The sequence below is a fragment of the Saimiri boliviensis genome, chromosome 14 (genome assembly GCF_048565385.1).
Source record: "Saimiri boliviensis isolate mSaiBol1 chromosome 14, mSaiBol1.pri, whole genome shotgun sequence".
NCBI lineage: Eukaryota > Metazoa > Chordata > Mammalia > Primates > Cebidae > Saimiri > Saimiri boliviensis.
In genome coordinates this window covers 26832771-26954666 of record NC_133462.1, presented here as the reverse complement: position 1 = coordinate 26954666, position 121896 = coordinate 26832771, and the positions used below count along the sequence as shown (strand labels likewise).

Below are 121896 nucleotides of genomic sequence, written 5' to 3'. Positions count from 1 at the left end.
TGTAATATATATATTACAGTAATTCCATTTATACGTTTTATTTACCAACTCTCTAATGTTGAGTAGGATGTGATCAGATATTAATGGTTATTTCACATAATTTTTATTTGTACAATTTTTCTCAAGTATAAGTGCATTCCTGTGCAACAGGTTGTGAACATTAATTAGAAGTTTCACAATATTGTTTACACTTGTAGGTGTTTTCTCCAGTAAAAATTATCTTACTTAAAAATAAGTCAGACGTTTTGAAGGTTTCGTCACATTCTTCACATTTCTATGATCTGTCACCAGTACGATTACTTTTATATTTAGAAAAGGTTGAGGTGTTGTTAAAATTGTTGTCACACATTCTGGTTTTATTCTCACTGGTATAAATTTTCTTAGGGTTAACGTTTGCAGATTGATTAAAAGCATTGTTACATTCTTCACGTTTGTAAAGTTGCTCCCCAATATGAATTCTCTTATGTTCCATAAGTGCTGAGGATCAGTTGAAATCTTGGCCACATTCTACACATTTATACAATTTCTCTCCAGTATGTATTATCTTGTGTTTAGTAAGGGTTGAGAATCAGTTAAGTTTGCCACATTATTCACATTTGTATGGTTTCTCTCCAGTATGAATTCTGTTATGTGTAGTATGATGTGAGTGATAGTTAAAAGCTTGCTACATTCTTCACATTTGTACAGTTCTTCTCTAGTATGAATTTTCTTATGTGCAGTAAGCATTGAGGATTTGTTAAAAGCTTTGCCGCAGTCCTCACATGTGTATGGTTTCTCTACGGTATGAATTATCTTACTTCTAGTAAGGGTGGCAGAGTGTGTACAAGCTTTCCCACATTCTTCATATTTGTAGGGTTTCTCTCCAGTATGAATTTTCTTATGTTTACCAAGTTTTGAGGACTGGTTAAAAGATTTGTCATTCTTTACATTTGTAGGCTTTCTCTCCAGTATGAATTCTCTTATGTACAGTAAGCATTGACAATTTGTTAAAAGCTTTGCCACATTCCTCACATTTGTATGCTTTTTCTCCAGTATGAATTATCTTATGTCTCGTAAGGGTTGCAGAGTATGTAAAAGCTTTGCCACAGTCTTCACATTTGTATGGTTTTTCTCCAGTGTGAATTTTCTTATGTCTAGTAAGGATTGCAGGTTCCGTATAAGCTTTGCCACACTCTTCGCATTTGTAGGGTTTCTCTCCGGTATGAATTCTCTTATGCCTAGTAAGGTGTGCAAACTGGTTAAAAGCTTTGCCACATTCTTCACATATGTAGGGTTTCTCACCAGTATGAATTCTCTTATGTGTAGTAAGGGTTGAGCGATAGTTAAAAGCTTTGCCACATTCTCCACATTTGTAGGGTTTCTCACCAGTATAAATTATCTCATGTGTACTAAGGTTTGAGGACTGATTAAAAGCTTTGCCATATTCTTTATATTTGCAGGGTTTTTCCCCAGTATGAATTTTCTTATGTCTAGTAAGGTTTGCAAACCGGTTAAAAGCTTTGCCACATTCTTCACATTTGTAAGGTTTCTCTCCAGTATGAATTCTTTTATGTGTAGTAAGGTTTGAGCGATAGTTAAAAGCTTTGCCACATTCTTCACATTTGTAGGGTTTCTCACCAGTATAAATTATCTTATGTGGAGTATGCTTTGAGGACTGATTAAAAGCTTTGCCACATTCTTTATGTTTGTAGGTTTTATCTCCATTGTGAATTTTCTTATGTTTACCAAGTTTTGAGGATTGGTTAAAAGCTTTGTCACATTCCTTACATTTGTAGGGTTTCTCTCCAGTATGAATTCTATTATGTGCAGTAAGCATTGAGGATTTGTTAAAAGCTTTGCCACATTCTTCACATTTGTATGGTTTTTCTCCAGTATGAATTATCTTATGTCTAGTAAGTGTTGCAGAGTATGTAAAAGCTTTGCCACAGTCTTCACATTTGTATGGTTTTACTCCAGTATGAATTTTCTTATGTCTATTAAGGGTTGCGGGTTCTGTATAAGCTTTGCCACATTCTTCACATTTGTAAGGTTTCTCTCCTGTATGAATTCTCTTATGTGTAGTAAGGGTTGAGCGATAGTTAAAAGCTTTGCCACATTCCTCACATTTGTAAGGTTTCTCGCCAGTATAAATTATCTTATATGTAGTAAGGTTTGTGGATTGATTAAAAGTATCGCCACATTCTTCATATTTGTAGATTTTCTCTCCAAAATGAATTCTCTTATGTCTAGTAAGGTTTGCAAACCGATTAAAAGCTTTGCCACATTCTTCACACTTATAAGGTTTCTCTCCAGTATGAATTATCTTATGTGTAGTAAGGGCTGAGCGATAGTTAAAAGCTTTGCCACATTCTTCACATTTATAAAAATTCACTGTAGTATAAATTTTTTTATGTTGAGTTAGGTGTAAAAGCATACACAATAACTTGCCACATTCTTTGCATTTGAAAGGTTTCTTATCAGTATGTCTTAACTTATGTGTATTTAAATGTGAGAATTTATAAAAGACTTTCATACATTTATCACATTTAAATATTTTGCTCTGCATAGTTGGAAAATATTGGTTAAGTTCATTATAACCTTCTTTGTGCACCTTACACTCATCCACACTTTTACAGCCTTCTTTTAACAGAAAATTTGTATGTTCATATTTTTCATCTCTCAGTGTAACTTTATGAAAAGAATCTTCTCTGTTCTTCTCTGGCAAAAGGTCTTGGATGATATGAGAACACATTACTGAAAGAAATAAAAATAACACATTAATTGCTAGACTCAAATGAATATACTTTCCAAGCCTAATCTATAAAATTTCACAAACTACATAAGCAAGATGGCATAGTAAAATATCATAGACCATAATTTCTTCCTAGGCATATAAATTTAACAAACACATACTGACCAAAATACTTTTGTGAAAAACTTACAAATTTCTGTGCAGTGCCCCAGGTGAGCACAATACAAAGAGCCTCATAGAAGAAAAAAAAAAGTCTGTTATATTTACCCAGGACAGCTTTATCTGCTCCCCAATATAAAATAATGCCTTTTGAAGTAAATTTCGAACTTTGATTGTTTTACAGAGAGAAATACCTGAGAGTGGTTAATTCATAAAATAAAGAGGGTTTTTTGTTTGTTTGTTTGTTTTTTGGTTTGTTTGGCAGACTGTAGAAAAAGTGTGTACCAGCATCTGCTTCTGGTGAGAATCTCAGGAAGCTTACAATTACGGTGAAAGGCAAAGAGTAACAGGACATATTAGATGGTAAGAGAAAGAGCAAGTGTGAGGTAAAGAAGCCGGGTTCTTTTAATGAACCAACCTTTGAATTAACAGAGTGTAAGCACTTTGATTAATAAAGACATAGTGCCAACCCATTAATGAGAAATTTGCCCCCAGGACACAAACACCTCCCACCAGGTCCCACATTAAACACTCAGAATTACATTACAGCATAAGGTTTGGAGAACATGGAAATCCAAACAGTATTGCAGATCAATTCAGCTTAACAGACATGTAGAAACTTTTTAAATCAAAAGCAAGATACTACACAATATGTTTATTTGCACCTGGTATATTCTGTTAAGACACATACCAAATCTTATAAATTTGAGAATACCAGCTGGGTGCAGTGGCTCACGCTTATAATCTCAACATTTTGTAAGACCAAGATGGGAGAATCACTTGGGGCCAAAAATTTGAGACCAGCCTGGGCAACACAGTGAAACCCTGTCCTTACAAATAATCAAAAAATTAGTGAGGCATGGTAAAGAATTTCTGTAGTGTCAGCTACTAGGGAGATTGAGGTGAAAGGATCACTTGTGACTGGGAGGTTATGGCTACAGTGAGCCAAAATTATTCCACTGCACTACAGCCTGAGTGACAGAGTAAGATCCTGTCTCAAACAAGACATAAATTTAAGAAGACCAAAATTATACACGTTTTCTGACCAAAACCGTGTAACACAGAAATGAAGTTTTAAAATTAAAACTTGCAAATCCAAATATATATGAAAATAAAACATACTCTAACATATTCTTGCAGTAAAGGTAAAAAAATTTAATCATTCAGATGTCAATACAACCTACAGTGGTGAACATATTTATTACAATCTCTATAAAAATCCCAATAGCACAATTTTGTGCAAACATTAAAATTTTTAAATTTAATTATAAACTATAGCCAAACACCCATTAAAAGAACAAGGAGGCATTATACTTTCTGATTTCAAAACATATTAGAAGCTAAATAATGCAATGTGGTGCTGACACACAGATAAATAGGTAAAAGAACATAACAGAGAGCCCAGAAATAAATCCTTCTGTATATAATCAAACAATTTTCCCTGAAGTTGCCATAAGCACACAATAAAGAGAAGGTAATCTCTTCAAAAAAATCATGTTCAAAACTAGGTATCAACACTGATAAAATAAAATGAGATCATTTCCTTGAAACAGATATGAAAAGCATTTTAAATAAAGTACTTAGACATTAAAAAAAAACCTAACAAATCTCTTAGAAAAAAATAAAGGGAGAAGACAAGACATTGGTCTTGACACACCATTTTCTTAGATACAACATTAAATGAATAAGCAACAAAGAAAAAAACAGAAAAAAAAAAAAAAAAACTACATTCTTCAAAATTTCTGCATGTCAAAGAAAAATTTAATTGAGTGACAATGCCTTTTAAAAAACGGGTGGAAGGTGGGCGTGGTGGCTCACACCTGTAATCCAAGCACTTTGGAGGCCAAGGCGGGCGGATCACCTGAGGTCGGGAGTTCAAGACCAGCCTGACCAACACGGTGAAACCCCGCCTTAAAAATAAATAAATAAATAAAAATAAAAACAAAAAATAGGCCGGGCACGGTGGCTCAAGCCTGTAATCCCAGCACTTTGGGAGGCCAAGGCGGGTGGATCACGAGGTCAAGAGATCGAGACCATCCCGGTCAACATGGTGAAACCCCATCTCTACTAAAAATACAAAAAAATCAGCTGGGCATGGTGGTACATGCCTGTAATCCCAGCTACTGAGGAGGCTGAGGCAGGAGAATTGCCTGAACCCAAGAGGCAGAGGTTGCGGTGAGCCGAGATGGCGCCATTGCACTCCAGCCTGGGTAACAAGAGCGAAACTCCGTCTCAAAATAAATAAATAAATAATAAAAATAAATAAATAAAAAATGGATGAAAATATTTGCAAAGCACATACGATAGGAGTTAATATTAAAAATATGCAACTCTTGAAAGTGATCAATGAAGTTCAATAACTTGATTTAGAAATAAATAATTGAACTAAAGTTTTCTCAGGATATATAAATGAAAAAAACCTTTGTGGCCAGGCACGGTGGCTCACGCCTGTAATCCCAACACTTTGGGAGGCCGAGGTGGGTGGATCATGAGGTCAGGAGATCGAGACCATCCTGGTCAACATGATGAAACCCCGTCTCTACTAAAAATACAAAAAATTAGCTGGACATGGTGGCGCGTGCCTGTAATCGCAGCTACTCAGGAGGCTGAGGCAGGAGAACTGCCTGAACCCAGGAGGCAGAGGTTGTGGTGAGCCGAGATCGTGCCATTGCACTCCGGCCTGGGTAACAAGAGTGAAACTCTGTCTAAAAAAAAAAAAAAAAAAAAAAAAAACCTTTGAAAAAACATGCAGAATTACTATTTGTAAAGAAATTAATAAAAGTTACATTGAAAAACAAAATAATCTTACACTTAATAGAATGGCAACTACCAATTTTTTAGAAATACCAAATATTTTTATGATGCAATAAAAATAAAAGTCATGTAGAATGTTGGTAGAAAAGAAGAATGTAGCCATTATTTTAAAACGTATAAGTGTTTCTCAATTAAAAATAAAAGTATAATCAAATCCAGCAGTCTCATTTATCAATCTATGTCTAAAATATGCAACACAGGACCTGAAAGACACATTTGAACATTCATGTTTATTGTACCAGTATTCACAAAAGCTAAAAGGCCAAAACAACTTACATGTTCCTTGACTTATTTTTTTTTTTTTTTTTTGAGATGGAGTTTCGCTCTTGTTACCCAGGCTGGAGTGCAATGGCGCGATCTCGGCTCACCGCAACCTCCGCCTCCTGGGTTCAGGCAATTCTCCTGCCTCAGCCTCCTGAGTAGCTGGGATTATAGGCACGCGCCACCATGCCCAGCTAATTTTTTGTATTTTTAGTAGAGACGGGGTTTCACCATGTTGACCAGGATGGTCTCGATCTCTTGACCTTGTGATCCACCCGCCTCGGCCTCCCAAAGTGCTGGGATTACAGGCTTGAGCCACCGCGCCCGGCTCCTTGACTTATAAACATATTAAAAAACATGTTTTGGGCCGGGCGCGGTGGCTCACGCCTGTAATCTCAGCACTTTGGGAGGCCGAGGCAGGTGGATCATGAGGTCAAGAGATCGAGACCATCCTGGTCAACATGGTGAAACCCTGTCTCTACTAAAAATACAAAAAATTAGCTGGGCGTGGTGGCGCGTGCCTGTAATCCCAGCTACTCAGGAGGCTGAGGCAGGAGAATTGCCTGAGCCCAGGAGGCGGAGGTTGCGGTGAGCCGAGATCGCGCCATTGCACTCCAGCCTGGGTAACAAGAGCGAAACTCCGTCTCAAAAAAAAAAAAAAAAAAAAAACATGTTTTATATATAGATAGATAAACTATGTTTATATATGTAAACATAAAGTATTGTTATATATATACACACTTTATATGTGTATTATATCTGTATATATATATACACATATGTACACACATATATATATATATACACATATGTACACACACAATGGAGTATTATTCGGCTTTAAGTAAATCTTGTCTTTTTTTTTTTGAGACGGAGTTTTCGCTCTTGTTACCCAGGCTGGAGTGCAATGGCGCGATCTTGGCTCACCACAACCTCCGCCTCCTGGGTTCAGGCAATTCTCCTGCCTCAGCCTCCTGAGTAGCTGGGATTACAGGCACGCACCACCATGTCCAGCTAAATGTTGTCATATTTTAAGATAAATTATGATAATATGTCACATGAAATAAGCAAGTAACAAAAATATGGATACTATATGATTTCATTTATATATCTTAATTAGTCACACTCATAGAAACAAAACATGGAAGGGTGTTTATCAAGTGCTGGGGAGAGGGCAAAATGGGTAGTTGTTATTTAATGGGTATTGAGTGTTAACTTTCAAAAAATAAGAAATTATAGCACTCTTTCACATAACAATATGAATATACTAAACGATCTTGAAATGTACAGCTTTTTCTTTTCTTTTTTTTAATACAGGATCTCACTCTGTCACCCAAACTTGAGGGGAGTGGCATAATTATGGCTCACCATAGCCTCAAACTCCCAGCCTCACATAATCCTCCATCATTATTCTCCTTAAAGAGCTGAGACTACAGGTGCACACCACCATGCCTGGCTATTTTTATACTTTTTTTTGTACAGAAAGAATCTCCATACGTTTCCCAGGATGGTCTCAATCTTTTGGGCTCAAGTTATTCTTCTGTCTTTGCTGCCAAAAATCCTGAGATGACAGATACTAACCACTACCATGCCTGGCCCTGAAACACACACTTTAATACATTTAAGATGGTAAATTTTATGTGTTTTTACAAAAAATGTTTTTCAAAGAAAAACTGAAAACATACAGAGTGATATTTTTTTCAAAAATTATCTTTAAATCGCAAAGTGTTTCCTCACATCAAAGAAATATATATTCATCATTAAACACATGGTGAAAATAAGACTATTTCCCTATTTACTTAGACAAGATAAAACAATCATTCAGCTAAGAAAGAATATATGTGAGATAAGCCATAAATTAAATTATATTTATATTTAAATAAATGTGCATGTATATAATCTGACTATGATAGGCATATTGCTGATTCATAGTTAAACTCCACATTGACTTAAAGTGTACAAATAGAATTGCAAATTGTCTAGTATTATAGTACATAAGTAAAGTCAAAAATCACAATGAACTGATGTTGAGAAATCTACATTATAAAACCAATATAGACTGAAAAACAATAATAAATGTTTATTCATAAATTCTGGTTTGCAATACTGATATACTATTAAGAAAGAATTTGTCGGCCGGGCGCGGTGGCTCAAGTCTGTAATCCCAGCACTTTGGGAGGCCGAGGCGGGTGGATCACGAGGTCAAGAGATCGAGACCATCCTGGTCAACATGGTGAAACCCCGTCTCTACTAAAAATACAGAAAATTAGCTGGGCATGGTGGCGCGTGCCTGTAATCCCAGCTACTCAGGAGGCTGAGGCAGGAGAATTGCCTGAACCCAGGAGGCGGAGGTTGCGGTGAGCCGAGATCGCGCCATTGCACTCCAGCCTGGGTAACAAGAGTGAAACTCTGTCTCAAAAAGAAAAGAATAAACATGTATAAAGGGAGTGAAATCAGTAAGATGGAACAATGAAAGATGCCCCATTTTCTTACTCCCTGCACAGCAAGAGAGCTGGTCAGCCATCTCTGACAAAAATACCTTTATGAGAGAGCCAGGCCTCACGGCTCAAACCTGTAATGACAGCTACATGGCACATTTAGGTTATAGAATTGCTTCTCATCAGATTTCAAGACCAGCCTGAATTATGTAGCAAGACTTCATCTCAAAAATAAGTGCCTTTAATAGAGCTTTGAGATCCAGAGAGGGAATTTTGAAGATCTGATAAAGCCCAAGATTGAAAAGTCTTCTTTTCAAGAAGGCAGGCCCTCATTTAGGTGGCAAACTACAGGATCTCCGTTCTTAGCTACAACTAGGAAACTGGCTACCTAATTTGTCACAACAGAGAATTCTGAAGTTACTGTGTAATCATCTCAGACTCCCTCCAGCCACAATCTGAGAGAGGTCCTGTTCCTACAGGGGCCTGGAGGAAGACATTCATTTATAGCCATGTGGGCAGGCCTGCAGACCTTGGCCTTTATTGTGGTCCCTGAAGCAGTTCAGTGATTCAGTTTCAGCTCTCTCAGCTGCAGTTCATGGCCAGTTCTGCCTACCTAGGAACCCACACAGTGACCTGGAAAAATTCTTTCTGGTACTCAGTGAAAGCTGTCCTCATCCACATTTTGATATAAGGCCCACCATATGCAGACTTGACTGCAGAAGCCTATGCTAGTGTCTTCCCTTCCCTATGGAGCAACCAACAAAAATTCAATCTATCCAAAATACAAAATGGAACTACAACTACTAAATCCCCTTGTACCAAGCCAACTAAAGGTAGACCCTAGTGCTGACCCAGTAGCCTTGTGACCAAACTGCAATCATTCTTTACTACAAACCCAGAGGGTATCCCATCACTCTGGGGGCCCAACAAAACAAGATCCTTATCTCCTGAAAGCAGTTTCTAAAAACTTGAAGAGGTGTTTTCTCCTTCAAATTCCCAGACACCAACGCAAAACTATATTGTGCCCATTGTCAGTGCGTGCATTTTAACATATCATTTAAAGTACATGGCAGAAGAATTAGTCAAAAAATAAAAAAGCCATTGAAATTGCAAACAAGTAAGTAAAAACTTGCTGGTTGTAAATCATATGATCTTATATATACGTAAAACCATAAGCAGTACATTACAACTTGTCTAAAGCTGGGTGCGGTGGCTCACACCTGTAATCCCAGCACTCTGGGAGGCTGAGGTGAGTGGATCACCTGAGGTTGGGAGTTAGAGAACAGCCTGACCAACATGGAGAAACCCCGTCTCTACTAAAAACACAAAATTAATCCCAGCTATTTGGGAAGCTGAGGCAGGAGAATTGCCTGAACTTGGGGGATGGAGGTTGAGGTGAGCAGAGATTGCACCATTGTGCTCCAGCCTGGACAACAAGAGCAAAACTCTGTCTAAAAAAAACACCTGTCTAAACTAATAAATATAATCAGTAAATTAGGAAAATATAAAATGTACATACAAGGTAGGGTTTCATACATTTAAGCTCTCTGATAAAATAGAGGAAGAAAACAATCTTATGTACAATAGCGTTAAAATGATAAATTTCTGAGAACAAATTTAACAGTAGAGGTAAAAAATATTTACAGTGGTATATCACTAAAAAAATTAGAAAAGAAATAAATTTTAAAATATTTTATGTCTATGCATTTAAAGAATAAATACTGCTAAAGTGCCATGTTATCCAAAGTGATCTACAGATTCAATAAACTCTCCTTCAAAATTTCAGTGGCAATTTTTTTAAGTAATGGAAAACACATTTACATTTAACTACAAAAAATTTAATTTTTTTGTAATTTACATTTAACTACAAAAAACTTTAGTCAAAGCAATCTTTAAAAAACAGCAGAGAGGCATCATACTTTACAACTTCAAACTATATTTCAAGACTATAGTAATACAAACAAGATGAAATGTGCAGAATAATGAACAGAAAAAATGAAACAGAAACTACTACTCACATTTTACACGATACAAAAAGAAATCTTAAAAAATTAACAGAGTTTTAAAAAATTATGCAGATTTTTGTGTTCCCAAAAATAATGTAAAAGCAGTCAAACTGTACAGTTTTTTATATGCCATGAAGAGGATGGTTGCTTTGACTAGAAATCTGAAAGATCACCAAAAAGAAAGTAGAATCTTTAGAGAATTTAAAAGCGTAAAACAGAAGATATCAAATTATGAGAGGAAAAAAACCAAAACCAAACCAAACCAACCAACCAAACAAACAACTCAGGCTTTCCAGAAACGATTCCAATGGAACATAGCTTTCCAACTCACATTTTAACAGCTGGCTTTCTCTTTTATATTTAGACCTTTCATCTGTGTTATCCATTGTGTTCACCTTCACTCTCACCTACCTGGGGGTTTATCCACCATCTCATGTCTCTTCATATTCCAGAGCTCTTTTTCTTGCTCCAGACAGGTGATCAGGTCTGGCTTAGAGACAGCAATACCTGTTTTATTACAAATAAGTAACATAAATTTTGCTCATATTCTCCAATTACCAACCTAGTAATATGTTCAGTAAAGAGGGTGTAATAAAATATTTTTATAATGTAATCACAAAATACTGATTTCTAACAGAGGATTTTAAATTTGTAGGTTATTAATTTCACTACCCAGTAATACTGAATCAAAACTTGGTGTTGGCAATTAGATTTTAAGGTATGGACAACAATATATTACGTAACTAAATTAATGAAATTACTGCTAATCTAGAGTCAAGGATACAGATCAGCTTAGAAATGTAGAAAGTTCAGGTCAAGATGAAACATCTTCAGAAATTATTTTATACATGGACAAATCCCCAAGATTTTCTTGAAAATAGGGATCTGAAACCTATTTATGCAAAGCATATATTACCAAAACACATTCTACCAAAAAGAGAAGTGAAACCATTAGGGTATGTTTGGAATTGTGTGAAGTTATCCTCACCCAGAAAGACCAGATTTTCGTAGTTCTCTAACATCACATTCCTATATAAATTCCGCTGTGCAGTGTCCAAGAATTGCCACTCTGTCAGAGAGAATTCTATGGCCACATCTCTAAATGTCAGCAGTCCCTGAAAAACAAACACACACACATAGAGACACACACACACACTTACCAGGTAGACAGCAGAATTTATAACTTGACTACAGGTAAAATGAGAAAGTAAATACAACTAGTTCTGACTTACAAGAGTGACTGAAATTATTTAATAAAATATTTATTTACACAGAAGTATTTCCTAATGTATTCTCTACTCCTGAGAAAAGAGAATGGCGTAAGATCCACAACACTAGTGTATCCATAATACTTTTCTGAATAATAAGTATAAAATTAAGGGCATAAACACAAATGTGTACACTTTTCAGTGCTGTATTTGCATCACACAGAATCAGTTATATGTATTTTTCAGATGGAAAAGATACGTTGTTGGAAGTTACCTCTAAAATTTGTAATTTTTAACAGCAATTTTAAATAGTCTTTAACACCCTAGTAGCAGGTATCTCCTAATAAATTTCTTAAGAAGTTTTTGTGAAATAAGTGCCATCTTGTTTAATCAGCTTTATTATTATTATTATTATTATTATTTGAGATAGAGTTTTGCTCTTGTGGCCCAGGCTGGAGTGCAATAGAGCAATCTCAGCTAACTGCAACCTCTGCCTCCCAGGTTCAAGCAATTCTCCTGTCACATCCTCCTGAGTGGCTGGGATTACAGGCGCCTACCACTACATCTGGCTATTTTTTATTTTTTATCTTTTGTATTTTTAGTAGAGATAGGGTTTCATAGTGTTGGCCAGGCTGGTCTTGAACTCCTGACCTCAGGTGATATGCCCCTCTCAGCCTCCCAAAGTGCTGGGATTACAGGCGTGAGCCACAGCACCTGGCCTCAAGTTCCCTGTTAAAGCTGATGTTGCTTCCCCTGGGCTCATCATTAGCATTAGTTAGAGAAAGCAGGCACAGCACAGAGTCCCTTACACTCAGCACCCTTGTCACAACACACATGCTTCCAGGAAAAATGAATACAACCAACATCCTTATTCTTTTTTGGTTCTTTAAAGTTTACAAGAACAAAGAGAATGCAGCAATGTTTGAGTAAGTTTACATTTGGAAACCAACATGTGCACATGGACGAATATAATGTTTATTGTGCAGGTACTATATGCTCAAGATCACATTAGAGAGCACTGCACTGGGTATTAAACATTGTGTGATTTAATCGTCGTAACACCCTGGGAGCTGGTACTGTCTTGAATAATTCCCAGATTTTAGATAAGGGGTCTAGCACTTTTATTTCTTCCTCTGATTGTCATTGATTTGTTTTTTAATGTATAGAATAAAACCTAAATATAGACAAGTAAAAGGGATACAGAAAGAGTTTATGTAGTTTAGCAGAGTAAGTATTGTGTTTATATTTACTTTTTTGTGATTTGTGGAAAAACTACTGGATCTGCAGAAATAGAAAACAAGTTGCAAATCGGACATTCTCTGCTAGCATTGTTTAAAAAAAAAAAAATAGGCCAGGTGTGGTGGTTCAATCCTGTAATTCCTGCACTTTGGGAGGCCAAAGTGGGTGAATCACCAGAGGTCAGAAGTTTGAGATCAGCCTAACCAACATAAAGAGACCCCATCTCTACTAAAAATACTAAAAATTAGCCAGGCATGGTTGCAGGTGCCTACAATCCCAGCTACTCAGGAGGCTAAGGCAGGACAATTGTTTGAACTCAGGAAGCAAATGTTGCAGTGAGTCAAAATTGTGCCACTGTGCTCCAGCCTGGGTAACAAGAGCAAAATTCTGTTTCAAAAAACAATTGTAATAATAACAAATTAAGACCCTATGATACACACTTTATCTCATTTATCTGCTTTTTGATTTTTAAAAAATTGTGAGCATCAGCTCTAGAAAGGCAAAAGGATTCAAAACTCTCATCTCTTATCAGTTACGTGAGGCAAAACTCCAAGGCTGGGCCAGAATTTAGTAAGACCTTTATAGAGGGTGAACCTAAATAGAACTGGGGAAGGGAGAGGATCCTATGTAGAATTCTGTTCTCTATAACACTGGGTATTTCATGTTCTGTTTTTATAAACTTACCTATGAAAAACTTAAATCCCAGAGTTTGTGTAACTTTAATCTTTTTTAGCTACTGTCCTGTCAATTTTATAACATATACTAATAACCAATTTAAACAAATCTCTTAACGTTTTCTAGGATAATTTTATAAGATAAATATGTATTCCTGGCAAGGTAAAAAGAATGGAATAATAATAACCCTTCTGTCCATAAATATCCCTTTAGGTAGTAACATAGAAATTCACAATATAAAGTAACCCAAATAAAACCCAAGTTTGTTTGCACACCTCTATTCCTTGTACCCACCATATGATGCTCAGTTAAGCCATTATCTAGTTGCTGGCCTAGACTAAAAGTTCCTGGATGGTAAAGGTCATAACTGCTTCATCTATTTTTCTAATGGCCATAGTTGCTATTTTTTATTAGTTTATCTGTTTGAGTCTCCAGACCTCCTCCTTGTTTTGCACTCAGGTACCAGAGAACTGGAGAAACTCTCTTCTGGGTACCAACCAAAGAAATCTCATGTATGAGGGGAGGAAAACTCAGAATAAATTATTTCACTTAAACTGAACAGAAGCAGAATTAACTACTCTTGTCAGCCTCACACAATTTTGTTTTGGACATTTTCAAATTCTAATAGATGTCTAGATGATTTTGAGAGCGTTCCCAGTGCTTCTGAGCTGATGTCCCATTGATAAGCAAGGGAGGAGAGGCTCAGGCTAAATAAAAAATTGAACTGCCCTAGTGAAGCTTTAGAACTTTAATTATCAATTCTGATTAGCCAAATTTTGGGTTAAAAATAAACAAAAAAAGGACAAGAATACTCTAGTATTACATTTAACATATAGGTGTAGTTTGGTTGTGGCTCTGGATACTTTGTGACCTTAATCTCTTACTCTGAAGATGTTTGTTTACGCTTACAGGTTCTGACATCAGATTCTATTTACATCTGGAGCCTCACATAACTGTAGCAGGTCACTGGACAAGAGATGAAAAGCTCAAAGAGCCACACTGTCAAATGATAACTTTAAGACATCCGTGTTGACATCCTACAATGCAGAAATGTCTCCTGTTTGTTTTCTGTACATTCTCAATCCAAAAACTTTCTGGGCCTTGTGAATCCCAGGCAGAAATCTGACCTTATATGCAGACTCTAGGTCAGATCAACCTGGCTTTGCATTCTTGGGTTTGACAGCAAGTGGAGTACAATCAAAAGAGAAATCCCCTCACAGAGGCTGCTCTAATATATTCTAAATAATATGCCTACCTAAAAGAAATAAGCTGAGGCAACTTGAATATAAGTAGACAGTTTATTTGGGCCAAGCATGAGGATTATAACCTGGGAGCAAAGATTCAAGTTGCCTGAAATCTAAACATTCCTTGGCACCAGTTACAAGCTCAAAAAAGAGAAAGACTGGACAGGTACAAATTTATCAGAAATTTTTATTTACTTACAGAAATAACATTGATTATTGATTTGACATACATCATTAAGGTTTAGAGTATAGATTATAGTGTCCAGTGTGGCGCTATTAGTTTAAGTGATAGCTACCGATGGCAATAGCAAATGCTTTCAAGAAATACATTATTGAAAAGGGGAAAAAAGACATAACTGTGCTCTCATTTAAATGTCTGAGTTTGACAACTAGAAGGACTTAGATTCCTCAGACAAAAGTTTTTTTTTCCTTATTTTATTTTTCAAATCTCAAGACCTAGATTCAGAATTTGGAGCTGCAGATTTAAGGCTCTGAATAAATAGATTAGCAGCAGGTGTTACTTGCATTTGTGGGCATTTTAGCAAGAGGAGAAAGGGTAAAGTGGAAATTCTCATGTCTCCATGTCTACTGTAGAAAATAAAATAGAAGTTCCTCTTCAAAGTTTCCTTGGCTGTCCCAAATGTTCACCCTGACATGTCTGGGAAAGCCTTGGCAAGCATTAGATTATAGTTTCCTCCTTTGCCCTTATTAAGGAGTACTTTTGCCTTTATCAGCATTCCACAAGTCATTTCTTCTTTTCTTTGTCCTTTCCTGCCTTTACCTATTTAGGAAGATTTTAGCTGCTAGCCAATCAGGTCAAGCTTAGAGGGTGAGGTCCTGTTCCACCCAAGGAAACTAGACACAGAAGTAGGATGGTTACATCAAGTTATAAATGCTCCTGTATCCTTTGTTCAGGTGTGCTCTCCTGCAAAACTGCTATTGAGTGGCACCCTTTCTGCAGAAAGTAACAACTAGCCTTGCTGACTGACCCACAGTCTCAGTGTTAATTTTTTGCAACACCAAGTACCTGTTTCTAACAGGTGGGGACTCACTGATATTCCATTTTCCTCTGGGAAGTCCTTGGGCCACTCTTATGGGGAGGCACCCCACCACCTCCTTGCAGTGGCCTGGGGAGAAGAGAGCCAGGACCTACTTGGTGCAAGGAATATATTTGGATCTTCAGCAATGTGGGAGAAGGGAAAGCTTGCAGAACCATGGTAGCCAGGCAACCTTATGCACAGGCCAAGGTAAGAAATGTCGCAAGAGGGCTACAAAATGTTTTCTTGGTGGTCAACTTCTGGAAGGCTGAGTGTGTGTGAGTGGTCACAAGCATCACTGCTTGCGGTGGTGGCTGTATGGAAGAAAAGTGAAAGAGATCTCTGGAAGGGGAGGGAGAAAAACCTCCCAGGATAAATTAGGCAAGAAACCTCTAGTACGTGAGGTTGAACCTTAGCAAGCCTCTAGAGATAGGACTGGCAAGGCATCCCGTTCTGAAGGATCTGGGGGACTCAGCCTCCCAAGGGACAAAGAATAGGCAAGACATCTTTAGTGTGAAGGGTTGGGCCTATGTAGTATGCAACACGGGAAATGCTTCTAATAAGACTGGAATAGGAAGTAGAAATAGAAATAAAAGAGGTGAAAGTGATCAAATTCCTCCTGATAGCCCTCTAGGGCTCATGTTAAAGCACTGGAAAGAAAATGAACATACTAAACATAAGAAAAGAACAATAATGATTAAATATTGCTGTTTCCTCTGGACTCAAGAACCAATTTTAAAACCTGCCATTTTCTGGCCAAAATTTGGCTCGATGAAGACTGGGTTTGCCAATTTTTAATCATGTATGTTAACAACAAGAGTCCTGTATCCTATGAAGAAGTAGATTACGCCCTATGCTGGCAGTGAGAGCCTGTTTCTTTGTACACCTTAAAGAACTTGAAACATGAAGCAGATAGTGACACACGGTTAGAAAGAAAACAGTGAAATCATTTGAATCATCTTCCCCCATTTCTTCATCCCAACACACCATTGCAGCCCGCTCTGTGGCCTCCCCATTCCTCCTCAGGTGGCTGGGGCAGATTCAGAAGCAGAAGTTTCCACATCTGACCTTGAAGAGACTGATCATTGCCACTGTTCTTCTAAAGGTCCTTCTTTAGGGAGAGGACTCCAAAAGATATAAAGCATTGTAAAAAAATGATGTTCAAAAATCTTCCCTTTCCTTGTACTCCCAAAGAGCCAGTTTCCCAGCTCTTTACTCTGAAGGAAGTCCCACCAAGTGGGGACACAATTGGCTTTGTAAATGCTCCTTTGACCACTTCTTTTTTTTTTTTTTTTTTTTTTTTTGAGACGGAGTTTCGCTCTTGTTACCCAGGCTGGAGTGCAATGGCGCGATCTCGGCTCACCGCAACCTCCGCCTCCTGGGCTCAGGCAATTCTCCTGCCTCAGCCTCCTGAGTAGCTGGGATTACAGGCACACGCCACCATGCCCAGCTAATTTTTTGCACCTTTAGTAGAGACGGGGTTTCACCATGTTGACCAGGATGGTCTCGATCTCTCGATCTCGTGATCCACCCACCTCGGCCTCCCAAAGTGCTGGGATTACAGGCTTGAGCCACCGCGCCCGGCCCTTTGACCACTTCTTAAGTACAAGGTCTAAAGAAAGAACTTAAGCCTCTGCTAGATAATCCAGAAGGGGTAGCAGAACAAATTCTTCAGTGATTAGGCCCGCAACGCTATACCTGAACCTAGTTAATGTCGATCCTAGGTATCTTCTTTTCTAAAGAAGATGATTCACAAAGCTGCTATGGCAACCTAAAAAAAGTGATTACCCTGCTGGCCAAGATAACCCAGCAGCAGATTTGCAAGAGTTGATTATCAGAGGGATAAATAAATCTGCACTTAGACCTCAAAACTTAACTAAAGCCTTTGATATACACCAGGAAAAGAATGAAGGACCCATGCAATTCCTGGACAGGCTGAGATTACAATTAATAAAGTATGCTTATTTAAATCCAGATAGTCCTCTAGGGTAAGGGATGCTAAAATTATATTTGTCACAAACAACTGGCCTGACATTGCAAGAAAGCTACAAAAGACAGATAGAAGAACTGGTTGACTGAAGAACTTTTAGAGGAAGGACAAAAAATATATGTGAGGAGAGATGAAGAGAGATAGAAGCAAATGGCAAAGTTTTTTTGGCAAAAATCAACTGGGCAGACAATGTCCAGAGTGAAAAATTGACTGATGACCTGGGGTGCAGGTCTGAAGAGAGGGAGAGGGCGAGGTCAGAATTGGACATGGGCGGACCATAGCAAGTGCTTTAGAAGGTGGAAATGCAGACAAAACAAGGATAAGCCAAGGCAAAAGGGTCCTGGAATAGGAAGAAAAGGTGGGCAAGATAGATGTTACAGATGCAGGAAGACAGGCCATTTGAAGAGAGAATGCTCTCAATTAGAAACCACCAAGGAGGTCCTCCTGCTCATACTTGCCTTAGGAGAAGAAGCAAGGGGGGCTCAGGGGCTCTTTTTTACTTTGAGTCCCACCAAGAGCCATTGATAAATTTAGAGGTGGGACCAAACCATAAATTAATAACATTCTTTATTGATTCTGGAGTGACTCATTGTTTATGCCTTTATCGAAATGGCTTCAATTGTTTTTCAGAAGAATTATTATTTATATCTGGAGTAAAAGGAGGAGGTTTAAGGCAAGATTCTAGAGAATACAGACGTGAGATATAAAAATTGGGTGGCTAATAATCAATTTCTACTAATTCCTGAAGCAGGTACTAATTTACTAAGAAGATAGTTAATGTTGAGATTAGGGTTAGGATTACAAATAGGGCCAAAATATTTATCTCCTTAAACCTGCTGACTACAGTAGATGAGAAGAAAATTTATCCTGATGTATGGTCAAGAGAAAGGAATCGAGGGAAGCTATGGATTCTCCCAATCCAAACACATTTAAAGATTCCAGAAGGAAGCAATACCCAATTTCCTTACAAAGTCAGATAAGACTAAAGCCTGTGATTGAAGGTCTTATTAAAGATGGTCTCCTAAAACCTTGCATGTCCCCATATAACACCCCTATTTTACCTGTCAGAAAGCCTGATGGATCCTATTGATTAGTACAAGATCTTAGAGCTGTAAATTAAATAGCACAAACTGCTCACTCAACAATGCCAAATCCATATGCTATTCTACGTAAAATTCCCAATAGTGATCAGTGGTTTACGGTCATTGATTTAAAAGACGCCTTTTGGGCCGGTCCTCTGGCTGAAAGAAGCTGAGATCTATTTGCCTTCAAATGGGAGGATCAAGATACAGGACAAAAGGAACAGTACTGGTGGACAGTATTACCTCAAGGGTTTGCAGACTGGCCAAATATGCTCTAGACAAAGTAATTAGAAAAGTAGAAATTTCAACGCAGCTACGTTTAATCCAGTATATGGATAATATCCTTCTATCTGTTGAAGACGCAGAAAAAGCAGCCGAGTACTCCATATATATATATATATATATTTTTTTTTTTTTTTGAGACAGAGTTTTGCTCTTGTTACCCAGGCTGGAGTGCAAAGGCGCGATCTTGGCTCACCACAACCTCTGCCTCCTGGGTTCAGGCAATTCTCTTGCCTCAACCTCCTGAGTAGCTGGGATTACAGGCACCCGCCACCATGCCCAGCTAATTTTTTGTATTTTTAGTAGAGATGGGGTTTTACCATGTTGACCAGGATGGTCTCGATCTCTTGACCTTGTGATCCACCTGCCTTGGCCTCCCAAAGTGCTGGGATTACAGGCTTGAGCCACCGCGCCTGGCATTCCATATACTTTTTGAATCATCCATACTCTGAAGGGTTGCGAGTCTCAAAGGAAAAACTTTAATATGTAGAACCAGAAGTCAGATATTTAGGCCATTTAATTAGTGTAGGGAAAAGAAGAATGGGCCTGAATGGGTTCAAGGAATTGTGTCCTTATCCTTACCCCAAGCCAAATGAGAACTCAGAAAATTCTTAAAGTTCATTGGATACTGCAGATTATGGTTGACTCTTTTGCTCTGAGAAGTAAGCTGTTACATGAAAAACTTACTAAAAGAGGACCTGACCTGCTTATATGGTCTTCTGATGAAGCTGCCCCTATAAATGGATTAAAGGCATGGTTAATGCCTGCCCCTGTCCTAGCCTTACTTTCTTTAGTGAAACCTTTTCATCTTTTTGTTAATGTGGATAATGGAGTACCCCCGGTACTCACACAGGAACATGGAGTCTGCTGACAGTCAGTTACTTTCCTGTCCAAAGTCTTAGATCCAGTTGCCAGTGGATGGTCCCAATGTATTCAGTCTGTGGCAGCTACTGCCATATTAGTAGAAGTAGAAAGATTACCTTTGGAAGGTATTTGTAAGTAAATTACCACCAGGTTAAAGCTATTTTAAGTCAAAAGGCAGAAAGAAAGCTTACTGATTCTAGAATTTTAAAGTATGAAGCTAGTCTGCTAGAGAAAGATGACTTAACCGTAACAACAGATAGCTCGCTTAACCCTGCAGGCTTCCTAACACAGAACCCACTGCTACAGACTGAACACTTGCGTCTTGACTTTATTATTATACAAAGGTTCTGCTTGATCTAGCAGAGAACTCTTATAAGACCAGACATTCACCTGTTCATACATGGATTCTCCTAAATGATTGATGGGAGATAACACAATGAATATGCAGTAATAGATGGAGAAACTTTTGAAGAAATTGAGTTGTGGAAGTTACCCAGTAATTATTCTGCCCAGAGTTGTGAATTATTTACTCAGTAAGGCCATGAAATTCCTAGAAAATGAGATAGAAACCATTTATACAGACTCTAGGTATGCCTTTGGGGTAGCACACATATTTGGAAAAAATTGGGCTGAATGAGGTCTAATGAATAATCAAGGCCAAGAACTTGCTTATGAACCATTAGTAGTTCATGTCTTAAACAACCTCCAATTACCAGAAGAAATACCTCTTGTACCTGTACCAGGACATCAACATGACTTCTTTTGAAAGTTGAGGGAACCACCTTGCATTTCAGGTGGCCAAAAAGGCAGCAGTTGCTGCTGGACTGATTTTTCATTTAACTCCTTCCGTTCCTTCTCCTAAAATAGTTCCTATTTTCTCCTCTGTTGAGAAGGAGAAAATGGCTGAAATTGGGGCACAGGAAAATACTGAGGGGAGATAAATTCTCCCAGGCCAGAAGGAGATGCTCTCTAAGCCCCTTATGAGAGAAACCTTATCTCACCTACACCAAGAAACACACTGGGGCCCTGAGGCCCTGTGAGATGCAGTTTTTAGAGTCTAAGGTTGTATTGGAATTTACACTCAGGCCAGGCAAGCTAAAGATAGATGTCCCATCTGCAAGAAAACTAACAAGCAGGCTCTAAAGAAATTACTTTTAGGATAAACACATTCCAAAGTGTTCAAGTTGATGACACTGAAATGCCACAGCAGGTCGATTAAAATACCTATTAGTGATAGTTCATCATCTTACACATTGGAGGGAAGCTATTCCTTTTTCAAAAGCCACTGCTAATAATGCAGTAAAAGCCTTAAGCACACTGTACCTAGATTTGAGAAAATAGAAAATATTGAGAGAGAATGAATCAAACTCTTAAAAATCATTTAACCAAATTAATTAAGAAACTCCCATGGATTAAAATGTCTTCTATTGCTTTATTAAGAGTCAGAACAGGCCAGGCGCATTAAAGGCTCACGCCTGTAATCCCAGCACTTCGGTAGGCTGAGGCAGGCAGATCACAAGGTCAGGAGATCGAGACCAATCTGGCAAACATGGCAAAACTCCATCTTTACTAAAAATACAAAAATTAGCCAGCATGGTGGTGGGCACCTATAATCTTAGCTACTAGGGAGGCTGAGGCAGGAGAATCACTTGAACCTGGGAGGCAGAGGTTGAGGTGAACCAAGATCCACTGCACTCCAGCATGGACAAGAGCAAAAATTCCACCTCAAAAAAAAAAAAAAAAAAAAAAAAAAAAAAAAAAAAGAGCTCCTCGGAAGGACATGGGCTTATCTCCCTCTGAGATGCTATATGGGGTACCTTACATTCTTTAGCTGATGTCCCTACATTAGAAACCAAAGATCAGTTTCTCAGAAATTATGTATTTCATCTCTCCTCTACCTTTTCTTTTCTTAAAGCCAAAGGTCTTTTAGCACAGGCACCACCTCTAGAATTTTTAATGCACCAGCATTGACCTGGAGACTGTGTCTTCAGTAAAGGGTGGAAAAAGAGAAACTTAAGCCAGCTTGGGAAGAATCCTACTTTGTGCTGTTAACTACTGAGACCACCGTTTGCACAGCAGAAAAAGAACAGACCCATCATACTTCGAGTCAAAGAAGCATCAACGTCCTCAGAGTCCTGTAGTTCCAGGAGAAATCTCTACCAAGCTAAAGTTAAAAAAAACTTGACATATCTTTATTTCTATTTTTATTTATTTCCTCTCGTTACTCCTCATTTTATTACTAATGTAATCAGATCAAATTCTCCCCAACTTGTAGTTTTTGACGCTTACTTGGTAATCCATTGTGGAGATTTATATAGCCAGAAGCAGTTAGCCTCCTCAGAAAAGTATTTATGCTGTAGTCTCCTAACCAATCTACTAGCCTGAAGCTCTCATCACTGCAATAAGTTGCGACCAAGACACCAATTTCTTGTTTCTACTGACTGGCAACCTTTTAATAGCTGGAATGACATCCTGTGAACCACCCAATAAAAAACTCTACAGGAGTTGTTTGTACTAATCTTAAACCTCACCTTTACTTCACTGAAGAGGCCATTTCCCCTGATTGCAAAGCTTACCAAAGTAATCCAATCTTTGCTTTTATTGCTTGCCCTATTAATACTAAAATTAGGCCTGTCATCCATCACCTCTATGGTATTGGGGCAAATATCAACAGGAAGGATCCCTTGGGCATACTTGAAATATACCTTCTGCCTCTTCCTCCTCCACCCTGTTTCAAATATCCCTTTATCAAATGACAGAGCAAAAGTATCAGTAGCAAAAATCAATGATCTAAAGCAAACCTTAGCTACAGAGATGGTCTCACGATGCAAATGCCTGGTTAAAATTGATTAAATATTCCATCCACACTCTAAGCAAAAGCAACTGTTACACATGGTAGGCCAGAGGCCCAGATTGTCCCCTTTCCACTTAAATAGTCTGCCAAATAACTGGAGTGGTACCTGCACTCTAGTCCAATTGGCTATCCCTTTTACCCTGGCATTTCATCAGCCAAAAATAGACAAGACCCACTATCAACATGAAAGAGAAACCCCTTATGAATTATTTGATTCTTACACTTACTTAGATGCAACTGGAGTTCCTAGATGAGTACCCAGTGAGTTTAAAGCTAGAGATAAAATAGCTGCTAGATATTAGTTGACACTATTTTGGTGGGTAACAATAAACAAAAATGTAGATTGGATCAATTATATTTACTATAACCAATAACAATTTGTTACCTATACAAAACATGCCCTTAATGGAATTGCAGAAAACTTAAGGTCTACAAGCTAAATGGCCTGGGAAAACAGGATAGCTCTTGATATGATACTAGCTGAAAAAGATGGTGTTGGGCCGGGCGCGGTGGCTTATGCCTGTAATCCAAGCACTTTGGAGGCCAAAGTGGGCGGATCACCTGAGGTCAGGAGTTCAAGACCAGCCTGAACAACATGGTAAAACCCCATGTCTAAAGAAAAAAAAAAAAAAAAAAAGATGGTGTTTGTATAATGATTAAAACTCAGTGCTGTACTGTACTTTCATCCCAAGTAACAGCCGCAGATGGAAACATAAAATGGGCCTTGCAAGGACTCATGACCTTATCAAATGAATTAGCTAAAAATTCTGGCATAGCTAATCCCATTTCAAAATGGCTAGAAAATTGGTTTGGCAAATGGAAAGAAAACCTAACCTCAATTCTTACCTCACTGGACTGCTTATTGTCAGATGTTGTGTTGTACCCAGCATTCAAAGGCTAGTGCAGAAACTAACTGATATGACTCTTGGATATCTCTAACCCCTCTCCCATCCTTTTCTAAAAGATTTCTTATGCCAGAAGCTCAAGCTGACCGAAGAAGTCAAGAACTATTGAGCAAGTTTGAAGAGAAATTATAAAAGAGGGAGTAATTATAGGAAATAAAATAGAAGTTCTTCTTCTAAATTTCCTTGGCTGTCCCAGATATCTGCCCTGACATGTCTGGGAAAGCCTAGGGAAGCATTAGATCATAGTTTCCTCCTTTGCCCTTATTAACGAGTACTTTTGCCTTTATCAGCATTCCACAAGTCACTTCCTCTTTACTTTGTTTTTTTTCTTACTTTTTCCTATTTAGGAAACTTTTAAGTTGGTAACCAATAGCGTAAAGCTTAGAGTGTGAGGTTCTCTTCCAGCCAATGGAAACTGGACACAGCAGTAGGATGGTTGCATTAGGTTACAAATGCTCCCGTTTCCTTTGTTCAGGTGTGATCTCATGGCAAGACTGTTACTGAGTGGCACCCTTTCTGCAGAAAGTAACAACTAGCCTTGCTGACTGATCCACAGTCTCAGTGTTGATTCTATGCAACACTGAGTACCTGTTTCTAACATCTACTCAGTGAACACATTACTCTTGACTGCGTTTCTGGACTCCATGGTCTGTGAGTCAGTTTCAGGACTAAAGATACAAGAGTTACTGAAAAAGGTAAAGTGGTTGATTGTTGCCCTATAAAGTTAGTAGAAATCTGGTCTAGTCTCTAGAAGTGACTACAGAAAGCTACAGGTACCAAACAGCCAAGACACAATTCTGCCTGCATATTTAAGAGAAGGTAGGCACCTTGCAGAAAATATGTGAGTTGACTGGAAGTCTGAGAGGGAAATTCACCTCTAGAGTAAATTCTGGTTGGCACCTTATATGTTCATATCACGTCTGATAATTCTAGACAGTGTTTGGAAAATATAATTAGAAGAAAAATTTTCTCCAGCCCCAGAGAAACACCACAATAATATAACAGTAAGAATTGCAGGCCGGCCCTGGTGGCTCAAGCCTGTAATCCCAGCACTTTGGGAGGCTGAGGCAGGTGGATCACGAGGTCAAGAGATCGAGACCATCCTGGCCAACGTGGTGAAACGCTGTCTCTACTAAAAATACAAAAAATTAGCTGGGCATGGTGGCGCGTGCCTGTAATCCCAGCTACTTAGGAGGTTGAGGCAGGAGAATTGCCTGAACCCAGGAGGCGGAGGTTGCAGTGAGCCGAGATTGCGCCATTGCACTCCAGCCTGGGTAACAAGAGTGAAACTCCGTCTCAAAACAAAAACAAAAACAAAAACAAAAATAATACAAAAATTAGCTGGGTGTGGTGGCGTGCGCCTGTAGTCCCAGCTACTCAGGTGGCTGAGGCAGAATTGCTTGAATCCAGGAGGCGGAGGTTGCAGTGAGCCGAGATTGTGTCACTGCACACCAGCCTGGCGCCTGTCAACAGAGTGAGACTCTGTCTCAAAGAAAAAAAAAAGAATTGTAGGCTTGGCATGGTGGCTCACACCTGTGATCCTAGCACTTTAAGAGGCCAAGGTAGGTGAATCACCTGAAGTCAGGAGTTCAAGACAAGCCTCGTCAACATGGTGAAACCCATCTCTACTAATATACAAAAAGCTGAGCCAGGTGAGGTGGCTCATGCCTGTAATCCCAGCACCTTGGGAGGCTGAGGCGGGCGGATCACGAGGTCAAGAGATCAAGACCATCCTGGCCAACAGGGTGAAATTCCATCTCTACTAAAAAATTAGCTGGGCGTGGTGGCACATGCCTGTAGTCCCAGCTACTCGGGAGGCCAAGGCAGAAAAATTGCTTGAACCTGGGAGGCGGAGGCTGCAGTGAGCCGAGATCGCACCACTGCACTCCAGCCTGGCACCTGGCAACAGAGCAAGACTCTTGTCACACACACACACACAGAATTAGCTGGGTGTTGTGGCACATGCCTGTAATCCTAGCTACTCGGGAGGCATAGGCAAGAGAATTGCTGGAACCTGGGAGGCAGAGGGTGCAGTGAGCTGAGATTGTGCCACTACACTCTAGCCTGGGCAACAGAGCAAGACTCCATCACAATAAATAAATAAAATAAATAAATAAATAAATAAATAAGAAATGTGTTTTATTACACAATTAATTTTGAATGCATCATGCATCACAATCTGCTTAACAGATTGCAAAGACAGAAAGATGATCACCATAATTATCCCACAAGTAGAATATATAGCACCATGTCATATATAGTTAATCCTGAATTTTCCTGGTAATTGGAGAGGCCATTCATGCATGCTAATTTGTTATATTCAATAATAAAATAAATTTTTCACATCTTCATGCTATGAGGTAGTTTTGCAACTTGAAGCCCGGTGCCTGCTGAAGTCAGGCTCTCATTCTTCTACACAAATGGCTGACCAGAGTGCTATCTTTCTGTTTATTTACATTTTAAAGCAATGACTCTCTACTCCCTGAGCACTGGGTCATAGCAATCCTGCTTGCCCTCTCTTGACGGCTAGTGTCCTCTCTTGAACCCTTATCATCTGCCACTGAGGTACAGCCCACAGCACAGGGCTCACAGCTGGCAGCTCACATTTTACATGAATCCGAATTACCACAGCAGCACATGGTTCCACATCAAAGAGTGAAGCCTGAGCAGCAGGAGGAGAGGCTGCAGACCTCCTGGGTAGAATTGCACCTTCACAATAATGGGAATGGGAGCAGTGTTTCAGCCTCAGTTTCTATTTATAATGGTGTCATGAAAAAATACTGCTGGATTTCCAGCATGAGTCCAGAGAGAAATACATCTAAGAGTTCTCACTGTGACAGCTCACCTTATTCACAGACCCCATGGGATACTAATAGGACCCCTGGAACAGCCGCACAAAGCACTAGAGAGAAAAACAGCTCTCAGTCTGAGCGAGATTATATTAAGAAAAAAAAGTTAAAGGCATCTTAAGAACAACACTCTGAAGCCCGGCGCAGTGGCTCAAGCCTGTAATCCCAGCACTTTGGGAGGCTGAGGGGGGTGGATCATGAGGTCAAGAGATCGAGATCATCCTGGTCAACATGGTGAAACCCTGTCTCTACTAAAAATACAAAAAATTAGCTGGGCATGGTGGCACGTGCCTGTAATCCCAGCTACTCAGGAGGCTGAGGCAGGAGAATTGCCTGAACCCAGGAGGCAGAGGTTGCAGTGAGTCGAGATTGCGCCATTGCACTTCAGCCTGGGTAACAAGAGTGAAACTCCATCTCAAAAAAAAAAAAAAACCACACCACTCTGGTTAGATATAAAATTGATCAACTCAGCAAGAAAATATTCTCCTTAAAGGAATTTCTCTCTAGAAACCCAAAGAGCCTATTAGCTCACGCCTATAATTCCAGTACTTTGGAGGGAAAGGCAGACAGATCACTTGTGGCCAGGAGTTCAAGACCAGTCTGGCCAACGTGGTGAAACCCCGTCACTACTAAAAATACAAAAATTAGCTGGGCTTGGTAGCATGTGCCTGTGATCCCAGCCACTTGAGAGGCTGAGGCAGGAAAATCGCTTGAGCCTGAGAGGTGGAGGTCGCAGTGAGCCAAGAGCACGCCAGTGCACTCCAGCCTGGGCAACAGAGCAAGACTCTGTCTCAAAAACAAACAAAAAAACCCAAAGTGCACAAGTACTCTCAGCATGAGAAACATGAGCACTATGAAAAAGGAGAAAATATTCTCTGCAGAATTTTTTTTTTTTTTTTTTTTTTGAGACGGAGTTTCGCTCTTGTTACCCAGGCTGGGGTGCAATGGCGCGATCTCGGCTCGCCGCAACCTCTGCCTCCTGGGTTCAGGCAATTCTCCTGCCTCAGCCTCCTGAGTAGCTGGGATTACAGGCACGCACCACCATGCCTAGCTAATTTTTAGTATTTTTAGTAGAGACGGGGTTTCACCATGTTGACCAGGTTGGTCTTGATCTCTCGACCTCGTGATCCACCTGCCTCGGCCTCCCAAAGTGCTGGGATTACAGGCTTGAGCCACCGCGCCCGGCTTTTTTTTTTTTTTTTTTTTTTGAGACGGAGTTTCGCTCTTATTACCCAGGCTGGAGTGCAACGGCACGATCTCGGTTCACCGCAACCTCCGCCTCCTGGGTTCAGACAATTCTCCTGCCTCAGCCTCCTAAGTAGCTGGGATTACAGGCATGTGCCACCACGCCCAGCTAGTTTTTTGTATTTTTAGTAGAGAGGGGGTTTCACCATGTTGACCAGGATGGTCTCGATCTCTCGACCTTGTGATCCACCCACCTCGGCCTCCCAAAGTGCTGGGATTACACAGAATTTTTTAAGGTTTCTCTTCTATCTCTACTGCTCTCCCATTTCCTAGTCATTGAATGGGAGATCTACATTGGAACACATCTGATGATTTTCATAAGCACTTTTAGAAGATAAGAAAAATAGGCCGGGGGCGGTGGCTCAAGCCTGTAATCCCAGCACTTTGGGAGGCCGAGGGGGGTGGATCACGAGGTCAAGAGATCAAGACCATCCTGGTCAACATAGTGAAACCCCGTCTCTACTAAAAATACAAAAGAAAAATTAGCTGGGCATGGTGGCGTGTGCCTGTAGTCCCAGCTACTCAGGAGGCTAAGGCAGGAGAATTGCCTGAACCCAGGAGGCAGAGGTTGCGGTGAGCTGAGATCGCGCCATTGTGAGACCATCCTGGTCAACATAAAGAAACCCCGTCTCTACTAAAAATACAAAAGAAAAATTAGCTGGGCATGGTTGCGTGTGCCTGTAGTCCCAGCTACTCAGGAGGCTAAGGCAGGAGAATTGCCTGAACCCGGGAGGCGGAGGTTGCGGTGAGCCGAGATCGTGCCATTGCACTCCAGCCTGGGTAACAAGAGCAAAACTCTTGTCTCAAAAAAAAAAAAAAAAAAAAAAAGATAAGAAAAATTGGAAATCTGACTTTGTTTATATAGTGAAATATATTTTACCTTGCAACATACCTAACTGAATAGCTATTATGGTTTTTCAGTGGCCACATCACCCATGCTTTTTGTCCTGTAATACCAGCATTCCAATTTAATGAAATGAAAGACACTGAAATTGTGCTTATCTGTAATTATCCATATGGGATTTATTAACAAGCACAGTAGACAAATGTTTACTGTAATAATTTGGTAGCAATTTTTTTGGATATTAGATATAAATCAGTATAAACAATTTAATTACTAGTCAGAATGTAAAAATTTTTAAAATTGTCTTATAGCCATAATTCAGTTTAAAAACTTCATTTTAACAGTACAAATAACAATAGTAAAAGAACTACTAAAACATCCATTCAATGTAAATATTTTGCCCTTATATTTCTCCTATTGTATGAATACAATTGTAGAAAATACTGCTTAATTTATACAAATACAGGTTGTCTACTAACAATACACATAATTATGCTAATTATTAAGTATAAAACAGAAAGCAAAATATAACTACAGACTCCACAGTTTATACACTGAACTCTTCTTGCTTTTGCAGTGCTAGTACTTCAGCCTGCAAATATGAGATAATTAACTCAGATAATCAGTGTTCTGTCAAACTTACTCAGTATCTCTTAGCCTTTATCATTCTGTATTGCAAAATTTAATGCTATCTTGGTGCTAAACTTCTGTGTGTTTTTAAAATGACATTAATCTAAACAAATCTGTGTCTACTTTAGAAGACTAATAATAAAAAATATAAACTTTTAGGCTGGCTGCAGTGGCTCACACCTGTAATCCCAGCACTTTGGGAGGCCAAGGCAGGCGGATCACAAGGTCAAGAGATCAAGACCATCCTGGCCAACATAGTGAAACCGCGCCTCTACTAAAAATACAAAAATTAGCTGGGTGTTGTGGCGCGTGCCTGTAGTCCCAGCTACTGGGGAGGCTTAGGCAGGAGAATTGCTTGAACCCAGGAGGCAGAGGTTGCAGCGAGCTGAGATCACACCACTGTACTCCAGCCTGGCACCTAGCAATAGAGCGAGACTCCATCTCAAAAAATAAAAAATAAAAAATAAATAAACTTTTGCCAAAGCAAAGAAAGAAAAAAAAAAAAAAAAAAAAAGCAATGAATCTAAAGTCCTAGATAAAGAAAATCCTGAGTCAAAAAGAATGCTAAAAGGTTTATTTACCTGTTAATATGACATAATATATTTCTTTCTTTTTTTTTTTTTTTGAGATGGAGTTTCGCTCTTGTTACCCAGGCTGGAGTGCAATGGCGCAATCTCGGCTCACCGCAACCTCCGCCTCCCAGTTTCAGGCAATTCTCCTGCCTCAGCCTCCTCAGTAGCTGGGATTACAGGCACACGCCACCATGCCCAGCTAATTTTTTGTATTTTTAGTAGAGACGGGGTTTCACCATGTTGACCAGGATGGTCTCATCTGTTGACCTTGTGATCTACCCACCTCGGCCTCCCAAAGTGCTGGGATTACAGGCTTGAGCCACCACGCCCGGCCGACAGAATATATTTCAAAAAGCAGAGATAAATATCTACATATAATGTAAATACTTTAAGAAAAGAGAGATGAGCAAAATGGTCTCATTTATTTTAAGCTATGTAACTAAATCCTGTTATTTCTAATTCACATTTTCTTCTACATCAGCTACATCTCTGAACATGCTGAACTATCAAGACATCTGAATTTCAGTAGACTCTGAATTCAGACATCTGTGGAATAGCCTTGGGCACACTGTGTACACTTGAAAAAATGTTTATGGGGGAAAAAGCAGAAGAAAAAATGTATTATATAAATTTATAGGTGTAAATAAATAAAGCAAGTTCTTAGTGACTTATGAAGACAGATTCTGACACAATAATAGTAGGACACTACAACACTTTACAGACACTAATAAATAGATTACTGAGGGAAAAAAATTTACAAAGATATTAGGACCTAAACTCAACACTTGACCAAATAGTCCTAACAGACACCTACAGAACTCTCCATCTAAAAACAACATAATATACATTGTTCTCATTACCAAAGAGCACATACTTTAAAATTGACCACACATTAGAAACTAAAGCAATCCTCAGCAAATTCAAAAATCCCCAAATCATATCAACAACACACTCAGACCACAGCTTGATAAAAATATAACTGAATACAAAACCACTTGAAATCAGACACTTACATAAAAATTAAACAACCTACACTTGAATGACCAACATGAAATCGAGTTTTTTGAAATAAATGAGAACAAAAATGCAACATGGCAGAATCACTGTATCACAGCTAAGGTGGTGCTATAAATTAAGGGCTCACATCAAAAAGTTAAAAAATCTCAATTTAACAACCTGATGTTATAAATAGAAGAATGAGAACAGCAAGAGCAAATCAACCCTTAAACTAGCAGAAGACAAGAAATAGCAAAAATCACATCTGAACTGAAAAAGATTTAGACATAAAGAACTACAACAAGGGTGGAGAAATTAAAGAGTAAATTTTTTGAAACAATTTGCAATATAAACCACTAGCTAGATTAATGAGAAAAGAGAAAATCCAAATAAACAAAATCAGAAATGACAAAACAAACATTACCAAACAAAAATACAAATAATGATTGAAGTCTACAATAAACATTTCTATACACAGAAACTGGAATCTAGAAAAAATGAATTCTTGGACAAATACATCTTCCCAAGACTGAACAGAAACAACAACAAAAAAAACCTGAATCCCTTAGTAGAACAATAAAAAGCTCCAAAGTTGGATGAGTAATAAAAAGCCTACCAACCAAAAAAAGCGCAGGATCAGACAGACTTACAGCTGAATTCTACCAGACATACAAAGAAGAGCTGGTATTATTCCTACTAAAACTATTCCAAATAATTGAGAAGAGACTCCTCCTCAACTCATTATCTAACAACAGCATCATTCTGATACCAAAACCTGGCAGAGACAAAACAAAAAAACCTTAGGCCAATATTCTTTTTTTTTTTTTGAGACGGAGTTTCGCTCTTGTTACCCAGGCTGGAGTGAAATGGCGCAATCTTGGCTCACCGCAACCTCCGCCTCCTGGGTTCAGGCAATTCTCCTGCCTCAGCCTCCTGAGTAGCTGGGATTACAGGCATGTGCCACCATGCCCAGCTAATTTTTTGTACTTTTAGTAGAGATGGGGTTTCACCATGTTGACCAGGATGGTCTTGATCTCTTGACCTCGTGATTCACCCGCCTCAGCCTCCCAAAGTGCTGGGATTACAGGCTTGAGCCACCGCGCCCGGCCTAGGCCAATATTCTTAATAAACATTGATAAAAAATCTTCAACAAAATACTGACAAACCAAATCCAGCAGCACATCAAAAAGTTAATCGACTATGAGCTGGGTATGGTGGCTCACATCTGTAATCCAAACACTTTGGGAGGCCAAGATGAGTGTATCACCTGAGGTCAGGAGTTTGAAACAAGCCTGGCCAACGTGGTAAAATCTTGTTTCTATTAAAATACAACAATTAGGTGTGCATGGTGGCAGGCACCTGTAATCCCAGCTACTTGGGAGGCTCAGGCAAGACAATCACTTGAACCTGGGAGGTGGACACTGTGGTGAGATGAGATGGTGCCACTGCACTCCAGCCTGGTGACAGAGTGAGACTTTGTCTCAAAAAAAAAGTTAATTGACTGTGATTAAGCAGGCTTTATCCCTGGATGCAAGGTTGCCACAACATACATAAATCAATAAATGTGATTCATCACATAAATAGAAATAAAGATAAACACAAGATTATATCAGTAGATGCAGAAAAATCTTTCAATAAAATTCAACATCCTTGATAATAGTGAAAGCTATGCATGTGTGAGGGCAGGGAATACAGGCAAAATCTCTGTACCTTCTACTCAGTTTTGTTCTGAAGTGAAACTGCTCTAAAAAATAAAGTCTGGGCCGGGCGCGGTGGCTCAAGCCTGTAATCCCAGCACTTTGGGAGGCCGAGACGGGTGGATCACGAGGTCAAGAGATAGAGACCATTCAGGTCAACATGGTGAAACCCCGTCTCTACTAAAAATACAAAAAATTAGCTGGGCATGGTGGTGTGTGCCTGTAATCCCAGCTACTCAGGAGGCTGAGGCAGGAGAATTGCCTGAACCCAGGAGGCGGAGGTTGCGGTGAGCCAAGATTGCACCATTGCACTCCAGCCTGAGTAACAAGAGCGAAACTCCGTCTCAAAAAAATAAAATAAAATAAAATAAAGTCTGTTAGAAAAAAAAAATTAACATCCTTTACGTTGTAAGCCTCAATAAACTAAGCATTGAAGGTACATTCTTCAAAATAATGAGTTATCTATGACAAACCCACAGCCAACATAATGAATAGACACAAGTTGAAAGCATTTCCTTTTGAAAACTGGCACAAGGCAAGAATGCTTTCTCTCAACACTGCTATTCCACATACATTTTAAAGTTCTCACAAAAATAATCAAGCAAGACAAAAAAATAAAAGACACCCAAACAGTCAAACTATCCCTGTTTGCAGTTGACATGAGTATTTTTTTTTTTAACTTTTTTTTTTTTTTTTTGAGACAGAGTTTCACTCGTTACCCAGGCTCGAGTGCAATGGCACGATCTCGGCTCACCGCAACCTCTGCCTCCTCTGAGTTCAGGCAATTCTCCTGCCTCAGCCTCCTGAGTAGCTGGGATTATAGGCACGCGCCACCATGCCCAGCTAATTTTTTGTATTTTTAGTAGAGACGGGGTTTCACCATGTTGACCAGGATGGTCTCGATCTCTTGACCTCGTGATCCACCCGCCTCAGCCTCCCAAAGTCTGGGATTACAGGCTTGAGCCACCGTGCCCGGCCGACATGACTATTTATCTAGAAAAACCTATAGTCTCAGCAGAAAAACTTTGTAAACTGACAACTTCAGCAAAGTTTCAGAATATAAATATACAAAAATTAGTACCATCTCTGTACATCAACAACATCCAATTCAGAAGTCAAATAATGAACATCATCCTATTGACAACTGCCACATTAAAAAAATTAGAAATACAGGCCAGGCGCGGTGGCTCACGCCTTTAATCCAAGCACTTTGGGAGGCCGAGGCGGGTGGATCACGAGGTCAAGAGATTGAGACCATCCTGGTCAACATGGTGAAACCCCGTCTCCACTAAAAAATACAAAAAATTAGCTGGGCATGGTGGTGCGTGCCTGTAATCCCAGCTACTCAGGAGGCAGAGGCAGGAGAATTGCCTGAACCCAGGAGGCGGAGGTTGCGGCGAGCCGAGATTGCCCCATTGCACTCCAGCCTGGGTAACAAGAGCGAAACTCCGTCTCAAAAAAAACAAAAAAAACCAAAAAAAACCCAGGGTGCTAGATCTCTATGACAAGAATTACAAAATACTGCTTAAAGAACTCAGAGATGCTGGGCACAGTGGCTCACACCTGTAATCCTAGTACTCTGAGGCTGAAGTGGGCAGATCACATGAGATCAGGAATTTGAGACCAGCCTGGCCAACATAGTGAAACCCCATCTCTATTAATAATACAAAGATTAGCCAGGCATGAGGACATGTGCCTGTAATCCCTGCTATTTAGGAGGCTGAGGCAGGAGAATTGCTTGAACTCAGGAGGCAGAGGTTGCAGTGAGCCAGGATCATGCTACTGCACTCTAGCCTGGGTGATACAGCAAGACTTCATCTCAAAAAAAAAAAAAAAAAAAAAAAAAAAAAAGTCAGTAACGACACAAACAAATGTACACCATGTTATTCTCATGGATAGAAAAGACCAGTATTGGCTGGGCACGGTGGCTCATGCCTGTAATCCCAGCACTTTGGGAGGCCGAGGCAGGTGGATCACGAGGTCAAGAGATCGAGACCATCCTGGTCAACGTCTCTACTAAAAATACAAAAAATTAGCTGGGCATGGTGGCGCATGCCTGTGATCCTAGCTAGTCAGGAGGCTGAGGCAGGAGAATTGCCTAAACCCAGGAGGCGGAGGTTGCAGTGAGCCAAGATTGCGCCATTGCACTCCAGCCTGGGTAACAAGAGCGAAACTCTGTCTGAAAAAAAAAAAAAAAAAAAAAAGAAAGAAAAGACCAGTATTATTTATACGGCCAAACTGCCCAAATAAATTTACAGATTTAATGCTATTTCTATGAAACCATCAAAAACATTATTGTTGTTGTTATTATTATTATTATATTTTTGTGTGTGATGAATTTTCCCTCTTATTGCTCAGGCTTAAGTGCAGTGGCACCATCTCTGCTCACTGCAACCTGCCCCTCCCAGTTCAAGTGATTCCCCTGCCTCAGCGTCCAGAGTAGATGGCATTACAGGTTCCCACCACCATATCCAGCTATTTTTTTTTTTTTGTATTTTCAGTAGAGACAGGGTTTCACTGTGTTGACAAGGCTGGTCTCAAACTCCTGATATTGGGCACTCCACCAGCCTGGGCCTCCCAAAGTGCTTGGGTTACAGGTGTCAGCCATCACGCCCAGCCCAAAAACATTCTGAACAGAACTAAAAAATATGTTTTAAAATAAACATGGAACCAAAAAACGACCCAAATAGCCAAGGCACTCCTAAGCAAAAAGAACTAAGCTGGAGACACTGTATTATTCAACTTCAAATTCTACTACAGGGCTACAATAACCAAAGCAGCACAGTACTGGAACAAAAACAGACTCATAGACAAATGCAATCAAATATGGTGCCAAAAGAAAATGCCACGCACCTATAACCATCTGATCTTCAACAAAGCTGACAAGAAGAATATGGGAAGAATTCCCTATTTCGTGCTGGAATAACTAGCTAGCACTGTATAGAAGACCAATACTGGATCCCTTCCTTACACCATATACAAAAATCAACTCAAGATGAATTAAAGGCTTAAATGTAAAACCTAAAAATTATAAAAAATACTCTGTAAAATATTACTCTACACATAGGAACCCACAGACTTCATGATAAATATGCCAAAAGCCATTGAAACAAAAGCAAAAACAGGCAAATGGAACCTAATTGAACTAAACAGTTTCTTCACAGTAAATAAAACTATCAACAGAGTAAATAACCTACAGAATTTTTTTTTAAATGCAAACTATGCTCCTAACAAATGCTTAACATCCAGAATTCATAATGAACTTAAAGAAGTTTACAAGAAAAGAAAACCTTTTTAATAAGTAGGCAAAAAACATAAAGATTTTGCCTGCTTTTCAAAAGAAGACATACACCAAGCCAGATGCGGTAGCTTATGCCTGTAATCCTAGAACTTTGGGAGGCCGGAGTGGGTGGATCATGAGGTCAGGAGTTCAAGACCAGCCTGGCCAATACGGTGAAACTCCATCTCTACTAAAAATACAAAAAGTAGCTGGGCATGGTGGTACATGCTTGTAATCCCAGCTACTCAGGAGGCTGAGGCAGGGGAATCGTTTGAACCTGGGTGGCAAAGGTTTTAGGAAGCCAAGATCATACCACTGCACTCCAGCCGGGGTGACAGAGTGAGACTCCATCTTAGGGAAAAAAAAAAAAAGATATACATATAAGTAGAAAGCATATAAAAATGCTCATCACTAATCATAGAAATGCAAAGAAAAGCCACAAAGAGATACTATCTTATACTAGTAAGAATGGCTACCCTCAGCCAGGGATGCCAGCAGCAACCTATCCACTGCAGTACCCACCGCCTTACCCAGCCCATAGGCCTGCTGGCCTACCACGAGACCCTGGCTGGAGGAGCAGTGGCGTCCTACTCTGCCAGCCAACCTCCTAACAACCTGGCCTACATGGATACCCCGAAGGTGGCCCTCTGAGCATGCCCTGGCCTGGCTGCTACTTGGTTGTGTGTGTGTGGTATGCAGGCACGGTTCCCTATGCCCCGTGTGTGCTGTGTGTGTCCTGCCTGTTTATGTGCCTTCCTCTCATGCTGTGGAGGGGGAGAACAATCTTTACCAAAGCGGGCTGGGACCAGACTTTGTTCTTTTCCTCACCTGAAATGATGCTTCCTAAAACCTCAAGCCAAACTCAAAGAATGGGGTCATGGGGGTACCCTGTGAGGTGGCCTCTGAGAACTAGGGGGCTTTCCAGGGCACATCTGGAGTTCTTTTCCAGCTTGCCCTAGGGTGACCAAGTATGGCCTGTCACACTGGGATGGTGTAGCTGTATGATGCAGATGTGTCCTGGTTTCGGCAGCATAGCCAGCTGCTTCTCAAGGCCGTGGCTTGTCCCCAGAGTTGGAGGTACCCTTTGCAGAGTCAGGAACCTGATGCAGGTGAAGTTTGGGATCTGACCAAGTTGGGCTTTGATCCTCTGGGCAGATGTCCATTGCTTCCTGGGGCCTGTGCCATTCCCATTAGGGGTCAGGCAGCCTCTTGATGCCAGAACACCTCAGGCAGAGCCCTACTACCTGATACCCTGTGTCCTCCCTTGGACCACTGGAGGAAGGGTCACATGCACACACAGCCTAGCTACCCACAGGAAGCTTTCCTGCCCTCACTGGCGCTGCCCTTCCCACATGTGACCAGGGCTGCCTGTCCACCAGCACACTCAGGTCTATTCCCTGCAGTGTTTTCATTTTATTTTAGCCAAACGTTTTGCCTGTTTTCTGTTTTAAAATGTTATAGTGATGTGAGACAAACTCCTGGGTTGTGGAGGGAACTGGCTCAGAGGAGAGGGATAACCTGGCAACTGTGAGAGTCCCTGCTTCCTCTGACATCAGCTCATAGAATATGCAACTCCTATACCCCAGTCCAGTGTGTTCTGGCAGCAGGGACACCTGGCCAAGGGGCCATCTGGACCAAAGGTGGGAGGCAGGGCCCTGGATGGCAGCTCTGGCCCAGACATGAATACCTTGGCATTCCTCGTCATCTGTTAGTTTCACCAGAGCTGGCTTTGCTTCATATCTGTTGTATTTCTGAGAGTCTAGGATCTGTACCCGTGTTTATAATAAATGCAATCATTTGGGGGTGGAAAAAAAAAAGAATGGCTATTATATAAAAATAAAAAAATAATGGATGCTGGCAAAGTTACAGAGAAAAAAATGCTTATACACTTCTGGTGAAAGCGCAAATTAGTTCAACCATTGTGAAAAGAAGCATGGTGATTCCTCACAGAACTAAAACCAGAATTACCATTTGACCCAGCATTCTAATTGCGTATATACCCAAGGAGTTATAAATTATTCTATCATACAGACACATACCCATGTATGTTCACTGCAGCAGTATTCACAATAGCAAAGGCATGGAATCAAACTAAATTCCTATCAACGGTAGACTGAATAGAGACTATATGGTATAGTTGGACGTGGTGGCTCACACTTGTAATCCCCGCACTCTAGGAGGTCTAGGCAGGTAAATTGCCTGGGCTAGGAATCTGAAACCAGCTTGGGCAACAAGATAAAACCTGGTATCTACAAAAATTAAAGAAAGAAAAATTAGCTGGGTGTGGTAGCATGTGCCTGTAGTCCCAGGTAACTGAGGGGCTGAGGTAGGAATTTTGTATTTTTAGTAGAGATGGAGTTTCTCCATGTTGGTCAGGCTGGTCTTGAACTCCTGATCTCATGTGATCCGCCTGCCTCAGCCTCCCAAAATGCTGGGATTACAGGTGTGAGCCACTATACCTGGCTTGGGGTAGGAATATTGCTTGAGACCAGGAGGTTGAGGCTACAGTAAGCTACATGCTGCTGCACTCCAGACTGGGTGAAAAAGTGAAACCCTTTCTCCAATAAAATGAAATAAAAGATTTTTAAAAATATGGTAAATAAGCATCATGAAATACTGTGTGGCCATAAAAACAAACCAAGAACATGTCCTCTGCAGCAACATGGATGAAATTGGAAACCATTATTTTTAGAAAACTAATGCAGAAACAAAAAATCAAATACATGTTATTTATAAGATGGTTACTTATAAATAAGAGCTAAGTAAGTATACATGGACACAGAGAGAAACAACAGACAGTAAGGCTTTGTTGAGGGTGGAGGGTGGGAGGACAAAGAAGATCAGAAGAAATACTTGTTTGGTGCTATGCTTAGTATCTCAGTGACAAAATAATCTGCACAACAAACCTTTATGACACAATTTTACCTATATAACAAACCTGCATATGTACCCCTGAACGAAAAAAAAAATACAAAAATCCATTAGTCGGGGAGAGTGCAATTTAGATGGATGGACTGGTTTGTTCTACAAATACGGGCCGAGGTTGGGCTGTGTGTTCATGCAGGCAGATAAGATCATGAACAGGTGATCCAGAAGCCTAGGAGGGTAGAGAAAACAGATTACTGCTGCAGATTCAGTGTCTGGGGATGAGAATATGTCAAAGACTTGCAGACATTTTTGTGGGTTTTGGCAAGAAGCACTGGGATCAAAAATGCTGTAGTAAAATTCCTGAGGGTGGTCCCTTGTTCTGTGAGGGGTGTGGACATGTCAATGTCTAGTGGGTGTGTTTGTGAGTGGGTGGAAATCCTGTGGTGGCAGCTGTAGGAAAGGGGGATTTCTTATCAGAGCTCTTTTCCTCTAAGTTTTCAGGCCTCACTCACTCTGCGCAGATACCTGAAATCACAGAATAGTGGGCAGTGTGACAGCCTGTGTACAGGAAAGCAGACCCTCCCATTTCCAGAAACCCAGAGTTCTATTACAGGACAGGCCTCTCTTGGCACCAAAGTGCAGTTTACTGAACACCAAGCAACTCTCCAAAACAAACATATCGTCTAACGTTTGAATTTTGCCCCACTTTGCTCAGCATAGACCCTGATTCAGGGAACAATCTCACAACATTGTCCTTACTGCTGACACCAATCAAAAACTTCATAGGACTGTCTATGCTTCTGAGCTACTGTTTAATAATTACAAACTCCCATAACCTCCCTCAAGTTTAGTAATGTAATAGAGTTACTCACAGAACTCATCAAAACATTTTAGTTCTGTTTACTAGTTTATTACCAAAGATACAACACGACTGGATGCAGTGGCTCACACCTGTAATACCAGCACCTTGGGAGGCCGAGGCAGGTGGATCACCAGGTCAGGAGTTCAAGACAGCCAGGCCAAGATGATTAAACCCCATTTCTACTAAAAATACAAAAATTTGCCAGGAGCAGTGGCAGGCACCTGGAACCCCAGCTACTCTGTGGGTAACACCTCCCATGAGCATCGAGGAAGAAAAACTGTGCAGACCCCAGGCACAACTAGTGCCTGAAGAATATCGTAGTTTATAGTGTTATGGCTCAGCTGTTTCCTTTATATAATCCTTCATATATAATCATATATTAGTTTATAGAATTAGTGCTTGAAGTGTAACTTACTGCTTACATTTATCTAGCATAGTTAGTTCTGTATAATCTTTCTGTATAATCATATATGGTACTTTCTGTATAATCATATAATCAGTCGGAGCTGTACTGATACATTTAGTGCTGATTTATATAATCCTTCTATATAACCATATAGTAGTTTGTAATAGAAGGAATGCCTAGAGCAGTCGCAGAACAGAAGCAGTACATGAGAAAACAGCCAGACCATGATGAGAACCAAAGATCCAGGCAGTGGCGTCCCTGCCTGAAAGGGCATACGCTGTATGGCAGATATGGAGCAAGTGCCTCTCCTCTTGATAAAGGAGTTGTAGTACCTTGCATCCAGGTCCTGTGGAAAGTAGGCCTCAGGCCTGAGATCCTGGAAGTAACTGAGGGAGAACCGCTCTGATGTGACCAGTCACAGTGGCCGTACGCCCTGTCAGTCTTTTCTTGCTTCTGTGCTAGCTCAAAGAATCCTCCTATAAACATCTTTTTTTTTTTTTTTTGGTCATTTTACGTTGCAGATATTTATTAGATAGATATTCAAGTGCGAACAGATGTCCAGTTATTCACTGGCAGCTGAACATATCAGTCAAGCATCTAGGAGAGATCTGGACTGGAGACAAACATTTATGAGTAATCAGTGTATAGACAGTGGTTAAAGAGCTGTCGGTGCCCTGCCTATACCCTATGATTCTAAGAACTGCCAGTGTCCTCCTGCCAACTTCCAGCTGCTGCTATCCGGTTTTTCTTTTTTTTTAGACAGGGTCTCACTCTGCCACCCAGGCTGGAGTGCGGTGGCACAAATCACAGCTCACTGCAGCCTTGACCCCTCAGGCTCCAGGGATTCCTCCCATAAACATCTGAAGAGAAGTGCACAAGTCTGTCAGCTCCCACTGCATTAAGCTTACAGTATCCCTCTATTAGAAATCCTTTGGTTTTCAGCCCCCAGATAAGAAGCGTTGCGCATGACACCTGTTGCACATGGCCCACCTCCTTGCCTCAGTGACCTAATGGGGATGGACTCCTTTTCTGTACACGACCCTCTACTACTGCGCATGGCACGGCCCCCTGCTGCGCATGGCCCACCTCTCTGCCCAGGTGACATAATGGGTGGTCCCCTCGCTTGTAACTAATGTGATTATGTATGCCCTATTACTAAGCCTATAGATGAGGACCTCACTCACAACCCTGCCCCCTGCTTGTACCTAATAAATACAGATGCTCTTGGGCATTTGGGGGCTGCCACTGATCTCTACTCACAGGTGGTGTGGCCCCCCGAAGTCCAGATGCTCTTCACCAGTTCTTCAGTGTCCTGTCTCTTTACTTCTTGGATCCTGCACCTCAACACAGCATAAAGGAAGCCCCACAACCCTGTGGGGCCACCACAGCCCTACACTACTCGGGAGGTTGAGGCAGGAGGATCACTTGAACCCAGGAAGCAGAGGTTGCAGTGATCCAAGATCATGCCTCTGCACTCCAACCTGGGTGACAGAGCAAGACTCCGTCTCCAAAAAAAAGACACAACCCAGAGAAAGTCAAACAGAAGAAATGTATAGGCCCAAGAAAAGAGGTGGGGAAAGATGAAGCACATAGATAAGCCTGGTAAACAGCTATGATTAATAGAATTCTTCATCCTTTGTGTTCTCCATAAATAGTTTATGAAAGGAAACATCTTTCCCAATATAACTTAAGACAGTGCTCTATTTTCTCACTTATCTGATCTCCAGACATAGGCGCTGCACATTATTAAAAAAAAAAAAAGTTAAATCTTTCTTCACTGTTCAAAATAAAATACGTCTTAACCATGCTTTACTTTAGTTTACCTTTTTCCCACAGCCTCCTGAACTTTCAGCTACCCTCAGTCTGAGTCAACACACAACCCCATTTTATGTCCCTCCTAAGAACATTCTGACTTCAGGGTAAAACATTCTCTAATTTAAAACCTGATTTTATCACCTTCCTTTTGCCATTCCCCTCCTACCTTCTTTCTAATCTTGTTTGATCCTTTCCATTTAAAAAAGCTCTTGTCTGTCTAAGAATTGCAATAACAGTTGGTACTTTCTCCTACTACAATGCTTTCTTGGAATTCAAAATTTTTACATGAATGTTTTATTTTATAAAATCTAGAAACTGCCTCAAAACAATAACAACTTCATCTTCAGTAAGACCTTTCCAGTCTTTTAACATCTTAACCTTAACTTCATCTGCCTGTTGGTCCCCAGCTTTCCAGGGCTCTGTAGCTTCTCTTAGGATAAAGGCTTTTTCCATGGCTGAAGTGAGCAGACTGGGATATCTATGGAGATGGCTCCCCAGAGAAAACTAACTGGGCCTGTAATAACTTCCTTTTGCAGGCTCAATATTAACCTTAGATGGGATTAAGGTTTAATCTCCATGTCTGAGTTATTCACTTAGTGTAAAAATCCAGCAAAATTACTGAAACAGTTTTCATATATATATACATACATATTAAGGTGCATCCATTTCTTTCCTTCTTTTATGTTTTTCTTTTTTCTCTGTCACCCAGGCTGGAGTGCAGCGGAGCAATCTCAGCTCACTGCAACATCTGCCTTCTAGACTTTTTTTTTAGTGATTTAAGCGATTCTCCTGCCTCAGCCTCCCGAGTAGGTGAGATTACAGGCACGCACCACCACACACAGCTAATTTTTGTATTCTTAGCAGAGACAGGGTTTCACCACGTAGGCCACGCTGGTCTCGAACTCTTGACTTCGTGATCTGCCCATCTTGGCCTACCAAAGTGCTGGAATTACAGGCATGAGCCACTACGCCCTGCCCGATGCTTCCATTTTATACTTCCATAAGAAAAGTAAAGTATCTATTTCAGCCAGTAAAAGGATTATTTTATCAAAATTATGAAGTAAAAAATTAGTTATATGAGAACACGTCTAAGAGGTACCAAATTTCTCCTCATAAAATTTAGCAATAATCAGAAATCAACACAGGATATAGAACACAGGTGTTCAGTCACAAATCTACACTGCAAAAAGAGAAACGAATGTTTTCATCATTTATATAACTCACCAATTACCTACCTTTTTTTTTTTTTGTGGAAATGTATTTTGTACAGCCAAAAAAAAAAATTTCTCTTATTGTTTACTTTGGTGGCATTCTAAAAGCTAAGCCTTGAAATTGTTTGAAATCACCCAGCCATAAACACCCCTGAGTAATTGTCTAGACTGACTTTGAGAAATAAAAAGTAAGAATTTTTGGGCCAGTTGTGGTGGCTCATGCCTATCCCAGCACTTTGGGAGGGCGAGGCGGACAGATGACAGGGTCAGGAGATTGAGACCATCCTGGCCAACATGGTGAAACCCTGTCTCTTAAAAAAATACAAAAATTACCTAGGCATGATAGGAGGCATCTTTAATCCCACCTACTCAGGAGGCTGAGGGAGGAGAATCGCTTGAACCCAGGAGGAACAGGTTGCAATGAGCAGAGATCACACCACTGCACTTCAACCTGGGCAACAAGAGTGAAACTCTGTCTCAAAACAAAAACAAACAAAATAAATAAATAATTTTTAACAAATAGAATATGTAATCAGATTTTTTTTCTGAAATCCACCTTTTTTCTGCCCTTTACAAATATTTTCTTACCATTCAAATCATACCAATAGAATGCAATTTACAGTTCAACAACTGGAGTCAAACTCAGCCAGGCACAGTGACTCATGCGTAATCCTAGCATTTTAGGAGGCTGAGGCAGGTGGATCATGAGGTCAGGAGTTCCAGACAAGCTCAGCCAGCACAGTGAAACTCTGTTTCTACAAAAAATACAAAAAATTTAGCTGGGCACGGTGGTGTGCGACTGTAATGTCAGCTACTCAGGAGGCTGGGGCAGAATTGCTTGAACCAGGGAGGTGGAGGTTACAGTGAGCCAAGATCACACCACTGCACACCAGCCTGGGTGACAGATAGAGATTCTGTCTCAAAAAACAAACAAACAAACAAACAAAAAACACTGGAGTTGAAATACATGAACAAATCTTTTCAGGGCGGCAAACCTCAGCAGTGGCGATGCTGATTAGAAAACAGACGTGTCCACTGGGTGCAGTGGCTCAAGCCTGTAATTCCAGCACTTTGGGAGGTCAAGGCAGGCAGATCACAAGGTCAGGAGTTAAAGACTAGCCATGCCCATATGTTGAAACTTTGTCTCTACTAAAAATACAAAAATTAGCCGGGTGTGGTGGCAGGTGCCTGTACTCCCAGCTACTTGGGAGGCTGAGGCAGGAGAGTTGCTTGAACCTGGGAAGCGGAGGTTGCGGTGAGATGAGATCATACCACTGCACTCCAGCTTAGGTAACAGACCAAGACTCTGTCTCAAAAAAAAAGAAAACAGATGTGTCTGATATATGTGTCAAGTCAGGTCATCCAATCACTTGAGAGATTCTCCCACCCAATCCTACTCACTTAAGTGCTCAATGGCCACCCTCTCAGGAGACACTGCCCTATGCCTCAAGTGAATGCCCCAAGTGCATTTTACTTTGCACGCTTTTGCACCATCTCACTGGGGTCACTTCTGTTTTTCTTTTGGGATGCTATTTTTTCTTTCACAAATCTTAGACAATTCAAAAAACAAATTATTTCTGTGTTTTCCCGTCAATACCAGCAACTGATTGATGGCCAGCAATGTGTCTCCAAGAAATGGAAGCTGGGTTGAGTGAAGATCAAGGGGTTAGCTTTTCAAAGGAAGAGTACACCAGGAGATTCTTCTCAGCCCCAGGGCATCCATCTACTCCTTGAGAGGCTACACTCCATACCTCATGTTGTCCTATGGGAGAAAATTACCCAGGAGATGATAGTCACTAGACACTCTAACAGACATAGCATAGCCATGGTGGGTATATTGGTTTATTCACGGAAAGTACTGAAACTGAGGACCAGGAAAAAAACTAAAGGGTGGCTATGGATGTATCACCCTATAAAGTTTCCAAAGAAAAACCTTGACACAAAAATATTTCGAATCTCTGTGCCTAGGGAAAATAAAAGGAAAAGAATCAAAAGATGATTTACAATACAGTGTTAGGAGATGGTTCTTCACTTTGTTCTCATGAAAAATATTTTCAAACAGAAAACCATTTTTTAAGTGCCATATGCTTTGTCAAAAAATGATTAAAATATAGTATCTAAAATTTACAATAAAAGAAAAATAGTTAATGTGAATTAAATAGGGAAAGCTGGCATTTGGGAATGTCAGAACTGGAAATTTATTATTTTACTGATAGTCATAGTTAGGCTAGAGAAATAGCAGGTAGGGGGTAGACCCAAGACCATGCTTGGAACAGCTGTGAAAAATTAGGATAAAATTAGTCCTGTGGATGTAAAAATAACCAAGTGCCAGGCAATTAGACTGAGGTGGCTCTAGTCCCTGGAATCCTACTTTTTAAAAAATTTAACTCAAATGTATATATTTTTTTTTTTTTGTAAATTACTACATTGGGGAAAACAAAATTCAGGCTTAACCAACCATAAGCTGCCAATTAATTTCTCATTACATAACCAGGAAATTTCTATCTTAATCATACAAATTAAGAAGCGATGTATGTAATTGTACTTAATCAATTACTTAATTTGGTTTTCTTTATCGTGTACCTTTAAATTCTTTCCTTTGGCTGAGCACGATGGTTGGTGCCTGTAATCCCAGCACTCTGGAAGGCCCAGGCTGGTGGAGTGCCGGTTATCAGGCCTTTGAAACCAGCCTGACCAACACGGCGAAACCTCTTCTCTACTAAAAATACAAAATCAGCTGGGCCTGGTGGCGGGCGCCTGCAATCCCAACTACTTGGAAGGCTGAGGCAGAGGTTACCGTGGGCCGAGATCCCGCCATTGCACTCCAGCCTGAGTGACAAGAGGGAAACTCCATCTCAAAAAAAAAAAAGAAAAAAAAAAAAAAACGGTCTTTCATTCAAGCGTCTCTCATAAGCCACAAACTAAAAAGCACAGTTGGGTGTGCAACAGTCTCTGAATCACTATTCGATTAAATTCTTTAATTTTGTACGGCGACTCCCATAAATTTTTAATAGGGGAAAAAAAGGAACTGGGAATTACAGGGACCAAAGCTCTTCCCATTCATGAACCCTCACCCAGAGTCGGGGATTGTCCTGACTGGGCCCTCCCGTGGTCCCTGCACTATCTGGCAGAGACGGGGCTCTGCGAGTGCAGAAACGCCTAGAAAAGGCATTAGGCCAGGGCGCACGGAAGAGACAGGACTCCCGGGACCCGCCTGTTAGCTCAGCCGCCATATTATGGCTGAAGGGGAATGAGGTCGAACTGGGAAAGAACTCGGGGTGCAGACCGCGGAGCTGACTGCAGGGAGGCCTCAGTCCCACCACAGCCCCTCCCCCTCTCTCGGGATGTCGGACCCGAAACTCTCACCATTTCTAGGGTTCCAGGGGTTCCCGGCGTCTTAGCTGTGGATCTCCCAATACCTGAAGGTCACAGAGCCACAGAGGCTGGGCCTCTAGGCGCAGAGGACACAGAAATGAAGAGACACGGAGCTCCGGCTTCAGCTAGAGACAAAGGCCCCCGCCATATCCCGGAAGCTGCCCTGTCCGCTCCAGCTGCGTGCCCGATTGGATGGTTCCCAGATCAGCGTCTCTTATTAGATAACGTTCTAGACCCCGCCCCCTCAGACCCGGAGTGACAGATGTGATCGGATGCGGGGCTGAATGGAGTGACAATCTAAGCTGCTACCTCTTCAGGCAGGGCTTTCTCCCTGAGCTGAGTCAGGCCCGCCTCAGAGGGTATATGCATTTATAAATAATATAAATAATATACTATATGGCTACTCACAAATAGAAATAATAATTATTTTAAAACTTCGGATTTTATGACTTTCCCAGCTTCTGGTCCTTTGAGCAGGCAGCCTGGGATTTTAAAAAGGAGGCAATCCTCTGAAAAAGCTACACACATGACTTTTAATTTTTTTAGTAGCCAAACTTTAAAAAAAAACCAACAAGAAACAGGTGGAAATAATTGTAACAACCCACTATATTCAAAATATTTTAATATGTGAGCAATATGTAATTATTAATAAAGTATATATATATTTGGAACTAAAATATTTAAAACTAATTCTGTATTTTACCTTTCTAGAAAACCGCAGTTTAGACCAGCCACATTCCAGGCACCCAGGAGCCACACATGGCCAATACCTGCCACATTGAAGTGCAGCTCTGCTGTCAGGTGGGTGGAGTGCCTGAACATCTTTCTGCCAGAGGTAAGGGGAACAGCTTCTCCCTACCAACATTTCTTGTCAGCGTTGAGGGTCGAACAGATAGTGGCCATAGAAAGGGCAGAAGGCACTGGGAATAAAATAGCCACAGGTAGACCACTGCTGGCCACCTGTTGCCCACCTTCCTTCCAGAGATCAAGCAGGGAACAAAAAATGCTGGAGCCACAAGGGAAGAAAACTGTCTTCAAATCTGTCCAGTCTTGACCTTCGCTGCTTATAGAAAAAAATAGGTTAGTTAGCCCGGGCGCGGTGGCTCATGCCTGTAATCCCAGAACTTTGGGAGGCTGAGGTGGGTGGATCACCTGAGGTCAGGAGTTCGAGACAAGCCTGACCAACATGGCAAAATCCTGTCTCTACTACAAATACAAAAATTAGCTAGGCGTGGCAGTGAGTGCCAGCAATCCCGGCTACTCAAGAGGCTGAGGCAGGAGAATCGCTTGAACCTAGAAGGTGGAGGTTGCAGTGAGCTGAGATCACACCACTGCACTCCAGCCTGGGCAACAAAGCGAGATCTCGTCTCAAAAAAATTTTTTTAAAATAGGCTAAAGGCAAACTTATATTGCTATCGTCTTTGGCCTTAATGATCAGTATGTGGTTATCTTTTACTTCCTGTGAATATAAGCACCAATCTTGAGATTTTCTTCTCAGGATTATGTGTTTAAGGAAAACAAACAAACACAAACAAACAAACAAACATGTTCCTAACCTATTTTAATAATCTAGGATACTAAATTACTAAACACACACACACACACATTTAATTTATATTTAACTGATTATTTTATCTCTTCTGTGATTAGTAATGAAACGTGGCATTTTAAATAATGGAAGGTTTAAGAACTCAGAAATGAACCAATGGCTGCTGGCATTCTGGTTTCTCCATGAGTTTACACTTAACATTAAATTTGTCATCTTAAATATCAGGTTTGTTTTTCTAGTTTAGGTGCATAATAGTAAGGGGTTATCACAGATAATTTGAGTTAGATCAAAGAGGTTATTCAAATGACATATCTTTAAAAATTCATTACTGGCTTATTTAACATAGAAATGTTGCAGTATTTTCCTGAAGTTCAATTATTTTTTGTTTCGCCTTGGTTAGCAGTTTTGCAAAAGTCACCATCTTCATTAAAATACAATTTTTACTCAGTCCAAATGGTTTGATCCTTAAATTATCAAAAACCTGTATTAAACTTGTCTGGGCCCTTATTTTTTTATGAACCTCCTTATAGACACATTCCTCTAGGATTTTTTTAAGCGTTTGAAGTTTTTAGAAACTAAATTAGAATTAAACCATTGACCAGTCAGGCTCAGTGTCTCACACCTGTAATCCTAGCACTTTGGGAGGCAGAGGTGGGTGGATCACCTGAGGTCAGAAGTTGAAGACTAGCCTGGCCAACATGGTAAAACCTCCTCAATGCTAATAAGATAAAAATTAGCAGGGCGTCTGGAGACTGAAGCAGGAGAATTGCTTGAAACCATGAGACAGAGGTTGCAGTGAGCCAAGACTGTGACAATGCACTCCAGCCTGGGTGACAAGAGCAAAACTCTGTCTCAAAAAAAAAAAAAAAAAAAAAAAAAAATTAAATCATTAACCATGAAAATGACTTAATTATGAAAAAACAAATGAAAAATTGATTATATCCATGGACTACAATTTATCATAATAATTATTATGACTGAGTATATACTCATATATATTAGATTTAAGACATTTTATATGATTTTTGAATAAATATTAATAGCATATTTATTAGAATATAAGTTGAAGGTCTAACATCATTTAATTTGACAATGCTTCCCATGTAATTTAACATATCAAATAATCTTGCTTCTCACACTTTTGGATGCTGTATTGGCCCTCTATAGCATTAAAGACATTTTTTAAACAAATTTCATTTTGAGAACCCTGTTAAATATGTCAAAAGGTTACAATACCCGACCAAAATAGAATCACAGGTCACCATAACACAGAAGTCTTTTATTTAGCCAGTGATAATTAAGATTTTAAAAAATAAAACCTCTGATGCAGGCCGGGCGCGGTGGCTCAAGCCTGTAATCCCAGCACTTTGGGAGGCCGAGGCGGGTGGATCACAAGGTCGAGAGATCGAGACCAACCTGGTCAACATGGTGAAACCCCGTCTCTACTAAAAATACAAAAAATTAGCTGGGCATGGTGGCGCGTGCCTATAATCCCAGCTAGTCAGGAGGCTGAGGCAGGAGAATTGCCTGAACCCAGGAGGCGGAGGTTGCGGTGAGCCGAGATCGTGCCATTGCACTCCAGCCTGGGTAACAAGAGCGAAACTCCGTCTCAAAAAAAAAAAAAAAAAAAAAACCTCTGATGCAGAAGATTCCATTTTTCAATCAAAAAACCTGAGAAAGAGCATGAGAAACATTTCAATTTTTCCCCCTTTTTAAATTTATTCAAAAGGTGAACAAAAATATTTTGTCTTTTTTTTTTTTTTAGATGGAGTTTTACTCTGTTGCCCAGGCTGGAGTGCAGTGGCACAATCTTGCCTCACTGCAACCTTGACTCCTGAGTTCAAACAATTCTCCTGCCTCAGCCTCCCGAGTAGCTGGTATTACAGGCATTTGCCACCATGCCCAGCTAATTTCTGTATTTTCAGTACAGATGGGGTTTCACCATGTTGGCCAATCTCATCTTGAACTCCTGACCTTAGGTAATCTGCCCACCTTGGCCTCCCAAAGTGCTGGGATTACAGGAGTGAGACACTGCACCAGGCTTTACTGGTTCATTTTAATAATCATATATTTTTGTTCAAGAGAAAACAATTTTTACTTATTAGTGTATTGATACTAAATTTAATTTTAAATAAAATTTTATAAATAAATACATCATATGTCACTTTTGACCACTCTCATTTTCAATACATAGGTTATCTCCTATACTTGTTTTAACTTTATATACTTTATTTGAATTTACATTCTATTTTATTTTTTCAATTTGAAGGAAACTTTAATTTCAAACTAGAGAAAATGTTTATTTTTTCATCAAAAGCATATTTTGCTTTTGTTTACACTTTCTATGAAGAGCTGTTTTTTTTCTTCCATCTACTAATTTTATATATATTACATTAACCTTAAAAACCTAATTTATAGTGAAATTCCTAGGATGTAATTTTTAACTGTTTTATATCAGTATTTAAGGATAAAAATCATTTTATATTGTTTATAAAACTTTTTTTTCAAATTTTCCATTAACAGATCTAAATATATTTAATTTTTTATATATCATATAAAAATAAGATTCTGGTCAGGTATGGTAGTTTACACTTGTAATCCCAGTACTTTGGGAGGCCAAGACACGGAGACTGTTTAATCCCAGAAATTTGAGACTAGCCTGGGCAACACGGCTAGTAATCCATAGCTATAAAAAATAGAAAAATTAGCTGAGCATGGTGGCCTGCACCGTAGTACCAGCTATTCAGGAGGCTGGGGTAAGAGAACTGGCTGAGCCCAGGAGGTCGAGACTGCAGTGAACTGTTATCAAGCCACTGTATTTCATCCTGGGTGACAGAGATGTTTCTTTAAAAATGCCAAATGGCAAAAATGTGTGGGTTTTTTTGTGTGGGTGTGTATGTTTTCTATTATTCTTTTTCTAATCATTTTTGGGGTACGGGTAGTGTTTAGTTACATTTGTTAAGTTCTTTAGTGATTTCTGAGATTTTGGTGCACCCAGGACACAAGCAGACTACACTGTACTCAATGTTCAGTCTTTTAACCCTCACACCCTTCTGACCCTTCCCCGTGCCCCCAATCTATTATATAATTCTTATGTGTTTACATCCTCATAGCTTAGCTCCCATTTCTATGTAGAACATATAATCTTTGATTTTTTTATTCCTGAGTTACTTCATTTAAAGAATGCTCTCCAACATCATCTAAATTGCTGCAAAAGCCATTATTTTATTCTTTTAATGATTGAGTATTCCATGATGTGTGTGTGTGTGTGTGTGTGTGTGTGTATAGTTAAGTATCACATTTTCTTTATTCACTCTATGATTGATGGGTATTTAGGCTGGTTCCATATTTTTGAAATTGCAAATTTTGCTGCTATAAATATTAACAAATATTTTATAGTATATTTCTGTAGTTTTCTTTTTTTGAGAGACTCTATGTTTCTCTAGCTGGAGTGCAGTGACGTAACCACAGCCAACTGCAGCCTCAAACATCTGGGCTTAAGAAATTCTATCACCTGGGCTGGGCTCGGTGGCTCAAGCCTGTAATCCCAGCACTTTGGGAGGCCGAGGCGGGTGGATCACGAGGTCAAGAGATCGAGACCATCCTGGTCTACATGGTGAAACCCCGTCTCTACCAAAAATACAAAAAATTAGCTGGGCATGGTGGCACGTGCCTGTAATCCCAGCTACTCAGGAGGCTGAGACAGGAGAATTGCCTGAACCCAGGAGGCGGAGGTTGTGGTGAGCCGAGATCGCGCCATTGCTCTCCAGCCTGGGTAACAAGAGCAAAACTCCGTCTCAAAAAAAAAAAACTCCGTCTCAAAAAAAAAAAAAAAGAAAGAAATTCTATCACCTTAGCACTCTGAACAGCTGGGAGAACAGGCATGTGCTACCATGTTCAGCTAATTTATTATTATTATTATTTGTAGGGATGAGGTCCCACTATGTAGACCAGGCTGGTCTCAAACTCCTTGGCTCAAATAATCCTCTGACCTCAGCCTCCCAAAGTGTTGGGATTACAGGCATGAGCCCTTACACCCAGACTAAGGTTTAATTTTTTGAACAAAATACAAAAAACAGGCTGGATATGGCAGCTCACGCCAATAATTCAGCACTTTGGGAGGCCGAAGTGGGGTGATCATTTGAGATCAGGAGTTTGAGACCATCCTGGCCAACATGGTGAAACCCATCTTTTCAAAAGTAAAAAAAATAGCTGGGCATAGTGGTAGCTGCTTGTAACCTCAGGTACTCAGAGGCTGAGGTGTGAGAATAACTTGACCCAGAGAGATAGAGGCTGCAATCTGCACTGCAGCCTGGACAACAGCCCAAGACTCCATCTAAAAAACAGAAAAAAGAAAAAAAAATAACCCCAGCATTTAGGTTCATTAATAGGATCCAAGGAAATGTTTTGCATATCAAGAGAAGTAAATTAATAAGCAAATATTAAAATTGAAAGCAAATTAGCGGGGCGCGGTGGCTCAAGCCTGTAATCCCAGCACTTTGGGAGGCCGAGGCGGGTGGATCACAAGGTCAAGAGATCGAGACCATCCTGGTCAACAAGGTAAAACCCCGTCTCTACTAAAAATACAAAAAATTAGCTGGGCATGTTGGTGCCTGCCTGTAATCCCAGCTGCTCAGGAGGCTGAGACAGGAGAATTGCCTGAACCTTGGAGGTGGAGGTTGCAGTGAGCCGAGATGGCGGCATTGCACTCCAGCCTGGGTAACAAGAGCGAAACTCCGTCTCAAAAAAAAAAAAAAAAAAAAAAGCAAATTAAAATACCTAAATATTATATACATAACATGACAGTTTAATTTAAAGCCTTAGGACATTAAAGTACAGTATACTAATATCCTTAGTGAAGAATATGGTATTTCCATAAGAAATTCAAAATGAGGCCGGGCGTGGTGGCTCATGCCTGTAATCCAAACACTTTGGAGGCCAATGCAGGCAGATCACCTGAGGTCGGTTGTTCAAGACCAGCCTGACCAACATGATGAAACTCTGAGGGTCTTTAAAAAAAAAATAAATAAAAATAAAAAAAAAGGAGGGGGGCTGGGCGCAGTGGCTCAAGCCTGTAATCCCAGCATTTGGGAGGCCAAGGCGGGTGGATCATGAGGTCAAGAGATCGAGACCATCCTGGTCAACATGGTGAAACCCTGTCTTTACTAAAAACACAAAAAATTAGCTGGGCATGGTGGTGTGTGCCTGTAATACCAGCCAGTCAGGAGGCTGAGGCAGGAGAATTGCCTGAACCCAGGAGGCGGAGGTTGCGGTGAGCCGAGATCATGCCATTGCACTTCAGCCTGGGTAACGAGCGAAATTCCATCTCAAAAAAAAAAAAAATTGAAAATCAGATAATTTCTAGGTTTTAAATACTGATGCAGAGCATATAAATATAGAAAGTCTCCAAGGTGTTCCCATAATGTAGTATTAGTTGAAATGAAAACTGGGCAAACTCAGAAAAAGACAATTTAAAGTTAATCTCAAGTATCAGAATAGGTACAGGTCTTATAAAATGCAGAATTTTATTTAAACAATTTATTATGCAAATGTATGTGTGTGTGTATATATATATATATATATATACATATATATATATATATATATATATATATTTTTTTTCTTTTGAGATGGAGTTTCGCTCTTGTTACCCAGGCTGGAGTGCAATGGAGCGATCTCGGCTCACTGCAACCTCCGCCTCCTGGGTTCAGGCAATTCTCCTGCCTCAGCCTCCTGAGTACCTGGGATTACAGGCACGCACCACCATGCCCAGCTAATTTTTTGTGTTTTTAGTAGAGATGGGGTTTCACCTTGTTGACCAGGATGATCTCGATCTCTTGACCTCATGATCCACCCGCCTCGGCCTCCCAAAGTGCTGGGATTACAGGTTTGAGCCACCGCGCCTGGCGGTATGATTTTTTTTTTTTAACTAAAAGATAAAATTATTTAAAAAAAAAAGGCTGCACCTTAGAAAACACCAGAGAAGTTATACTAAAATGTATTTTTGCAGATGCAGTAAACATAAAAAAATTTAATTCAAAGTTAATTCTATGTAAATATCAGAATTTACAGTAGGTAAATAACAGAGGCACTAACATTTCAGATATTACACTAAATCAGTGTTGGGTATGAAAACTAATCTTGGACGGGTACGGTGGCTCACGCCTATAATCCCAGCACTTTGGGAGTCCGAGATGGGTGGATCACGAGGACAAGAGATCGAGACCATCCTGGTCAAGATGGTGAAACCCCGTCTCTACTAAAAATACAAAAATTAGCTGGGCATGGTGGCGCACACCTGTAGTCCAGCTACTCGGGGGGTGAGGCAGGAGAATTGTGAACTCAAGAGACGGAGGTTGCGGTGAGCCAAGATCGCGCCATTGCACTCCAGCCTGGGTAACAAGAGCGAAACTCCATCTCAAAAAAAAAAAAAAAAAACTAATCTTTGGCTGGGCTTGCTGGCTCATACCTGTAATACCAGCAGTTTGGGAGGCTGAGGCAGGTGGATTGTCTGAGGTCAGGAGTTTAAGACCAACTTGGGTAACATGATGGAAAAGTCTCTAGTAAAAATAAAAAAAATTAGCCAGGAATGGTGGCTGACATCTGGAGGCTAAGTCAGCAGAATCGCTTGAAACTGGGAGGTGGAGGTTGCAGAGACCCGAGATCGCGGCACTGCACTCTAGCCTAGGCAACAAGGTGAGACTCCATTTCAAAGAAAAAAAGAAATATAAATAATATCCATACATTTTAGAATTCTGAAAAATTACTAATAAATGTTTGTTATACAGTTTTCTTTGAACATGTGCTCTTTGACTGCCAACATAGTGCCTTTTATTTTTAATTTGCATAGAGTTAAATATACACATATTACTCTGAAGATAAACCTTAGGTGTAAGAAAATTGTGAAGTGTGTATGTGAATTGGAGTTTGTACTTTTTTTTTTTTTTTTTTTTTTTTTGAGACGGAGTTTCGCTCGTTACCCAGGCTGGAGTGCAATGGCGCCATCTCGGCTCACTGCAACCTCCGCCTCCTGGGTTCAGGCAATTCTCCTGCCTCAGCCTCCTGAGTAGCTGGGATTACAGGCACGCGCCACCATGCCCAGCTAATTTTTTGCATTTTTAGTAGAGACGGGGTTTCACCATGTTGACCAGGATGGTCTCGATCTCTTGACCTCATGATCCACCTGCCTCGGCCTCCTAAAGTGCTGGGATTACAGGCTTGAACCACCGTGCCTGGCCAAGTTGCCACTTTCGAGGTGAAATACAAAAGGTTTTACAGATGAAACTGAGGAGTTCCTATGTAGTTTACATAGGGCATGAAAGATTGGTCGGACCAGGTGTGCCATGTCCATAAGGTGCAAAAAACAGGCTAGGACTAGGTGTGGCACTGGGCATGTGAAGAAGCTGGCTGCCCCACCCTAACCTTACATTATGCAGATGAGTTCTCTACCTGGCTGGCACCATATTGCCTGCTTCTTTTTTGTACACATGGTGACAAAAAGAAAAAAAAAAAAGGGAAGATGGAACCTCCACGTTGAACACACCTGACTTCCACCTAGTCCTTTCCTGTTGGCACAGCTTTCGACGTTCACCTGTGCAAGCTTCCAGCTTTTTAATTTATGTTTGTAGCTCAATTGTTCAGGTTCTTCCTGGTTAGAAAAACAATAATTTTGAGGCTGCTTTTAGTTAAAAGGTAAACTTTGCCAAAAACCACTTTGCCCTCACCTTTTTTTTTTTTTTTTTTTTTTTTTTTTGAGACGGAGTTTCGCTGTTGTTACCCAGGCTGGAGTGCCATGGCACGATCTCGGCTCACCACAACCTCCGCCTCCTGGGCTCAGGCAATTCTCCTGCCTCAGCCTCCTGAGTAGCTGGGATTACAGCACGAGCCACCATGCCCAGCTAATTTTTTGTATTTTTAGTAGAGACGGGGTTTCACCATGTCGACCAGGATGGTCTCGAACTCTCGACCTCGTGATCCACCCGCCTCGGCCTCCCAAAGTGCTGGGATTACAGGCTTGAGCCACCGTGCCCGGCCGCCATCACTTTCTACCTAAATAATTTACTTCTAGCTCCTGTATTAATTTCATCTTCAATTTGACCAATGAGCACTTCCTACTTTCCCAGCCTATTCCTGTCAAAATATTCTAAAAAGTTGATCCCCAATGCTTGAGAAGACTGATTTGAGTAATAATAAACTCTAGTCCCATCACAATCATCTCTGTATGAATGACCCTTTCTCAGTTGCAATTTTCCTGTCTTGATAAATTGGCTCTGTCTAGGCAGTGGGCAAGTGAACCCACTTGTTAGTTACACCTTCCCTGATCTAACTCCCTCCACCAGCTCTCGCAAGCACTCTTTTACCTCTTCTTGGTCTGTTTTCTGAAATAAAAACTTATCTTCAGAGTTGTCTCCAACAGGAGAGAAACATCAGATTACTAAAACTTTAGGAACAGAGATTACACACTGGTTTAAGAGTGTGCCCTCTCTTGCATGGCATATATACAATGGAATACTATGCAGCTATTAAAAAGAATGAGTTAATGTCCTTTGCAGGAACATGGATGAAGCTGGAAGCCATCATTCTCAGCAAACTATTACAGAAACAGAAAATCAAACACCACATGTTCTCAGTTGTAAGTGGAAGTTGAACAATGAGAACACATGGACATAGGGAGAAAATATAACACACAAGGGCCTGTCAGAGGGTGGGAGGCATGGGGAGGGAGAGCATTAGGACAGATAACTAATACATGCAGGGCTTATCACCTAGATGATGGGTTGATAGGTGCAGCAAGCCACCATGGCAGATGTATACCTATGTAACACACCTGCACGTCTTTGTTGATACCTGCACATGTATCCCAGAACTTAAAGAAAGAAAAAAAAAAGGAGTACCCTTTCTTCAAGATGGTGTGCATGAAAAGGCAGAAAGCGGGCCCCAGAGATCTGGGGGTCTCCAAGTCAGCATGGGGGGCCTGGGTCCCTTCACCAGAACAGAAGCTCCCCACCCTCTGCCCCATTTCAGCAGATAGAAGAGGCAGAGGTGGAGGAAAAGGCCGTGGGGAGGGGTCCCCTGGTGCCTCCAATAAGCCCCTTGGGTCCCACTCCACGGGGACTGGGGATGAAGACGCGGCGGCTGGGCGACTGGGGCTCGCCGATGCCCTGGTTGAGGTTGGCATGCAGCAGCAGCTTGGCTCTCAGCTCACAGTCCGCGCTGCGCAGCGCCGCCACCGCCGCCACCCTGTTCAGCCCTGGCTGCTTCGCGGCCTTTTCCTTCATACTGCAGCCACTGGCTCAGCTTGGTGCCCAACTCGTCCGTGGCGATGGTGGCCCGCGCGGCCCTCGCCTCAGCTCGCCGCGCCAGCTGTAGCTATTTTTTTTTTTTTTTTTGAGACGGAGTTTCGCTCTTGTTACCCAGGCTGGAGTGCAATGGCGCGATCTCGGCTCACCGCAACCTCCGCCTCCTGGGCTCAGGCAATTCTCCTGCCTCAGCCTCCTGAGTAGCTGGGATTACAGGCACGCGGCACCACGCCCAGCTAATTTTTTGTATTTTTAGTAGAGACGGGGTTTCACAATGTTGACCAGCATGGTCTCGATCTCTCGACCTAGTGATCCGCCCGCCTCGGCCTCCCAAAGTGCTGGGATTACAGGCTTGAGCCACCGCGCCCGGCAGCTGTAGCTTTTGAATTAAAAATTCTTCTCCAATTCATTACATTTACCGGACCCTTCTCTAATAGAAATTCACTGACTTAGAACAATGCTTGACCAACTTCTGTAGGTTATCCTTCAGTACAAAATGTGTACAATAAGATCTGTAATACAACTAAAGTTACTACAACACCCTTTATATTTGTAACCGTTTTTGAGAATACTCTTAACTTTAAAGACATATTTTATGAAAGATTTTTGACAGTAATTGTATTTTTTTTTCTTTTTCTTTTTTTTTTTTTTGAGAGGGAGTTTCTCTCTTGTTATCCAGGCTGGAGTACAATGGCATCATCTCGGCTTATCGCAACCTCCACCTCCTGGGTTCCGACAATTCTCTTGCCTCAGACTCCCAAGTAGCTGGGATTGCAGGCACGCACCACCACGCCCAGCTAATTTTTTGTATTTTTAATAGAGACCAGGTTTCACCATGTTGACCAGGATAGTCTCCATCTCTTGACCTCGTGATCCACCCGCCTCGGCCTCCCAAAGTGCTGGGATGACAGGCGTGAACCACCGCGCCCGGACCAGTAATTGCACTTTAAATGCTTTTATTAACTATGAATGTTTTCATGTTGCATAATAGGTGAGTAGGCATTAATGGGTTTTCTGTATTTGTTTGTATTTGTACACCTTTTCTCAGGCATAATAGCTTTCCTGTGAAATAAAGTGTGAGCACTGGTTACGTTTTGCCACATTCCTCACACTGGGAGGAGTTTTGCCAGTATGAATTATCTTACCTAAAATCAAGTGTGGCAACCCTATAATGGCTTTGTCATGTTTTGGACATTTTTAGGGTTTCACACTAGAAATGTATGCATTTTTTCTTGTGCACAGAAAAGTTAGAGGTGTTAGTAAAAATACTGTTGCATCTTTCAGGTTTTTAGTTTCTCTTCAGCATAAATTATTGCCATTGTGACATTGGTGATGTGCGGGTCACTACCGGGTAGGTGTCTGTACTGCAGATCCTGACTCAGTGACAAATGAATAAATACATTCAAACAGAGAATACAATGTAAGAATCAGGTGAGGGGATCATGGGTTTCTCACAATGAGAGAGACTGATCATAGCTACATGACAACCTCTAGTTGTTCCTCCTCACATTTATTCAGTAGAGCTTTAAAAAGAGGTTCCAAGCGAACATGCTTCTGGATAATTAACATGGGTTAAAAAAGTGGTTTTACAAATGATAAAAGCTCAGGTTCCAATACTGAAAGTAAATACCATTAATGGGTACTCTCCCTGGTTGAACTCCTTTTTTTTTTGAGACGGAGTTTCACTCGTTACCCATGCCGGAGTGCAACGGCGCCATCATGGCTCACCGCAACCTCCGCCTCCTGGGTGAAGGCAATTCTCCTGCCTCAGCCTCCTGAGTAGCTGGGATTACAGGCACGCGCCACCATGCCCAGCTAATTTTTTGTATTTTTAGTAGAGACGGGGTTTTACCACGTTGGCCAGGATGGTCTGGATCTCTTGACCTCGTGATCCACCCGCCTCGGCCTCCCAAAAGTGCTGGCATTACAGGCTTGAGCCACCGCACCCGGCCTGAACTCCTCTTGAGATGGCCATCTGGAGGCATCAGAGGTTACTGAGTAAACCAAACTATTCAAATAAACTCCCTTGCATTCCCTAGATATTTGCTTTTCTTATAACTAAATATAAAAAGGGTTTGGCTGCCTCTGGACTAAATTTTCTCAAACTATGCAAACCTCTAAGCCTCCCAGGGCGGTTTTTGATAACAATTTCTAATATTTTTCCCTTAATATCTTTGCTACCATCCTGAGTGCATCCCAACATGCCATGTCTCTTAAGAATTAAGAACTTGTGGCCAGATGTGGTGGCACACACCTGTAATCCCAGTACTTTAGGAGTCCAAGGTGGGTGGATCACCTCAGGTCAGAAGTTGGAGACCAGCCTGGCAAAGACAGTAAAACCCTATCACTACTAAAAAGACACAAATGTGCAAGGCGTGGCTGTGGGAACCTGTAATACTAGGTACTCAAGAGTCTGAGGGAAGAGAATGGCTTGAACTCAGAAAGCAGAGGTTGCAGTGAGCCAAAATTTTGCCATTGCACTTCATCCTTGGTGATGAGTGAAACTCTCTCTCAAAAAAAAGGCGACTTGTTACAAAGTTTGCCACATTCCTCACACTTACAGGGCTTCTGTCCAGCATGAATTATTTGTAATGAAGGTTACAAATTCCTTATATTTTAGGGTCTATGTTTCATATAAATTCTCATATTAAGTCAGAGTTGAGAGCTGGTTAAAGGCTTTCCTACATTCATAGGGTTTCTCTCCAGTCTGAATTATCTTATGTTTATTAAGATTAGAGGAATTCATAAAGGCTTTCCCACATTCTTCACATCTGTATGGTTTCTCTCCAGTATGAATTTTCTTTTTTTTTTTTTTTTTGAGAGGGAGTTTCGCTCTTGTTACCCAGGCTGGAGTGCAATGGCGCGATCTCAGCTCACCACAACCTCTGCCTTCTGGGTTCAGGCAATTCTCCTGCCTCAGCCTCCTGAGTAGCTGGGATTACAGGCACGTGCCACCATGCCCAGCTAATTTTTTGTATTTTTAGTAGAGACGGGGTTTCACCATGTTGACCAGGATGGTCTCGATCTCCTGACCTCGTGATCCACCCGCCTCGGCCTCCCAAAGTGCTAGGATTACAGGCTTGAGCCACCGTGCCCAGCCTGAATTTTCTTATGTCTAGTAAGGTCAGAGGAATTAATAAAGGCCTTCCCACATTCTTCACATCTGTAGGGTTTCTCTCCGGTATGAATTTTCTTATGTCTAGTAAGGTCAGAGGAATTAATAAAGGCCTTCCCACATTCTTCACATCTGTAGGGTTTCTCTCCTGTATGAATTTTCTTATGTGTAGTAAGGGTTGCAGATTGGGTAAAAGCTTTTCCACAATATTCACATCTGTAGGGTTTCTCTCCAGTATGAATTTTCTTATGGTTAGCAAGGTTAGAGGAACTTGTAAAGGCTTTTCCACATTCTTCACATCTGTATGTTTTTTCCCCAGTATGAATTTTCTTATGTGCAATAAGGTTAGAGGAATGCCTAAAAGCTTTTCCACAAACTTCACATCTGTAGAGCTTTTCTCCAGTATGAATTTTCCTATGTGCAATAACATGTGCGGACTGCTTGAAAGCTTTTCCACAATCTTCACAGCTGTACGGTTTCTCTCCAGTATGAATTCTCTTATGCGCAGAAAGGCTTGAGGAGTGCATAAAGTCTTTGCCACATTCTTCACATCTGTAGAGTTTCTCTCCAGTATGAATTTTCTTATGTGTAGTAAGGGTATTAGATTGGGTAAAAGCTTTGCCGCATTCTTCACATCTGTAGGGTTTCTCTCCAGTATGAATTTTCTTATGTGCACTGACGTGTCTGGCCTGCTTGAAAGCTTTTCCACAATCTTCACATCTGTAGGGTTTCTCTCCAGTATGAATTTTCTTATGGTTAGCAAGGCTAGAGGAACTTGTAAAGGCTTTTCCACATTCTTCACAGCTGTATGGTTTTTCCCCAGTATGAATTTTCTTATGTGCAATAAGGTTAGAGGAACTTGTAAAGGCTTTTCCACAATTTTCACATCTGTAGGGTTTCTCTCCTGTATGAATTTTCTTATGTGCAATAAGGTTAGAGGAATGCCTAAAGGCTTTTCCACAAACTTCACATCTGTAGAGCTTTTCTGCAGTATGAATTTTCCTATGTGCAATAACATGTGCGGCCTGCTTGAAAGCTTTTCCACAATCTTCACAGCTGTACGGTTTCTCTCCAGTATGAATTCTCTTATGTGCAGAAAGGCTTGAGGAGTGCATAAAGTCTTTGCCACATTCTTCACATCTGTAGAGTTTCTCTCCAGTATGAATTTTCTTATGTGTAGTAAGGGTATAAGATTGGGTAAAAGCTTTGCCGCATTCTTCACATCTGTAGGGTTTCTCTCCAGTATGAATTTTCTTATGTGCACTGACGTGTGTGGCCTGCTTGAAAGCTTTTCCACAATCTTCACATATGTAGGGTTTCTCTCCAGTATGAATTTTCTTATGTGCAATAAGGTTAGAGGAACTTGTAAAGGCTTTTCCACAATTTTCACATCTGTAGGGTTTCTCTCCTGTATGAACTTTCTTATGTGTAGTAAGGGTTGCAGATCGCGTAAAAGCTTTTCCACAATCTTCACATCTGTAGGGTTTCTCTCCAGTATGAATTTTCTTATGTTTAGCAAGGTTAGAGGAACTTGTAAAGGCTTTCCCACATTCTTCACATCTGTAGGGTTTCTCTCCAGTATGAATTTTCTTACGTCTAGTAAGGTGTGAGGACCAGTTGGAGGCTTTGCCACATTCTTCACATTCGTATGGTTTCTCCTCAGTATGAATTTTCTTATGTGTAGTAATGGTTAAGGACTGGTTAATAGCTTTGCCACATTGTATATATATGAAGAATTTTTTCCCAATATGTCTTATCTTGTGTCTTTTGGCATTTGAAAACTTATAGAAGATTTTCACATATTTATCACATTGAAATATTGTTCTCTGGGTACTTGTCAAACTTTGGTTGAGTCCATTATAAACTGCTTTCTGCATATGACACTCATCCACACATTGACAGCCATTATTTAACTGTAAATTGTCATGTTCACATTTTTCATATCTTCTCAGTATCATTTTTTGGAAAGAATCTTTAATCCCCTGCTCTGACCAAAGATCTTGGGTAAAATGAGAACATGTAACTAAAAGAAACAATAAAAACACATTACTTCAATTGCTAGACTCAGATAAGTACACTTTACAAATCTAACATATAAAATTATACAAACTACAGAAGTGAGATGTCATAGTAAAATACTACAAGCTGTAATTTCTTCCTGGATGTATAAATGTAACAAACACATACCAAAATCCATTTGTAAAATATTTCTAAGTGTGTTAAGTGTGTGAAGGACCCCAGGTGAGCCCAGTGTAAAGAGCCACACAGAAGAAACAGAAAAGTCTGTTTCTTATACCCAACACAGGTCCTCCACCTCTTCAGTGTAACACTGTGCCTTTAAAAGTAAATTGCGCTGGGCGTGGTGGCTCAAGCCTATAATCCCAGCACATTGGGAGGCCGAGGAGGGTGGATCACGAGGTCAAGAGATCGAGACCATCCTGGTCAACATGGTGAAACCCCGTCTCTACTAAAAATACAAAAAATTAGCTGGGCATGGTGGCACGTGCCTGTAATCCCAGATACTCAGGAGGCTGAGGCAGGAGAATTGCCTGAACCCAGGAGGTGGAGGTTGCGGTGTGCCCAGATCGTGCCATTGCACTCCAGCCTGGGTTAACAAGAGGGAAACTTTGTCTTAAAAAAAAAAAAAAAAAAAAAAAAAAGTAAATTGCCAGCTGGGTTTGGTGTTGCATATCTGTAATCCTAGCATTTTGGGAAGGTGACAGGGATGGATCACGAGGTGAGGAGTTGAAGATCAACCTGTCGAAGATGGTGAAACCCCATCTGCACTAAAAATACCAAAAATTAGCTGGGCGTGGTTATAGCACCTGTAATCCCAGCTACTCAGGAGGCTGAGGCAGAGAACGGCTGGAGTCTGGGAGGCAGAGGTTGCAGTGAGCTCAGATCATGCCACTGCACTCCAGCCTGGGTGACAGAGTGAGACTTTGTATTTAAAAAAAAAAACAAAAACCAAGAACAAAACCAATCAAAAACCAATAAAGTAAATTGTCAGAAAGGAATGCTGTCTTATTCCTATAATCTCAGCACATCAGATAAACAGGACATGAAGATTACGTGAAGTCAGGAGTTTGAGACCAGCCTGACCATCTGGGTGGACTCCCATGTCTAATAAAAATACAAAACATTAGCCAGGTGTGGTAACAGGTACCTGTAATGCTAGCTATTTGGGAGACTGAGGCAAGAGAATTGCTTGAACTGTGGAGGCAGAGACTGTAGTCAGCCAACATCATTTCACTGCACTTCAGTTTAGGTAACAGAGTGAAACTGTGTCACTCACACACACACAAAAATTTAAATTGCCAACTACTGGTTTCTTTTTTAAAAGAAAAAGAAATATACTGGCACATAAATCTTTATTTCTCACTTCTAGGGGCCTTTGCAGACACTGGTTAATGTCTCCCATGATATAAAATGCTGAAAGAAATAATGATATACGTTGGAATGACAGTTTGAGTTCACTGAGTCTAAAGATAAATGTTACAGAAGCAGAGAAAATGCAGTACCACAAACAGGAAAGAGGTGTAGCAAGTGATGACTGATTATTAAGAAGAAGTATGAATAAGCCAATTTAGTTAAACATGAAACACAAAATTTTGGATAAAACACCTCCTAAAAGCATGTTCAATAATTTCACAGAACGTCTAGCCAGCACAATTGTTTTCAGACTACACCAAGACAATACAGTATTATAAAGATCCTAAGAGGTAGTTTTTGTTAATGTCGAAATCTCAATCAAAGATTACAACGTATGGAAAATGGCCCCATCAAAAATATTATAAAATTTTCAAAAGCAACCATAAAATGCATATAAAGTATTTTTTTTCTTTTGAGACAGTCTTCCTCTGTTGCCCAGGCTGGTGTACAGTGGTATGATCTCAGCTCACTGAAACCGCTACCTTCCAGGTTCAAACGATTCTCCTGTCTCAGCCTCCCAACTATGTGAGATTACAAGTGTGTATCACCACACCCGGCTAAGTTTTTTGTAATTTTTGGTAGAGACGGGGATTCACTATCTTGGTCAGGCTGGTATTGAACTTCTGACTTTGTGATCCATCTGCCTCGGCCTCCCAAAGTGCTAGGAAGATAGGCGTGAGCCATCGTGCCTGGACCAGTAATTTTAAAAATTACAAACAAATTGAACAGACAAGGCTTGTTGTCTTATTCCTGGAATCCCAACATACTGGGAGGCCAAGGTGGGAAAATAACACGGTGGCGGGAGTTTGAGACCAGCCTGAAGCCGGGTACAGTGTCTCACATGTGTAATCTCAGCACTTTAGGAGGCTGAGACAGGTGGATGACCTGACGTCAGGAGTTTGAGACCACACTGACCAACATAGAAACACCCCGTCTCTAATAAAAATACAAAATTTAGCTGGGCATACTGGTTGATGCCTTTAACAACAGCTTCTCAGGAGGCTAAGGCAGGAGAATCACTTCCGGGAGGCGGAGTTGCAGTGAGTGAAGATCACACCACTGCACTCCAGCCTGAGCAACAAGACTTAAACTCTGTCTCAATTAAAAAAAAAAAAAAAAAAAAAAAAAAAGGGAACAGCCTAGCCAACATGGTGAAACCCCGTGTCTACTAAAAATACAAAAATTAGCAGGGTGTGGTGGCATGTGGCTATAATCCCAGCTACCTGGGAGGCTGACACAACAGAATTGCTTGACCCCAGTAGGGAAAGGTTGCAGTGAGTGGAGATTGTACCACTGCACTGCAACCTGGGAAGCAGAGCAAGACCATCTCAAATACAACATAAAATAGGCTGGGCCCGGTGGTTCATGCTTGCAATTCCAGCACTTTGAGAGGCAGAGGTGGGCTGATCATTTGAGCTCAGCATTTCAAAATCAGCCTTGTCAACGTGGTGAAACCCGTCTCTACTCAAAATACAAAAAATTAGCCAGGCTGGTTGCAGGCACCTGCTCCCAGCTACTTGGGGGACTGAGGCAAAACAATGCCTTGAACCTGGGAGGAGGAAATTGCAGTGAGCCTAGATCACACCACTGAACTCCAGCCTGGGTGACAGAAAAAGTCTCCAATTCAGAAAAACTAATAAATAAGTACAATTGAATAATATTCAGGAAGTGAAATAAAAACACGGAGAACTACCAAACATCAGAAAAAGGAGGATAACAAGAAATATTAAAATAGCAAAAAACAAAAATTGTGGATATACAAAATACAAAAAATAATTGAAAAATTTCTTAAAAAAACAGACTGGGCACAGTGGCTCACACTTCTAATCCAAGCTCTTTGGGAGGCCAAGGTGGGCAGATGATGAGGTTAAGAGACCGAGACCATCCTGGCCAACATAGTGAAAACCAGTTTTGACTAAAAATACAAAAAATTAGGTGAGCTAAGTGGCTCACACTTGTAATTCCAGAACTTTTGTAGGCCAAGGTGGGTGGATTATGAAGGCAGGAGATCAATACCATCCTGGCTAACACGGTGAAACCCTGTCCCTACTAAAAATACAAAAAATTAGCCAGGCGTGGGGGCACATGCCTATAGTCCCAGCTACTTGGGAGGCTGAGGCCTTAGAATCGCTTGAACCTGGGAGGGGAAGGTTGCGGGAAGCTGAGATCACGCCATTGCACTCGATACACACAGATATTTACATCAAACACACATATTAGCAAAATTTCAAAAATTATACATAAGTAAATTTGGGGAGTTGCAAGATGAAAATGATGTTTCATTTATAAGCATAGTCTCATGAGGTAACAAGTGCATTTATGAAAAAATCGTTTGCAGGTCAAAAGGAAACTCTGTGATATTGTTAAAGTTATAATTTTTTTAAAAAGCTCTCCGGTGGGAAAAATATCATCAGCAAAATTTTACTACCAAATAACAAGAAATCCTTGAAAATAACCAAATCCTGAGGAAGTATATTGGCACTGCATATGCCCATCAAAGATGCTGAAAGGAGTTTCTTTCACTGAAAATAGTATAGCAAGAAAACAACACAAAATCGTATGAAAGGGCCGGGCGCCGTGGCTCAAGCCTGTAATCCCAGCACTTTGGGAGGCCGAGGCGGGTGGATCACAAGGTCGAGAGATCGAGACCATCCTGGTCAACAAGGTGAAACCCCGTCTCTACTAAAAATACAAAAAATTAGCTGGGCATGGTGGTGTGTGCCTGTAATCCCAGCTACTCAGGAGGCTGAGGCAGGAGAATTGCTTGAACCCAGGAGGCGGAGGTTGCGGTGAGCCGAGATCGCGCCATTGCACTCCAGCCTGGGTAACAAGAGCGAAACTCGTCTCCAAAAAAAAAAAAAAAAAAAAAAAAAAATCGTATGAAAATATAATTTTCTGGAAAAGATAATGCACATACACAAAAAATAAAATTTCCTACTTAACATTATTATAATAGTGCAGAATATATATATATATATTTTTTTTTTTTGAGACGGAGTTTTGCTCTTGTTACCCAGGCTGGAGTGCAATGGCGCGATCTAGGCGCACCGCAACCTCTGCCTCCTGGGCTCAGGCAATTCTCCTGCCTCAGCCTCCTGAGTAGCTGGGATTACAGGCACGCGCCACCATGCCCAGCTAGTTTTTTTTGTATTTTTAGTAGAGATGGGGTTTCACCATGTTGACCAGGTTGGTCTCGATCTCTCGACCTTGTGATCCACCCACCTCGGCCTCCCAAAGTGCTGGGATTACAGGCTTGAGCCACCGCGCCCGGCCCAGAATATATTTTTAATTATTCTCTAAAATTTAAAAGAGAAGACTATAGATATTATTATAAACATCTGTTAATGAATATACAACATAAAAACATAATTAGCAAAATCAATAACAAACGTGAAGGTAGATGTAATGATAAAGAATTTTTGGCCAGGCGCCGTGGCTCAAGCCTGTAATCCCAGCACTTTGGGAGGCTGAGGCGGGTGGATCACGAGGTCGAGAGATCGAGACCATCCTGGTCAACATGGTGAAACCCTGTCTCTACTAAAGATACAAAAAATTAGCTGGGCATGGTGGCTCGTGCCTGTAATCCCAGCTACTCAGGAGGCTGAGGCAGGAGAATTGCTTGAACCCAGGAGACGGAGGTTGCGGTGAGCCGAGATCGTGCCATTGCACTCCAGCCTGGGTAACAAGAGCAAAACTCTGTCTCAAAAAAAAAAAAAAAAAAAAAGAATTTTTGTATGAAAATGAAGTTAAATTCACCACATTCAAATATATTCTTGGATCTTTTACAAGTTTTACGTAATCCCTAAGTATTACTAAGAAAATATCTGGGTCGGTGCTGCAGCTTTCGCCTGTATTTCTAGAACTTTGGAGGCCAAGGAGGGTGGATAATGAGGTCAGGAGTTCAAGACTAGCCTGGCCAACATGGTGGACCCTGCCTCTACTAAAAATACAAAATTAGCCGGGCGTGGTGTCACATGCCTGTAATCCCCGATACTCGGGAGACAGAGGCAGGAGAATTGATTGAACCCAGAAGACAGAGGTTTCATTGAGCTGAGATCTTGCCATTGTACTCCAAACTGGGCAAAAAGAACCCCCCTTAAAAAACAAACAAACAAAAAAACCTGTTACAACAAACCTACACAAGAAATAGGCAAGTGACACAAAAATACAGGGATAATATTTATATAGGCAAACAAACAGGAAAATATTTATACTTGCAATAGACATTAGACATGTCCTATTCATATTTAATTTTCCTCCAGTGTCTTAAACTGCAGTTAAATATTGTCATATACATTTATAATGTAAATTAAAAAATGAAAACACAATTAACTGGTGTGATGAGGCATACCAAAAAATATGTAACACTAAAATATAAAATTGGAAAACAAAATTAAAACATGAAATGTAGGCAGGGCGCAATGGCTCACGCCTGTAATCCCAGCACTTTGGGAGGCCGAGGTGGGTGGAACACTTGAGGTCGTGAGTTTGAAATCAGCCTGGTCAACATGGTGAAACACCCTGTCTACTAAAAATACAGGCTGGACGTGGTGGCTCACGCCTGTAATCCAAGCACTTTGGAGGCCAAGGCAGGCAGATCACCTGAGGTCAGGAGTTCTAGACCAGGCTGACCAACATGGTGAAACCCCATCTTTATATTAAAAAATCTAAAAAAGAAAGAAAGAAAAATACAAAAATTAGTTGGGTATAGTGCCAGGCATCTGTAATCCCAACTACTTTGGAGGCTGAGGCAAGAGAATCATTTGAACCTGAAAGGTGGAGGTTGCAATGAGTCAATACTGGGCCATTGCACTCCACTCTGCCCAATAAGAGCAAAACTCCATCTTAAAAAAAAAAAAAGGAATGTTGAAATCCCTTCTCTACAAAAATACCAAAATTAGCTGGGCATGGTGGTGCACACCTATAATCCCAGTTACTTGGAAGGCTAAGGCAGGAGAACCATGTGAACCCAGGAAACGAAGGTTGCAGTGAGCTGAGATAATGTCATTGCACTTCAGCTGGGGCAACAAGAGCAAAACTCCATCTCAAAAAAAAAAAAAAAATGCTCAGAACTTCCCAATATTACTCAATTCAAAATTATTTTACTTCAAAAAGGAGATAAAAATAAAGACTTTCTGGCTTATACCTTTTTCGGCCTCAGCCCACCTGCACCCAGGTGAAATAAAATAAAATAAAATAAAATAAAATAAAATAAAAAATAAAATAAAGACATTCCAAAATAAAAAAATAAAAGGTGAGAATGTTCAACACCACTTACAGAGCCCTACCAAATATACTGCACAAGCCAGGCCACGCTGGCTCACGTCTGTAATCCCAGCACCTTGGGAGGCCGAAGCAGATGGATTGACCGAGGTTAGGAGTTTGAGACCAGCCTGAATACATGGTGCAACCCCGTCTGTACGAAAAATGCAAAAATTAGCTGAGCATGGTGGCACACAACTGTAGTCTGAGTTTCTGAAGAGGCTGAGACAGAAGAATCACTTCAACTCAGAAGGCGGAGGATGCAGTGAGTCAAAATTACGCCATTGGACTTCAGCCTGGGTGACAGAGCAAGACTCCACCAAAACAAAATACATATAGGCCGGTGGCTCAAGACTATAATCCCAGCACTTTAAGGAGGCCAAGACAAGCGATCACCTAACGTCAGGAGTTCAAGATAAGCCTGGTCAATACGGTAAAACCCTATCTCCACTAAAATTACAGAAATCATTAGCTGGTCATGCACACCTGTAACCTCAGCTCCTTGGGAGGGAAGCTGAGGCAGGAGAATCGCTTGTGCCTGAGAGGTAGAGGTTGCAGTGCAGCGAGATCTTGCCACTGCACTCAAGCCTGGGTGACAGAGGGAGAGTTGTTATCAAATATATATATACTACATGGAGCTCAGGCACAGTGGTTCATGCCTATAATCCTATAGCTTTAGGAGGCCAAAGCAGTCACAACACTTGCAAGATCAGCCTGGGCAACATAATGAGACTCTCCATATAAAAATGAGAAATCTTGCCGAGTGCGGTGGCTCAAGCCTGTAATCCTAGCACTTTGGGAGGCCGAGGCAGGTGGATCACGAGATCAAGAGATTGAGACCATCCTGGTCAACAAGGTGAAACCCCATCTCTACTAAAAATACAAAAAATTAGTTGGGCATGGTGGCGTGTGCCTGTAATCCCAGCTACTCAGGAGGTTGAGGCAGGAGAATTGCCCAAACCCAGGAGGCAGAGGTTGCGGTGAGCCGAGATCGCGCCATTCCACTCCAGCCTGGGTAACAAGAGCAAAACTGTGTCTCAAAAAAAATAAAAATAAAAAACATAAAATGTGTCCATTATGTTGAGACTTAAAATAATGCTGAACAGCAATATGAACACATGTAAATATAAGCTCTCCATTAAATGTCAATATACGAACACACACAGATTTTTTTACTATCAAATGATGATACAGGCTGGGCATGGTGGCAGGAACCTGTAATCCCATCTAAGTGGGAGGCATAGGCAGGAGAACTGTTTGAACCCAAAAGACAGACATTGCAGTGAGCCAACTTCGCACCACTGCACTCTATCCTGAGCAACAGACAAGACTTAGTCTCAAAAACAATACAAAACAAAATGATAGTACATAAAACCTTTAAACTTTTTTATGCAATATAAAAAACATTATATACATTTCCATGAATCTGTTAACATATACAACATATAAAATACTTTTAATATCAATAACAATCTGGAAAATATAGAAGCATAGCGTTTGTATTCAAATGAAGTTGTTATGATATTAAAATATATTGTTTTAACATTAAGATATATGTAATCTTCAGTTTTCAAGATTACAAAGGTATTGTTTATAGAAAGTATGCAAAAGAAGTTAAAAAATAATCAAAGCATGCTAGTACAAAATTAAATAAAAATAAAAATAAAACAACAAATGAGAAAAATATAACTACTGGGAAAACATAAAACAATAACAATGTAACTGGTAATAACAACTCACAGCTGTAATCTCAACACTTTGTGAGGATGAGGTAAGCAGGTCACCTGAGGTCAAGAGTTCAAGACCAGCCAGGCCAATATGGTGAAATGCTGTCATTACTAAAAAATAATTTGCCTGGCGTGGTGGTGCATGGCTGTAGTCCCTGCTACTCGGGAGGCTGATGCAGGAGAATAGCTGGAACCCGGGAGGTGGAGGTTGCAATGGGCCTAGATGGTGCCACTGCACTCCAGCCATGGGGACAGGGTGAGACTTCATCTCAAAAGAAAAAAAATAAATAAACTGTATTAATTGTTTTGCATATAGAGGAATACTTGAGATGCATAATTTATCAATAAAAGAGGTTTCTTCAGGTCACAGTTTGCCAGACTGTATAAGAAGCGTATGCCAACATCTGCTTCTGGTGAGGGTCTCAGGAAAGTTACAATCATGGTGGAAAGCAAAGAGTAACTGGACATATTATATACTAATAAATAGAGCCAAGTAGGAGGTGAAGGAACCAGGTTCTTTTTTTTTTTTTTTTTTTTGAGACAGAGTTTCGCTCTTATTACCCAGGCTGGAGTGCAATGGCACAATCTCGGCTCACCGCAACCTCCGCCTCCTGGGTTCTGGCAATTCTCCTGCCTCAGCCTCCTGAGTAGCTGGGATTACAGGCACACGCCACCATGCCCAGCTAATTTTTTTTTTTGTATTTTTAGTAGAGACGGGATTTCACCATGTTGACCAGGATGGTCTTGATCTCCTGACTTTGTGATCCACCCGCCTCGGCCTCCCAAAGTGCTGGGATTACAGGTGTGAACCACACGCCTGGCGGTAACTGCAATATTTAACTGTTTCTGTGTACTCATCAGATATAGGTATTTTGATTCATTGCCATGCACTGTGAATTAAAATTTTAGAGAATCTGCAGTTTAATAATAAATATCAGATTCTAATGAGAAACTTTTAATAAATAATCATTTTTAAAAACTAGGGTTACTTTTTTTTTTAATATACTTTTTTTTTTTTTTTGAGATGGAGTCTTCTCTGTCTCCCAGGCTGGGGTGCAGTGGTGCGATCTCAACTCTGTCTCCCAGGTTCAAGCAATTCTCCCGCCTCAGTCTCTTGGGTAGCTGGGATTACAGGCACGCGCCACCATGCCCAGCCAATTCTTTGTATTTGTAGTAGAGATGGGATTTCTCCATGTTGGTCAGGCTGGTTTTGAACTCCCAACCTCGTGATCCACCTGCCTCGGCCTCCCAAAGTGCTCGGATTACATGCGTGAGCCACTGCGCCCAGCCACGTTACTTTTTGTTTTACGTATATGCTAGTCTAACACAAAGTAAAACTGCTGTAATCTAACCTTAGAAGTAAATAGCCTTACATTGTTAAATACAGAAAATATACGTAAATATTCTGCAGAATAGTTACACAGTTTTGTAAAAAAAAAAGTATTAGAAAGTAAACTGTTATTATTTAGATATATGCTGAAGAAAGTAGATGAAAACCCGATATTCTATTTGCCTGCAGCACACTTAAAAATATAAGTAACTATTTTAGTAAATATGGAGTGCCTACTAATTATCGCATTTACTTCAGGCATACCATACAAATTCTAGCACACTGTCCTAAAAATCTGAATCTAAAATTGCAGACAAATATGAAATAGACGGCTGGGTGCAGTGGCTCACGCTTGTAATCCCAGCACTTTGGGAGACCAAGTTGGGCAGATCATGAGGTCAGGAGTTCAAGACCAGCCTGGCCAATATAGTGAAACTGTGTCTCTACTAAAAATACAAAAATTAGCCACATGTGGTGGCATGTGCCTGTATTTTTAGCTATTCAGGAGGCTGAGGCAGGAGAATTGCTTCAAACCAGAGGCGGAGGTTGCAGTGAGCAGAGATAGTGCCATTGCACTCCAGCCTGGCAAACAAGAGTGAAATTCCATCAGAAAAAAAAAATTGAAATGGAAAATACAAAGTAAAAATGTATGAGGAGAGTGACTTCAGTAAGACAAAAACATTCAAAGTGCCTTATTTTCATATCCCATTATAGCAAAAACAAAATGTCACCTATCCCTGAAAAAAAAAAAGGCTTTTTGACAAAAGTAGGCATTATGGCTCAAACCTGTAACAACAGCTACTTGGTACATTAAGGTTGGAGAACTGCTTCATTCCTGGATTTCAGACCAGGCTGCTTTATGTGGCATGGCAAGATGCCATCTTCAAAGTAAGTACATCTAAGAGAGATTTGAGATTTAGGGAGAAAGCTTTGAAATGCTGTTAAAGCTTATAATTGAAAAGTATTCTATTCAGAAGGCAGGCCCTCATTTGGGTGGGAAACTACAGGACCCCTGTTCTTGGTTACAGACCAGGATAGGGTTCACCCAACTTAGTCCCACTGAGAATTCTGAACTTACTCTGTAACCACTCCAACCTTGTCCAGCCACAGTCTGGGAGAGGTTCTGCCATTCCAGAGACCTAAAGTAAGACACCCATTTACAGCCATGTAGGCTGGCCTGCAGACCTTGGCCTTTACTGTAATGGGTGAAGAGGTTTAATGACTCAGTTTCGGTACCCGAGCCACAGTTTATGGTCAGTGCTGCCTATATAAAAACCCACAGTTAACCTGTGAAAATGCTTTCTGGTACTCAGTGAAAACAATACTTATCCACATCCTGATATAAGGCCCACTGTATGCTGACCCTACTGCCAAAACATGCCCAAGTGTCTGTCCAATGGGAGCAAAGTCCTGAAGAATATATTGTGTCTTCAAAAATAAAATGGAAATTATAACTACCCATGCCCCTGTAACAAGCCAACTAAAGGTGGACCCTAGTGCAGACCCAGCAGCCTTGTGACCAAGCTACCGCCCCTCCCACTACAAAGTCAGTGGGCATCTCAGCACCCTAAGGGCCCAACCAAAGATCTTTTTACCTTCTAAAATCAGTTTATGAAAACTTGAAGAGGTGCTTGCTCCATCAAATTCAGACACCAATACAAACTATATTGTGCCCACGGTCAATGCTTCTATTTTAATGCAGCACTGGAGGTATGTGGCAGAAGAATTCGTCAAAGAACTAAAAAGGTCTATTGAAATTGAAAAAAAGTGCCGGGCGCGGTGGCTCAAGCCTGTAATCCCAGCACTTTGGGAGGCAGAGGCGGGTGGATCACGAGGTCAAGAGATCGAGACCATCCTGGTCAACATGGTGAAACCCCATCTCTACTAAAAATACAAAAAATTAGCTGGGCATGGTGGCGTGTGCCTGTAATCCCAGCTACTCAGGAGGCTGAGGCAGGAGAATTGCCTGAACCCAGGAGGCGGAGGTTGCGGTGAGCCAAGATCATGCCATTGCACTCCAGCCTGGGTAACAAGAGCGAAACTCCGTCTCAAAAAAAAGAAAAGTAAGTTAAAAGTTGCTGTTTTTAGATCATACAATAAATCTTATTTACTAGAGCAATAAATAATAAATTTCTGAGAACAAAATTAACCAAGGGGGTAAAAAACCTTTACAGTATTAATAATCAATGAAAAAATTAGAGAAGGTCCAAATCAATTTTAAAATAGTTTATGTCTATGGATTGAAAGAATACATGTTATTAAAATGTCATATTATTCAAAGTTATCTATATATTGAATAAACTTCCTATGAAAATTGCAGTTTTTTTTCCACAGAAATGAAAAATGTAATTCTAAAACTTACATGAAACTAAACTTTGAATATCCAAAGCAATCTTGAGGAAAAAAACAAAGCTGAAGGATACCATACTTAAAATTTCAAACTATTTTCAAAGATGATATTGTAATAAAAACAGGATGGACTGTGTAGAACAATGAACAAAAAAATGCTACAGAAACTACTGCTCTCACACATTTCAGACCTAATGCAAAAAAAAAAAAAAAAAGAAAAGAAAAAACTTCAAAAAATAGTTTTAGTTTCTAAAAATTATGTAAATATTTGTGTGTCCCAAAAGAAATGGAAAAGCAGCCAGATTGTACAGTCTCTTATATGTCATAAAGAGGACATTGGCTCTCACTGAGTCTAAATTAGTTCAAGAATTGCAAAAAGCAGTGTGGAGTGCTGGGTACTGTGGCTCAGGCCTGTAATTTCAGCGCTTTTGAAGGCTGAGGCAGGTGGATCCCCTGAGGTTGGGAGCTCGAAACCAGCCTGACCAATATGGAGAAGCAATACCTTGAAGGAAGGAATACCTTGAAGGAAGCTCACCAAAAGAAAAGCTGAATCCTTAGAGAATATAAAAGCTAAGACAGAAAATGTCTCTTTGTCAGAGTAAAATTAAAAACAGCTGTCCAGAACTATTTTCTTTGGCACAGGTTCCCACATCACATTTTAAGGGCTGGATTTCTCTTTGACCTTGGGATCTCTCTTTTTTTTTTCTTTTTTTTGAGACGGAGTTTCGCACTTGTTACCCAGGCTGGAGTGCAATGGTGTCATCTCGGCTCATGCCAACCTCCGCCTCCTGGGTTCAAGCACTTCTCCTGTCTCAGCCTCCCGAGTAGCTGGGACTACAGGCGCGCGGCACCATGCTTGGCTAATTTTTTGTATGTTTAGTAGAGACGGGGTTTCACCATGTTGACCAGGATGGTCTCGATCTCTTGACCTCGTGATCCACTTGCCTCGGCCTCCCAAAGTGCTGGGATTATAGGCGTGAGCCACCGCGCCCCGCCGGGACCTCTTATCTGTATCTTCAGTTGTATTCATTTTCACTGCACCTACCAGGGGATGTGGCAATCATCTCATGACTCTTTACATTCAAAGATTATTTTTCTTGTTCAAGACAGGTGATCAGGTCTGGGTTAGAGACAACAATACCTGTATTAGTTAAAAATAAAAAACATGAGCTGGGCGCGGTGGCTCATGCCTATAATCCTAGCACTTTGGAGGCCAAGACGGACGGATCACCTGAGGCCTGGAGTTGAAGACCAGCCTGACCAACATAGTGAAACCCAGTCTTTAAAAGAAAAAAATAAAATAAAAAACATGAGGCCGGGCGTGGTGGCTCAAGCCTGTAATCCCAGCACTTTGGGAGGCCGAGGCGGGTGGATCACGAGGTCAAGAGATCGAGACCATCCCGGTCAACATGGTGAAACCCTGTCTCTACTAAAAATACGAAAAATTAGCTGGGCATGGTGGCACGTGCCTGTAATCCCAGCTACTCAGGAGGCTGAGGCAGGAGAACTGCCTGAACCCAGGAGGCGGAGGTTGCGGTGAGCCGAGATCGTGCCATTGCATTCCAGCCTGGGTAACAAGAGCGAAACTCTGTCTCAAAAAAAAAAAAAAAAAAGAATTTGGCTCATATTCTCTACTTACAAGCTAGTAAGGTGCTCAGAGAGGATGTAATAAAATATTCTAGTAAATTAATACCAAAATACTAATTAATAACACAAATTTCTAAATATTTAGAAAATACTTTGAACGAATAGTTGGCTTTTTTTTTTTTTCTTTTCAGAGGAAGTTTCGCTCTTGTTGCCCAGGCTGGAATAGGATGGCGCAATCTCAGCTCACCACAAACTCTGTCTCTGGCTTCAGCCAATTCTTCTGCCTCAGCCTCCAGTGTACCTGGTGTTAAAGGCGTGCACCACCATGCCTGGCTAATTCTGTATTTTTGGTAGAGATGAAGATTCACCACGTTGATCAGGATGGTCTCAAACTCCAGATGCCTCAGGTGATCTGCCTGTTTTAGCTTCCAAAAGTGCTAGGATTACAGGCATGAGCCACTGTGCTCAGCCCTGCTTGTAGGTTTTTAAATTTTACTACCTGGTACTACTGAATCAAATATTGGTGGTGGCAATTAGATTTTCAGGTGAGGGCAACAATCTTTTATGCCACTAAATTGCTGGAATTACCACTAATTTAGAGTGAAGGATACAGCTCAACGCAAGAATTTGGAAAGTTTGGATTAAAATGAAATATCTTGAAGAAATTCTTTTCTATGTCAATAAATTCTGAAGATATTCTGGAAAAAGGGCTTCTGAAACTCTTTTATGCACAGAGTAAATTACTAAGAAACATCCTACAAAAAAAATAAATACGTTAATAAAACCTTTAGGGTATATTATGAATTGTGTATTCAAGTTATCCTTACCAAGGAAGACCAGGTTTCTGTAGTTCTCCAACATCACATCCCTATACAGATTCCGCTGTGCAGTGTCCAGGCAATTCCACTCCTCCAGAGAGAATTCTATGGCCACATCCCTAAACTCCAATGGTTCCTGAAAAACACACACACACATATTTTTACCAAGTGGCCATGAGAGGAATTTTTAATTTGACGTAAGGCAATAATATGAATAGATGCTTTTCAAAAGAAGACATACATGTGGCTAACAGCATATGAAAAAAAATGATCATCACTCATCATTAAAGGAATTTAAAAAGAAAAAAACACAATGAGATACCACTTCACCAAGTCAGAACGGCTATTTTTAAAAAGTCAAAAAATGGCCAGGTGTGGTGGCTCATGCCTATAATCCAAGCACTTTGGAGGCCAAGGTAGGCAGACCACCTGAGGTCGGGAGTTCAAGAACAGCCTAGCCAACATGGTGAAATCCCGTCTTTAAAAAAAAAAAAAAAAAGTCAAAAAGTAACAGATGCTGACAGGGTTGTAGAGAAAAAAGAATGCTTATACTCTGTTGCTGGGAATCTAAATTAGTTCAAGAATTGCAAAAAGCAGTGTGGTGTGCTGGGTAATGTGGCTCACGCCTGTAATTTCAGCATTTTGAAGGCTGAGGCAGAGGTTGGGAGCTCGAGACCAGACTGACCAATATGGAGAAACCCCAACTTTATTAAAAATACAAAATTAGCTGGGGGGTGGTAGCATATGCCTGTCTTCCCAGCTAATCTGGAGGCTAAGGCAGGACAATTTCTTGAACCTCTGAGGTGGAGGTTGCGGTGAGCCGATATTGTGCCACTGCACTCCAGCCTGGGCAACAAGAGCAAAATTCAGTCTCAAAACACACACACACACACACACACACACACACACACACACAACAACAAAAAAAAAAAGCAGTGTAGTGATTGCTGATAAACTAAAAACAGAATTATCATTTGACAGAGAAAGCTCATAATTTTGTACATAACCAAAGAAATACACATTATTTCATTATTATAAAGACACGTCCACATGCATTTCCATTGCAGCACTATTCACAGTAGCAAAGACATGGATAGGCCCTAAATATCTATCAATGGTAGACTGAATGAAGAAAATATGATATGGTCAGATGTGGTGAGTCATGCCTGGAATTGCAGCAGTTTGGGAGGCTGAGGCAGGTGGATTGCCTGAGCTTAGAATTTTGAGACCAGCCTAGGCAACATGACAAAATCCTGTCTCCACAAAAAATACAAAAAACAAAACAAAACAAAAAACTGGCCAGGCATACTAACGCACACACGTGGACCCAGTTACCTGAGATAATGAAGTAGGAGAGAATTGCTTGAGCTTGGGAGGCTGAGTGTAAAGTAACCAATATCATGCCATGGTACCCGAGCCTGGACAGTAAGCCAGACACTGTCTCAAAAACTAAAATGAAAGATTTCGTAAAAGAAAAAATATGGTCCATAAACATCATGGAATACTCTATGGCCGTTAAAAAAATAATGTCTTTGAGGCCGGGCGTGGTGGCTCAAGCCTGTAATCCCAGCACTTTGGGAGGCCGAGGTGGGTGGATCACGAGGTCAAGAGATAGAGACCATCCTGGTCAACATGGTGAAACCCCATCTCCACTAAAAATACAAAAAATTAGCTGGGCATGGTGGCGTGTGCCTGTAATCCCGGCTACTCAGGAGGCTGAGGCAGAAGAATTGCCTGAACCCAGGAGGCGGAGGTTGCGGTGAGCCGAGATCGTGCCATTGCACTCCAGCCTGGGTAACAAGAGCGAAACTCCGTCTTAAAAAAAAAAAAAAAATGTCTTTGCAATAACATCAATGAAGCTGGCGATCATTTTTAGAAAACTAGGCCGGGCGCGGTGGCTCACACCTATAATCCCAGCACTTTGGGAGGCTGAGGCGGGTGGATCACGAGGTCAAGAGACCGAGACCATCCTGGTCAACATGGTGAAACCCTGTCTCTACTAAAATACAAAAATTAGCTGGGCATGGTGGTGCGCGCCTGTAGTCCCAGCTACTTGCGAGGCTGAGGCTGAAGAACTGCTTGAACCCAGGAGGTGGAGATTGTGGTGAGCCGAGATCGCGCCATTGCACTCCAGCCTGGGTAACAAGAGTGAAACTCTGACTCAAAAAAAAAAAAAGAAAACTAATGCAGAGCACAGGCACCAGTGTCTCATGCCTGTAATCCCAGGAATCTGGGATGCTGAGGCATGTGAATCACCAGAGGTCGCAAGTTTGAGACCAACCTCACCAACATGGAGAAATCCTATCTCTAGTGAAAATACAAAATTAGGGCCAGGCGCCATGGCTCAAGCCACTAATCCCAGCACTTTGGGAGGCCAAGGCAGGTGGATCACGGGGTCAAGAGATCGAGACCATCCTCATCAACAGGGTGAAACCCCGTCTCTACTAAAAATACAAAACATTAGCTGGGCATGGTGGCACGTGCCTGTAATCCCAGCTACTCAGGAGGCTGAGGCAGGAGAATTGCTTGAACCCAGGAGGCGGAGGTTGCGGTGAGCCAAGATTGCGCCATTGCACTCCAGCCTGGGTAACGAGCGAAGCTCCGTCTCAAAAAAAAACACAAAAAAACAAAAAAACAAAAAAACAAAATTAGGCTGGGTGCAGTGGCTCACGCCTGTGATTCCACCACTTTCAGACGCTGAGGCGAGCAGGTCACCTGAGGTCTGCAGTTTGAGACCAGCCTGACCAATATGGAGAAACCCCTTCTCTAGTAAAAATACAAAATTAGACCGGGTACAGTGGCTCACACTTGTAATCCCAACATTTTGGGAGGATCCACCGAGCTGGGTGGATCACGGAGGTTAGAAGTTTGATACCAGCCTGACCAACATGGAGTAACCCCATCTCTACTAAAAATAAAACAAATTAGTTGGATGTGGTGGTGCCTGTCTGTAATCCCAGCTACTTGTGATGCTGAGGCAGGAGAATCACTTGAACCTGAAAAACAGAGGTTGCTATGAGCCAAGATCATGCCATTGAACTTCCAGCCTGGGCAACAAGAATGAAACTCCACCTCAAAAAAAAAAAAAAAAAAAAAACAAACCCAAATAAACAAATAAATAAATAAAAATCCATAATTAACCAAGCGTGGTAATCCCAGCTATTCAAGATTCTGAGGCAGGACAATTTCTTGAACCCAGAAGGCGGAGGTTGTGGTGAGTTGACATTCCAGGATTGCACTCCAGCCTTGGGCAAAAACAGCACAACTCCATCTCAAAACAAAACAAAGCAAAACTAAGAAAACTAATGGAGAAACAGACAACTAAACAGATGTTAGTATTTATCAGAGCTAAATAATAAAAACATATGAACACGCAAAGAGAACAACGGACACTGAGGCCTAGTTGAGGGTGGAGGGTGTGAGGACTAAGAGGATCAGAAAACCTACCTATTGGGTGCTATGAGTAGTACCTCAGTGACAAGATAATCTGCACACCAAACCCCCATGACACGATTTTAGCTGAATAAAAAACCCACATGAATATCCTGAACCAAAAATAAAACTACAAGAAAAAAATTCCTGGGTATTGAAGAGTGAATGTAGGTGAAAGGACCGACTTTTGCCACAGATAGTGGGCCAGGTGGGGCTGTTCTCTGATTTATTCGTTTGCCTGCAGGCAGATGAGATTATGAACAGGAGGTCCAGAACCTTAGGTTGATGGGGAAAACAGCTTGCTGCTGCAGATTCAGTGTCTGAAGGTGGGGATATGCAGACATGCAGACACTTGTGGGTCCTCAGCAAGAAACACCATGATCAAAAAGGCCACAGTGGGGTGGGCGTGGTGGCTCAAGCCTGTAATCCCAGCGCTTTGGGAGGCCGAGGCGGGTGGATCACGAGGTCAAGAGATCGAGACCATCCTGGTCAACATGGTGAAACCCCGTCTCTACTAAAAGTACAAAAAATTAGCTGGGCATGGTGGCACGTGCCTGTAATCCCAGCTACTCAGGAGGCTGAGGCAGGAGAATTGCCTGAACCCAGGAGGCGGAGGTTGCGGTGAGCCGAGATCGCGCCATTGCACTCCAGCCTGGGTAACGAGAGCGAAACTCCGTCTCGGAAAAAAAAAAAAAAAAAAATAGAATAAAGGCTCCTTCCATGACTGGGGTGAGCTGGCACAACTGCAGGGGAGGCCTTCCAGAGAAACCTGAGACTTTAATAACCTCCTGCTGGCCAGGTGCGGTGGCTCAAGCCTGTAATCTCAGCACTTTGGGAAGGGGAGGCAGGGGGATCACCAGAGGTTGGGAGTTCGAGACCAGTCTGGCCAACATGGAGAAACCCCGTCTCTAATAAAAGCACAAAATTGGTGGGGCGTGATGGCGCATGCCTGCAATTCTAGCTACTTGCGAGACTGAGGCAGGAGAATCGCTTGCAGCCGGAAGGCAGAGGTTGTATTTTTGTATTTCTAGTAGAGATGGGGTTTCACCATGTTGGCCAGGCTGGTCTAGAACTATTGAACTTGTGAACAGCCTGCCTTAGCCTCCCAAAGTGCTGGAACAGGTGTCAGCCATCCCGCCCAGCCAGCAAGGGGTTTTTAACCCTTTCAAAGTTTTTTGTTGTTGTTGTCCTTCCTCTATTAGCTGGAGTTGGACAGCACTATCTAAACTGATCCTGGTTGGCTTAGACCAAAACTTTTTTCAAATAGGGTAAACGCTCGATTTTGCTAGAAAAAGAGAAAGGGGAAGAAAAAGGGTTAGGGTTGATTTGCAACTTTTACAACTTAAGACCAAGAAGCTGAGTCTTTGAAGAGGAATTTAGTTCACCTCACAACTCCTGACTGTAAGGTCTGACCGAGCCATGAACAGCATGGTAATCTCTGTGACCTGCAGGTACACCCAGATGAGTTCCTGGAAGAAACGATCAACCCCCGCAGAGCGCCCAACTAAACAGACATTCTTCTACTGTTTTTTTTTTTTTTTTGTCTTTTTGTTTTTTTCCTTTTTGTAGAGAACGGGGTCTCGCTCTATTGCCCAGGCAGGTCTCGAACTCCTGGGCTCAAGCTATCCTCCTGCCTCTGCCTAAGAGCTGGGATTACAGGCGTGAGCCACAGCGCCCGGCTCTTCTGTTTCTTTTTCCGGCCTCCACTGACAAGGCTATTGGACTTCAGAACCGAACTTGGCCAACCTGGTGACTCCACAACTTACGACCCCCTCCCAGCTTGCAAATCGACACCCCTTTCCACCTTGCAAACAACCGCAAATTGAAACGTCTGTAACTTTCCACTGCCCATCCCAAACCTATAAAACCAACTCCTACCCCACCGCCCTCCCCTGACTCCATTTTCGATCCCAGCCCGCCTGCACCCAGGTGAATACACAGCCTTGTTGCTCACACAAAGCCTGTTTCGGGGTCTGTTCATTCAGCGTCCGCGTTTTAACACAGATCTCAAGTGATTCGCTGGCCCCAGCGTCCCAAAATGCTGGGATTACAGGCGTGAGCCACCATGCCAGGTCTCATAAGTTTTTCATAGGAGAAAAGAGAAACTGTGAATCCCAAAGGCTAAAGCCCTTCCCATTCACGAACCCGCACCTCGAGTCAGAACTCTGCCCTGAGGACCCTGCTGTGGTTCCTGCGCAACGTGGGAGGGACGCCGCGCTGACGGTGACGAGCTGCTTAGAGAGGGCTCCAGGCCAGGGCAGTCACTGTGCAGGAAGGGGCAGGACGCCTGGCGCCTGCCTGTCAGCGCGGCCGCCATCTTACGGCTGAAGGGGACTGAGGCCGAGCCGGCCAAGGAGAAATCCCTCGAAGATTGTGGGGCTGACCGCGGGGAGGCCTCCGTCCCACCACAGCCGCTCCCCACCGGTTCCGACCAGTCCCTCGCCTTTCTCTGGATGTCGGAAAGGCACTCTCACCATTTGTAGGCTTCCAGGGGTTCCCCGCCTCTCAGCTGTGGATCTCCCAATGCCTGAAGGTCACCGGGCCGCAGAGTCTGGGCCTCGAAGAGCAGAGGACGCAGAACAGAGAACACGAGACCTGGAGCTTTCGCGACAGTGAGACAAAGGCCGCGCCAAACCCGGAAGCCGCCCTCTTCGCTCCAGCTACGTTTCTGATTGGACGGTTTCCAACCCAACGTCCCCGAATGGATAATGCTTAAGGCCCCGCCCCCCCAGGCCCTGAGTGACAGAAGATGTGATCACACGCTGGGCAGAGTGAAGAAAGAGTAACAGCCTAAACTGCAGCCTTTTCCCGCAGAGCTTCCTCCCTTAGCTGAGCCAGGCTCGCCCCAGAGTATGAAAAAAATTCAACCTTTTTTTTTTTTTTTTTGAGGCTGGAGTGCAGTAGCGCAATCTAGGCTAACTGCAATGTCCACCTTTCGGGTTCAAGTAATTCTCCTGCCTCAGCCTCTCCAGTAGCTGGGATTATAGGCATGTACCACCATGGTAGGCAAATTTTGAACTTTTAGTAGAGACCGGGTTTCTCCATATTGGTCAGGCTGGTCTCAAACTTCCGACCTCAGGTGATCCTCCTGCCTTGGCCTCCCAAAGTGCTGTGATTACACACGTGAGCTACCGAGCCCAGCCTATATCTTTTTTTAATTTCTATTTTAATGTATTCAAAAGGTGAACAGAAGGTTCTTTTTTTATATATTAATAATACAGAAAATTTTTGTTCAAGAGAAAATCAACTTTTACTTTGGTAATTGTGTATTATCAATGCTAAAGGTAATTTTAATAAAACTTTATAAATACTACTTGGTATAGTCTCAGAAAAATAAAAAGAAAAAGAAAAGGGGTGAGGAAACAAAAAATTTTGTAAAAAAAAAACTTCGTAGCCGGGCGCGGTGGCTCTCACCTGTAATCCAAGCACCTTGGAGGCCAAGGCGGGTGGATCACCTGAGGTTGGGAATTCGAGCCTGACCAACATGGTGAAACCCCATCTTTAAAAAAATAAATTAAGCCGGGCGCGGTGGCTCACGCCTGTAATCCCAGCACTTTGGGAGGCTGAGGCGGGTGGATCACAAGGTCAAAAGATCGAGACCATCCTGGTCAAAATGATGAAACCCTGTCTCTACTAAAAATACAAAACATGGCCGGGTGCGGTGGCTCAAGCCTGTAATCCCAGCAGGGAGGCCGAGGGGGGTGGATCACGAGGTCGAGAGATCGAGACCATCCTGGTCAACATGGTGAAACCCCGTCTCTACTAAAAATACAAAACATTAGCTGGCCATGGTGGCGCGTGCCTGTAATCCGAGCTACTCAGGAGGCTGAGGCAGGAGAATTGCCTGAACCCAGGAGGCGGAGGTTGCCGTGAGCCGAGATCGCTCCATTGCACTCCAGCCTGGGTAACAAGAGCGAAACCCCGTCTCAAAAAAAAAACAAACAAAAAAACTTAGTATATAACTGACATGAGAACTGAAGCTTGAGCCGCATGACTCCAAGCTAAACCTAATATTAAGCCCACAAAAGGAGGTTGTTAAAGACTTAGTTCTTCCCGGGGCACCTCCCTTGCAGATTTCCCAGACTGCTCACCCGGCCATGGAAGAAACCTCTATACTGAGAGAAGCTACAGAGCCCTGGCAAGCTGAGGACCAACAGGCAGATGCAGTTAAGGTTAAGATGAAACAGGACTGAAAGGATATCACTGAAGATAAAGTTGTTCTTGCTTTGAGGCAGTTTCTAGACTTTTAAAAATAAAACAAAGTCATATTTAATAAGTAAAAAATGCCGGGAACTCTTCACCAGCAAGAGGGTTCCAACCTTAATGGGGAGTGTGCAGGAAAAGAAAGAAGACAGAAAGCGGGGTCAGGAGGGATGAAGAGGCAGTGCTCTACATCAATTTTACTTTCCAAGGCTCAGAATATATACATTTTCAGGGTCTGATTGACGTCATGGTAAGGAGAAAAACAAGTAGCTAAATCATCAATTCTATACAATAAATTGACAGCTAAGCAATAAGTAGTTATAGAAGTTAATATCTTTGGTGCTCATAAGCAAGTTTCTGTAGCAAAACACTTTGTTCCTCAGGAATGCATGGCCATCTGGTTTTGCCCATCCGGTTATTTTTAAACTAGATTCTCCTTTTTTTTTTTTGTCCACGACTTCCTTATCTCGACTTCCCTCTGCCTGGAGGCCCTGCTCCTGGGCTCAGCCTCCCATATAGTGAACACCTGCACTGAGGTGCTCACACAGAAGGGCTCCCAACAAAAAAAAAGTTTAAATGATAAAGGAGTATTGGTACAGGAGGAACTACGACTACAAAATCTTTTAAGGATTGCAAAGGATAGGCAGACAAGGACTTTCTTTCACCGGAAGGAGCAAATAAGATTAGAAAGGTGGGAGGAGAAGGGCAAATGGAGGGTTAAAAATCAGATTCTAGATCAGAGAATGTTTTACCCTGAAGTCAGCATGTTCTTAAAAGGGACATAAAATGGGGTCTGTGTTGGCTCAGACTGAGGATAGCTCAAAGTTCAGGGGCTGTGGGAAGAAGATAAGTGAGATTTGATTAACAGGTATTCTGTTTTGACCACTGAAGACAAATACAGCCAATTTTTTTAATGAGAAAAAGAAAAAAAGATTTGCAGAATTCATGTCTGGCTATGTGATAGGTCAGCACACAAAGGATAGAGAATTTTATTAATCACAGCTATTTACCACAATTACCACTTTGGGAGGCTGAGGCAGGGAGATCCCTTGAGGTCAGGAGTTCAACATCAGCCTAGCCAACATGATGAAAGCCTGTGTCTACTAAAAATACAAAAATTAGCTGAGTGTGGTGTTGTGTGGCTGCAATCTCAGCTACCTGGGAGGCTGAAGCAGGAGAATTACTTAAACCCTGCAGGGAGGATGCACTGAGCTGAGATGGCGCCACCGCACTCTAATCTGACACTCTGTCTCAAAAAAAAAAAAAAAAAAGGAAAGTAAAGAAGAAAAAAAAGAAACATAGGTAGGCCATGGAGTTTGTGACTGGCATCTGCAGTAAGGACAATATTGTGGGACTAAGCCCTCAATCAGGGTCTGTGCTGATTCTGGTTGGTGTCAAAATTCAGATGTTAGACAGTGATTTGGTGTTGAAGAATTGCTTGATGTTAACAAACTCTACAGATCTCGTGTCAGAAAAAAATATCATGGGGGCCTGGCCCTGGCCTGGACTAAAACTCTGAGTATGTGGGAAGGAGAGACTCTGCTCTTTTCAAAACTCCTGGCCTATCCACATCCCCAGACACTGAACCTGCAGCAGCAACCTGTTTTCTGCACCAGCTTGGGGTTCTGGGCCACGTGTTCATAATCTCATCTGCCTGTGTGACCCAGAAATAAGTAGCGCAACCAGTCCTTCTGCCTGCACTGCACTCTTCCCCACCCATTGAGAATTTTTCTTTTAACTCTTATTTCAAGGGTACACCATGTGAAGATTTGTTATATAGGTAAAATTGTGTTTTGGAAGTTTGGTATGAATTATTTTGTCACTGAGGTACGAAGCATAACACTAAACAGATTTTTTTTTTAAAATCTTCTGTTTACTCTGTTGATTGTTTCCTTTGCTGTGAAGATGCTCTTTGATTTAGTTAGGTCTCATCTCTCAATTTTTACTTTCGTTACAATTTTCTTTTTTCTTTTTCTTTCTTTTTTTTTTTTTTTTTGAGACGGAGTTTCGCTCTTGTTACCCAGGCTGGAGTGCAATGGCGCGATCTCGGCTCACCGCAACCTCTGCCTCCTGGGTTCAGGCAATTCTCCTGCCTCAGCCTCCGGAGTAGCTGGGATTACAGGCACGCGCCACCATGCCCAGCTAATTTTTTGCACCTTTAGTAGAGACGGGGTTTCACCATGTTGACGAGGATGGTCTCGATCTCTTGACCTCGTGATCCACCCGCCTCGGCCTCCCAAAGTGCTGCGATTACAGGCTTGAGCCACCGCGCCCAGCGCTTCTTTTTTCTTTTATCTTTTTTTTTTTTTGAGATGGAGTCTTGCTCTGTCTCCCAGGCTGGAGTGCAGTGGCATAATCTCAGCTTTGCCTCCCGGGGTTCAAGCAAGTAGCTGGGACTACAGGTGCCTGACTACAGGTACGTGTCACCACACTCAGCAATTTTTGTTTTTTGTTTTTAGTGGAGACGGGTTTTCACTATGTTAGCCAGGCTGGTCTTGAACTCCTGACCTCAGATAATGTACCTACCTCAGTCTCCTGTTTTTAATATTTTCATCATAAAATCTTTATCAGTTTCTATGTCTAGAATGGTATTTCCTAGGTTATCTCCTAGGGCTTTTTCTTTTCTTTTTTTGAGGTGGAGTCTTACTTTGTTGCCCAGGCTGGAGTGCAGTGGTGTGATCTTGGCTCACTGCAATCTCCACCTCCCCAGTTCAAGTGATTCTTCTGCCTCAGCCTGCTGAGTAGCTGGGATTACAGGTGTGTGCCACCATGTCTGGCTAATTTTTGTATTTTTAGTAGAGATGGAGTTTCACCATTTTGATTAGGCTGGTCTGAAACTCCTGACCTCGTGATCTGCTCACCTCAGCCTCCCAAAGTGCTGGGATTACAGGCATGAGCCACCGTGCCTGGCTCTTTTCTTTTCTTTTCTTTCTTTTTTTTTTTTTTAGACAGAGTTTTGCTCTTGTTACCCAGGCTGGAGTGCAATGGTGCAATCTTGGCTCACCGCAACCTCCACTTCCTGGGTTCAGGAAATTCTCCTGCCTCAGCCTCCCAAGTAGCTGGGATTACAGGCATGCGCCACCATGCTCAGCTAATTTTTGTATTTTTAGTAGAGACGGGGTTTCACCATGTCGACCAGGATGGTCTCGATCTCTTGACCTCGTGATCCACCCGCCTCAGCCTCCCAAAGTGCTGGGATTACAGGCTTGAGCCACCGTGCCCGGCCTTTTTTTCTTATAATTTAAAATTTTACATTTAAGTCTTGAATGCATCTTGAGTTGATTTTTGTATATGGTATAAGGAAGGGGTGGAGTTTCAATCTTCTAGGTAGTGTTTGTTGGTTATTTGAGCACCGTTTATTAAACAGGGAGTTCTTCCCACATTCCTCTTGTCAGCTTTGTGGCAAATCAGATGGTTGTTGGTGTGTGGCATTATTTCTGGGCTCTGTTCTGTTGCATTGGTCTATGAGTCTGCTTTTGTATTAGGACCATGCTGCATTGGTTTCTACAGGTCTGTAATATACTTTGAAGTTGGGTAATGCAATGCCTCCAGCTTTATTGTTTTTGCTTAAGATTATGTTGGCTGTTTGGGCTCTTTTTTGGTTCCATATGCATTTTAAAATAGTATTTTTTAGTTCTTTTAAGAATGTCTTGGTAGTTTGATAGAAATAGCATTTTATCTGTAAACATTTTTTAGGCAGTATGGTTTCTTTCTTTTTTTTTTTTTTTTTTTTTTTTTTTGAGACTGAGTTTCGCTCTCGTTACCCAGACTGGAGTGCAATGGCGCGATCTCGGCTCACCGCAACCTCCGCCTCCTGGGTTCAGGCAATTCTCCTGCCTCAGCCTCCTGAGTAGCTGGGATTACAGGCACGCGCCACCATGCCCAGCTAATTTTTTGTATTTTTAGTAGAGACGGGGTTTCACCATGTTGACCAGGATGGTCTCGATCTCTTGACCTTGTGATCCACCCGTCTCGGCCTCCCAAAGTGCTGGGATTACAGGCTTGAGCCACCGCGCCCGGCCGGCAGTATGGTTTTTTTTTGTTGTTGTTTTTGTGAGAATGGGTCTCATTCTGTGGCTCAGGCTGGAGTACAATGGTGCCGCCTTGGCTCACTGCAGCCTCGGTCTCCCGGGTTCAAGTGATTTCTCCCATCTAAGCCTCTGTAGTACCTTGGACTACAGGTGTGTGCCACCACATCATCTAATTTTTCTATTTTTTTGTAGAAATGGGGTTTCACCATGTTGATCAGCCCTGTCTCAAACTCCTGACCTCAAATGATTCAGCCATCTCAGCCTTCCAGGCTAGGAAACAGTTTTTTGTTTGTGTCATCACTGACTTTTTTTTTTTTTTTGAGACGGAGTTTCGCTCTTGTTACCCAGGCTGGAGTGCCATGGCACAATCTCGGCTCACTGCAATTTACGCCTCCTCAGTTCAAGCAATTCTCCTGCCTCAGCCTCCTGAGTAGCTGGGAGTACAAGCACGCACCACCACGCCCAGCTAATTTTTGTATTTTAGTGGAGATGGGGTTTCACTATGTTGGCCAGGATGGTCTCGATCTCTTGACCTTGTGATCTGCCCGCCTTGGCCTCCTAAAGTGCTGGGATTACAGGCATAAGCCACTGCGCTTGGCTTAATTTTTTATTTCTATATTATTCTCTAGAATTACTTTAAATTTTGTAGAAGAATTAAGAATGTTTTCTGTACCATTATAACAATGGTAAGACATTTCATTTTTGTGTATGTACATATCTTTCCCAGAAAATAACGTATTTTTATATAAGTATGTGTTACTACCTTTTTTTTTTTTTGGAGACAGAGTCTTGCTCTGTCACCCAGGCTGGAGTACAGTAGTGCAGTCTGGGCTCACTGCAACCTCCACTTTTCAGGTTCAAGCAATTCTCCTTCCTCAGCCTCCTGTGTAGCTGGAATTATAGGTACACATCACCCCACCTGGCTGATTTTTTATTTTTAGTGGAGATGGGTTTTTGCCATGTTGGCCAGGCTGGTCTTGAACTCCTTACCTCAGGTGATCCATGCACCTCAATCTCCCAAAGTGCTGGCATTGCAGGCGTGAGTCACCACACCTGGCCTGTGTAATTTTATTATTTTTTTGAGATGGAGTCTCTAAGTCTCAGTCTGTCACTGGGCTGGAGTACAGTGGCACAGTCTCAGCTCACTGCAACCTCTGCCTCCTGGGTTCAAGCAATTCTCCTGCCTCAGCCTCCCAAGTAGCTGGGACTACACACATGTGCCACCACGCCCAGCTAATTTAGCTGTATTTTAGTAGAGATGGGGTTTCACCATGTTGGCCAGGACGGTCTCAATCTCCTGACCTTGTGATCTGGCCCCATTGGCCTCCCAACGTGCTGGGATTACAGGTATACGCCACTGTGCCTGGCCGTTATTTTCTTGAATTATTTTATTTTCCACATCTTTTATACATTTTTTGGAATTTGATTACTTTGGATTTTTTTTTTAATTTTTGGCCGGACAGATTTGCTGATGGTGTTATTCTCACTTGATAGATATTTTTTCAGGGCTTTCACTATATCACATAGTTCAGTTTTGGCCTGCAAAATTTTTGTTGACAGTTCACCGGTTATCTGAAAGATTATGCTTGTTAAGTGATACATCACTTTTTTTCTTTCAGTTTCCAAGATTGTCTTTTTGTCTGTGAGTTTTAAAATGTTCTTATATACATGTATGGTATAAATATCTTTGTGTGTATTCTAGTTTCTTTGTTGAGCTTCTTCATTTTTATTTTATCTTTTCTTTTTTTTTTTTTGAGACGGAGTGTTGTTCTTGTTTCACAGGCTGGAGTACAATGGCGCAATCTCGGCTCACCGCAACCTCTGCCTCCTGGGTTCAGGCAATTTTCCTGACTCAGCCACCTGAGTAGCTGGAAGACAGCTTCATGGGGCCATTTCAATTTCTTGGTCCTGGCCCTGTGGCAGCCAGTTCAAAATATGTGAAAGAAATCTATTTTGGGTAAAAGATTTTGGGGGTAAAAGATTTTTATTTCCTTCAGCTTCTGCTGTCTGTGATGCTGTATCAGAATCAGGTTAAAAAGTAAACCACATTACAAGAGTTAATAAAACCCATCTGATGAGATTTTACAGTTTGAAGGGTATGATTCCCCTGACCCTTTAGATAGAAATTGGGGCAAAAGAAAACAAGGTCTTATTCCTTTTTATAAATCTCTCAGTGCTTTAAGCAGTAAAAGAAAGATTTTTGAATTTTCATTTAATTTTACAGACTTGATACTAATGAGAAGGATAGTTTTTAAGATATATGTTTTTTTCTATTAAGAGGACATGCTGTCTGTTTTATGTCTTGAGCCTTGACCAGTGATCTGAAACCAAGCAGTACATGTCTTCAGATCACTAGTACCAAATAAATTTGAGGGTGGGTAACAGGTTTATTGAGAAATAATTAACACACCATGCAATCCACTTATTTGAAATATACAATTTGTTGACTTTTAGTATGTTCAGAGTTATGCAATAATAATTACAATTCATTTTAGAAACTAAATCAAAAGTAAATCTTTTCATCACCTGAAAAGTAAACCCCACATCACTTAGCAATCTTCACTAGTTTCCCCTTCCTCCCTCAGTCCTAGGGATCCACCCACCTTCTTTGTATAGATTTGCCTATAAGCCTCTGAAATTAAAAGCAATTATTCTACTGTGACTAATTTATTTTATTTAGCAAAAGTTTCCATGCTGCATCTATGCTGTAACAGATATTGATGCAGAGTTTTTGCTCCTCGGTTCAGCTAAATCTGGGTTCTTGTCTCATGACCAGGAAAAATTAGGTATGCAGACACATTGAAGCTTGGAGAGGACAGAATTTAAGTGAAAGGAAAGCTCTCAGCCAAGAAAGGGGTCCTGCAAACAGATTTGCACCTCACAATTAAATATCAGGACCACCACACATGAGCTGAAGAGGCCAGGCTCCCATGCATAAGGTGTGAATTCCTGGTGGCTCCACCTCATTTCCCCAGTGCATGTGGGCCTCCAGTCTGCTGCTGGCATGTCCAGGCAAGACCCTGTGCAGGTTCTCTTGTCTGCACAAAACCTCTGGTGTAAACACTTGAGGGGCTGGTTGGAGGTTCTCCAGAGACCCTTCAGTATCTGCCTAGGCATTTTGCTGTCTCCTGCTTCTATCAGTATCTGTACTTAATTTCTTCTTATTGCTGAATAATATTCCATTGTATGGAGACATCAAACACTTTATTTGTCCATTCATCTGGTGAATGGACTTTTGGGTTCTTTCCTACCCAAAGGTGAACGACCTTTGGGTTCTTTCCTACCCAAAGGTGATGGACCTTTGGATTCTTTCCACTTTTTGACTCTTATTAATAATGCTGCTGTAATCATTTATGTATGAGTTTTTGTGCTTGCATATGTTTTTATTTTTCTTGAGTGTATACTTATGACTGGAATTTCTGGATGATATGGTAACTTCATGCATCACCTTTTGAGGAGCTGCCAGTTTGTTTTTCAAAGTACATCTACCACTTTACATTCCCAGCAGCATTGTATAAAATTTTTCTTTACATTTTTGCTGATACACGTTTTCTATTTTTTTATTGAACAAACATTTCATCCTATAGCGTCAAGTGATACCACATGGTGGTTTTGATTTACATTTTCCTAATGACTAATTACATTAAGCATCTAGTAATATGCTTATAATCCATCTTTGTATCTTCTTTGTGGAAATATCTATTCAAAATTGTTGCCAATTGAGCCAGGCACGGTGGCTCAAGCCTGTAATCCCAGCACTTTGGGAGGCTGAGGCGGGTGGATCACGAGGTCAAGAGATCGAGACCATCCTGGTCAACATGGTGAAACCCCGTCTCTATTAAAAATACAAAAAATCAGCTGGGCATGGTGGTGCGTGCCTGTAATCCCAGTCACTCAGGAGGCTGAGGCAGGATAATTGCCTGAACCCGGGAGGCGGAGGTTGCGGTGAGCCGAGATCGCGCCATTGCACTCCAGCCTGGGAATCAAGAGCAAAACTCCGTCTCAAAAAAAAAAAAAAAAAAAAAAAAATTTCTTGATGGGACTGTAGTGCCCTAAATTCTGTACATTGTAATCTTTGAGATTTGGACGTTAATAAAAGCTACCTTTCACAATGTTTATGGCATAGTCTGAAAACAGTTGTCTTGATTAGAGGTTTTTGGAATCTGTTAAACAGGTTGTTATGATGTGTCTTGTCTGAATTTTGTGTTAGCATTCTAATGAAAGGAGTTTATTCCTCTTTCTTCTTTGTAGTCATCACTTGCTACACCTGTTCCCTGTCTGTGGTACTGCAGTTTCTCTGCTACTATAACATTTACCTTGAATCTCGGCAGACTCAAAGTGTCATTGCAAAGTACATGAACAGTTCTTTCAGCACTTTATGTCATTGGAGACAAAAACCAGTGTCTAGAAAATCTCCTAGAAGATAGAAATGAAGATATATGGGCCAGTATTTTATTTGTATTTTTAAAAAATTCAGTTGCTTACAATTTACTTATTAAGGCTCTTTGCTATGTTGGGGAGCAGGAAATGCTGTTTTGGGTAGATTTAACAAACTTTTGTCTTTATTCTATTAGGCTCCTTACAGTGTGCTTACTTGTGGCACTACACATACTTAATTCATTTATAAATTTTCCATAAATATATTTTTGTCTGTATGTTTTTGTTATATTTATGTGTCTATAAAGTAATTATGGCCTTTGGTATTTTGCTATGCCATCTTGCTAATGTCATTTGTAAAATTTTATAGCTTAAATTTGTAAAGTGTAGCCATTTGAGTCTAGTAAGTGAAGTAATGTGTTATTTTTATTTTTTTCAGTTGTGTGTTCTCATTTTGCCCTAGGCCTTTGGCCAGAACAGGATATAAAAATTCTTTCCAAAAAGTAATACTGAGAAGGTATGCAAAATATGTACATGACAATTTACAATTAAGAAAAGGCTTTGAAAGTGTGGATGAGTCTAAGGCACACCAAGTAGATTATAATGAACTTAAGCAATATTTGACAACTACCCTGAGCAAAATATTTAAATGTGATCAATATGTGAAAGGCTTTCATACATTTTCAAGTTAAAATAGTCAGAATCTAAGACATACTGGAAATAATTCTTTGAAATGTAAAGAATGTGGCAAATCATTTTGCATGCTTTTATACCTAAGTCAACATGAAAGAAATCATACAATAGTGAATTGTTACAAATATGAAGAATGTGGCAAAGCCTTTAATTTCTCCTTATACCTTAATCGTCATAAAAGAATTAATACTGGAGAGAAACTCTACAAATGTGAAGAATGTGGCAAAACCTTTAATTTCTCCTCAACCCGTAGTCCACATAAGAGAATTCATACTGGAAAGAAAACCTACATGTGAGAAGAATGTGGCAAAGCCTTTAATTTCTCCTCATGCCTTAGTTGACATAAGAGAATTCATACTGGAGAGAAACCCTACAAGTGTGATGAAGGTGATAAAGCTTTCAAACTGTCTTCATACCTCCCTATACATAAGATAATTCATACTGGAAAGAAACCCTACAAATGTGAAGAATGTGATAAAGCTTTTAAACTATCTCCATGCCTCACTATACACAAGAGTATTCATACTGGAAAGAAACCCTACAAATGTGAAGAATGTGATAAAGCTTTTAAAATATCTTCATAGCTCACTATACATAAGAGAATTCATACTGGAAAGAAACTCTACAAATGTGAAGATTGTGGCAAAGCCTTCAACCAGTCCTCAAACCTGCCAGCGGCGCGGTGCAGCTGCAGCTGCAGTGCAGGGCTTGGTTGAGGCGCGCTCGCGAGCCGGCCGGCCCCCGCGTGCCTGCGTCTGCCTGTGACACTCGGGCCCGGTCTCCCCGCGATGGCTCTCCCCACGGCTCCCGGCAGCCCTCTCCCCGCGGTCGCCCGAGGGCGAGGACGGCGAAAGAGGCTCGTTTGGACCCGAACCAAAGCGATGCCCTGCGAGCGTCCTTTGAGCGGAACCCGTACCACGGCAGGGCCACCAGAGAACAGCTGGCCCAGGCCATCGGCATTCCGGAGCCCAGGGTCCAGATCTGGTTTCAGAATGAGAGATCGCGCCGCCTCAGGCAGCACCGGCGGGAATCCAGGCCCTGGCCGGGGCCACGCGGCCCCCAAGAAGGCCGGAGAAGGCGGACCGCCATCACCCCAGCGCAGAGCGCCGTGCTCCTCCGAGCCTTCGAGCAAGAGCGCTTTCCGGACTTCGCTACCAGGGAGGAACTGGCCAGAGAGACGGGGCTCCCGGAGTCCAGGATTCAGATCTGGTTTCAGAATAGCAGGGCCAGACGTCCAGACCGAGCCGGCGGGGGACCCGCGCCCGCAGGCGGCCTGTGCAACGCGGCCCCCGGCGGGCGCCGCTCTCCTGGCTCCCGGGTCGCCCCCACCCACACCGGGGCGTGGGGGTCGGCGCTTCCCGCGCCCCACGTGCCCCTTGCGCCTGGGGCTCTCCCACAGGGCCCCGTCGCGAGCCAGGCAGCAGGGGCCGTGCCCCTGCTCTGGCAAGGGCAGGCCGCACAGGCGGAAGGAACCTGGCAACCTGCCCCGGCACTCGGGGCTTTCGGGTTCGCCGCCCTGGCTCCCGGGGAAGCGGCGATCCCCCACCCTCAGAGCCTTCGGGGCCCTCCGCACCCGAGCGGATGCCAGGAGGAGCGGGACCGGCAGCACGCCGGCCTGACCGGGACGTGCCCCGTGGGACAGCTTGCCCCCGCTCCAGCCGACTCCCAGGGGCAAGGGGCGCTCGTGCCACACGGGGCCCACCAGGGTCCCTGGTGAGGCTGGGGCCAGGGGCCCCAGGTGGCCTGGGCGACGGGACAACCTCAAGCCGGGCCACCTCCACCTCCACCTCCGCAGCCCGAACCTCCGGAGGCCTCCGCCTGGCAGGGGCACATGCCAGGGCTGCAGGCGCCTTCCCAGGCGCCCCAGGAGCCGGAGGAGCGCTCGTCTGCGCTCACCTCCAGCCTGCTGGATGAGCTCCTGTCGACCCCAGACTTTGAGCAAAGGGCGCGACCTTTCCTAGAGACCGAGCCACCGGCGGAGCTGAGGGAGGTGGAAGAGCTCGCTTCGCTGGAACCGCCCCTCAGCGAGGAAGAATACCGGGCGCTGCTGGAGGAGCTTTAGAAGGCGCGCGCGCCCGCGGGGGCCGGGGAGCGCTGGGGGAGAGGGGCAGGGCGGTGGCCGCTCTCCGGCTCGGCTTCCAGCGGCGTGTCTTGCCCTCCCGCTGCCCTGTCGGGGATCCCTGAGTTCCAGGTCCGCCCGGTGAGAGATTACACACAGGGCAGGGCTGTGCTGTCATTCTTTCCCGAGCATCTCGGGGGACCCGGGAGCCCGCCCGGGGCCCGGGACGTGGACGGTCTGCTGCGCGTGCGCGGGTCTGCAGGCAGCCCGCTGCGCTTCGGGGGACCAGCCCAGGCAGAGCTCTGACCCCTCCTCGCAGCTCTGCCCCCCACGCCGGAGGGTGGGCAGAGGGGGCGTTTTGCCCCCGAAACACCGGGCCGGGTTCCCGGGCGGGCCCGCTCTCCGTTCCGCGGCACGCCTCTTCTTCTGCCTCCCCGCTCCGCCCACCGATCACCCGAACGCACACCGCACACCGGAGCCCCGCCGGCCTCCCCGCCAGCACCAAGGCCAGCACCGAGCAGCGCCTGGCAGCTCGATGCAGAGCCCAGAACACAAACACAAACACCACGCGAGCCCGCGCGCGCACAAACAGACACACACAGACACGCACGGACGCACGCACACACACACACAGACACGCGCGCGCGCGCGCGCGCGCACACACACACACACACACACCCCAACCCCCCGTACCCCGCGGGCAAACGGAAGGGCCGCTTTCTCCAGGCGGGAGGGAAGGCGGGTAGAGACCCGGCGACGATCCCGGACACAGAGGGAGGGACGAGTGAAGGGAGGAAAGGACGGAAGGGAGAGGGCGAGGACGGGACGGAGGTGGGGACGGAGGGTGGCAGGTAGGGTGGGACCCAGCACCTAGGTCGCGTGACACTGTCCTCCTGCCTTGGCACTCTCTGCTTGGGGCTTTGGGACATACGTCTGTGCTGGTAACTAAGATGCTGTGATTCTCTTGTCTTGCCTCATATCTGCTCACATAGGAGCCAATCACATACTGCTGGGCCCAGTATCAAGTTCCATTCATTTTCTGTCATGACCCTCTGTCTCTGGGAGCTCAGCCACTCCAAATGATTGTCTTGTTATACCTGCTCTTTGCCCACAGGAGAGGATGTGACATTGCTCTGGGCCCAGCACCCAGGTGCGGTCACTCTGCTCTCCCGACGGGGCTATGCTTACAAGAGAAAGAGTGACTGATCGCTGGGCCCAGCACACAGGTGATGCGATTTGATTTGATTGTCTGGATTCTTGCCCGCGGGCATGATCCTGACCTCCGTTTGGCCTCTTCTGCCAGACAATGTGGGTCTCAACGGTCCCTGGGGTTTCCGGCTGGAGAGGGCGGGCTACCCCCGCCCTTGGTCCCCCGGAGCTGACGCATACTGAGGAAGGGGCGGGGGCGCTGGGTGTCTATATAAGAGCGGCCGCTGGCTGGCGGCGGCCGGACTCCTGGCTCGACCTGCCAGCGGCGCGGTGCAGGTGCAGCTGCAGTGCAGGGCTTGGCTGAGGCGCGCTCGCGAGCCGGCCGGCCCCCGCGTGCCTGTGTCTGCCTGTGACGCTCGGGCCCGGTCTCCCCGCGATGGCTCTCCCCACGGCTCCCGGCAGCCCTCTCCCCGCGGTCGCCCGAGGGCGAGGACGGCGAAAGAGGCTCGTTTGGACCCCGAGCCAAAGCGATGCCCTGCGAGCGTCCTTTGAGCGGAACCCGTACCCGGGCATGGCCACCAGAGAACAGCTGGCCCAGGCCATCGGCATTCCGGAGCCCAGGGTCCAGATCTGGTTTCAGAATGAGAGATCGCGCCGCCTCAGGCAGCACCGGCGGGAATCCAGGCCCTGGCCGGGGCCACGCGGCCCCCAAGAAGGCCGGCGAAAGCGGACCGCCATCACCCCAGCGCAGAGCGCCGTGCTCCTCCGAGCCTTCGAGCAAGAGCGCTTTCCGGACTTCGCCACCAGGGAGGAACTGGCCAGAGAGACGGGGCTCCCGGAGTCCAGGATTCAGATCTGGTTTCAGAATAGCAGGGCCAGACGTCCAGACCGAGCCGGCGGGGGACCCGCGCCCGCAGGCGGCCTGTGCAACGCGGCCCCCGGCGGGCGCCGCTCTCCTGGCTCCCGGGTCGCCCCCACCCACACCGGGGAGTCGGGGGCGGCGCTTCCCGCACCCCACGTGCCCCTTGCGCCTGGGGCTCTCCCACAGGGCCCCGTCGCGAGCCAGGCAGCAGGGGCCGTGCCCCTGCTCTGGCAAGGGCAGGCCGCACAGGCGGAAGGAACCTGGCAACCTGCCCCGGCACTCGGGGCTTTCGGGTTCGCCGCCCTGGCTCCCGGGGAAGCGGCGCTCCCCCACCCTCAGAGCCTTGGGGGCCCTCCGCACCCGAGCGGATGCCAGGAGGAGCGGGACCGGCAGCACGCCGGCCTGCCCGGGACGTGCCCCGTGGGACAGCTTGCGCCCGCTCCAGCCGCCTCCCAGGGGCAAGGGGCGCTCGTGCCACACGGGGCCCACCAGGGTCCTTGGTGGGGCTGGGGCCAGGGGCCCCAGGTGGCCTGGGCGACGGGGCAACCCCAAGCCGGGCCACCTCCACCTCCACCTCCGCAGCCCGAACCTCCGGAGGCCTCCGCCTGGCAGGGGCACATGCCAGGGCTGCAGGCGCCTTCCCAGGCGCCCCAGGAGCCGGAGGAGCGCTCGTCTGCGCTCACCTCCAGCCTGCTGGATGAGCTCCTGTCGACCCCAGACTTTGAGCAAAGGGCGCGACCTTTCCTAGAGACCGAGCCACCGGCGGAGCTGAGGGAGGTGGAAGAGCTCGCTTCGCTGGAACCGCCCCTCAGCGAGGAAGAATACCGGGCGCTGCTGGAGGAGCTTTAGAAGGCGCGCGCGCGCGCGCCCGCGGGGGCCGGGGAAAGCCGGGGGCGTGGGGGCAGGGCGGTGGCCGCTCTCCGGCTCGGCTTCCAGCGGCGTGTCTTGCCCTCCCGCTGCCCTGTCGGGGATCCCTGAGTTCCAGGTCCGCCCGGTGAGAGACTACACACAGGGCAGGGCTGTGCTGTCATTCTTTCCCGAGCATCTCGGGGACCCGGGAGCCCGCCCAGGGCCCGGGACGTGGACGGTCTACTGCGCGTGCGCGGGTCTGCAGGCAGCCCGCTGCGCTTCGCGGGACCAGCCCAGGCAGAGAGCTCTGACCCCTCCTCGCAGCCCTGCCCCCCACGCCGGAGGGTGGGCAGAGGGGGCGTTTTGCCCCCGAAACACCGGGCCGGGTCCCCGGGCGGGCCCGCTCTCCGTTCCGCGGCACGCCTCTTCTTCTGCCTCCCCGCTCCGCCCACCGATCACCCGCACGCACACCGCACACCGGAGCCCCGCCGGCCTGCCCGCCGGCACCGAGGCCAGCACCGAGCAGCGCCTGGCAGCTCGATGCACAGCCCAGAACACACACACACACCACGCGAGCCCCCGCGCGCGCACACAGACACACACAGACACGCACGGACGCACGCACACAGACACACAGACACGCGCTCTCGCGCGCGCGCGCACACACACACACACACACACACACACCCCAACCCCCCGTACCCCGCGGGCAAACGGAAGGGCCGCTTTCTCCAGGCGGGAGGGAAGGCGGGTAGAGACCCGGCGACGATCCCGGACACAGAGGGAGGGACGAGTGAAGGGAGGAAAGGACGGAAGGGAGAGGGCGAGGACGGGACGGAGGTGGGGACGGAGGGTGGCAGGTAGGGTGGGACCCAGCACCTAGGTCGCGTGACACTGTCCTCCTGCCTTGGCACTCTCTGCTTGGGGCTTTGGGACATACGTCTGTGCTGGTAACTAAGATGCTGTGATTCTCTTGTCTTGCCTCATATCTGCTCACATAGGAGCCAATCACATACTGCTGGGCCCAGTATCAAGTTCCATTCATTTTCTGTCATGACCCTCTGTCTCTGGGAGCTCAGCCACTCCAAATGATTGTCTTGTTATACCTGCTCTTTGCCCACAGGAGAGGATGTGACATTGCTCTGGGCCCAGCACCCAGGTGCGGTCACTCTGCTCTCCCGACGGGGCTATGCTTACAAGAGAAAGAGTGACTGATCGCTGGGCCCAGCACACAGGTGATGCGATTTGATTTGATTGTCTGGATTCTTGCCCGCGGGCATGATCCTGACCTCCGTTTGGCCTCTTCTGCCAGACAATGTGGGTCTCAACGGTCCCTGGGGTTTCCGGCTGGAGAGGGCGGGCTACCCCCGCCCTTGGTCCCCCGGAGCTGACGCATACTGAGGAAGGGGCGGGGGCGCTGGGTCTCTATATAAGAGCGGCCGCTGGCTGGCGGCGGCCGGACTCCTGGCTCGACCTGCCAGCGGCGCGGTGCAGGTGCAGCTGCAGTGCAGGGCTTGGCTGAGGCGCGCTCGCGAGCCGGCCGGCCCCCGCGTGCCTGTGTCTGCCTGTGACGCTCGGGCCCGGTCTCCCCGCGATGGCTCTCCCCACGGCTCCCGGCAGCCCTCTCCCCGCGGTCGCCCGAGGGCGAGGACGGCGAAAGAGGCTCGTTTGGACCCCGAGCCAAAGCGATGCCCTGCGAGCGTCCTTTGAGCGGAACCCGTACCCGGGCATGGCCACCAGAGAACAGCTGGCCCAGGCCATCGGCATTCCGGAGCCCAGGGTCCAGATCTGGTTTCAGAATGAGAGATCGCGCCGCCTCAGGCAGCACCGGCGGGAATCCAGGCCCTGGCCGGGGCCACGCGGCCCCCAAGAAGGCCGGCGAAAGCGGACCGCCATCACCCCAGCGCAGAGCGCCGTGCTCCTCCGAGCCTTCGAGCAAGAGCGCTTTCCGGACTTCGCCACCAGGGAGGAACTGGCCAGAGAGACGGGGCTCCCGGAGTCCAGGATTCAGATCTGGTTTCAGAATAGCAGGGCCAGACGTCCAGACCGAGCCGGCGGGGGACCCGCGCCCGCAGGCGGCCTGTGCAACGCGGCCCCCGGCGGGCGCCGCTCTCCTGGCTCCCGGGTCGCCCCCACCCACACCGGGGCGTCGGGGGCGGCGCTTCCCGCACCCCACGTGCCCCTTGCGCCTGGGGCTCTCCCACAGGGCCCCGTCACGAGTTCAATTGATTATCCTGCCTTAGCCTCCCGAGTAGCTGGGATTACAGGCGCCAGCCATCCTTCCTCACTGATTTTTTATTTTTAGAAGAGATAGAGTTTTGCCACGTTAGCCAGGTTGGTCTCAAGCTCCTGACCTCAGCAGGTCCACCCGCCTTGGTATACCAAAGTGCTTGGGTCATAGCTGTGAGCCACCGTGGCTTGCCTGTAATACTGCCTTTTAAAATCTATAAGACAACCAAAGTAAATAAGAAATTTACTATCAGAAGTCTTACCTCGATTGTTGTTTGTCAGACGATTTTTAAGTATCTTATTTTTATGTTCTGAAATTTGTTGTTGAATGCTACAAGCATAATAAAGATAATACATAAAATTACTATTTTAATCATAATATAAAAATATTTAGCAAATATATGAAATTTTAAAGGTTTTCAGACAATATCAGAGCTAATATCAGAACTCTAATGTACCATACACCTTAAAATTTTAAGCTCTATACATTTATTAAGCTTCTAATTAAAGAAGAAAAACATTAAGTACTCATAAAGCGAGAGAAACATAGTGCAGTAAATTAATTCTAGTCAGTTTAACATCCTGGAAAGTGTCCTGCACTCAGAATAAGTCTTCGCTCTATAACCAGTAGGTATTTTGTTTTTGGACCAGTTGCTTTTAGGCTCCATGGCTTCTTCTAAAAAATAAGGATTTACTTCCTTTCTTCACTAAGCTGTAAGTAGGATATAATGGGATAACATGTTTAAACGTTCAGAGAAATAGTAAAGCAATGGAACTATTTACTCTTGAAGTGCATTGCTGAAATAATTTTGAAATCTCAACACCTGATGGGTTCGTTTTTATAGGTTCTAATATTTCAGTGTCATGGTTTTCGGAAAATTTTATTAAGTGTTAATTTTGGTTATTCGTTCTATTCATTGTGGATTGTAGTTCAGAGCAGTTTAGCTAATCCATAACTTGTAACTAAATTTATATATATTATTATCTCATTAAAATAGATTACCTAATTGTCCCCTATCACTGAGATCATCAACCACACCAAGGGCAGACTAATAGATGTCAAAAGCTGTCTTGGACAAGTACCATTTCTCCTCTGTCTACTCAAACCCTTAGCCAGCAGATCTGTGTTAGAGGGCTGGATCTTCATGGTCCTCTCCAACTGACATATAAGACAAAACCCTGCTTGTATTGTTTTTCAGTTCCATGAGAGAGATGCAAGTTGATGTTTCCTCATTTCCAAATCATGTACTAACAACATATTTGCACGTAACATCCCATATGTTACTCAGTTCTGTTCTCATTTCACACATCACCTTACATGAATACTATTTTTTTTTAATTGAGATGAAGTCTCACTCTGTAGGCCAGGCTGGAGTGTAGTGGCACAATCTCAGCTCACTGCAACCTCTGCCTCCAGGGTTCAAGCAATTCTCCTGCCTCAGCCTCCCCGAGTAGCTGAGATTACTGGAATGTGCCAACACACTTGGCACGTTTTTTGTATTTTTAGTAGAGATGGGGCTTCACCGTGTTATCTAGGATGGACTCAATATCCTGACCTTATGATCGGCCCGCCTCAGCCTTTCAAAGTGCTGGAATTACAGGCATGAGCCACTGTATCCGGCCCAACATGAACACTTCGATGATGATAATAGTAACAATTTCAATTTTGGTTGTCTCCCGTTTTGATTTCACTCACACTGTTTCCCTGGAGCTAGTTAACAAATAGTCAAATGACATTCTGGGGACTGTGCAAAATACGGAACGCTTTAAGAATTTGTGTGCCATGTTTAGGCAGCATGCATGCTTATCTGTTCTGTATTGATTCAATATCAAAATATGTACTGCTGAAACAGGTATAAAGCCCTGTTTTATACATGGATACTCATGAGTCATGTATAAAGCTTAGCTCTGTTAAATCCAACTTACCTACTTCAGATAGAGAGAATCGTATTGAATGACTTCCTGTGAGGTAGAATTTTTAAGTATTTGAAAACTTGAGGTAGAGATGCAAGTATCCTGACAGATTTTCATTATTATGGAAACAGACCCCTGGGCCAACTGCAAGTTGGTGCCCACTACTCTACTGCAGGATAATGTGGAACCTTCTGCTATCTAACAAAAGCTGCTACACAGGACATCAAAAAGCCTCAAGGTACAGGTGTGATCACAAAAGGGAATGGAAACACTGATCTCTTCCTGCAACATTATTTGAACGTTCCTGACTGTTGAGTACAATTCCAACTAATATTTGCTAGAGAAAAGACAAACATAAGTCTCAAAGGATAACTTACCATGAAGGTCTAGGCTAAGCCTAGCTAAGACGTGGGCTACAAACAAGGTTTTTCGTTTTGACAGACGGTCAAGTTACTCACTATGTGTTTGGGTAAAGCAAGGAGGCCTCACTGCCAGAGCAGAATGCTGGGAACATTGACTGAGTATATGTACATGAATTAAAAAACACTGTAGCTGTGAACTCTGTGTATGAGTCACCGTGAAGACTGAGGGATCTGAATCAGTAAAGGCATCCTGTGGGCAAAGGTCAACCATTACCAGATTGCAGGACCAGTTACAATGGCAGCAATACAGCAAGTGAATCAGTTTGGGAGGCTGAGGCAGGAGAATCACTTGAGCTTAGGAACATGGGCAACATAGTTAGACCTTGTCAAAAAAAAAAAAACAGAGAAAGAAAGAAAAATAGTAAAAAGATGTGACACTACTTATATTTCACGTATAGGGGTTATACTTGGAATAAAATGAACAACATTCAGATCTCTAGGGATAAAAGTTTTTAAAAGTCCTGAAAGAATCTTGCACTATTCCTACTTTTAACTAGTTTAGCTTTCTGTTTGATTTCTGGCTAAAAAGTGGACTAACTAGTTGCCATTCCTAACTACCTCAATAAAACTGAAATGTCACCCAATGTATAAATGCAATATTTCTAATTATTTTAAAACTTAATTTAGTATTATCTGGTCTTTTAATATAAGCACTTACCTTATCATATCACAACAAATAGCATAATCTTCTGCATTTTGTTTAAATATATCTTGAGAAAAGATGTTAATATTTTGTTCAAGGAGAAATCTGACTATGCTTGGAAAGTTATGATGGACGGCAAGCATGAGGGCTGTTCTAAAATGATAAAGAAATGACTCCACTTAAGAACTTTAATAAAGATAGTTAACTGGCAAATTTCATACACCTTGCCAATTAGTATCTTGCCTGTCAGTGCAGACATAATAACCATTTACATGTTCTAACTTATGCCTCTAAGCATCTTGGGTGCTCAAGTGTTCATCTTTGTAAATTACCACCAAGGCTAAAAGGCAGGGACAATAAGGAGGTCTCTTGTCCCACTGGGGTATGACATAATACCAGTTGCTAACTTATAGTTTTTTGATGGCCAAAAAACTATGCTGAGGTCACTTACATAAAGTAAGCAAAGATTTATATGAAGATTTCTTCATTGCTTTTCTAGTCTGGTATATTGTAATTCAAAGTCAGCTAGAGGTCAGATAACTAAGAGCTAACTGCAGGCTGAAAACAACAATAATGATAGTAATAAGAATAATGGTAATAGTAGTAGTTGTAAACTGAAAGTTAAAAAATTCAAAGGAGGAGGCCTGGGTGCGGTGGCGCATGCCTGTAATCCCAGCGGTATGGGAGGCTGAGATGGGCAGATCACCTGAGATCAGGAGTTCGAGACCATCCTGACCAACATGGAGAAACTCCGTCTCTACTAACAATACAAAACCAGCCAGGTGTGGTGGCACATGCCTGTAATCCCAGCTACTCAGGAGGCTGAGGCAGGAGAATTGCTTGAACCCAGGAGGCAGAGGTTGCAGTGAGCTGAGATCACACCACTGCACTCCAGCCTGGGCAACAAGAGTGAGATTCCATCTCAAAAAAAAAAAAAAAATTCAAAGAAGGAAGGTATAGGATATCATAATAATGGTAATTGTAGTAGTTTTAAACTGAAAGTGAAAGTCTGCACTTTATAAAATTAATAAAACATAAAACCCCTTTAGCTAATAGAAAATTATAGGACCAAAAACATCAGATTACAAATAACAGCCTATAAGAGAAAATGAATCCTACTATATAGTGTTTTTATGTTGTACAGTCCAAATAATTGCTTTTCTATTTAACTATTTGTGTTATTTTTCACTATATGCCAATAACTATAAGTTAATCTTCTTATTAGTATTTCTGACTCGAGTGACTGTTACCATTCTAGAATAGTCAGGTTATTTAAAAAACAACAACAACAACAACAACAACAAAACTACTGTACCTTCTGAAATTATCAACTGCATGTACATTTGCCCCATTTTTTACCAAAAATTCCACCATTTGCTGTTTCTTGCAAATTACAGCTAGCAAAAGAGGTGTGTTTCCCTCCTGTGAGAAAGCAAAAACAATTTATAATTCATAAAATTACATAGTTCTCAACTGAACTAAAAATCTTCTATAAGATGCTATGAACTTAAACATACAATATACAAAGAAAGTATATGCAAAGCCGTCACATCCTTCTCCCTCCTCTGTGCTTTTCCACACACTGCCTTGCAAACACCCCTCTTCTGTCTCCCACATTAACTTCAGTCATCTCCAAAACTCACCTTACCAGGCCCCAAAATCATTGTTTCTATCACAGCATTTAACACAGTATATATTGTAATTATTTCATTGCTTCCCACTGAAAACCAAGAGCTTCTTGAGAGCAAGGGTTGTATCTTTCTTTTCTGTCTCTATAACCCTGAAACCGAAGACATAGTAACAAATGTTTCAAATTTAAAAAATAAATGATCTAAATCGTTGTCTCTAGAGCAATGTTTCTTAAACTGTGTTCCAAAGAATATTTGTTTTACTAGAAGTACTATACCCCAACAGAAGGATTCCATGATCATGTGCATTTGAGAAGTGTTACAAAACTGTATTGTGTGTCTAACAATGAAGAAATCTCCTGAACTTTGCCTGATCCCAGTTTGACCATACTTTTTGTGCCAAACGATCACATTTTAGAAACTAGAGTTTCAGGGATGCAGTTGCCAAAGATTCCCAATACAGATGGAGGTTTCCTCTGGGTGTCCCAAACTTGCTTGATTCACTTCTATTAATGGTGACAGGATCCCAGATGCCAATGTTAGGCACTCCTCATTCAAGTGGGTGACTAAGGAAATGAGCTCTGAAATAAGAGAAATTGGTTTCAAGTGCACTTATTTTTCTTTTTAATAAATATAGTTCATGGGTTTTCTCTTAACAAAAGAGGATACATTTTTATCTTAACTGACAGAAAGCTCAATATGGTCTGTGTAATAGAGGCAGGTTTAAACATTTTGAAAATAAGGCTGGGTGCAGTGGCTCATGCCTGTAATGCCAGCACTTTGGGAGGCCAAGGCAGGTGGATCAACTGAGGTTGGGAGTTCAAGACCAGCCTGACCAACATAGTGAAACCCCGTCTCTACTAAAAATACAAACATTAGACAGACATGGTGCTACATGCCTGTAGTCCCAGCTACTTGAGAGGCTGAGGCAGGAGAATCACTTAAACCTGGGAGGTGGAGGCTGCAGTGAGCTGAGATTTCACTATTGCACCCCATCCTGGGCAATAAGAACAAAACTGTGTCTCAAAAAAAAATTAATTAAAAATAAATATCAAAAAAGCAAAGCTCAGTACAAAATTTTATTCTCAATTATAATGATAATCCTAGGATTCTAATGCAATTTTACTTTGTAAATCCATTTGTATTGGTTTCCATTTAAATTGCCATTTAACATTTTATTTTTTAGTTTAGGCAAAATATAAATCAGAAATAGAAATACAATAGCTTACCAATAAAAGTTCTAATATCAATGCATATGGCTTATTTTTAGCATAATAAAAGCCAGTAAGCAACTTGCATTTTTAAGAGACATTGCTGAGGAGAAAGATATATTCATAAACTATCCAACTCTTACCAGGAATAACCTAAAAAGATTTCTAGGCATTCTTGTGAGCAGATGACTATTTGTGATATATATATATATATATATATATGAAGGGTTATAAAACTTCTGAATTCTAAAATTCAACCCCATAATTGAGAAATCTATATAAACTATAGATTATATATTATAAACGAATATACACTGTCTTGCAAACCTTGAAATCTTTAAGAAAATAGGCCGGGCGCGCTGGCTCAAGCCTGTAATCCCAGCACTTTGAGAGGCCGAGGCGGGTGGATCACGAGGTCAAGAGATCGAGACCATCCTGGTCAACAAGGTGAAACCCTGTCTCTACTTAAAAAAAAAAAAAAAAAAAAAAAAAAAAACAAAAAATTAGCTGGGCATGGTGCGTGCCTGTAATCCCAGCTGCTCAGGAGGCTGAGGCAGGAGAATTGCCTGAACCCAGGAGGCGGAGGTTGCAGTGAGCCGAGATCGCGCCATTGCACTCCAGCCTGGGTAACAAGAGCGAAACTTTGTCCCAAAAAAAAAAAAAAGGAAATCTTAAAGAAAATACACCATAAAACAGGAGCTGTAAACTCAAATACTTCTAAGGATGAAGGAGGTTACATAAGTAAGTGAAGGACTTAGGTGGGCATAGTAGCAAACAGGAGAATATGTGCCTCCTCTACAGGGACAATCTCTGGACAGCAGACCAAACAGTGACATGGCTTATGGGACTTCAGATTTGATTCTTAAGACAAGCCTGAAGTCCAGATTTCTGAATGAGTCTCCTAAACTTTATATGTTTACTCAATTTAAGGAATCAAAGAAACAAATCTATGTGCCATGTTTATACTATAGCCCTTGTGTTTTCATATTTGATATGAATGTGTTACTAAATGATTGTGTATAAACCAAGTATTTGCAAGTGCAGCTTTTTCTTTCTCTAGCATTATACATTTTACCAAAAAAATCAGGCCCTGATATGTATGTATGTATATGTCTAAATAATAAAAATAAAAATAAATAATAAAAATAATCCTAGCACTTTGGGAGGCTGAGGTGGGTGGATCACCTGAGGTCAGGAGTTCAAGACCAGCCTGGTCATCATGGTGAAACCCCCATCTTAAAAAAAAAAAAAAGACTCACAATACGCACCTCAAGGATTTTCCCAACATTTATTTATTCACATTCTGTTCGTATATCATATTCCCAGATTGTTAACCAAACAGATAATTTGTTCATGAGACTGCTGAAACTAACTTATTAAAAGAATTCCTGTTGTATTCTCAGTGACTTCATGAATTTCAGTGTTTAAAACGGACATTCTGATTATGCCAAAGCTCTGTACACTTAACAGATATACTGAGATAGTCCACATTAAAACTTCAACTGATAAAAAGGGTTAGGATTTGCTACAAATCTAATTGAGAAAACCTCACTTGTAATGAAGATTTTTTGACGCATAACCACCTGAACCGTGACAAAGAAACATGAAATTGTGAAAGGATCAGCCTCTACTTATTGAAAGATCACCCACAAGCAAATTCCTAAAGATTCTCTGAATGGTAGTAAATGATTCATGGTGAGAACAAAACGGTGATAAGCTGACAGAGACATTACCAATAATATTTTCTTTCAATTCCCAGTCACAGATGTAGAGAAAGATAAGTCAGGCTGATTATTATTGGAAAGGGAAACTTTGAAGGAAGTAATCCCTATCAAATGCCAACTTTTAGAGATTTCTTACGGTTTTAAGATATGAATAATTTATACACTGCACTCATCTCTTCTGTGATACTTAATTAGGAGTGTATTCAAACCTAGACATATTTTTTTGCTGTTGTTGTTTTAGACAAGAGTCTCGCAATGTTGCGCAAGCTGGACCCAAAGTCCTAGCGTCAACCAATCAATCCTCTCAGCTCAGACTCCTAAGTAGCTGGGACTGGAAACATGTAACTGTGAATGACTTCAAAAAATATTTTTAACCATATATGTTCAGGCCTTATTAGAGCTATTACATCAAAATCTTCAAGAGAAAGCTTATACTTGTAGAGTTTTTACAAAATTTCCATAGGTCCCTGTAGTGCACAATTCTAGCTGAGAATTAGTAGTGCAGCTGACAGTCACTTCGGTTTCATTGCTCACCCAAACAGCCAAAACCCTGTATCAGTTTGGGATGTGGCCAAAAAGAGAAAAGAAATTTTCCTGGGTATGGGTAGAACAGGGACACGTAAACTCAAAATCCCACTTGATTTTGCTATTTATAAGCTCCTTATCTCCCACCTTCCCACCAAGACATTCCAAATTTGAAAGGAGACCAATTCTTTTCCAAGTGGCTGTTTCTGCCAGGATGGGTAATAAGTCAATTACTAATTTGTTCCACCCTTTGCTAAAGTTTTTCTCAGTTTGTCACCACCTATTCACTGTCATTCTGGTTTCCTCTGAGTCCTCTAAAAATTGATCTTTAGGCAAGTTTCAGTCACAGTCTTTACCAAACCAAAACTGATTACCCAAAAGCTGAACAGAGCTTTGTCTCAATACATAAACTGGAAAAACAACAAACTAAAAAACAAAACCTCTGCTTTATATTTTCCTCTCCTTACCTAATTTCCAAGTGACCTGTATGTTTCTGATTGCTCTCCTTTCCCTTCCCATTTTTACCTCCTTTTTTTTTTTTTTTTTTTTTTTTTTTTTTCGAGACGGAGTTTCGCCCTTTAGTTTTGTTTTGAGTTTTAAAATAAAGCCAGTTTCCAGGGTAAATATTTTTTCCTGTGTTTTCTTACTCTAATTAGAAAAATAAAACAATCCTGGAGCAGGAAACAAATATTTGTAAAGGAAAAGTTTTACCTTTGACAAATTCACAAATATTTCCCATAAGTGCACTAAAAAAGCTTCTTTAGAAGTATCAATATTTAAAGTAAAATCTTAGACGATTATTTCAAAATATTTTCTTTTTAAATTGTACTTTAGGTTCTGGGGTACATGTGCAGATCATGCAGGATTGTTGCATAGGTACACACATGGCAATGTGGTTTGCTGCCTCCATCCCCCCGTCACCTGCATCTGGCATTTCTCCCCATGTTATCCCTCCCTGACATCCCCACCCCCTTGCTGTCCCTCCCTTGACTCCCTCAACAGACCCCAGTGTGTGATGCCCCTCTCCCTGTGTCCATGTGTTCTCATTGTTCATCAGCCGCCTATGAATGAGAACATGCGGTGTTTTCTGTTCTTGTGTCAGATTGCTGAGAATTATTGTTTCCAGATTCATTCATGTCCCTACAAGGACATGAACTCATCATTTTTTATGGGTGCATAGTATTCCATGGTGTATATGTGCCACATTTTCCTTATCCAGTCTATCATTGATGGGCATTTGGGTTGGTTCCAGGTCTTTGCTATTGTAAACAGTGCCGTAACGAACATACATGTGCATGTGTCTTTATAATAGAATGATTTGTAATCCTTTGGGTATAGACTCAGTAATAGGATTGCCAGGTCAAATGGAATTTCTATTTCTAGGTCCTTGAAGAAGTGCCACACCATCTTCCACCATGGTTGAATTAGTTTACACTCCCACCAACAGTGTAAAAGTGTTCCTATTTCTCCACATCCTCTCCAGCATCTGTTGTCTCCAGATTTTTTAATGATTCTAACTGGCGTGAGGTGGTATCTCAATGTGGTTTTGATTTCTCTAATAATCAGTGATGATGAGCATTATTTCATATGTTTCTTGGCCTCATATATGTCTTCTTTTATTTCAAAATATTTTCATTCAGGGAGTGCTTCAGCTTCTAAACATGAAAAATTAATCCTTACCTATATCAATGTTAAAACAAATATTTCGAAAAGAAACTTGATTGAGCTATACCTTGTTTATTGCTTCAATATTTGCACGGTGGGAAAGAAGTTTTTCTGCCAGTGAAGTCCCGTTATTATATATAGCATAATGAAGGGCAGTGTTGCCGTAGACATCTTGAATGCTTGGATTGGCACCGTGTTTCAGCAGAGAAATGGAACAATTCTCCTCCTGGCCGTGTACAGCCTATCAGTGTTAAATAAAAAACAAGACTGTAAATTCTAAGAATTCAAAATACATATTCCACAGGTTTTACCAACTAGTTATATTTAAATGTGATAAATTCATTTTATTTCTATGTATTTAAATCAAATCCATTTTATGCTGAAAGAGTTGTCTACTACATACCTTCATTAAAGGTGTCCTGTTAAGTCTGTCACCGATGTCAATCTGGCATTGTCTGCTCACTAACAGACTGACAACTTCCACATGGCCATAAGCACAGGCCAAATGCAGAGCAGTCCTGTGAGAGTAAGAGGAGTTTTCAGGAAATTGCAATGCCATATCCCAAGACCTACAATGGTTCATGTCATTGTAAACATTGAATAGCATGTTATTCCTCTGCCTTCAAAACAAATAATTTTTTTTGGAAGAAAGTACAATATTTATTAGCTCTTACTGCTCACTACCTTAATGAAGACAGCAGCCTATTTGGATAGAATGAGCTTGGTCTTTGGATTCCGTTCAACTAGGGCTTGAGTTCTACTTTGAGCTCTGTCACTTACCAGCTATTACTTAGGCTTTCCGTGCCTCAGTTTCCTCATTAATAAAATAAAGATGACAATAGCAGCTAGCTCACAGGACACCATTGCGATGCTTAAATGTGAACCTATGTAAACTATTTAGAACTGTTTTTAGAACAAGCAACAACTGAGTAATTGTTAGATTTGAGTTTTTTGAGAAAGGGTCCCACTCTGTTGCCCAGGCTGCAGTGCAATGGTGTATTTATACCTCGCTGCAGCCTGGAACTCTCAGGCTCAAGCAATCCTCCTGCCCTAGCATCCTGAGTAGCTGGGACCACAGGAGGGCACCAGCATGCTCCACTAATTTTTAAATGTTTTTTGGTAGAGTAGGAATCTCACTTTGTTTCCCAGGGTGGTCTCAAACTCCTGGCATCAAGGGAACCTCCCACCTCAGCCTTCCAAAGTTCTGGAATGACAGCTGTGAGCCACTGCACTCAGCCAGATGTTATAATTATTACTATTACTAGTACTTAAAAGTTTTTTTTTCATTAAGTAAAATGATACAATTATTCCTATTTTGCAAAATGATTTAAAGATTAGGTCACATCTTAACATACCTGATATTGGAATGGCATTTGTAATTCATAACTTTTTATACCTGTAATTGGTAGCATTTAAAAAGTATCTTATTAATATAGAAAATAATATGGTATCACAATATCTGTGAGGCCTTACATTAAGTCAAATACATTATACACTGCAGGCCTAGAGCTATTTTAGGTATCTAACTGGTACTTAAATTTTAGTTCTTAAAGGAACCATGGGAAAAGAGCACTGAAATAACATGCTTTTTAAACAAATTATTTCTCACTTTGAGTTTTGAAAAATGTGAAGCCAAAAGAAACTCATGATTGAAATAAACAGGTATGGATCATTTTAGTCAACACTTAGATTTACAAAATACAGGCAAGTCAGACTTTCTAATGACTAATATTAGTATTTAAGACTGATAGATTTTCAAAACTGTAAGGAGTTAAAGGTTATCTTTCACTATTTTTTACCTTCAGAAATGCTTTTGTTTGAAAGCTGGAAGGAAAAGCTTCAATGCGATTAAGCCCTAATATTTCCATTTAACCTCTCTCATCTTGCTCTGGCAGAGCAGGTAAACATAAAGTTTTTAAGAACGGAAGGGTCCTGAGAGATAGTACAATCTGTCTGCTACGTAACAGGTATTCAGGTTATGTCTGATGAATAAATGGACTGAAAGAATTGATACAGTTGGGGAGTTCAATACTTTAAAATATAACTTCTATAATCCAATATTTTCGTGATAGTAATTTTATTTGTGATTCATTATTTTTATAAGACTACAACTAAAACAAAATGATTAATCTATCATTGTTTGCATATATGTAATGAATCTATACATAAGAAAAACATATGTACATAACAAAATGTATATGTAATAAGATCTGCAAGCACAGATCAAAAGATTCCCGTTTTACTTCTGAAGAAGCTAAAACTTCAAAAAAGATAACAACCCACACCGTAATGATGAAAAATGGACAATTAGAAATTATTTTTATCTCCACAGGATTTATATTTTTCTCGTCTCCAAATTATTTCATTAATAATAAATTTTGACTAGAATTGTTATAGTCACTGAAGAAATTACAGGTTAAAAAAGGAACAAAAACTTAAAATATAAGTGCTCAGAAGTTACACATTTTATCCTATTTTGTACAAAGTTTTGGCTAACAGAACACCATAGGATGTTAGTGTGTATGTGCAAGCAAACATTGTTTTTCCTCACTGGCTATAACAAAATACATCTTCACACAGCAAGGTATCGCTATACTTACTGCCATCTTCAGTGGTCACTTATTCATTCTATGGGTTCTTGTTAACATAAATGCTAAGAAAAACAAAATGCATGTATCTCTACTTTCTAAACGCATTTTAATATAATGGAATTGATGAGTAAAGGGCGTATGCATTTTTCAATTTGGTGTAATTACCACCAAATTGTCTCCTTGAAAAGTTATCAGCAACTTAAACTTTAAGCAGCAGTATAAGTACCACTGCTCTTTATTCTCACAAACACTGTGGATAGAAAACAGTCTCATTCCTCTTTTAACTTAAATTCTCTTACAAGAAACACTAAGGATTTTTTCCTATGTAAGTTAACTTGTGGATCTGCAAAAAAGCACTTTGCTCACTTTTAGAGTTCTTTTCTTGTGGATTTGATTTGAAACAATTCCATGTAAAATAAACGTGGATTTTTTTTTTTTTTTTTTCTTTTAAGACGGAGTTTCGCTCTTGTTACCCAGGCTGGAGTGCAATGGCGCGATCTCAGCTCACCGCAACCTCTGTCTCCTGGGTTCAGGCAATTCTCCTACCTCAGCCTCCTGAGTAGCTGGGATTACAGGCACACGCCACCATGCCCAGCTGATTTTTTGTATTTTTAGTAGAGACGGGGTTTCACCATGTTGACCAGGATGGTCTCGATCTCTTGACCTCGTGATCCACCCGCCTCAGCCTCCCAAAGTGCTGGGATTACAGGCTTGAGCCACCGCGCCCGGCTAAGATGTGGTTTTTATTTATCATTTGGTTTAAGGAAAACTGATAAACATAGAGCTCACATTTTAGGAAAGTGAGTCTTTCCATTCAAGGAACCCACCTCCCACTTCCGAGTTTCCCTCTAAGAAGTCCCAGGAAAGAACCCATCTATCTATCTACAACGATTCGGATGTAAAACGGACACCGGGTTTTTAAGCTGAGAACGTTTCCCCTACTGAAAAGGACTCACGGTATTTTTGACAAGGGAATGAGTTCTCATTAGGCACTTTCCTGTCACGTATATGACAGCATGTCTTAAACATGCATATGCTCAAGTGCGTGAGTTAAACTCACTCAAATTTTGCACCAGGTTCTCCAGGCGGGGATTCCCAGCGATGGAAAGCAGCTGAGGCTCGCTTTGGCTCCGCTGCTTTGAGGCTGCCCGGCGCCCCCCAAGACCCGGTCCCAGGGGCTGCAGGGAAGCCGGGCCCGGGGATCCCCCTCTGACCCCGGGCTGAGCCCCAGCTACAAGCCCCCGCTACCTGTCCTTCCTGTCGCGGGCGTCCACATCCCGGCTCCTGCCCCTCAGGCAGCGCTCCACCGCCGCAGCATCGCCCCGGAAGGCCGCCCTGTTCATCTTCCGCAGCTCCCAGTCCCGGACGTGGTACCCGGGACCGGAGTACTAGTCGTCGGTGGAGCCCCGGAACGCCTGGCCCAGGCGTCCCCCGAAGCTGAAGAGCTTCCTCATGGTGGCGACTTCTCCTCAGAAGCCCACCACCGGCTCCTGAGCCGCCGGGCTCCTCGTGGCCTTTCCACCCTCACCCAGACCCAAGTCTGCGATCCACCCCAAACCAGGGATCCGCCCCAAACCGCAATCGACCCCCAAACCCGCGATCAGAATCCGCGCTCCAGCCCGGTCTACCGCAGTCTGCAGCAGCGAGACTCGCAAACTCCGACCTCAGACCGAGGGAGCCCAGTGAAGCCGTTGGGCGCGCGCCCGGACGCCGGAAGCCGCTCCCACGCCCGCGCGCGGCCGGCAGGGGGCGGTTGCAGCTCCGGCGCAGGCGCCGCTGGCTGGCGGGTTCTCCCGGGCTCGCCTGGAACGTCCAGGAATCGCCCCCGCGCAGCCCGCCAGGCCTGAGGTACCGCCTGGCGCTTGGGGCAGCGCTGGGCCCTGCCGGTGCAGGTGGAGCTGCGTAAGCGGCTGGCGGAGATACCGGTGCAGGCCACGCCGATGCCGTCCGACCTGGCGGAGCCGCGCGGCTCTTCTCGGTTCGTTCCCCTGCTCTACCGCGTGTACTCCTTCCGCAGCGTCTACCAGACCGGCTTCCTGAAGCCGCACCCGACCTACGTGCAGCTGCTGGTGACGGCCGCGGAGCCCACACTGACCTTCGGCATGGATGTGCCCATGCCGTGCCCGCCGCTGCCCTGGACCTCGCCGCACACCGGTGCCTTCCTGCTCAGCCCCACCAAGCTGACGCATGCGGTGGACCGCACCATGCGCCACCAGCTGCTGCTGGAAAACTGCCCGCCCAGGCACTGCACGGCGCGCCGGACATGCTCACCCAGCTGGGCAGGTGTGCCTGGCGTGTAAACGGGCCCGTGCTGGACCTGGTGCTGGAGCTCTTCCAGGACAGGGGCTGCCCCAAGCTCCGCGTACCGGCCCCGCCGTCCGAGGTGGACCCACCGCACGAGTCCCCACTACCGCCCAGCACCGCGCTGGTGCAAAAGGCCAAGCTGCGCCGAGAGCTGGCGCGCTGCCTGAAGGAGGCCCGCGAGGTGCACAGCCTGCGGGCGGATGCGCTGTACCCCCTCTCGCTGGCGCAAAACCTGCGGGACTGCGTCTTCTGGCTGCCGCGCAACATGGACTTCCCCGGCCGCAAGTACCCTTCCCCGCCGCACTTCCACCACCTGGGCAACGACCTGGCGCGGGCCCTGCTGGAGTTCACTCTTTCTCTTGTAAGCATAGCCCCGTCGGGAGAGCAGAGTGACCGCACCTGGGTGCTGGGCCCAGAGCAATGTCACATCCTCTCCTGTGGGCAAAGAGCAGGTATAACAAGACAATCATTTGGAGTGGCTGAGCTCCCAGAGACAGAGGGTCATGACAGAAAATGAATGGAACTTGATACTGGGCCCAGCAGTATGTGATTGGCTCCTATGTGAGCAGATATGAGGCAAGACAAGAGAATCACAGCATCTTAGTTACCAGCACAGACGTATGTCCCAAAGCCCCAAGCAGAGAGTGCCAAGGCAGGAGGACAGTGTCACGCGACCTAGGTGCTGGGTCCCACCCTACCTGCCACCCTCCGTCCCCACCTCCGTCCCGTCCTCGCCCTCTCCCTTCCGTCCTTTCCTCCCTTCACTCGTCCCTCCCTCAGTGTCCGGGATCGTCGCCGGGTCTCTACCCGCCTTCCCTCCCGCCTGGAGAAAGCGGCCCTTCCGTTTGCCCGCGGGGTACGGGGGGTTGGGGTGTGTGTGTGTGTGTGTGTGTGTGTGTGCGCGCGCGCGCGCGTGTCTGTGTGTGTGTGCGTGCGTGCGTGCGTGCGTGTCTGTGTGTGTCTGTGTGTGCGCGCGCGGGCTCGCGTGGTGTGTGTGTGTGTTCTGGGCTGTGCATCGAGCTGCCAGGCGCTGCTCGGTGCTGGCCTCGGTGCCGGCGGGCAGGCCGGCGGGGCTCCGGTGTGCGGTGTGCGTGCGGGTGATCGGTGGGCGGAGCGGGGAGGCAGAAGAAGAGGCGTGCCGCGGAACGGAGAGCGGGCCCGCCCGGGGACCCGGCCCGGTGTTTCGGGGGCAAAACGCCCCCTCTGCCCACCCTCCGGCGTGGGGGGCAGGGCTGCGAGGAGGGGTCAGAGCTCTCTGCCTGGGCTGGTCCCGCGAAGCGCAGCGGGCTGCCTGCAGACCCGCGCACGCGCAGTAGACCGTCCACGTCCCGGGCCCTGGGCGGGCTCCCGGGTCCCCGAGATGCTCGGGAAAGAATGACAGCACAGCCCTGCCCTGTGTGTAGTCTCTCACCGGGCGGACCTGGAACTCAGGGATCCCCGACAGGGCAGCGGGAGGGCAAGACACGCCGCTGATATTAGCTCTGATATTGTCTGAAAAGCTTTAAAATTTCATATGTTTGCTAAATATTTTTATATTATGATTAAAATAGTAATTTTATGTATTATGTTTATTATGCTTGTAGCATTCAACAACAAATTTCAGAACATAAAAATAAGATACTTAAAAATCGTCTGAGAAACAACAATCGAGGTAAGACTTCTGATAGTAAATTTCTCATTTCCTTTGGTCGTCTTATAGATGTTAAAAGGCAGTATTACAGGCAAGCCACGGTGGCTCACAGCTATGACTCAAGCACTTTGGTATACCAAGGCGGGTGGACCTGCTGAGGTCAGGAGCTTGAGACCAACCTGGCTAACGTGGCAAAACTCTATCTCTTATAAAAATAAAAAATCAGTGAGGCAGGATGGCTGGCGCCTGTAATCCCAGCTACTCGGGAGGCTAAGGCAGGAGAATCAATTGAACTCGTGACGGAGCCCTGTGGGAGGAGCCTTCTAAAGCTCCTCCAGCAGCGCCCGGTATTCTTCCTCGCTGAGGGGCGGTTCCAGCGAAGCGAGCTCTTCCACCTCCCTCAGCTCCGCCGGTGGCTCGGTCTCTAGGAAAGGTCGCGCCCTTTGCTCAAAGTCTGGGGTCGACAGGAGCTCATCCAGCAGGCTGGAGGTGAGCGCAGACGAGCGCTCCTCCGGCTCCTGGGGCGCCTGGGAAGGCGCCTGCAGCCCTGGCATGTGCCCCTGCCAGGCGGAGGCCTCCGGAGGTTCGGGCTGCGGAGGTGGAGGTGGAGGTGGAGGTGGCCCGGCTTGGGGTTGCCCCGTCGCCCAGGCCACCTGGGGCCCCTGGCCCCAGCCCCACCAAGGACCCTGGTGGGCCCCGTGTGGCACGAGCGCCCCTTGCCCCCGGGAGTCGGCTGGAGCGGGCGCAAGCTGTCCCACGGGGCACGTCCCGGGCAGGCCGGCGTGCTGCCGGTCCCGCTCCTCCTGGCATCCGCTCGGGTGCGGAGGGCCCCCAAGGCTCTGAGGGTGGGGGAGCGCCGCTTCCCCGGGAGCCAGGGCGGCGAACCCGAAAGCCCCGAGTGCCGGGGCAGGTTGCCAGGTTCCTTCCGCCTGTGCGGCCTGCCCTTGCCAGAGCAGGGGCACGGCCCCTGCTGCCTGGCTCGCGACGGGGCCCTGTGGGAGAGCCCCAGGCGCAAGGGGCACGTGGGGTGCGGGAAGCGCCGCCCCCCACGCCCCGGTGTGGGTGGGGGCGACCCGGGAGCCAGGAGAGCGGCGCCCGCCGGGGGCCGCGTTGCACAGGCCGCCTGCGGGCGCGGGTCCCCCGCCGGCTCGGTCTGGACGTCTGGCCCTGCTATTCTGAAACCAGATCTGAATCCTGGACTCCGGGAGGCCCGTCTCTCTGGCCAGTTCCTCCCTGGTGGCGAAGTCCGGAAAGCGCTCTTGCTCGAAGGCTCGGAGGAGCACGGCGCTCTGCGCTGGGGTGATGGCGGTCCGCTTTCGCCGGCCTTCTTGGGGGCCGCGTGGCCCCGGCCAGGGCCTGGATTCCCGCCGGTGCTGCCTGAGGCGGCGCGATCTCTCATTCTGAAACCAGATCTGGACCCTGGGCTCCGGAATGCCGATGGCCTGGGCCAGCTGTTCTCTGGTGGCCATGCCCGGGTACGGGTTCCGCTCAAAGGACGCTCGCAGGGCATCGCTTTGGCTCGGGGTCCAAACGAGCCTCTTTCGCCGTCCTCGCCCTCGGGCGACCGCGGGGAGAGGGCTGCCGGGAGCCGTGGGGAGAGCCATCGCGGGGAGACCGGGCCCGAGCGTCACAGGCAGACGCAGGCACGCGGGGGCCGGCCGGCTCGCGAGCGCGCCTCAGCCAAGCCCTGCACTGCAGCTGCACCTGCACCGCGCCGCTGGCAGGTCGAGCCAGGAGTCCGGCCGCCGCCAGCCAGCGGCCGCTCTTATATAGAGACCCAGCGCCCCCGCCCCTTCCTCAGTATGCCTCAGCTCCGGGGGACCAAGGGCGGGGGTAGCCCGCCCTCTCCAGCCGGAAACCCCAGGGACCGTTGAGACCCACATTGTCTGGCAGAAGAGGCCAAAGGGAGGTCAGGATCATGCCCGCGGGCAAGAATCCAGACAATCAAATCAAATCGCATCACCTGTGTGCTGGGCCCAGCGATCAGTCACTCTTTCTCTTGTAAGCATAGCCCCGTCGGGAGAGCAGAGTGACCGCACCTGGGTGCTGGGCCCAGAGCAATGTCACATCCTCTCCTGTGGGCAAAGAGCAGGTATAACAAGACAATCATTTGGAGTGGCTGAGCTCCCAGAGACAGAGGGTCATGACAGAAAATGAATGGAACTTGATACTGGGCCCAGCAGTATGTGATTGGCTCCTATGTGAGCAGATATGAGGCAAGACAAGAGAATCACAGCATCTTAGTTACCAGCACAGACGTATGTCCCAAAGCCCCAAGCAGAGAGTGCCAAGGCAGGAGGACAGTGTCACGCGACCTAGGTGCTGGGTCCCACCCTACCTGCCACCCTCCGTCCCCACCTCCGTCCCGTCCTCGCCCTCTCCCTTCCGTCCTTTCCTCCCTTCACTCGTCCCTCCCTCAGTGTCCGGGATCGTCGCCGGGTCTCTACCCGCCTTCCCTCCCGCCTGGAGAAAGCGGCCCTTCCGTTTGCCCGCGGGGTACGGGGGGTTGGGGTGTGTGTGTGTGTGTGTGTGTGTGTGCGCGCGCGCGCGCGTGTCTGTGTGTGTGTGCGTGCGTGCGTGCGTGCGTGTCTGTGTGTGTCTGTGTGTGCGCGCGCGGGCTCGCGTGGTGTGTGTGTGTGTTCTGGGCTGTGCATCGAGCTGCCAGGCCCTGCTCGGTGCTGGCCTCGGTGCCGGCGGGCAGGCCGGCGGGGCTCCGGTGTGCGGTGTGCGTGCGGGTGATCGGTGGGCGGAGCGGGGAGGCAGAAGAAGAGGCGTGCCGCGGAACGGAGAGCGGGCCCGCCCGGGGACCCGGCCCGGTGTTTCGGGGGCAAAACGCCCCCTCTGCCCACCCTCCGGCGTGGGGGGCAGGGCTGCGAGGAGGGGTCAGAGCTCTCTGCCTGGGCTGGTCCCGCGAAGCGCAGCGGGCTGCCTGCAGACCCGCGCACGCGCAGTAGACCGTCCACGTCCCGGGCCCTGGGCGGGCTCCCGGGTCCCCGAGATGCTCGGGAAAGAATGACAGCACAGCCCTGCCCTGTGTGTAGTCTCTCACCGGGCGGACCTGGAACTCAGGGATCCCCGACAGGGCAGCGGGAGGGCAAGACACGCCGCTGATATTAGCTCTGATATTGTCTGAAAAGCTTTAAAATTTCATATGTTTGCTAAATATTTTTATATTATGATTAAAATAGTAATTTTATGTATTATGTTTATTATGCTTGTAGCATTCAACAACAAATTTCAGAACATAAAAATAAGATACTTAAAAATCGTCTGAGAAACAACAATCGAGGTAAGACTTCTGATAGTAAATTTCTCATTTCCTTTGGTCGTCTTATAGATGTTAAAAGGCAGTATTACAGGCAAGCCACGGTGGCTCACAGCTATGACTCAAGCACTTTGGTATACCAAGGCGGGTGGACCTGCTGAGGTCAGGAGCTTGAGACCAACCTGGCTAACGTGGCAAAACTCTATCTCTTATAAAAATAAAAAATCAGTGAGGCAGGATGGCTGGCGCCTGTAATCCCAGCTACTCGGGAGGCTAAGGCAGGAGAATCAATTGAACTCGTGACGGAGCCCTGTGGGAGGAGCCTTCTAAAGCTCCTCCAGCAGCGCCCGGTATTCTTCCTCGCTGAGGGGCGGTTCCAGCGAAGCGAGCTCTTCCACCTCCCTCAGCTCCGCCGGTGGCTCGGTCTCTAGGAAAGGTCGCGCCCTTTGCTCAAAGTCTGGGGTCGACAGGAGCTCATCCAGCAGGCTGGAGGTGAGCGCAGACGAGCGCTCCTCCGGCTCCTGGGGCGCCTGGGAAGGCGCCTGCAGCCCTGGCATGTGCCCCTGCCAGGCGGAGGCCTCCGGAGGTTCGGGCTGCGGAGGTGGAGGTGGAGGTGGAGGTGGCCCGGCTTGGGGTTGCCCCGTCGCCCAGGCCACCTGGGGCCCCTGGCCCCAGCCCCACCAAGGACCCTGGTGGGCCCCGTGTGGCACGAGCGCCCCTTGCCCCCGGGAGTCGGCTGGAGCGGGCGCAAGCTGTCCCACGGGGCACGTCCCGGGCAGGCCGGCGTGCTGCCGGTCCCGCTCCTCCTGGCATCCGCTCGGGTGCGGAGGGCCCCCAAGGCTCTGAGGGTGGGGGAGCGCCGCTTCCCCGGGAGCCAGGGCGGCGAACCCGAAAGCCCCGAGTGCCGGGGCAGGTTGCCAGGTTCCTTCCGCCTGTGCGGCCTGCCCTTGCCAGAGCAGGGGCACGGCCCCTGCTGCCTGGCTCGCGACGGGGCCCTGTGGGAGAGCCCCAGGCGCAAGGGGCACGTGGGGTGCGGGAAGCGCCGCCCCCCACGCCCCGGTGTGGGTGGGGGCGACCCGGGAGCCAGGAGAGCGGCGCCCGCCGGGGGCCGCGTTGCACAGGCCGCCTGCGGGCGCGGGTCCCCCGCCGGCTCGGTCTGGACGTCTGGCCCTGCTATTCTGAAACCAGATCTGAATCCTGGACTCCGGGAGGCCCGTCTCTCTGGCCAGTTCCTCCCTGGTGGCGAAGTCCGGAAAGCGCTCTTGCTCGAAGGCTCGGAGGAGCACGGCGCTCTGCGCTGGGGTGATGGCGGTCCGCTTTCGCCGGCCTTCTTGGGGGCCGCGTGGCCCCGGCCAGGGCCTGGATTCCCGCCGGTGCTGCCTGAGGCGGCGCGATCTCTCATTCTGAAACCAGATCTGGACCCTGGGCTCCGGAATGCCGATGGCCTGGGCCAGCTGTTCTCTGGTGGCCATGCCCGGGTACGGGTTCCGCTCAAAGGACGCTCGCAGGGCATCGCTTTGGCTCGGGGTCCAAACGAGCCTCTTTCGCCGTCCTCGCCCTCGGGCGACCGCGGGGAGAGGGCT

The 121896-nt window shown here is 43.8% G+C and overlaps 2 protein-coding genes across 8 annotated transcripts; both read right to left on the bottom strand.

Annotated features, from left to right (window-relative positions):
• Positions 1–411: 411 nt before the first annotated feature.
• Positions 412–46605, bottom strand: LOC104650333 (uncharacterized). Its single transcript, XM_074385660.1, is given in 8 exon segments — positions 412–2733; positions 10821–10916; positions 11398–11519; positions 44730–44826; positions 46431–46440; positions 46442–46541; positions 46543–46580; positions 46582–46605. Coding segments are annotated over 8 exon segments (2286 nt in total). The 5' UTR covers positions 46588–46605; the 3' UTR covers positions 412–916.
• LOC101049669 (uncharacterized) lies at positions 19236–83000 on the bottom strand. Of its 7 annotated transcripts, none has more exons than XR_012513684.1 (4): positions 82814–83000; positions 76917–77043; positions 43653–62425; positions 19236–43536 (listed from the first exon to the last, which is right to left on the bottom strand). XR_012513684.1 is itself a non-coding variant. In XM_010332425.3 (3 exons), the coding sequence occupies exons 1-3, from the start codon at positions 82814–82816 to the stop codon at positions 60360–60362; spliced, it is 2196 nt and encodes a 731-aa protein (XP_010330727.2). In that variant the 5' UTR covers positions 82817–83000; the 3' UTR covers positions 19236–60359. The 7 variants fall into 7 exon arrangements, 3 of the variants coding, with proteins under 3 accessions (XP_010330727.2, XP_074241739.1, XP_074241738.1); XR_012513685.1 differs by having other exon boundaries at positions 19236–43819; positions 44662–62425; XR_012513686.1 differs by having other exon boundaries at positions 19236–43819; positions 46431–62425.
• Between the last annotated feature and the right edge of the window lie 38896 nt (positions 83001–121896).

Coding starts and splice junctions, on each gene's coding strand:
- LOC101049669 (XM_010332425.3), bottom strand. Junction 62,426..76,916: donor CAGAAACCTGGTCTTCCTTG/GTAAGGATAACT, acceptor TGTTTCTTTTAG/TTACATGTTCTCATTTTACC.